The sequence below is a fragment of the Labeo rohita genome, chromosome 23 (assembly GCF_022985175.1).
Source record: "Labeo rohita strain BAU-BD-2019 chromosome 23, IGBB_LRoh.1.0, whole genome shotgun sequence".
Lineage (NCBI taxonomy): Eukaryota > Metazoa > Chordata > Actinopteri > Cypriniformes > Cyprinidae > Labeo > Labeo rohita.
Window position 1 is genome coordinate 3,107,734 of NC_066891.1, and position 105,063 is coordinate 3,212,796.

At 34.2% G+C, this 105,063-nt stretch overlaps 4 protein-coding genes across 4 annotated transcripts; 3 read left to right on the forward strand and 1 right to left on the reverse strand.

Moving 5' to 3' along the window:
* The first annotated feature begins 2,805 nt into the window (after window positions 1-2,805).
* Window positions 2,806-57,398, forward strand: LOC127154299 (V-set and transmembrane domain-containing protein 2-like protein). Its single transcript, XM_051095737.1, has 4 exons — window positions 2,806-3,285; window positions 45,489-45,658; window positions 51,135-51,179; window positions 56,685-57,398. The coding sequence occupies exons 1-4, from the start codon at window positions 3,168-3,170 to the stop codon at window positions 57,015-57,017; spliced, it is 666 nt and encodes a 221-aa protein (XP_050951694.1). The 5' UTR covers window positions 2,806-3,167; the 3' UTR covers window positions 57,018-57,398.
* A 3,954-nt stretch (window positions 57,399-61,352) lies between these two features.
* tti1 (TELO2 interacting protein 1) lies at window positions 61,353-77,370 on the reverse strand. Its single transcript, XM_051097423.1, has 8 exons — window positions 77,101-77,370; window positions 73,516-75,802; window positions 72,325-72,483; window positions 70,566-70,708; window positions 70,335-70,475; window positions 69,198-69,402; window positions 64,608-64,695; window positions 61,353-62,017 (listed from the first exon to the last, which is right to left on the reverse strand). Exons 2-8 carry the CDS (start codon window positions 75,776-75,778, stop codon window positions 61,810-61,812), a joined length of 3,207 nt encoding a protein of 1,068 aa, XP_050953380.1. The 5' UTR covers window positions 75,779-75,802; window positions 77,101-77,370; the 3' UTR covers window positions 61,353-61,809.
* A 34-nt stretch (window positions 77,371-77,404) lies between these two features.
* rprd1b (regulation of nuclear pre-mRNA domain containing 1B) lies at window positions 77,405-85,643 on the forward strand. Its single transcript, XM_051097470.1, has 8 exons — window positions 77,405-77,637; window positions 78,552-78,730; window positions 79,793-79,922; window positions 80,012-80,151; window positions 80,535-80,656; window positions 82,288-82,414; window positions 82,509-82,684; window positions 85,023-85,643. The coding sequence occupies exons 2-8, from the start codon at window positions 78,580-78,582 to the stop codon at window positions 85,170-85,172; spliced, it is 996 nt and encodes a 331-aa protein (XP_050953427.1). The 5' UTR covers window positions 77,405-77,637; window positions 78,552-78,579; the 3' UTR covers window positions 85,173-85,643.
* A 2,285-nt stretch (window positions 85,644-87,928) lies between these two features.
* LOC127155316 (signaling lymphocytic activation molecule-like) lies at window positions 87,929-96,923 on the forward strand. Its single transcript, XM_051097473.1, has 5 exons — window positions 87,929-88,161; window positions 89,001-89,318; window positions 89,657-89,914; window positions 90,078-90,160; window positions 95,120-96,923. Exons 2-5 carry the CDS (start codon window positions 89,078-89,080, stop codon window positions 95,240-95,242), a joined length of 705 nt encoding a protein of 234 aa, XP_050953430.1. The 5' UTR covers window positions 87,929-88,161; window positions 89,001-89,077; the 3' UTR covers window positions 95,243-96,923.
* Window positions 96,924-105,063: the final 8,140 nt, after the last annotated feature.

Below are 105,063 nucleotides of genomic sequence, written 5' to 3' on the forward strand. Positions count from 1 at the left end.
TTTCCACCGCCTCGCATCGGCTACATTGATATGAACCTGTGGCGGGAACGTTCTTTTATATCCACTTTATAATGCCTGTATTGTGCATGTTACGGGAAAAGGTTGAAACAGGGTTGTTCACTCTGTAGGTCAGTGAGAAGTTGGATAGTAGCATTCCCTGTGCATTTATCTCTTACAGAATGTAAACTTACTGTAAGTGTATCAGGTATTTAATTTTTTTCATAGCGTACTATACAACTGTTTTTAGGCATTTCAAAGAGTGCAATAGCTTTTTTTTTTTTTTTTTTTTTTTGAAAATTACATCATAATATTCATGGCATATTTTAAAGATAATGTCATGCATTGCAGAAGGCATGAAAACCAGTGCCCTTTTTAGTCACGTTCTCCTGTCAAACTTCTCTGGGTTTAAATGTCATGAGTGTTTTGTTTTTCCTCACAGTCCTTAGAGAGAAAAGAAAAAATATTATCAGTGTGCATGTTTACTTGAGTAAAAGTGTAGTAGCTGCAACTAAATACTCTTAAGTATTATATCTATAAGTATTTATGAATTCAGCAGCCTTGATATTACTTGAAATATTCAGAATAGCATATTTTTATACAGCTAGTACTATGTAGCACACTCTAATAAATAAGATATCCCATAATGCAATGTGGTTGACTTTACCTTCCATTCACAGCATGGTGAAGGACCTTGAGGCCATGAGGTAATTTTTGTTCATTATTCAATTAATCTTTTAATCATTATAATAACTGGACTTGAATTTAATGTGTAGCGTAATTAGTGTATATATAACAATGTAATGTTTGTAAAATGTAGATGTAGACTTACATTTGCAGAATGAACCCTTGAATGGAAGTTCATTAAAGTTGTCCTAAGATGTCGTGGCCAATAGCCTTGTGGTTAGTGCGCTGACATAAAGCATAACTGTGCTCGCGGTGACCCGAGTTCGAATCCCTTCTCGAGGTCCTTTGCCGATCCCACTCCCCTCTCTCTGCACATTACTTTCCTGTCATCTCTCTACTGTCCTGTCCATTAAAGCCACAAAAAAACTGTCTTAAGACAAAAACTTAATATCCACTTTTTCAAATTGAGCCATTCTCAGATGCCTGTCGGTGTGCCATCACACCGACAGAGGCCACTCCCACGATAGTTGATTGACATGAGCTCTTACCTCAGACCAGCTGTCACAGTCCAGTAACTTTCCATGGTTTGATGCCAGAGCAGGGATGTAAGTTAGACAAGAATATCTCTGATTAAGCGATTGAGGTGTTGTGTTGCTGGATGTAATAATGAACATAGTGGTCGTAATTTACTCCCGACATCTGAGCTGCTGAAGATGCAGTAGATTACGTTTGTTTGTGAAGGGAATGCGCCTCCTGACCTACATATATCTGTCTATGTTCGCGCGAATCATTCATGATCCAGCTTCACTTACAGCAGAAGTCAGTATAAGCATTTTTTTATGAATCTTTGCGATCGCCTTTACTAATAACATGGTAGTTAGGAAGTTTAGCGGCTAAATGCAGCTAATGTAAACAAGACCGTCTTTCCATAAAGAGAAGAGAGGGGCGGGGTGAGCAGAGCTCATTTGCATTTAAAGGAACAACCCCTTAGAATGAGATGATTTTTGCAGAGCTGATTTTGGCAAGGTAAAAAGGGTGTTGTTTTACAAAACCATTGAGCATTTTTAATCAAAGTATAGTAGAGACTTTTCATTAAGACCCTAAAGAATCATATGTGACCCTGGACCACAAAACCAGTCTTAAGTCGCTGGGGTATATTTTTAGCAATAGCCAAAAATACATTGTATGTGTCAAAATTATAGATTTTTCTTTTATGCCAAAAATCATTAGGAAATTAAGTAAAGATCATGTTCCATGGAGATATTTTGTAAATTTCCTACTGTAAATTTATAAAAACTTAATTTTTGATTAGTAATATGCATTGCAAAGAACTTAATTTGGACAACTTTAAAGGCGATTTTCTCAGTATTTTGATTTTTTTGCACCCTCAGATTCCATATACTGAAATAGTTGTATCTCGGCCAAATATTGTTCTATCCTAACAAACCATATATCAATGGAGAGCTTATTTATTCAGCTTTCAGATGATGTATTAAGCTCAGTTTTGGAAAATTGACACTTATGACTGGTTTTGTGGTCCATGGTCACATATAATCTTGTGGAAAATGGGCATCCGATGACCCCTGTAAAAGAAATGCAGTCATGCAGGATTGAGTAAATTCTGAAAATTGCATTTTTTAACTGAATTATCTCTTTAAACTGAATAGTCACCCTTACAAAAATTTGTTTTACTACAAATGAAACCAAAAAAACATGGTTACTATAGTTAAACCATGGTAACCACAAATTAACCATTGTCTTGCTGCATTAACTACTGTTTAACCATGGTATTTGTAGTAAAACTGTGGTTATACAAATGGTAATCAGTGCTCCCAAATACATGGTTGCTACACTTTTACTATAATAAAACCATGGCTAAATTTCGTAAGTGCATTTATATTAATTGGCCAGTTAGGCACAGATTTCGTCCCAATATCTACATATAAATCAGCCTACCACTAAACATAATGAGGTAACATGAAAACACTTTAGTAAACTAATGTATAAGACATTATCATTATTGGTTACTGTTTCACACAGTATATAGGCAGTAGGCTACAATATGCACAAAAATACGAAAAAACACTTAAGCCGCAGTTATTAATCTAATTCTGCTGTAAACAATACAGTACTGGTTGATTACATAAATACTGTATAACTGTCATTCAAAGTCAAAAGTTAAATTTACCTCAGAAACATTTTACCTCAACCCACGACGACCGTTGAGTTTTGACCAAAGGTTCGCTGTAAAAAATCTCTTCATAATGTTATTCCGCCTAATTGAAATTCCCCAATGACCGCCGCCGCGCTTCCTCCTCGCACTGCATCCCTCCGCCGCATCGGTTAGATCCGGGGAGTTTCTCTTCGCGGAGACTCAAATCGCATCAGTGGGCGACTGCAAACACACGCAGCCTCCTCTCAGCCGCTCCTGCCGCTGTCATCGGGGACAAAAACCACCAGTAAACACTCACCCACACCTGGATCTATCTCTCAAAGCCGTATATTTTCACCTGATGTGAGAGAGTGTTTTGCAGGGAGCAGTGATGGGCGCGTTTGGAGTGATTCTGAGGAGTTTACATTGTATGGGACTCTACATCCAACTTAGTGCCAGTCTCAGACAAGCTGGAAGCGACGACGTGGAGAACCACATATCCAACAACGGTAAGACGTGTGGGCTCGATACGGTTATGTACTCGCACGTTAACGGGTTTGAAATTCGTAACGGCTGTCATTTGAAGCCGAATTACGCGCGAACGGCACAGTGATGGAGATACGCAGAGCAGTTCATCATCAGTACAACTGCACTGGGGTTATTGACAGGTGGTACCGTGGTATATGATGATAATATCGTGGTACTTGAAGAATACCATGGTATTTCTGTCATTGGTACCTGGTGGTTTACGTTGGTGTTATTTGTTTAACATATACACATATTAAGGTACTTCAAAGAATACCAATACAGCATTATGACGGTTAAAACCGTTATAATTCTATAGCTTTTTAACCTCATAAAAAGTCCTGTAGCTGAATTATGAATCACTGATGGTGTTAAATGTGGATTTATCCCATTGTACTTAATTGTTATGTCAAAGAATACCATGGTATAATCTTAAGTGTCTAGAAATATAATTCTGTGGTTTTTGAACCTTGAAAAAGTACTATGGGTCAGCGATGTTCTTTTAAGGCACTTTAATGATTGCTGTGTTATTACTGTATTTATATTGTCCAAAAACGTGGAATTACCATGCTGTACTATTGTACTTTGATATAAACTATATTGCATTTACCTGGTTTTCCAAGGACCTTAAAAGAAAACATGATTGGATTTTAGTTTATTTAATGGCTTTTGTTACCTTGATAGTATCAGATGGTGAAACCATAGTACCAAATGATTAAAAATACCTTAATATCTGTATTTTAGTTATATCTCTTATAGGTTATACCATGGTACATTGCTTTCACAGTGAAAGACTGAATCTCCTTCCTTTTTACTCAAAGATGTTTGATATTCTGGGTTTAAGTTTCATAAATTGGCCTATTTGTTGTTTTCATTGCAGAAAGAGTGAGGAAAATCATTACATGCATTTCAAGATTCTAGTCATACTGTAATTAGCCATAATTGTCGTGCCTGGATATTGAAGATATTCTTCAAACTATATGCAGACGCTCTGGGAAAAGGAAAGGACTGTGTAAAATATTGTTATTCTAGATTCATTTAAGAAGTTTCGGCAATTGCGCGAACAATAGATGACTAATGCAATGAATAAATCAGTGCTGATGAACCCAGGCATGCATCATGCTGATGAAAGAGTTCGCACGGCGGATTGTGGGTCGCTCACCATGAAATTAAAGGGCAGAATGTGATGAGAGCCTGATATTCATGAGGAATATTAAGAGGGCCGATACAGTACGATCAGGAAAGCCATCTGAACGTGCACTGATGTTCTGGATTATTTGACATGCAGGCCTGGACGCTTGTATGGTTTCTAGTGGACGATTGGCAGGATCAGACTGCAGTGGATTTAAACTAAGACTGTGTTTTCTTTAAATAGCTTTGACAGGTTATGGAAAGATTAGGAGGATCTTTATTTGTTAATTTGGCCAAGTTTTATTTGTCAAATGAATTTAGGCCCACTGAGTCCAATGGTTTTGGACGAAGGCCTGAAAATAATGTTATAATGCTTTGACTGTCTATGTTCTGGTGAGACTCGTCCAATTAAGTGTTTTTAATTGCATTATTGTTCATTTTTCTGTGAAACGTCTCTGCTTTTTGCATGTCTAGAGTTGATGGACAGCTTAGCTTACTTGTATTCAATACCTTTGCGTTCATTTTCGCGCCGCTGGGAATACCGTGGCCTGCGGTAACGAGGCTTAATTAATGTCAACAACAACTTAAAACCTCTGTTTTCCTCTGACCTCACAGTAATGAAACAAAGAGCGCAGACCCGCCGGACCGCTCGCCGCAGCACAGCACACGTCAGATGAATAGCAATGGCGTAAAAAAAGGAATCTCATTTTCAACGGCAGTACAGTTTTAATTCACGCACACATGCTGTTTTAAACATCCTGTTGTCTTCGACTGTATTTGTCTGCTGGAATCAATGCTGTACTGTCCTGAAGATGTTGAAAATCCTGTTGTATTTGCAAAATCCTCATTGACTCTCCTAGTTTGGATTGTAAATGCATTTGCATGTTGACTTAAGCAGGGGCACCGCTATGGTTTCTGGGTCCCCTGTACAGCATATTGACTCAGGCCTTCAATGGTAGAAATCGCATTTGGGCCCTTGAAATCATCCTGCTCTTCTCTCCATTACGGCACCCTTGAATTTTAGCATTGTGCTTTCAAAGAGGTTGACTGGAGGATCTTCACAAATAAATCCGTTATCTTCATCAGAAAATGCATTTATTTATTTAAAAAAAAAAAATTTATTTAAAAAAAACGATTGTTGAATCGTAAGATTCTCAAAAACAAATCAGTCATTTATTTATTTATAAGCACTTTTTATTTACTTATATTTCACCAAAAGTTTTATTATTTTATTTTATTTTATTTTATTTTATTTTATTTTTGTAGTTTTCCAGAATTTAAGCATTGATCCTTCAAAGAGGTTAATTGGAGAATCTTAGAATCCTTAAAAACAAGTTTTTTATTTTTGTGGTTCTCCAGACTTCGAGATGCTTATTAGTGAATCTTAAGATTTTCAAAAAAAATTATCTTATTTATTATTCTTTTCTTTTTTTTTTTTTTAGATTTTAGGTTTAGATTTAGATTTTTTTTTATCTATCTATCTATCTATCTGTCTATCTATCTCTTTTATATTTTTAAATTATTTAATATTACGTAATTTTATTTTTGTGGTTCTCCAGACTTCGACACTGATTAGTGAATCTTAGGATTCTCAAAAACAAATAATTTTCTTTCTTTCTTTCTTTCTTTCTTTCTTTCTTTCTTTCTTTCTTTCTTTCTTTCTTTCTCTGTTTCTTTCTCTCTTTCTTTCTCTCTGTCTTTCTATTTGTTGATTTTTTTTTTTTTTTTTTTTTTTTTTTTTTTTTTTTTTTTTTAATATTTTAATATTTTATTTACTTTCTATCATACATGGGTTGTTTTTTTATTTGTTTGTTTGTTTTATATATTTATTTATTTTTAATATTATGTATTTTTTTATTTCTGTGGTTCTTAAGACTGAGATACTGATTAGTGAATCATAAGATTCTCAAAAACAAATCTTTCTTTCTTTCTTATTTAATTTTTTAATGTTTCAGTTTTTATATTTTTAATTGTATTTTCATCAAATTATTTATTTATTTATTTTTTATTTAGACTTTAATCATTGATCTTAGTGGTTTTACAGTGAATTATGTATGTTAAGACTTGTACTAAGGCATATATTCAGTGGAAAATTTCTCTGGACTATGTGATTTCTTCAGCGTTAGGTTGGTGGGATCTGATCAGGGAGAGTATTTTGTTTTCGTGTGTTCAGCGGTCTCACAGTGACCTGTCGTGTTGTAATTCTCCATGGAGCGTTGTGTTTTTCCTCTCTGCGTGTGTCCGGGTGAAGCGGTTCTGAGATGCTACTGAAGATCAAGGAACAGCGAGGATGGAGGAAGTAATTTTATTAAAAGCTGTGGAACCTTTGGAGATGCTCTTTTCATAGACGCTTAGATTAAGATTGTGATACTTTCGCTCTGTTGAAATCTGCTATCAGAAGATTATTATTCTGTTAATGATGACATATAATTGAAAAATGAAGGTACATCTCATGAAGAAAATGTCTAAGGCATATTTCACATCTTAATCAAATTAAAATTAAATTAAAATGTGTTCATTTATTTATCTATTTATTTATTTTGGCATGAAATATGACCCTGAGTTTTCTTGCCTTTTTTAAATGAGATTTTTAATGAATGATGTCAGGTTTTTGTGGTGTTTGTGTGAGTGTTAAAGCTGCAGCACACAATGGCTTTTTTTTTTTAATAAGTTGGTTACTGGTTTGTTTACTCTGACGAAACAGCTGCAGTCAGCGAACACTAATAAGCATCAACAGTGATGTGTGCATGAGACGTACACACACATACACACACACTCTTCATTTCTCCAGCCATCACTCAAACCAATGACCGCTGACATCACCTGCCGCTGTGGCTGTTTTCTCTTCATTGGACGGTGCTTGCTCTTGTGAACTATGATTTGATGCTCGTTCTGTGTTTTCTGCATGTTTGCGGCTGCGTTTCCACGTCACACACACACACACACGCACTTTATTTACTTCTGGGAAAAATGCAAGATGTAAGATCCGTATGAATAACACTGTGCACTTAATAATTATGTGGTTAATTTGTCATCTTAGTATTTTATAGTGTATTTTATTGCATATTTCCAGTTGAGGTGCATTATAGCGTCATGACATTAGTTTTATGATGATGAACTCATTTACTTCACTCATTTATGGGTTCTAGCAGCATTTTATGTGCTGTCCTTTAAAACTGCAATGTTTAATAAAACAGGAAGCACATTTTTGTGAAGCTCTGAGTCACATGATGTAAAAAAAGAAAAAGAAAAGCCATTTATTTATTCAAGTTATTTTTGAGGCTTTCATTAATCTTTCACAGTGGTTCATTGGCGAATCTTAAGATCCTTAAAAACAAACCAGTTCTTCATCAGAAAAGTCATTTTTGTGTGTATTTAGTTATGCATTTTTGTTATTTTATGCATTCATATTATTTTTTATTTATTTTTTACTTTTTTAACATTTCTTTTTAATCTTGCATTTTGCAGATTTGCATTTAAAAAATAATTTAGTATTGGTGAATCTTAAGATCCTTAAAAATAAACCAGTTCTTCATCAGAAAAGTAATTTATGTATGTATGTTTATGCATTGTTGTTATTTTATTCATATTATTTTTTATTTATTTGAAATTTTTTAACATTTCAATTTTACATTTTGCAGATTTGCATGTTAAAAATAATTGTAAAAAATATATATTATTTTTTTTAAAAATGCAAATCTGCAATTTGCAAGATGTGCGGGTAATATTTATAATGCCTAATTTATTTTTTTAGTACTTATAGTAATAAAAATAATAGATTTTAATGCATGTTTCCAGTTTAAATGCATTGTAGTGTCATAGTATCCATTTTTACAATGATTAGATCATTTACATTGCAGCATTTAATATGACAGAAAGTATTTTTTGTAGAGCTTATCCAATCAGAGTGGAGCTCTGAGTCACGTGACCAACTCTACCTATATTATATTTTTAAATGCACTTTTATTTGTTTTTCTCATTTAAATTTTTCATCTTTTTCTTTTTCTAGTTTTCCTGATTTTGTCTATTATGTTTCTTCATTTAGTGTCTTCATGAATCATGCACTCATCCTCCATTTCCGACGCATTGTGACTGAAGAGAACACATCTAGATTTCTGGTAAGTCAATATAGGGACATTATGCACATTTTTATGGGGTGAACATTACTGTGCACTAGACGGATCCTATTGAGCCACCTACATAGGCAGCATCCGAACTGAAGTGAAACTCGAATGAAAGTTCATACGTGAGTGATTGAATCATTGTTTATAGGCAGCGTCTCATTAGCGCTTCCCTCTTGAGAAGTGCACTAGAGCCCTGACTAGTGCTTATCATTGATTACAGCACAGGTTGATGTTGGCGTGTTGTTAATGACATGCTGCTCTAATAAGCAGAAAAACAGACAGCACACATATATTAGATACGATTAATCTGTTTTTAATTAGGTTTTTTATCGATTTTTTTTTTTTTTGGTGTTGAATGGTATATTTGCAATGTGCGTTTTTCATTGCCTTTTCTACAGAACATGCATCAGAGTTATTGTCTCATTGAGATGCTATGATAGTTTTTATTAATATTCTGAATCAATTTTCATTATAATTTAAAAATTTTAGCAGCTTTGTGTTTTTTGCTAATTTTTAGAAAGTATAGCTTTTGTTTTTGTCTATATCATTTTTACTAATTTTTATTTCAATTTTAGTTTGTCATTTTAGTTATTCAAGTTTAACTAACTTATAATGAGAAATGTTTTTTTATTATGATTTATTATTTTTTATTTATTGTTTTTTATTATTTTAAATAATTTTCAGTTTATTTCAATATTAATATTTAGTTATTAATATTTCAGTTAACATTTACTTTAACAGGAATGTTTTTTTATGGTTTTAATTTCTTCATTTTTAGTTTTAGTTAATTATAATAAAATACTGACTAGATGGGCAGCTCAGTAGGTTTCAAACCATTGTTATTATAACTAAAATAAATACCATTTCTATATAATATATAAATATAATTAATTAAAACCATGAAAAAATGTACTTGAGGAAAAAAAAATTATTTGAAACATTAACTGAAATAAAACAAAATACATAAAATAAATAAATATATATTACAGCTAGTTGCCAAATTAACATTGCTCATTTTCATTTTGTTTAACTTGATGAACTAAAATAGCTAAAATTAAAAAAATTAACTATATAGACATAAAGCAATAAAATGACAAAAACGCAACAAAAGATTGCTAAAACTATAACTAAAATGATAATTAAAATCTAGATAGGCAGCTTACTAGGTTTTGAACCAGGATTATTCTAATTTAAATACATATAATTTATATATAATATTTAAATATATTTAATTCAAACCATGAAAAAAAGATACTTGAAAAAGTAAAAAAAAAAAAAAAAAAAAAAAAAAAAAAATTAACTTGATTTACTAAAATAGCTAAAACTACAATAAAAAATAAAACTATATCAACATAAAAAAAAAATGACAAAACACAACTAAATTGCTAAAACTTTAACTAAAATGATAATTAAAATCTAGATGGGTAGCTCACTAGGTTTTGAACCAGGGTTATTTTAATTAAAATAAACATATTTTAGATATACTGTAATAAGTTTTGTTAATTCAAAGCATGAAAAAATATATACTTGAAAAAATTAAAATGAAATGAAAAACATTTATTTAACATTTGGCAACATAAACACATAAAAAACTGTTAAAATGTTAACTAAAATGATCATTAAAATAGAAAATACAAACAAGTAAATAAAAAAAAAATAGTATCATGATAGTAAAAACACTATTTTGAACAGGACTTTAGATTAACTTTAATGAAGACGTGGCATCTGAATTGAATAAATGTATTATTTGTACTTTTTAATAATGTATTTTTTTATGTGTAGTCGAGATGCATTATAGTTTCATAATATGATGATAAAGTCATTCTTTTGCAATTTTCCGACAGCATTTTAAGCACTGACTCATTAAACTGCGGCATTTAATTTGACCCGAAACATTGTAGAACTCATCCAATCAGAGTGTCTCTCTGAGTCACATGACCAGTTTAATGCTGGTTTGCTCTAGCTGTGAAATGAAACATCTTTGTAATATTGAGACTGGTATAAATGTACAGTGTTCACTGTGAGTCAGTCTGTAGCTTTAGATTAGTGGAGGAGGTTTTTGGCTCACCTTCAGCTCTCCTTCACTTCAGAAATGTGGCTTAAACACTCGCCTTCTTCAAAGACTCAGGCCTTCAGGAGAAGGAAGAGAGTTTTTTGAGAACCCACACGAACATTTCCTTTAAGTCAGGATTTTGATGCTTTAGCGCATGTGTTGTGTGAGGATTGTGAAGTTTATTTTTCCACAGCGTCTTTGTGGTTTGCTTAAAGCTCTGAATGGAGACGCTCATTTATATCACTTAACGAGAATCAATCCGTTAACATCGTGACAGACCACCACGTCGCGCTCGCTCACTCTCTTTCCTCTAAAATCTATAAATGTCTTTCTCTTTCTGTGCCGCCCGTCTCTTTCGGTCTGTTTCTCGCTGTTTGGTGTTCGTCAGACGTCTAACTGCGTTTGCATCTGGACGGTGTCATTTCTACAGCGTTTGCTCATCTGTGGTGTGAAGCAAAAACGTTCCCTGTTGACATTTAGCAGATGTTTTGTGATGTTTGTTATCTGGTTTGTACATGATTTGTCTCTTCAGATGATTTTATTGGGAATCTAACCAAGATTAAAGTTGATTGGACAGGTTTTGTAGTGAACACTTTTTTTTCTTTTTCTTTCTTTCTTTCTTTCTTAACATAAAATGTACATAAAAAAAATATATTCATTTATAGACTATAAAATTTAAAATAAAATATACTTAAATTTAATGTATTTACAGAATATATAATTATTAAAAATATTCTTAATTAAAAAATAACAATATTAAAAAAAAGAAAATGTCATTTTTGTTTGTTCGTTCTTTTGTTCTTTATTTCTCCCTCTTTCTGTAGATCTGTTTATTTTTTTAAATGCTATTTAAATATTTTAACAATATTGTCTAAATATTTTTATATAATTTTATACAACAATAGTATTTGCTTAGAAATAAGGTAGTAGGTAATTTATACAAAAGAAGTAAGAAATAAAACAGTTTTAAGTTTTTTATTTATAATAAGTTATATAAGATAAACATCTTTTTGATATTTTTTTCTTTCTTTTTTCTTTCTTTCTTTCTTTCTCAACATAAATGTAAATAAAAATATATTCAGACTATAACATTTTAAATAAAATATACTTAATTTAAATGTAATATATTTACAGAATATTCTTATATAATTCTTATAAAAAATAAGAAAAAAAAATTAAAAAATAACAATATTAAAAAATAAAAGAAAATTTACATCTTTTTGTTTTTTGTTCTTTCTTTTGTTCTTTATTTCTCCCTCTTTCCATAGATCTGTTTATTTTTTAAATGTTATTTAAATATTCTTACAATATTTTATAAATATTTTTATATACTTTTATACAACATTAAATATTTAAACAAGTATTAGTTTATAAGGAAGGTTTTCTTATAAGAAAATATATAATAAATAAATAATAAATAGTATAATAAAGTAAATAAATATATAATTATATTGGAAAATAAACATCTTTTTGACCCTTTCTTTCTTTACATAAAATGTAAATAAAAATACTTCAAGTTTTGATTTTTTTTTTCCTTTCACTTAACATGCTATAATAAACCCAGTGTAAAAACCCAGTGTTTTTGGTTTGTTTGTTGTTTATTTAGTTGGTTATTTATTTATGGTTGGTTATTTATTTATTTTAATTTACATTTTAGACCATTTTACTGTGAAAAAATATATATATGTATATGTTTCACAGGTAAAGCACCATTGCTAAAATATATTAAAAAAATCAAAGTCATAAAAAATGACATTTTTAAAAATATATTAGTAGTAGTAAATATAGTGTTACTTCACATACTTATATTTATAGTTTTATAAATAAAAACATCATGAACTATGTAAGAAAAATATTGTTACTTTATTTTTACTTCATTATATCTTTATGCTGTATGAAAAACCCAGTGTTTTTATTTATTTATTTATTTACCTTTTGCATTTTTGGACCATTTTACTGTGATAAATGTTTCACAGCTAAACCAATATTGCTAAAATAAAAAAACCCTCAAAATCATATAAAATAATAATAAAATTATGACAAAAAAAAAAAAAAAATATATATATATATATATGTATATAGAAGAAAGAAGAAAAAAAAAGAAATAATAAAACATGTAATTTAATAAAATAAAAAACTTTATATTCTATATTGTATTGTTTTCTTTCTTTTTCTTTTTCTTTCCTATTTCTCTTCAGCATAAAGTGTAAATAAAAATATATTCAAAACTATACAATTTGAAAGAACTTTACTTATTTATAATTTAAAATTATATGTATATTCTTAAATTATATATATATATATATAGTAGTAACAACATAATGAACTATATAATAAAAATAAATTGTATTTTTAAAGTTATTTTTATTTATATAATTATTATATATAATTAAGGTAGTCTAAGTAATTATAAGGAAAAAAAAGAATTAAAAAAATTGTAATTTAATAAAATAAAAAACTTTATATTCTTATAAAAATTATATAAGAAAATAAACATCTTTTTTGTTTTCATTCTTTCTTTCTTTCTTTGTGTCTCTCTTTCCTCCCCTCTGTGTTCTCAAGCGGCTTGTGTTTCAGTCTTTCTTGTCTTTGTGACCGCCATCTTCCCCTCCTGCCTTGATGTGAAGAGTAAAGACAGAGGCGCGAGCGGGCGAGCTGAATTCTCCTCGGCGGAGCGACACCTTATCTCGCATTAGACACATTTCTGCCAGGCTGGCCGTCGCACACCTCCCGGGGAGCCGTTGGCAGCGGCCGTCTGCTGGCAGACATGAGCCGTTCGACTCCACGTCCTCTCCGAACAGATCTGGAGCGGCGCGCACACGCTCTCCAGCGCCGCTCTTTTGTTTGCCTTCGAGTGCTGAATCCACAGGAAACAGCGGCTGAGGATGAAGACGCTCCGGTGGCATTTGGACGGCGGGGTTAATTGAGGCGCGTGTTGGGACTCGATCGAGACAGAACGGGACAAATGAAGATGCAAAATGTTAAATAACCCTGTTTAATTAGCTGTGTTTACAACCCAAGATTCACTCGCTCAGCTCGGTTACCTGAGCTCTGTCCAAACACCCGTGCCGCCACCTGCTCACACGCTGTAGCGCTTTTACTGCGCCTCTCAGTCTCACACGGCCTACACCGTCTGACGGACTTTTTTTCCTCAAAAAGGCAAGCTCCAATAGCTGACTTTATTTAAAAATATGTATATATACTAGGGCTGGAGGGATAATTGGAAAGTAATTGAAACCAACCCATGTTGGTTATTTCAGTTTTTTAATCCTGTTAATACTTTCCCAATTAAAACATGGACGCGTATGACCACTGCGCTCACATCTTTTGCAGCATCTCACACGCAAGTGGCACATTTAAGATCAGGGGTCAAGTTAACAGAATTTAAACTTTTACACTCATCAGTGTCAGTTCCAAAACAGCGGACCAATCAGAAGACCATGGAGTAGGGGCAAGCATTGTGAGCTTTTGTTTACAGTAGCAGGTTGACATGGCAACTTTTGTATTTGACGGCAACACGAGTAGGCGTTCTGCGCTGCGCTTTTTAAACTTTATTATAAATAAATTGTAGAATTTTAAATGTAAAATAGTTTAGAATATTTAACTATATTTTCTGTATGCATGTAATTATATATATGTGTAAACAAAATAATTTTGAATATCACATTTTAAAGTAATTGTGTCAATTTTAAATGTCATATAGTTTAATTATGTGAAAGAAATACACATTTAAAATAAAACAAAAATTGTAATTTAAATATTAACTTTTTATTATGTATACATAGAATTATAAATAAAAATAATTGTTTAATTTTATATGTAAAATTGTATATTTAACTGTATTTTATATATTCATATAATCTATGTATGCATGTAAAATTATATCATCGTACAATTTTTGATGGTAAAGTTTAATTATATCTTACTATTTTTTTTTTTTTTTATCTATCTTAAAATATCAAAATATTTCATTTTAATTATATTATATAAAACAGTTACCCATATATTGAATATAAAAATATGTAAATAAATATATTTAAATTTAATAAAACTATTTGATATGTAAAATTGCTAGTATATAAAATTTTTACTTTATCTAAAATTATTATTTAATGACATGCTTATATATCTTTTTATTGAGTTCTAACAAATTTTTATAACATATAAATTTATATAAACTAGATTTTATATGAAATAGTTTTTTAAAAAATTATATTTATATAATATTTAAAACATTTTCTTTATAAATATTAAAAATGTTAAATGTTTAAGTATTATTATATAAATATCAATTTTGCATATACTCATTTATTGTAATTTACACACACATATATAACTTTATTTATTTATTTATTTATTTATATATAGAAAATGTCTTTAAAGAAATTATATTGTTTATTATATATATATATATATATATATATATGTGTATATATATATATATATGTATATATTTAAAATTAAAATAAATATATTGTAACTATATTTTAAATATATAAATATATTTTTATATATACTAATTTATTATAACAAAGTTTTATATAAAATATACATTGATATAAACTAGATTTTATATAAAATAGTTCTTTAACAAATTATATTTATATAATATTATAAATATTTAAAAAAATACAAATATTTACATTTTAAATGTTTAAGTATATAAATTACATAATTTTGCATATGCTCATAATTTGCACACACACATAAATATATTTACAAATGTATTATCATTTATATATAGAAAATATATATACACACAATTTACATTTTTATTAGTTTAAGTTTAAAACTTAAATATAAGTTATAAATCTTATAAAACTTATACATTTTTAACATACATGTATAGAGTCTATGAATATATAACAAATTTAAATAAATAAAAGCGTGTCAATGAATAATAATAATAATTTTAGATTCATTAAAATAATTTTATATACTATCAGTCTTACATATGAAATGGTTAAATTAAATTTAAATATAGTTATTTAGATATTTTCATATTCAATATATGGGTAATTGTTTTATATAATATAATTAAAATGAAATATTTGAATATTTTAAGTTAATATTATTAATGAAATTATTAATATTTTACTATTTTTATGTAGTAATCAATAATTTTTAAATGATGTAAATGGCATGTGAATGCTAATGGGAAAACCCTCTTTGAGAAATGCGTATTTATATTTGTCCACTTCAAAGCACTGCTGCCGTGTGAAATCGTTTCGCTTTATCTGTCCATGTTCAGGATCCACTGACTAGCTGATTTTGAACATAGACACTCTGTATATACTAAGTTCTGTAGGAAAACTAGGTTATTTTATATAAGCATGCAAATGCAGAGGCCAAGACGTTTGCAAGTCATTAAAACAGATGTGTTGTTGTTCAGCTACTGCTGTAGACATTTCAGGAGTTTAAGAACCGAGTGAATTGCTGTGCTGTCTGTCCCTAAATATGCAGCATCCTAACAGAAATCAAAGTAGGTGAATTGGAAAACTCTGCATAGGTAAAAACTTCACACGTCACACCAACAGAGTTTGAAGCTAAACTAATGATTTGATGCTCTGTTAAACAAAAAAGCAGTTTGACTTTTCAGCACTGAATGAAGTAGAACTGGAGTTTCCCTGGACTCTGTCAACCATCCTGTGAAATGTTTGTCCACAGTGCTTGATGCAGTGCATTCTGGGATTGCCTTATCTGTGATGGACACATGTGATGCTGCCAAAAGAAGGTATCTTAGAAGGCAGCATACCTTTTGAAGGCGGTCTACATAGGTTTATGTGTTTTTTGAAGTGTGTGTGTGTGTTTGTATTTTTTGTAATGTGTATTTTTTAAAACATATTTATATATTTAAAAATATATTTAAAAATATAAAATATATATTTTAAATATATCAATATATTTACTAATTTATTATAATTTATATATAGAAAATATTTATTTTAACTATATTTAAATATATGAAATATTTTTATATATACTAATGTATTATAACAAATGAAAAAAATTATATTTTATATAAAACAGATCTTTAAAAAGTTATGATATTTATATAATATTTAAAACATTTTTTAAATTATATTTTTAAATGTTTAAGTATTATATAAATAACAATTTTGCATATACTCATTTATTATAATTTACACACAAATATAAAAATATTTACTAATTATAATTTATATATAGAAAATAGTTCTTTAAAAAGTTATATTGTTTATTATATTTAAAATAGATATTTTTATATTTTTAAAAATGTGTGTGTGTCTGTGTATTAAATATATAAATGCCTTTTTATATACACTATTTCATTATAACTCTTTTTTTATATAAAATATAAATTTGTATAAATTAGATTTTATATAAAATAGTTTTTTTTTAAATTACGATATTTATATAATATTTAAAATAATTAAATTTTTAAATGTTTAAGAATTATATAAATAACAAATTTGCATATACTCATTTATTATAATTTACACACACATAAATATATTTACTGATTTAATATAATTTATATATAGAAAATAAGTCTTTAAAAATGATATTGTTTATTATATTTAAACTATAGATTTTTAAAAATGTAAATATATATATTTTAACTATATTTTATATATATAAATATATTTTATATATATAAATATATTTTATATATACTGATTTAGTATAACAATTTTTATATAAAATATACATTTATATAGTTATAAATATATTATTTAAAAAATTATACAAAATTAAAGCATTCTTAAATGTTTAAGTATTATATAAATAACAAATTTGTATACTCATTATAATTTACACACACACACACACACACACACACATATATATATGTTATAATGAATTATGATATTTATGTGATATTTAAGTATATGATTATTTAAGTATATTAAGTATATATATTTTTTTCTTAATTATAAGTGCTGTTTAGGTAGGTTGCTCACACACATTTTAAACACATCTTTACCAGCATATAAATGTGCCTCTGAACATAAAATGATAAAACTGCAAAGTGATTAGTTGCAAATAATTTATAAATATATAAATATTTACTTTTTTTTAATTATCGTTTTTTTCCTTATTTATAAGTGCAGTTTAGATAGATCGCTCACACGTTTCGAACACAGCTTTATTAGCCTTATGAATATGCCTTTAAATATCATGATAAAACCGTTCAGTGATTAGTGGTTCAGATGTTCAGATGGATGTGATGAGCATCAGATATTGTTGATATCAGTCTCTGTATGAGTCTGTGTTGTTTTGAGAGTGTGTGTGTATGGATACTGTAGCAGGAGGATGTTTGTTGTCAGGCGTGGGTGTAGTGGAGGCGCTTGCCATCTCTAGCTTCATCTGTTTGTTTATTCATTTGGTTGCCGTTGCGTTAAATAATTCATCTCTCTGCCCCTCTCCTCTTCTCTCCTCTCTGCTCAGTTTAATGATTCGCCAGCGTGCTCTGTGTGTGTGTTTCACTGGTTTCTCCATCATATATGTGCATGTTGAATGTATTATGCTACACACACAAGCACAGCTGAAGATGTGTGTGACCTGCAGGCGATGGGCAGCACGGGCCACCCGCTGAGATATCACACATGCTGGAGTGTCTCTCTGGTCTGATGAATCTAGGACGGACATTTGTCGCCCTGATCATTTCTGTGACAATCACACACACAATTTATCTCCAGCCGTCTCATTAAAAATGTGAGCATCACGAGTACTGCTGCTCATGGTGATGGGATGCAAGTCTGTGCATGATGGCTTGTTCCATGTTTTAATGCTCTATATCTTTTTTTATAATGTAATAATACAAGCAAATTAAAATATTCATCTGTTCTTGGTTTCATTTTATTATTATTAGAATCAGTATTATTTTAGTATTAGACTGACCAAAATTATAAACGGAACACTTCTGCTTTTGCTCCCATCTTTCATGAGCTGAACTCAGATCTAAGACTTTTTCTGTGTACACAAAAGGCCTATTTCTCTCAAATGTTGTTCACAAATCTGTCTAAATCTGTATTAGCGAGCACTTCTCCTTTGCCGAGATTATCCATCCAACTCACAGGTGTGGCATATCAAGATGCTGATTAGACAGCATGATTGTTGCACAGGTGTGCCTTAGGCTGGCCACAATAAAAGGCCACTCTAAAATGTGCAGCACAATGCCACAGATGTCACAAGTTTTAAGGGAGCGTGCATTTGGCATGCTGACTGCAGGAATGTCCACCAGAGCGGTTGCCCGTGAATTGAATGTTCATTTCTCTACCATAAGCTGTTTTTAAAGGTGTTTCAGAGAATTTGGCAGTACTTCCAACCAGCCTCACAACCGCAGACCAGCCCAGGACCTCCACATCCAGCATCTTCACCTCCAAGATCGTCTGAGACCAGTCACCCGGACAGCTGTTGCAACAATTGGTTTGCATAACCAAAGAATTTCTGCACAAACTGTCAGAAACCGTCTCAGGGAAGCTCATCTGTATGCTCGTCGTCCTCATCGGGGTCTCGACCTGACTGCAGTTCGTCGTTGAGGGGGCAAATGCTCAGATTTGATGGTGTCTGGCACTTTGGAGAGGTGTTCTCTTCATGGATGAATCCCAGTTTTCACTGTACAGGGCATACAGACAGCGTGTATGGCGTTGTGTGGGTGAGCGGTTTGCTGATGTCAGCGGCCCATGGTGGTGGTGGGGTTATGGTATGGGCAGGCGTATGTTATGGACAACGAACACATGCATTTTATTGATGGCATTTTGAATGCACAGAGATACTGTGATGAGATCCTGAGGCCCATTGTTGTGCCATTCATCCACGACCATCACCTCATGTTTCATGATAATGCACGGCGCCATGTTGCAAGGATCTGTACACAATTCCTGGAAGCTGAAAACATCCCAGTTCTCACATGGCCAGTATACTCACCGGACATGTCACCCATTGAGCATGTATGGGATGCTCTGGATCGGCGTATACGACAGCATGTTCCAGTTCCTGCCAATATCCAGCAACTTCGCACAGCCATTGAAGAGGAGTGGACCAACATTCCACAGGCCACAATCAACAACCTGATCAACTCTATGGATTATCTCGGCAAAGGAGAAGTGCTCACTAACACAGATTTAGACAGATTTGTGAACAGTATTTGAGAGAAATAGGCCTTTTGTGTACATAGAAAAAGTCTTAGATCTTTGAGTTCAGCTCATGAAAAATGGGGGCAAAAGTGTTGCATTTTATAATTTTGGTCAGTGTATATAGTACACAGAAGAAAAAAAAAAAAAGTAAAAAGAATTGGTAATTTTTTGCCAGAAAATTATTTAGTAATTTTTACAGACATTTCCATTAACCCTAAAGCGACGCAATGAAATGAAAAATTCAAAATACAGGTAAAACACCTGTAAAAAAAAATAAATAAATAAAAAATAAAAATAAAAATAATTAGTACAGTGTGCCCTGGTTTTATGTTTGTTTGTTTTTCAGTGTACTATTTATATTTTCATACTTCATATTTTTGCTTTGCTTCTGTCATTTTTGTTCATTTTTATTTATTTTTATTTTATTATATTTTGCGTAGTTCTGTTTATACTTTAGCTTTGGTAATTTTAGTACTTCAAATTAAATTGATTTGTTTTTTTTGGATTTTATGCTTTTCCTCTAATATATTTTATTTCAGTTAATAAAAATTATTTTTAATCGTGTTCAATTTAATTAGCAATAATAACATGTATTACAATAAATAGGCAAGTAATTTTGTCATTTTTATTAGTTTAATTTTAGTTTTATTTAGCTGGATTTTTATTTTCACTTTAATTTTAGTAACGATTATTTTTTTAAATTTTTTGCTTCATTTCTTTTTTAGGTTTAGTAATTTTAGTATTTAAAGTTACATTTATTTTATTTCCTTTTTGAGCCATTTTTTTTTTTTTTTTTTTTTTTTTTACATTTTTCCTTTAATGTGCGTATTTGGTTTTATTTTAGCTTTAATTAAATTAAAGAAAGTAATTGTAGTGCTTGGTTACATTTATTTGATTTCCTTTTGAGCCATTTGTGTATTTTTCCTTTAATATACATATTTAATTTTATTTCAGTTTTAATCTAATCTAATTAAATGTAAAAAAAAATTATAATATTTTTAGATTTAGTTAGCAATAATAACATGGATTACAGTAAAAAGGCAAGTAATTTAAGATTTTGTCATTTTTATTAGTTTAAGTTTTTAAAATATTTTTATTTAGCTGTATTTTTGTTTCGGTTTTAGTAATTTTAGTTTATTTTAAAATATTTTTATCTTTATTTCTAGTTTAGTTTTAGTAATTTTAGTACTTAGTTGCATTTTTTTTTATTTCCTTTTGAGCCATTTTTGTTTATATTTTTCCTTTAATATGCATATTTGATTTTATTTCAGCTTTAATTAAATTAAAGACAATTATTTTTAATGGTTTTAGATTTAGTTAGCAATAATAATATAGATAGCAGTAAAAAGGCAAGTAATTGAAGCTTTTTTGTTAGTTTAATTTTTTTATATTTTTATTTAGCTGATTTTTTTTTCCCAGTTTTTAGCTTTATTTCTATTTTAGAAATTTTAGTCCTTAAAATTGCATTTATATTTTTCCTTTAATATGCATATTTGATTTTATTTCATCTTCAGTTTAAAGAAAATTATTTTACCACAAATGACTAATTTAGCTTTATTTTTATTTCAGTTTTAGTCATTTTAGTACTTCAACCTGAATTTATTTTATATATATGTATGTATATATTTTTAAATCTAATATGCTTTTGTTCCAGATTTATTTAATTAATTAAATTTTTTAAAAGTTAACAATAATAACATTGTATTTTCAGACATTATGAAAATTTTTTTATGCTAAATTATGTATACAAGCTTTAAATTAAGTGTTACTAAAAATCCACATATTTAGGAGGAAGATTTATAGTATGTTCTGTTTTTTAGGAACCACCAAATGTTATTAAAATGTGTTTTATTATTCGTTCTGATTGCCGTATGAACCAGAAGCGTGTAATATATTATCACAGTAGTGTTTTATGATCCAGAACAGCATTTTAGCTGGTAATTTATCATTTATATGTAGAAAAAGTGTTAAAATATGCTTAAAACAGCACGGTAGTGATGAAGATAGCAGAAAAGTGCGATCATAAACTCTCATCGGGAAGAAAAGTCTTCGCGAGAGCCATACAAACCACACAGCGTATAATGAAACATGTTTTATTTCATCTTGGCCTCATTATCCCATCCGCTGTTCATTTAGGAGGCTGTTTTGCGGTGAATCATGGCGTGTTCGGTGTGGCCGCGGGGGCCGGAGACGCGCTTGTTTCTGCGGCTGGGGCGTCTCTCTTTATCTTGGTACTTGTCCCGTGACATTATGCTATAGATTGTGGTTTATGAGGCGTTTCTGGAGAGAAATGTGAAATGATTTGAGGCGCCCGAGGGCTGAGGCAGCCGCTCGTGAAGAGATCACTGGTCACTGACAGGTCTGTCGCGATGAGAGCGATGCTGTACGCTCATGCTGTCATCTGCAACAAGACGTGTTTACAATGCGAGAGGACGTGAAGCGTCCATGACATTCACCCCTGAGAAATGATTCAGGCGCCATTCACTGTGGTTTAAAGCTGCAGGAGAAACTTATTTAGCAAGATGCTTGTGTAAAACTAACTTATGGCTGTTTTTAGACCAAAAATAACATTATAAATTGATTTGGGAGAGGGAAAATGTATGTATAATGGCATATTGAGGAATTCTGTTATTATATTTAGGTGATTTAATGGTATTTGATTCAATTAAATTATGATCATTTCAGCCCTGGTTTCTAAGACAAAAAATACAAACATAATATAGATAGTTTTTATGAGTAAACAAGCAGCAAGTAAATGAGGTACTGAATGAGAAAAGTAGATAAAATATTCTCCCAAAATAATGCTTTAAAAGAATATATTGGCTTTATTTTTATTTTATTTTATTTATTTTCTGTTTTGTTTTTGCCCAGTTTTTACACCTTTATTAAAAGATGGGGACATGTAAGATTTTTTTTTTTAGTTTGTTGTGGTGGTTGTTTAGTTTTAAACAAAGTTTTAAACAAAGTTAATATTTTTGTTTATCAAGGATGCACTAAAATGATCAAAAGTTACAGTAAAGATATTTGTAATGTTACAAAAGATTTATATTTCAAGTAAATGCTGTTTAACTTTCTGCTCATTAAAGAATCATGAAAAATAAAATGTATAAACATATAAACATAATGTAGATGGTTTTTGTAGAAAAATAGCTAAAATATTCATGCTGACTTATATTAATAATGAAACGTTTTTATAGAATATATTGCTTATATTTTATTGTATTTTATTTTGCCCAATTTTTTACAGTATCATTCAAAAGTTTGGGGCCAGTAGGATCCCTTTTTAATTAAAAGACATTTGTTATGTTACAAAAGACTTATAATTTAAATAAATGCTGTTCTTTTCAACTTTCTATTTATCAAAGAAAAGAAAAGAAAAGAAAAGACAGGTATTATTGCAAGTTTATAATTTGCAGTTGTGAGAACTCGCTATTCTGATTAGAAAAGTCTGACAGACAGAATTGTTTTGTTTCTGCCATGAAATAAGTTAGTAAAAAAATAAGTTAATTGTGACTTTATCTCACAATTCAGACTTTTTTCTTACAATTTTGAGAAAAAAGAATCGCAAGGTGTTCTTTTGCAATTACAAAATTTATGGCTGAAAAAACTTATGGCTGTTTTTAGTCCATAAATAACATTATGAATTGATTTGTGTTGGGGAAAATGTATCTATACTGGCATATTGAGGAATTCTGTTTTTATATTTAGGTGATTGATTGGTATTTGATTCAATAAAATGATCAATTTAACCCTGGTTTCTAAGATTAACTGCCATGACAGGAACAACAGGGGAAAAAAAAAAAATAAAGTAGATATTTTTCATTAGTAAATATCTTCCAAAATATTCATGCTGACTATCATTTAAAAGTTTGGGGCCAGTAAGATTTTTTTTTTTTTAGGTTTATTTATTTATTTATTTATTTGATTTTTTTTTTTTTTAGGTTTTTAAAATGAAAAGACATTTGTGATGTTACAAAAGACTTATATTTCAAATAAATGCTGTTCTTTTCAACTTTCTATTCATCAAAGAAAAGAAAAGAAAAGAAAGGTATTATTTCAAGTTTATAATTTGCAGTTGTGAGATATAAACTCACAATTCTGATTAGCAAAGTCTGACAGACAGAATTTTGTTTTTGCCATGAAATAAGTTAATTAAAAAAACATTATCTCTCAATTCAGACTTTTATCTTACAATTCAGAGAAAAAAAATTCGCAACGTGTTAATTTGCAATCACAAAATCTAACTTATGGTTGTTTTTAGTCCAAATTTGTGATTTGTGAGGGGGGGAAATGTATCTATAATGGCATATTAAGGAATTCTGTTTTTATATTTAGGTGATTGGTTGGTATTTGATTCAATAAAATGATCAATTCAACCCTGGTTTCTAAGATTAAGTACCATGACTGGATCAACAGGACAAAAAATAAACATAATGTAGATAGTTTTTATTAGTAAATATCTTCCAAAATATTCATGCTGACTTGTATTAATAATGAAATGTTTTTACAGGATATATTGGGTATATTTGATATTTTATTGCATATTCTATATACATATTTTATTTTATTTTATTTTATTTTATTTTATTTATTTTCATTCAAAAGTTTGGGGTCAGTAAGATCTTTTATTTATTTATTTTTTTTTAATTAAGACATTTATGACATTACAAAAGACTTCTATTTCAAATAAATGCTGTTCTTTTCAACTATTTATTCTATTTATCAAAGAATCCTGAAAAAATTAAATGTATTACATTTTCCACAAAAATATTTGGCAGTCTAACTGTTTTCAACATTGATAATAATCAAAAATGTTTCTTGAGCAGCAAATCAGCATATTAGAATGCTTTCTGAAGGATCATGCGACACTGAAGACTGAATCATGCTGAAAATTCAGCTTTGATCACAGAAACAAATTACATTTTGATATACATTAAAATAGATATCAGCTATTTTGAATTTTAAAAATATTTTACAATTTTTCTATTTTTACTGTATTTTTGATCAAATAAATTCATCCTCTGTGAGCATAAAAAAATATTACAAACCCCAAACTTTTGAACAGTAGTTTATAAGACTGGAATTTACTTTTAAATGAATGGATTTTGGATGTAATAATGTCATTCTATCCAGGTTATGTGAGCTTCTATGTTTCCAAACTGTCACTCGTTCATGAAAAGTGAGCGATCCATCAAAAATGTGGTTTATTTTGTACGGCTCATTAGTGAAGTCGGTTCTGATGAAGCTCTGGCGTGTTTGTAAAGTGTTTCTGAAAGCCGCGGTGTCGTCCTCTCCTGATGTGTGGCTGAATATTGAAAGTGACACACTTTCCATCGCTGTTATTCTTCTTAATATGGCGCGGCCAATTCATTCTCCCTTCTCAGCTTTTGTCTTTCTGCCGCACAGCCCGAGTGCTTTTAAAGCCTTACGCTAACACTAATGTTCTTTGTGTCACTCTCGCGCTGTGAAGATTTGAAATAATTAAGTCTAATTTGCACAGCACTTCTGTGGGATGGATTCAGTTCTTAAGTCTGTTTCAAAGGCTTTATCTGAAAACACTGATGTTCATCTGGACATTCATGCATGTGAGTTTTTGCAAATATAAAAGCGCATATGCATGAGTTTGTTTTTAAAGGGATAATGCGCTCAAAAATTAACATTCAGATGCTGTTTTTCATATTTCATGAATGCTGTGAGTTTGTATATGCAGCACAGTACTTGTGAATTCATCAGTTTAATTGACATTAAGTGTAAATAAAGAAAGAAAATAGGTCTTATTCACCAACTGTGCATATTTTCACTTCGTGGCTCCATGATGTTTGTACATTATTTTGAAATTTAGTGTGAATATATAGTCAACAGGAGCTGTAAAAATACATAAAAAATACATTAAAAGCAATTATTAAAGTATCATAAAATAGCATTTTATATATTGTTTAGTGAAATGTTGTTTTAAACAACTGATTTGATCATTTATAATTAGGCGAAAGTATGAAAGCTTAGTTCTGGCACTGAATAAAAAATGAAAAAGCTAATTGCACATTTTATCTCAGAATTCTGAGAAAAAAAATGCAAGATGTTAACTCGCAATTGTATCCTATAAACTCGTAATTCTAAGGTATTTTTGCAGATTAATATAATAATTTGCAATTGTGCGATATAAACTTACAATTCTGAGAAGAAAAGTCTTAATTGAGCAATACAAACTCACAAAAAACAGACAGAATTGGGTTTTGTGTTTGCGCCATGAAAATACTTTATAAAAAATAAGTTCATTGTGGCTTTATATCACAATTTAGACATTTACCCCTCACAATTCGGAGAAAAAAAAAAAACAGTAGTAAGTGTTATTTCTCAAATGCAAAATATACACTTGCAAATCACTTAAAAATAATAATAATAAAGAGGTAATTTTGACTTTTTATCATACAATTCAGACTTTATTCATAACTCTGAGAAAAAAATGTCAGAATTGTGAGATGTAAACTTGCAATTGCAAGAAAAACAGTCAGAATTGTGAGATAAAAAGATTTTTCTTTAATTGTTTAACTTTATACAAACACAGTTCAGACTTTTTCTTGCAGCAATTCTGGGGAAAACAATGTAAAAGTGTTCATTCGGAGTTAAAAAGTCTTAAAATTGCGATTATGTTTAGTTTTTTTTTTTTTAATTACGAAATTAAAAAATAAATTACATTTTGGCTTTTCATTCATGCAATTATACGTTTATATTTTAAAATTTGTGCTTTTCTTTTCAGAATTCTGAGTTTATGTCTCAGATTTCTGACTTTTTTTTTCTTAGAATTGCAAAAAAAAAAAAATAATAAAATAAAAATATTAGAATTGTGAGAAACTCAGAATTGTAGGGAAAAAATTGTTTTATGTTTTTGCCACGGTAGAAGATAAAAAGGTTAATTACTTTTTATTAATTGCTTTTAATTTAGTTAATAGATTTTAAGTTAATTACTTTTTAAGTTTTTATCTCACAATTCTGATTGTTTTTTCATGTAATCCTGAGTTTATTTCTCACTATTCTGACTTTTTTTTCTCAGAATTGTGAAATAATAAGCAATAAGCAATATTTTTTGAATAAATATTTAGATAAATGCTGCCATTAATCATGGTTTTTATGTTTTAATCCCGAACAAATTTGTTACAATCTCGTAATATAAAAATGCTTTGTGAATCAGTTCAAATGAATTAAAAAACGATTATCTACTTTTTGCCCTCAACCTTGAAAAGATTCAATTTGGAGCCAGAATGAAACCTGATCTTTTTATAAAATTTTTAAGGCCCTTTTTTTCAACTACTTTAAAGAAACAAGCTTTAGATAACAGTGTATATATTTATTTTATTTTCTCCCTTTGTTTATTTGGATGTTTATATATGTATATGCTTGTACATTTTTAATTCTATTTTTTTCACTTTCCTAATTTTGTAACAGATTGATGCTTGTATTGTACCTTGAGATGTTTATTTGGGTTTTTAATGAAAAAAACAAAGAACCAATGAATCAGCCAATGTATAAACGATGACTCTTTTAAACATTTTTGGTTTATTAATCTGTAAAACAAGTGGTCTTCTTTATTTCTTGCTTGCTTGCTTGCTTTCTCCCTCTGTCTTTCTCTGGCGTGGTTATCGGTGCAGCAGCTGCATCTGTCAGGTTTGCTTGCGTTCATGGGAAGGTTGCACATGTCTGCCCGCGCCGCGTCGTTTGTCAATGTCACGCTGAATGGGGCGAGAGCAGGAACGGAAACTCGCCCCGCTTTGTTCAGCTCCCTGGATTGCATGTTTTCCAAAAAGCCTGTGCTGATCTTCAGGTGGTGGAGCAGAAAGATGCTGGTTAGCTAATCCTCCAGAGACGCTCTCGCCTCCTGATCCCAGACCAGCTGCAGCGCTGCTTGTCGAAAGTCAGCGGTCCAGGATGCTTAAGGTGTCTTTGAGCCAAAACACCAATGTTTCCACACCTTTGATTTTAGCTCATGGAGGTTATTTATCCTGAGGATGAAAAATGTCTGTTTATGATTTCATTAATGCTGTGTATGTGTGTGTGTGTGTAGGAGTCTGTCAGCCAAAATGCTGATTAATCACCAGTTTAGCAATAGCAAGCATGACTAGATTTTTACATTTTTGATGAAAATGGGTCTCATTCACTAACTGTGCATGTTTATACAAATATAATGATGCTAGGGTGTTACTATGTGGTTGCTAGGGTAGGGAGGTGTTGTGTATGGTTGCCAAGGCGTTGCTATGTTATTTCTAAGGTGTTCTGGGGGGGGTGTGTGCACTTGCTAGGGTGGGGTTGTTGCTAGGTGATTTTAAGGGTGTTCTGGGTGGTTGCCAAGGCATTGCTATAGTGTTCTGGGGTGTGTGTTCATTTGCCAGGGTGGGGTGTTTGCTAGGTGGTGTCTAGGGTGTTCTGTCTGGTTGTCAGTGTGTTGCTATGCCGTTGTTAAGATGTTCTGGGAGAATGTGTACAGTTGCTATGGTAGGGTGGTAGCTAGGTGGTTTATTTGATGTTCTGAGTGGTTGCCAAGGTGTTGCTATGCCATTGCTACGGTGTTATAGTGTGTGCAGTTGCTAGGGTGGAGTCGTAGCTAGGTGGTTTCTGTGGTGTTTTGGGTGGTTGTCATGGTGTTGCTATGCCATTGTTAAGATGTTCTGGGTGGGTGTGTGCAGTTGCTAGAGTAGGGTGGTGGCTAGGTAGTTTCTGGGGTGTTCTGTGTGGTTGACAGAGTGTTTCTATGCTATTGCTAAGGCGTTCTGGGGTGTGTGTGTGGTTGCTAGGGTAGGGTGGTAGCTAGGTAGTTTCTTTGGTGTTTTAGGTGGTTACCAAGGTGTTGCTATGGTGTTCTGGGGGGGGGGTGTTCAGTTGCTTGGGTGAGGTGGTTGCGAGGTGGTCTCTAAGGTGTTCTGTGCGGTTGCCAGGGTGTTGTTATGCCATTGCTAAGGAGTTATAGTATGTGCAGTTGCTAGGGTGGAGTCGTAGCTAGGCAGTTTCTGTGGTGCTTTGGGTGGTTGTCATGGTGTTGCTGTGCCATTGTTAAGATGTTCTGGGTGGGCGGGTGCAGTTGCTAGGGTAGAGTGGTAGCTAGATAGTTTCTGGGGTGTTCTGTGTGGTTGCCATGGGTGTTGTTATGCCATTGCTAAGGTGTTATAGTGTGTGCAGTTGCTAGGGTGGAGTCGTAGCTAAGCAGTTTCTGTGGTGCTTTCGGTGGTTGTCATGGTGTTGCTGTGCCATTGTTAAGATGTTCTGGGTGGGCGGGTGCAGTTGCTAGGGTAGAGTGGTAGCTAGGTAGTTTCTGGGGTGTTCTGTGTGGTTGCCATGGGTGTTGTTATGCCATTGCTAAGGTGTTATAGTGTGTGCAGTTGCTAGGGTGGAGTCGTAGCTAGGCAGTTTCTGTGGTGCTTTCGGTGGTTGTCATGGTGTTGCTATGCCGTTGTTAAGATGTTCTGGGTAGGTGTGTGCAGTTGCTAGGGTAGGGTGGTAGCTAGGTGGTTTCTAGGGTGTTCTGTGTGGTTGCCAAGGTGTTGCTATGCTATTGCTAAGGTGTTCTGGGGTGTGTGTGCAATTGCTAGGGTAGGGTGGTAGCTAGGTGGTTTCTAGGGTGTTCTGGGTGGTTGCCAAGGCTTTACTATGCCGTTGCTAAGGTGTTCTGGGGCGTTGTTGTTGTCAAAGTGTTACTATGCAGTTGCTAAGCTCTTCAGACTGGCTGTTTGCATTCCTGTTATGCAGTGGCTGGGTATTTTATGCAGTGGTTTGTAGGGTATTTTATGCCATTGTTAAGGTGTTCTGTTTGTGTGTGAGTGGTTGCAAAGGTAGGGTCATTGGTAAGTGGTTCTTACAGTGATCTGGGTGGTTGCCAGACTGTTAATATGTGGTTGCAAATGTCTTATGAGTGGGTGTTTGCATTCCTGCTATGCAGTTGCTAAGGTGGGATGGTTTCTAGAGTATTCTGGGTGGTTGCCAAGGCATTGTGCGGTTGCTAAGGTATTCAAGGTGTGTGTGAGCAGTTGTGAGGGTTGAGGTACAAGCTAGGTGGTTTCAGTGATATTCTGTGTGGTTTCCAAGGCGTTTGTTATGCCATTGTTAAGGTGTTCTGTTTGGAGGTGTGCAGTTGCTAGAGTGGGGTGATTGTTAAGTGATTTCTACGTTTTTTTCTGAGTGTTGCTTTGTGGTTTCTGTGGTGTTCTGGAAAGCTTGCAAAGGTATTCAGATGCGTGCTTGCATTCCTGCTATGTGTTTTCTAGGGTGTTGTGGGTGGTTGTCAAACATTGCTATGTCTCTGCTAGGTAGTTTCTAGGAAGTGCTGGGTGGTTGCCAAGCTGTTGCTATGCAGCTGCTTGAGTGTTTTAGGTGTTCTTGGTCTCTAGATGTGGCCTGGGTCCCTTCTTTAATGAAAGTCGCATAACTTGAGGAATCAATCATGTTCGGATCTCAAATGCTGCAAGATGATGCACACACTTTAAATATTTAAGCTTCTAAATCTAATGAAAATAATAAACCTGACAAACAAATGTGCAGCATCTAACGTTGTGAAGAATCCAGTTTGAGTTTGTTAAATGTACGTATTGTATGTATTTGTCAGCTGTTCCCAGCAGGTCTGTGTCTTCATGCACTGATAAAGAGATTAGACGTGAGGCACAGATATGTGTGAACACAGACCATCCTCTGATCACTATCGCTCTTGTATCTCTGTGTCTGTGGGTGGCTAGATGCTCTTGAGTGGCTATGCTGTGGTGGGCAGAGAGATGAGAGACGTCTTCATTCATCTGTCACACATTAGCTTTGCTTTGTGCTTCAGCATTGGAGAGTTTATTGTGATTTGGTTTGATTTGCTCTCATAGAGCAGAGATTTGACTGTCATAAAGTCCAATTTACAGATCATTCTTGCCAAGAATTGCCTATCTTATTTGTTTGTTGGATGTTTGGGAGCAGTTCAATCTGACATAAAATTCTGAAAATGGAATATACGGTTGACAGTGTCGATACAATATTGTGAGAAAAAGAATTGTGAAATATAAACAATTGCACTGGCTACACTGCAGATACATCTAACACAAGCAAACTGAGAAGAAAATCAAACACTAAATGTCTCTCTTTCATTTACAGTATTGGGAAGTCCGAATCATTTTAGTGAATCGGTTCATATGAATGCATCATGTAAATAATTCGGTTAAAGAAATTATTCACTGATTCATGTAAATCCCTGTATAACGTTTTGAGTTGTATTATACATTAAGAAATATTTAGTTAAATGCTGCAGTTTGTTTTTTATTTATATGTATTACACATTATGTATATATATTATTAATGTATTTATTATTACTTTATAAATTAATAAATATAAATTAGTAATATACACATACATTCTGTATGTAATGTAATTGCATAACTAATTAAAAGGCAAAATCGTAATATAATTATGCATTATAATATCTATCTATCTATCCATCTATCTATATATGTGTATATAATAATAAATTTATAATAAATATATGTCGCTGTTAGTTTTGCTGTTTTAACATTTTTTTATATTATTTACTTAAATACGTATATTATATAATATAGAGAAGTATATATTGTTTTCTATTTTGTTTTATGTATTATATTCATATATTATTACCTATATATATATATATATATATATATATATATATATATATATATATATATATAGGTATATACTTTAGAAGTTTTTTTTTTGTAGTTTGCGGTGTAGTTTTAGAGTAATTTCCCCAACACTGAATGTGAGTTTGAGCTTATTTTACCATATCAGTATCTGACCTTTTATTGATGCACTTTATTTATTATATTATATGAGGTCATGTCAACTGTGACTTCCGAAATGGCAAACACAAAAAAACTCCAACGCTCGTCTTTTCTTCAGCAGTTGGTGAAGTTGTTAAATTCAACCTGCTTCATTTCTCCTACCGCTGCCCTCCATCAACACACACAGCTGTTTCTCAGATGGAAATGATTCTCAGGTTCTTTTGGGTTGATGGTGAATAACTGTTGTCTGTGCTTCGCTCGGGTTTGCTGTTGTCATGGATACATCAGATCAAATCCACACGGAGAGCAAGTGCAAAAAAAGCCATCAGGAATTGTGAAGTTTCTTGAATACTGTCCTCGTTTCTCTAAAGAGTTCTCTTTCTTGGGTCGTGAGTGTCTGCAGTCCTCATAAAGCACACAATGGCTCTGCAGTGAAAGCTGACATTTTAACAGCATGCCTTTTAAACCATCCAAGGTTAACGATTACAGTGACATTACAGACATGTGGGTTTTATAGTGTCAGACGTGTTCAGACTAAACCCTGGTGGCACAAAACCTCTCTCTGAAGACTATTAACACTCTTTATTTAAGAATCAGAAAATTTTAGGCAGGACACTATAGGCAATAACATTGTTTTTTATGCACTGGTCAGTTTTGAGATTTTGAGCTATTTGGCTTTTCAGAACATGTTGTTCTGAACCATCTAAAATGCACTCATGTTGAATTTTATCTATATGCATCTGTAGAATTCGAGTTCAGTGCATATCTTTAAAAGTTTCATTCTCCACTTAAGCAGCACATACATACTCCAAACTTAGCAGATGTATTCCTCTCTATATTCTGAATGTTTTTACTGAGGGGTTTGTTTATATATATACAGTAATTCATCTTGTTTTATTATTGCACTTTATCTATTTGCGTCCATAGATTTCAATTACAGTACATATCTTTACAAGTTTTTTCCTCCACTTAAGAAGCACTTACATACTCCAAACTCAGCAGATGTATTCCTCTCTATATTCTGAATGTTTTTACTGAGAGGTTTATTTATATATACAGTAATTTGTCTTATTTTATTATTGAACTTTATCTATTTGCATGTATATATTTCAATTACAATAAATATCTAAATATGTAAGTTTTTTCCTCCATTTAAGAAGCACTTACTCCAAACTTAGCAGTTTTATTCCCATCTATATTCTGAAGGTTTTTACTAAAGGGTTTGTTCATATGCCATTCACAATGATTTTATTATTGCACGTTATCAATTTGCGTCTATAGATTTTAATTACAATACATATCTTTACAAGTTTTTTCCTCCACGTAGGAAGCACTTACATACTCCAAACTTAGCAGTTTTATTCCCATCTACATTCTGAAGGTTTTTACTGAAGGGTTTGTTCATATATCATTCACACTGATTTTATTATTGCACTTTGTATATTTGTGTCTGTAGATTTTAATTACAATACATATCTTTAAAAGTTTGGTTCTCCACTTCAGCAGCACTTACATACACCAAACTTAGCAGTTTTATTCCTATCTATATTGTGAAGGGTTTTATTGATGGGTTTGCTCATATTTAATTGACACAGATTTTTTTATTGCTCTTTATGAAATTGTGTCTGTAGATTTAATTTACAATATATATCTTTAAATGCTGTTTTTTCTCCACTTCAGCAGCACTTGTATACACTAAATTTTACAGTTTTACTCCTATTTATATTCTGAAAATTTTTGCAGAGGGATTTGTTCATATATCATTTGTTTGGTTTTATACACCATTCTATTCGTTAAAATGTATTGAAAACTTTTGTCTAGCTGTTGACAGTATTTTCTGATTTATGGAGTGATAAAAATCCCCTCTATAAAAACCTTTGGCTATAATATGTCAACAGAATGAAACAAAAAATTTTAAACCTGGCTTTATTCAAAGTTCAGATTTATTTTATGGAAAAGTATGCAAATTACTGCATATTTAAACATGACATTTCAGAAAACTTGTAATGCATAAAATATTTGCAATTCTTAATGAAATCATTCAACTGGGGAAACATGATGATGTTTATTACTACAATTTTTTACCCTCTTGTTTTCTTGTCTTTTGCATTTACATTTTAAATACTGCATTAATATAAGGATATTTAATTAGTGATAACAAGTATCACTATTACAGTTACTCACACTTGCATTGTTTATATCGGCATGATATTTTTCTGTTCTTCAGCTTAAACTGGATCTGTGAGTGACAGCTGTTCCAGCGTCAGTTAGTTTCCCACTTTAAAGTTTGAGAAAGTCGCTCACGGCAGTGATGGCAACACAAAGATGGACAGACAGAAAGAAAAACAAGCCATATCGAGACACCCGAATATCACAGAGACTTGAGGATGAGTAAGAAACCACACTGCCATAGCATTTTGAAGTTGCTTTAAATTGTAATGTTCCTTTTTATTCTTCTTTTTCTTACATGTGCTGACATGATGATTTTTACATTAGTCATAGTTTTTATCTTTTGACAAAAATGTAATTTAAGTATTTAATCTTATGCATTAGTCTATCCATTTTCCTCTGATTTAAGTTATAGTTTTGTATTTGAACAAAAAATATGGAAATTAACAAAACTTCTTTAAACTAAATAGTATAGATTTATAACATTGTATGTAGAACTATATTTGTATTTATATGCTGTATATGTAATAAGTAAACTTGTTACATATATAAATGTTCAAGCATTTTGTTTTTTTTATCTATATATTATTTTATATTATAATATATTATTCTATTTTAAGATCTGCCATTGAGATTCTATTATAGATTATTATATTATAGATTCGTTAAGTTTTTACTCATTTTGATGTGTTTTTGTCATTATTATTACTCGTAGTATTATAAATGTATATAGTTTTTCTTTTTATTTCAGTTTTAGTTATTTTAGGTCATTAAAATTAACTAAATGGGAAATCTCTCTCTCTCTCTATCTATCGATCTATCTATCTATTATAGTTTATTTTATTTTAGATAACTTTTTAATGGTTTTAGTTTTAGTTAATTATAATAACCCTGCTATCAACAGAAGTAAAAAACTAAAACACTAAAAAAGATGTACATAAAAATTGAGCTCATAAATAGCATATAATCAAAATATTGACTTTTAAAAATGTACTGTTTTCTGTTCCAGAGACTTTTTAGAATATTATGCATATTATGTGTAGTAGTGTGTTATTATAGCAACAGAATATTCACACATTTGACTTGTATCTAACTTAGTATATTTGTATATTTGCTACTCATCAAAACCCTTTGTCAACAAGGATTTTCATTAGTAATTTAATTGATGAGATTAACATTGAAGCAAAGGCTAATGTAAAGAGTTAAGAAGGCTTTGCTGTATCTGTACACTAGTGACATTTATTTAAAGTGAATGAGTCAGAGTTTGTGAGTGTGTTTGTGTTTGCGTGTGTGTAAGGTGTCAGGGAATAATTATAGCTCACCTCCTACTTACACCTGCAAACAAATCCATCATTTGCTTCTGTTCTGTCTCTCATCTGCTCACTGATTCCTGCTGGATTAGTTTGTTACGCCAGTCGAAAATTCAGACGGACGTGTTGTGTGATTTGGGACAGGAGTGTTTCTGAACACACATCTGTCTCAAAGCTCTTTCCCCAAACCTGTGAGTTTGCTGTCTACTGTACTGTACATTGGCAGCATCCTGACTGACACTAGAGCTCATGAATAAATAGACTCGACTCACACTTTACTCACGGTAGAGCCTGGCATGAGCATGTTTTTAAGCTAATGATGCAATACTCTAATAAACAAAACAAATACACAGCATATTTGTTGGGTAAAGCAGTTCATTTTTAATGAGACCACTAAAAGTTTTTATTAAACATTTTTTGCTACTGAAATTTATTTATAATTGAATGTGACCCTGGACCACAAAAACAGTTTGAAGTAGCACAGGTATATTTGTAGCAATAGCCAAAAATAGTGTATGGGCCAAAATTATTATTATTTTATTTTTTTGCACCCTCAGATTCTATTTTTTCAAATAGTTGTTTCTAGGCCAAATATTGTCCTATCCTAACAAACCATACATGAATGGAAAGCTAATTTATTCAGCTTTTATGTGATGTAAATCCTAATTTAAAAAGAAAACTGACCCTTATGACTGGTTTTGTGGTACAGGGTAACATTTATAATGTACTTCTACATTTTTTTTTTTACATTTAATAATAATATATATATATATATATATAAATTTTTATTTAAATTGGACAAAATTTTACCAGTAATTTTTAGTAGTAATCAGTATTTAAACTCTATAAAAATAAAACCCTGTAAAAATATAAATATGTCATGCAAAAATGTGTAATTCAATTATTTATTTATTATATTTATTATTACATTAGATGTATATTTCATATTTTTTATATTAATTAGTACATTTAATATCAATAATTTCCAGTATAATAATCAGTGTTTTGACTATCTTTGATTAATTTTTGTATTTTTATTTTAAGTTTAATGTCAGCTTGTTGCTTGTATTATGTTTTTAAGCTTACATTAAAAATATTCTTCATTCAATATTATTCAATTCAATTGGATAAAACTACCGTATTATAATCAGTGTTTTGACTCTATCATGAATTCTAATACTTTTAATTTTAGGTTTACATCAATATGATGCTAATACTGTATTTTTTAAAAATATTATTTTTTTACCAAAAAGATGTAATTTGAGTTATTATTATTTGTTGTTACATTATTATATTTTATTTATTTATTTATTTGGACAAATTTTTATCAGTAATTTTTGGTATAATCAAAAATTTGGGGCATGGGCGTGTCTAGCACAAATTCCAGAAGAGTTGCCGTCACTTATAACACCTTTACATATACATAACATACACATACTTACAGTGTGTTGATCAGAATTTGTGTGTATGTTTGTGCATGTTTCTGTCTTATGTGGCTCACTAGGTGTTCTCTTCTCTTTCTCTCCATCTCTTATTTCTTTTCAGTCCTGCCAGCTGCTGTTGATCGTTCGCCTCCTCTCATCTTCTCTTTGATGTCTTTGTCATTTCCTCCTGTCTTCCTCTACTCTCCCGTCCTCTCTTTCCGTCCCTGGTTTATTATTGGCAGGAGGAGGCGTTGTGTATCTTCACATGAGTATGAATGCATGCAGCGCTGGAGTGACGGCAGACACTGCTGTGATTCATATCAGCAGATTCAGAGCTGATATAATAACGGAGGATAATATGAGCGAGTCGCGGTACATTCATCATTCTGAGGGCCCGTGTGTCCTCCTGTCCTCCCACTGACACTCATAAAACCCTGCGCTCTCTTCATAATACAGACCCACCGCCTGCACCATCCGTCTGACCTGAGAGCAGGAGACAGACACCGATGACCAGCGTGTGATGATGCAACCGCGGTGAAAACCGCTGAGTTGTGAACACACAACCTGGAAATCCCTTAATACTCGCGCACTGCATACTGTGAAGGGTATACTGAGATGCCTGCTGTTTTTCGGAAATAGTATGGCTTTGATCTAGATAGCATGCTGCTTTGTACTTTTACTTGTGTGTAAACTGGCAAAATGGGCCGGATACAGTGTATTGATATTTTTTGTATATATTTAATTTTGTATAATTACTATTAATATATATATATATATATATATATATATATATATATATATAATATTATAGAATCCATCTTATATTTAATTATTATTTTTTTTTAATTATTATTATAAAACCAAAATAAAACAGATTTAATGTGGTTTAAAGTCACTATAAGGTTATTATTTTATTATTATTTATTTTATTTATTTTGAATATTACATTATATAATTTAATTTAAATTTATTATTTTAATTTAAAATTAATTGGACAAAACTTTGCCATTAATATTCATAAAATGGAAACTTTAGAATCGATATTTTAACGTTTCTGTTCCTGCGTTCCTCTGTATTATTATCGTTCCGAAACCAGTTTGAGTAGAAAAAATACCAGTTAATAATGTTATCTTTAAAACTTTTTATATAATATATATTATATTATATTATATTATATTATATTATATTATATAAAGTACAGCATTTTTTTTATTCAAAAAGAAAAAATGCTTTAAAGATATTAAAATATTTTTTAAAATATATTTAAAAATGCTACTTGTATAACGCTGCTTATAAATTATAAAATTATAGTACAAAATTGCATTTTAAGAGGAAAAAAAAAACATAAGTTGCATGGGCTCACGTTGCATTTCATTTTTACGTTCAGAAATAATGTAGGCTAAAATGTCGGTAAAGCAAAATGTTCACAAACATAAACGCAGTATATTAGTGTCCTCCTCTCCACAGCAAATCAAAGTTAAGGCTATGCGTTTAGGCTATAAAAACGCCAATCCAAAAACAAATTAATTTAAGGTGATACCTACCTCTCTCATTCGGCACGAATTTAAATTTTATCGTATTCTCGACGTATCTGGATGCTAAAAGATAATTTATTATGTAGCACTTAACTCCCATTGATGTAAAACATCTAGGGGTGTAACGGTACACAGATGTCAAAACAGCTTGTTTTTCAGCTTGATATTGCAAATTGGTGTGTCTTACCATATTATTTAAATGTATGATCTTAATAGAGTGTTTTCACGTTACGTCATCAATCCGGAAGTCGGCCATTGCGGCGCCATTGAGTGTAAACAATGGCACTGAATTGAATGGAACTTGCATATAGGCTTGGCAAAAGTAATTCACTACGTCAAGATAAGAAATAGATGTCATCAGTCCGCGACAAAGGGGGCAGATTGTACGGAAGTTTACCACCTATTACAGGGCTGGATAATATGGACTGCCCTGTGGCCCGTGCAAATCGTACATTCAGTGCATTGCATTTGTGTTCCAAAATGTCATTTGTGTGGAAATACTGCGTTATTATTATATTTAGTCTGTAAAAGGTGTAAACAGCTGAAGACGGACATAAAATACTGTAGAAGTCAGATCACTCTCACTGTTCACATTGCATGGAATATTGAAAGAAACCCATAATAATGAATTGGGGGTAGGAGTTTATATGATTTTGTCTCTGTAGAGAACTGTCAGTTTTCAGAGAAGTTTACATGGCATTTTCTTTTCATCTAGCATCTGCACAGCTTTGTGTACAGCAGTAACCAAGGAAACTATCGCCGCATAGCATTTAGCCCTGTTTTAACTTTAGTTTTCAAAATAAAACGACTTACTAAGTCCTTCTGTATATGATATAGCAGCTTCCACACATTTTTCGTGGTTTAGACAGCATAAATTAGTAGAACAACATCTTCAGTGGTACACTAACCGTGCAATCAATGCTTCTGTTTACATATGAGTATTGCCCCAATGGCCGCGCATCCGGGTAACTGACCAGGGGTGCGTTTCCCGAAAGCAGCTATGGTCGTAAGTTCCATCGTTACCAATAGAATTCAATGGAGCTAACGACCATAGTTAGCTTACGATGCTTTTGGGAAACGCACCCCAGAACGTGACAAACCCTCTATTAAGAACACACTAGTTTGTAGTGCAAACAGTTTTACCATTTACTGCACGTTGTTCTTCTCATTATTACTCTATAGCGGCTAATGAACTGGAATTCTCTTCCACGTTGAAGAATAAGTGGATAATTGGATAATTTTTTTTTTTTTTTTTTTTTTTTTTACCTTGATGAACATATCTAAAAAAAAGAAATGTAAAGCATGAGGCGGGAAATCCATTAAGTAAACTGCACGTGCGTTACATGCGTTTATATTAATATGTTTACATGCTTGTTTTTTCCCTTTAGATTGAAATGTTATTCGGTTTGAGCTCGATCAGATTGATTGAGGTGTTTTCATGAAGGCTTTTCTGTCTGACTGATCATCAGTCCGATTATTTGGGCTCCTATAAGCGTAATTCTCCTCACAGCTGTTCGGCTCACGCCCGCACGTTTTTTCCCGCTCTCAAGAAGTGATTATAAGTGAGGAGCCACCTCTGGTTTCCAGGGGCAACGGGAACACTTGACTGCCACTAGAGCTCATATGTGAGGGTAAGTGTTGGCGGGCTGCAGATTAAACGGCACGTTTGCTTTGAAGTGAAGCTCTTAGTCTCGCGTTTGACACGCCGCCGTCAAGAATCACGTATGTGAAATTTCAAACATTTTCTTTAATCTTGAATCGAGCGCTGACCCGCCCAAGAAACGCGGCAGCTGTGTTACTATAACAAAGTTGACTGCGTGATGTGAAGTCTAAACACAAGATTGTTTTTTGAAGTGTTGTTTTTGAATCTAAAGCTAAAATGTGAAACTAATCAGCAGATAAACTAAATAAGTGCGTATTAATGTGCCATTTGGGCCGCAGCAGAACTCTCTCTGTCAGTCTCCGTATAGATTGTTTGAGCTGTCGATCGCTCCGGTTTTCTCGCACAGCGTCGCGCCGTGATATAACGCGTCTGCCAGCAGGACTCGTTCTGTTTGTTCAGGCTTTGATGAGGTTTGAGGAGGGATCTCGCACGCTTGCGTTCGCGCCCCTGCGGAGCTTTCGGGAAGAAAAATGTCCCGAGACGTCAGACTTTCTGCTTGGCAGAAGCATGAATGAACGTTTTCTCAGATCTGAGCTGATTTCTCATGAACTCGTAGCTTCCACTTATGGGTTAGTTTTGCAAAAAGCCCCTAAAAATTACGTATATATACACTACCAGTCAAAAAAAATTTGGGACAGTGAGATTCTTAATGTTTTTTAAAGTCTCTTCTCTTCATTTCGTTGATCCAAAGTACAGCAAAAACAGTACAATTTTGAAATATTTTTACTGTTTAAAATAACTGTTTTCTATTTGAAAATGTAAAATTTAATTTATTTCTGTGATTTCAAAGCTGAATTTTTAGCATTATTACTTCAGTCACATGATGCTTCAGAAATCGTTCTAATATTCCGATTTGCTCAAAAAACTTTTTATAATTATTCTATTATGTTGAAAACAGCTCAGTAGAATTTTTACAGGTTTCTTTGATGAATAGAAAGTTCAGAAGAACAGTGTTTATCTAAAATAGAAATCTTTTGTAACATTATAAATGTCTTCATCATCACTTTTAGTCAATTTAAAGCATCCTTGCTAAATATAAATATTAATTTAATAATTAATTAATTTAATTAAATAAATATAAATATTATTTTTTTATAATTTCTTTCCCAAAGGGCTTTTGAGTGGTATTGTGTATAATGTTACAAAAGCTTTTTATTTCAGATGAATGCTGATCTTTGGAACTTTCTTTTCATCAAAAAATCCTATTTAAAATGTAACTGTTAAAATGTAACTATTTTAAATATTGATAATAATAATAATAATATTAATAATGTTTCTTGAACAGCAAATCAACATATTAGAATGATTTCTGAGGGATCATGTGATGCTGAAGACTGGAGTAATGATGCTAAAAATTCAGCTTTGATCACAGGAATAAATTACATTTTAAAATATATTCAAATAGAAAGCAGTTATTTTAAACAGTAAAAATATTTCACAGTATTACTGTATTTGCTGTATTTTGGATCAAATAAAAACCCAAGCTTGGTGAGCAGAAACAACTTTTGACTGGTAGTGTATTTTTTATATTTTTTTAAACAGTATTCAATAAGTAATATCTTTACAAACCCTATGGATCTAGTGTTAGAACACTTATTTTTCTCCCTTACAGTTAACTACAGTCTGGCATTTGCATTGTAGTAAATGCTGAATGAATGAATGAACGAATGGTTTTCTGTGTATCGTATGGCTGAAAGTGTAATGCAGTCTTGCTGCTGATGCTCATACTGTCTCCTGCATGACAGTGAGATGTCATGATACACATGAGCAGAGCCAGCAAGCCCAGTTTCCATCCTCTCTTCCCAGATTTGACAGCTGCCTTCAGTTGATGTATGAGAAAGTCTCCTGGCATCATGCTTACATTACATCATTACTATAGTAACCGCTGTGGATAGTGTATAGTAGATATTGAACAAACAAATCAGATTTCATCTTGCAAAGATGCAGACATTGTGAATAGTTACTGTGTGCAATGGAATGAATGGTCTTATATATATATATATATGGTTGTGCATGTAAATGTGCATGGTGATTGGCATCTATCCTGGTGGATGTGATTTTATGATAGCTGTGCATTTGTTAGATTTGGGAGCAGCTCTGATGTTGGAGCGTCTCAATTGTGTTTCACGGCATCTGAGTGCAGAATAAGCGTGCGAGACACTCAGTGTGCGGCGCTTTGATCTAAACTCAATCAACCAGAGATTCAGATTTCAAAGGGCCGGGACGAGAGACCTGCCGCCTGCTTCTTCAAATGAGTGTCTCCCTAAAACGAACCCGACCTCCCCCTCCGCCAGCGCGCTTCCCGCTGCGATATTTAGGGCATTTCCCGCTCGTCTCGTCGAGAGCGGCCGAACGCGTCTGGTTTTTCATTAAAGAGTTTGTTGGGCTGATGGACTGGGTCGATCAGTGAAGGCGTCCTCCCTGCCTCTGATAGAGACGCTGATTACGCGGATGTCGCTCTTGTATCTGATCTGAGCCTTTTTTCTGTTCCCTGTGAAATAATGATGCCCCAGGACCCCAATTATAATATGCAGATCGGCTAGCAGTAATTACAGAAACCGCTTGCCTGTCATCTTCGTCCCAGAGAGGCTGCGGCTCGCATCACAAGAGCTTTTGTGGAGAGATAAGACGCCAGAGAAAATATCTATCTATCAATGTGTCTATCTATCTATCTATCTATCTATCTATCTGTCGTTATACCTATGTATTCTTCTATCTATCTATGTATCTATCTATCTATCATAATTATATCGATCGTTATATCTGTTTATCTATCGTTATCTGTCAGTATATCTATGGTTATATCTTTAGTTAAATCTTTGTATCGTTATATCTATCTATCTATCGTTATATCTATTCATCGTTATCCATGTATCTATCTATCTATCTATCTATCTATCTATCTATCTATCGTTATATGTATCTGTCTATCTGTCTATCTATCTATCTATTTATTGTTCCCTCATTCTATCATTCTATCTATCCCTTTATCTTTCTATTTATCCCTTTATCATTCTATCTATCTATCATTCTATTTATCTATCTATCCATCCTTCTATCCTTAAATCTATCGTTCTATCTATCATTCCATCTATCGTTCTATCTATCTATCTATCTATCTATCTATCTATCTATCTATCTATCGTTCCCTCATTCTGTCATTCTATCTATCCCTTAATCATTCTATCCTTCTATCTATCATTCTATCTATCATTCCATCTATTGTTCTGTCTATCTATCTATCTATCTATCTATCTATCTATGTGTCTATCTGTCTGTCTACCTATCATTCTGTCGTTCTGTCATTCTATCTATCCTTCTATCATTCTATCTATTGTTCTATCTATCCATCTACCTATCTACCGGTCTGTCTATCTATCGTTCTGTCTATCTATCTATCGCTCTATCGTTCTGTCTATTGGTCTTTCATCTGTCGTTCCATTTATCACTCTATCATTCTGTCATTGTATCTATCTATCTATCTGTCTATCTATGTATCTATCTATCTATCAATCATTATATCTATCGTTATATCTGTTTATCTATCGTTATCTGTCAGTATATCTATGGTTATATCTTTAGTTAAATCTTTGTATTGTTATATCTATTTATCGTTATCCATGTATCTATCTATCTATCTATCTGTCTATTGTTATATCTATCTATCGTAATATCTGTCTATCTATCAATCTATCATCTATCTATCTATCTATCTATCTATCTATCTATCTATCGTTCTGTCTATCTGTCTATCACTCTATCGTTTTGTCTATTGGTCTTTCATCTGCCGTTCCATTTATCACTCTATCATTCTGTCATTCTATTCTTCATTCTTTACATTCTATCGTATCTATCCTTCTATCCTTCTGTCTGTCTATCTATCTGTCTATCTGTCTGTCTGTCTGTCTATCCTTCTATCGTTCTATCTATAATTCTATCTGTCCTTCTTTCTATCTATCTGTCTATATCTATCTATCCTTCTATCTATCCTACTATCATTCTATAGTTCTATCTATCGTTCTGTCTGTCTGTCTGCAATAGCATAATGGAAGACGCTGATGACCTATCACAGCTGCATGAATACGGTACGCAGAGGGTATGCAAATACATACATTAACAGGCCGGTAGGACAGCCTATTGTAGTCCTGAGACTGAGAAATATGATTGTATGAACATTATATGGTCCTATGCCTTCTACAAATGATATAAATACATTTAGATCACTTAACTTAGTGATTGCTATCGTGATGTGAAGAGACTTCAACCAGCATACCAAAAAAATGTGTTTTAACCAAATCACGTACTATTTTTGAGGCTTTAATTTGACTTTCATCACTTTATGTGAACGAACGCATTATCTATCGGTCAGTCATCAGGAACCATCATTCCCTTAATTTCTTCATATATTCATTCATCACGCTTCATGATATCAAATCATTTTACGCATTATGAACAAATGCCTTATCTCCAGGTCATGATCGGAGCATGGATGGATTTTCCAGCATGCCTTTTGTCTGGACGGAAGTTGCGGAAACCCCCTGTGGGTTTGACAGCGGCCCCCACAGCGTCGGCGGACGCTTGAATGGGATTATGGGTAAATGAAGAGGTGCTCTGGAGGAAACGGTTAAGAGGATTTGGGTGTGTTATTAGCCATATGTGGAGGGATTCTGCTCAACACGTCTTCATCTCACACGGGGCTCTATGAGCAGCACACGCCATCGCACACAGAGAACCTGACATCACCTGTGTTTAGAGCAAAACTGGACTGAAACTCTTTTACATACTAGATTTTTAATGTATTCACAATACCGTTGAAAAAGTTTTAAATCTGTAATGTCTTCCAGGGATTCATCACTTGCTGTGGCCGTCGATGATCAGGTGTGAGCGAACGCCGAGCGCTCTTTCTTTGAAGTGTGCGCATCACTTCCTGCAGGGCCTGTAAGGGTTGATAAGAGAGAAACGATTCCTCCACACTGATTTGCGCTCTTTCTGATGCCGTCTCTTCTGCGCGTCGGCCGGTGGACAGTGTTTTGTGGGCTGGTTGAGGGGGGAGTCATATCTTCTGGGCTTTGACGGGGAGGATAATTGAATTGTGTTTGTCTGAAGTGGCGGATGAGCTTGTTTCACTCACGGGGTCAGTCATGGGAAACACTGCACTTGAGTGTTTCGCTCGTGCACTTCTGAGAACAACTTTATCTCGTGGCGAGATGCTTGTTTTCTTGCGATAACTCTCTGAACGTTGGCTGATAACTCCGGATCTGATGTTGGCCGTTCAGGTTGGCAGCGTTGGGCGGTTTCCAAAATGTTATCTGAGATGATAACGGCATCTTGAAAAAGAGAGAAGATTGAGTTGTTTGCTTTTCTTTGCAATATAGATTGGCCTCAACACAAATACGAGGTGTTTGGTCTTCGTGTCTTGAGTTGTTAAAGAGGTTCCACTTGTATAATAGTGCAGAGAAGATGTTTAGATGTTAAAGGGATTGTTTAATCAAAAAAATAAAGTTCTGTTATCATTTACTCAGCCTCATGTCATCCTGCATGACTTTTTTCCTCTGTAGAACTCAAAAGGAGATGTTTTGCAGAATGTTCATGCTGTTTTTTTGAATGCAATCAAAATCAGTAGGAACTGAAGCTGTTGAGCTCCAAATTACACAGAAGCACCACTAATAAAGTTATGTGCATTATATTTCAGGTCTTCTAAGAATTTAGAGACCGAACTAAGAGTTTAAACTTTGGTTTCTTTGTTTTTAACAGCCCGACATGCCTGAATTTGGGGCTATCACAGGAGGGCAGTAGGAGTGTTATGACCTTATTTAAAAGCATTCGCTGATGGTGCTAAAACATCGCGCTTCATCATAACTAACCAGTGTCTGTTGTTCCACAGCGGTGTTCACAGAGGTGCCTCATGACATTACGGCACAGAGCGGACAGGATGTGGAGATGGCCTGCTCCTTCAGAGGTGCGGGAACGCCCTCCTACTCGCTGGAGATTCAGTGGTGGTACATCAGGAACCACAGAGAATGGACCGACAAGCAGACGTGGAGCACCAATCAGGTACAGGCGGGAATTACCCAAAATGCAGTGTTTGTGCTCCAGAAGTGAGTGATTGCTCAAATCGTGTGTGTTGTTGAGAAGAAGCAAAGTGCTTTACTAAATGATAAAAGGAATATTTGCACCTACTGGACCAGAAAACAGGTGAAGAAATCCCATAGATGCACATTGAACATGAGCCAGAACTAGAAACAAAAGGATGCTCTTGTTACACCAGACATAAAGAAACCACCTAGCAGCCTCTAAGAACACTCGTGCAACCACATAGGAACCATCCACAACACCCTAACAACCACCCAGAACGTTGGCAACCACCAAGAACACTAGCAATCATTTACAACACCTAGCAACCACCCACAACACTTGCAATCACTCACAACACCTAGCAACCACCCACAACACCCTAAAAACCACTCAGAACATTAGCAATCACCCACAGCAACCTAACAACCACCCACATCACCCTGGCAACCACCCAGAACAGTAGCAACCACTCACAACACCCTAGCAGCAATCCAGAACACTAGCAAACATTCACAACCTAGCAACTGCCCAGAACATTAGTAACAACCCACAGCACCTTAGCAACCACCCAGTACACTAGCAGCATTTTACCATGCATAGCAACAACCCACAACTGTAGCAACCACTCGGAACACCTTAAAAACCACCCACAACACATGCAACCACTCACAAAACCTAGCACCACCTGCAACACCCTAGCAACCACCCACAACACTAGAAACCACTCACAACAACCTAGCAACCACCCAGAACATCAGCAACCACCCACAACACGCTAGCAACCATTCAGAACATTAGCAACCACCCAGAGCACTAGCAACCACCCACAACACTAGCAAACACCTACAACGGTAGCAACCACCAGAACATTAGAAACCACCTGAAACACTAGCAACTATTCACAAAGATAGCAACCTCTCAGTACACCCTAGAAACCACCCAGAACACTCGAAACCATTCACAACACCCTAGCGAACACCCACAACAGTAGCAACCACCTACAATGCTCTAGCAACCACCCAGAAGATCAACAACCACCCACAACACCCTAGCAACCATTCAGAACATTAGCAACCACCCAGAGCACTAGCAACCACCCACAACACCCTTACAACCACCCACAACACCCTAGCAACCACTCAGAACACCCTAGCAACTGCATATCAATTAAGACTACCCTAGCAACCACCCAGAACACCCAAGCGACCACTTAGCAACCAGCGCTGTATCAGTGTTGCAGTAATGGCACACTGTTAACACACATATGATCTGTCATCTGTCATCTGTAGGTTGAGGGTTCAGTGTCAGTGTGTGGAGGATTACATCTGATCCAGAAAGCATAATGTTAGTAAGATGATAATCCCAGCGTTCTGTCAGCGGCGTCCCCTTGAGTTCAGCCCTTAACCTGCGCAAATATCTGCCTGCAATTACCATTACTAACAATACATGGAACAACATGATCTGTAGCGGCCCGCTGTCACCCGCCTGCAATTATACGGCCATTTCTTCTTCCTGCCTGCACTCGTGCCAGTCAAACACAGCGGCCTATTTTAAGAGACGAGAGAGAGCGAGGGTTCAGTGCGCGCACACACACACACACACGTTAATAACCAGCTGTCAGTCAAAGGTTTCAGCTGCACAGCATCACCTGCGTGAACAGACGATCGCAGACGTCTTGAGAAATTCAATACATTATAAAGTGGCCATATAGTCAGTTTGGACACTTAAAACATCTAAATGTCTGTATAATATATCAAAATATCACAGCAGTGTCATTTATTGTACAGAAAGATGCGCAATTAGACATTACAAGCAAAACATTTGACAGAAACACATTTGTTGGGTTTGAAATGAACACAATAGATCTAGAGTTGACAATGAAGACTGAAAATCACTAGAAACAGAATCATGAACTGCTCAATTTTAAATCTAATGCAATGAGATTTAAGCATTTTAAGTGTCCAAATGTGTTTTGGTGCTGCTGTATTGTTAGTAGGTATGTTGGTATTATATTAGTAGGTATCAGGGTGTTTCTTCAACTGTGGGTGTGTTTGATCCTGTGGACTTTTAGAATATGTTCTTAAATTATTTCATTGGTCTCCTAATAATGTTCAACAGTGCACATGCACAGTTAATCAAAATAAAATGCAATATGGCTTAGTGCAGTGGTTCTCAAACTTTTTACAGTGGCGTACCCCCTGGTGCATTCAACATTTTTCTGAGTACCCCCACTTAGACCACAGTCACACATTTTCCGTTAAGGGATATTTTGCCCCCTTAAAGGAGAAGTCCACTTCCAGAACAACAATTTACGAATAATGTACTCACCGCATTGTCATCCAAGATGTTCATGTCTTTCTGTCTTCAGTCGTGAAGAAATTATGGTTTTTGAGGAAAACATTTCAGGATTTTTCTTCATATAATGGACTTCACTGGAGCCCCGATTTTGAACTTACAAAATGTAGTTTAAATGCAACTTCAAAGGGCTCTAAATGATCCCAGCCGAGGAAGAAGAGTCTTATCTAGCGAAAGAATTAGTCATTTTTTTGGAAAATAAAAATCTGTATACTTTTTAAGCACAAAAGCTCTGGGATGCGCGTAAGACCCTTCTTCCTCAGCTGGGATCGTTTAGAGCCCTTTGAAGCCGCAATTAAACTGCATTTTGGAAGTTCAAAATCAGGGCACCAATGAAGTCCATTATATGAAGAAAAATCCTGAAATGTTTTCCTCAAAAGCCATAATTTCTGTACGACTGAAGACAGAAAGACATGAACATCTTGGATGACAAGGGGGGTGAGTAAATTATTTGTAAATTGTTGTTCTGGAAATGAACAACCCCTTTAACAGGAAGTGAAGTGGGAGAGCAAGAAGGGGGCGGGATCAGTTAAGGCCACGAGCCGGGACTTGAACTCGGGACGTCTAGAGCGCAAGTGCACTATATGTCAACGCGCTGCCCACAAAGCTATTGGTGCAACTTTTTTATAGTTTAAGACAGAATGTCTGGATCTAGGACAAAAAAACAAAACAAATAAATAAAAATCTAAACATGCAAGACATTTAAAAAGTAGCAAGAATAAATGATGAAGACCTAGTTAGGTGTTTCCAAGACCGTTGCATAACAAAATCACATTGAAATCTGTTCATTTTAATAAAACCGCTGGGACATAAAAGTGGCCAGAGTTGAAGAAACACAAACATGAGGTGAGCAGAGCACAGGAGAGGAGAGGATACAGCGGTATTAATGGACCCGTGAGTCTGCAGCAGGTAACAGTCCACACAACATTAATCACAACCAGTAGAAATAGCTGCAGGTTCCCCAGACACCAGAGAGAGAGAGAGAGTGGGAGAGATTGCAGGGCTTCCCGCTGTGAACTCAAGATGCTTTTTAATTGGATGGAGGGATGAAAAAGAGGGACATGGAGAAACTCTTGCTCACCTTTGCGTCATGCATTATTCATGAAGGGCTCTTGAGGATCTGCCGTGGCCAGTTAAGATCGCATGGTGCAGAACCAACATCTCATTCCAGCACATTGGACTTGAGCGTCTGTGTGTGTGTGTTTGAATATCCTGCTAGTTTTTGTTTTACCAAAATTAAATAATTCACCCAGAAATTAAAAATGTTGTTCATTTTGTGTCATTTTGTGTCATGTTTGTGAGTGAGATTTATGAACTTAATGGTGAGTTGAACATTTGTTTGAATTGTTGCTTTGACAATTGCAAAACACATTTAAAAGCAACTGTTTAGCTGATAAATAATGAGAAAAAAAAGCAGCGTGAACACACTTTTCTGTTGTAAACGACATGAGCAATTCAAATCAAAGTGTCTGTAAAAGAAACATCAGTGACTAAAGCAACTTACATGTCTTCAAATAATTTTAATCTTAGTGCAGAATTCCCTTTCAGATGTTTTACTTTTTCTCTTGCAAACTGCAAACAGGAAAATACAGTTTCATGTATTGTATATTTAGACTGCTATTTTTATTTAGTTACTATTTTAGCTTGTTGTATTATTGAATTTGTAATTGCATGTTCAGTTCAGTTTATTGCATGCTCATAGCCTTTAAGGGTGAGACAAAAATAATAAATAATAAAATGTATTATTATTATGAGAGTTCAGTATATTTAAGAGTTGATGGAAAGTAAAACGTACAAGACATATATTAAAATGTTTTATATTTTATATATACACATATATATATATACACTACCGTTCAAAAGTTTGGGGTCAGTACATTTTTATTGTTTCTTTTTTTTTTTTTTTTTTTTTTTTTAAGAAATTAATACTTTTATTCACCAAGGATGTATTAAGTTAATAATTAAAAGTTTATTAAAAGTTAATAATAAATAATTTACATTGTTATAAAATATTTATATTTTGAATAAACACTGTACTTTTTAAACTTGTTATTCATGAAAGAATCCTGAAAAAAAAAATCACAGGTTCCAAAAAATATTTGGCAGCACAACTGTTGATATTATCCAACATTGATCATTCTAATAATAAATCCGCATATTAGAATGATTTCTGAAGGATCATGTGACACTTAAGACTGGAGTAACAGCTGATAAAAATTCAGCTTTTCATCACAGGAATAATTCTATTTTAAAGTATGTTAAAATAAAAAACATTATTTTATATTGTAAAAACATTTTGCAATATTACTGTTTTTTTTCTATATTTTTAATCAAATAAATGCAGCCTTGATGAGCATAAGAGACTTCTTTAAAGACTATTACAAGTCTTACTGACCCCAAACTTTTGAACGGTAGTGTATATACACATTAATTTTGAAGTATTACTAATTTGTGTGTATTTGTCATTTTTAAATATGCCTGTACAAATGCACAGTTACAATAAATCATTCAAAAATAAAAACAATGAAAATCAATTAAAAAATTATTATTATTTTTTTTTTAAAGCATATATTAAAATATTCTATATTTTATTTTGTATTTAAAATGTTATTTTATATTTAAATGTTTATATATATGTATTTATTTTAATATTCTAAATTTATTTTTTTATATTTGGGACCCTAATTCTGAACTTACAGTTTTAAATAAAATCTGATTATGTTGATATGATGTATGACTGTGATGTTATTTTATAATCATTTATTTTGAATGAGATATTTTTGTATTTTGTTTTCACATTAATTTTAGTTAAAGTTTTAGCTATTTTGTGTGTGTATTTGTCATTTTTGTTATACATTTTGAATATGCCTATATGGATTTTATTACATTTTATTATAGTATCATAGTTTATTTATTTAGATTTTTTGTTGTTTTAGGATTTCAGTATAAACAAAACAAAATGAAAAACGTTGCTTTTGTAACTAGTTGAAATAAAATAAAGTTTTAAATTTAGTTTTATTTATTTTAAGTAAACGTTTATTTCAAGTAATGTATTTTTTTTAATTAACCCTGAATATGACTTCTTTTTTTTTCATTGTAGGTGGTGCCACAGAATGAGATGTCAAAGGACGCCACCAAAATCAGTGTAAGTGTGTGAAAGTTGTCATTTCCTCATTTCCCTCGTGAATGTCTGTTTCGCATTCATTCACAGCTGCCGTTTTTTTCTCAGTGAGAGGATGTAAAAATACATGTTGTGAGTGTTTGTCAGGGTGAATAACTGGAGCATGCAAACACAACATCACACTCGCTTGGGCTAAAGGTAATTTGTTAGCAACTTGCTGGTTGAGCCGCTGCAGGCTACGAGTGTGTATGTGTGTGACGCAGGAGTCTCCTCATGTTAAAGTCATACAGCCACAGAGAGAGGCTCACAATCACAGAGTGAGATGAAGCGGCTGCGGTTTGGAGTGTTTGCTGACAGTTCACACCGGTGCTGCTGTATCAATATCAGCTGTGATTGTGCCGCAGGTGATCATAACTGTGCTGATATTCAAACTAACAGCATGATTGTCAGTGTAATTTTGTATAAACAAGCATTTAATGCTGAGCAACAAATTTCAAGTACACTCTTACATGAACATTTGTTTAATTTGTCATCATCTAAATGAAAATTATCCCAAAATAAGCCAAAACAGGATCGTGAATTGCAATTTTGTATTTACACAGGTAAGATTTTGCAGCTTGTAAAAATTTGAGGAAATAGCTTTTTTTTTAAATAGCTTTTTTTCATGTGTATTTACATAATTTGTATATAATTTGTAATACTTTTTAATGCATTTAATTCTTTTTATTTTTCATTTTTAAGCTCCAGTTTTAATTACTGTTTTTTTTTTTTTATTATTGCTGTTGTTGTTACTATTATTATTATTTCTAAATAAAATTAATAAACAAAATAGTGTTCACTGTAAAATAACAGAAATGGAATATTTACGAAAATATTTTTAATTTTATGAAAATTTAAAATATTTTACAGTAAATGTACAGTACAAATGTAAAAATAAAATGTTTGTTTTTCTATCTTAATTTCTTCATTTTTAACATGAAGCTTTAATATGAACCATTGTTATGTTAGTATCATTGAGGTGTTATATATAGTTGTTTTTTTTTATTTCTGTTATATTTTCAGTTTTCATTTTAAAGTTTTACTCATTTTTGTTTGTCATTGTAATAGTTTGTTTTTCATATCATCTAAATATATAGCTTTTATTCATTTTGCTTTCATTTAGTTATTTTTTTTAATTAGTTTCTATTTTTATATTTTCAGCTTTTATTTTGAAGTTTTAGTAATTTTTTGTGTTTTTTAGTAGTTTGTTTTTCTTATAATCTAAATATATAGCTTTTGTTTTGATTTCAGTTTTAGTTATTTTAGTATATCAAGTTAAACTACATGAAAATGAGAAATGTTGCTTTAAATTAAGTTTGTTTTATTTCAAGTAATGAAAGAGTTTTTTATGGTTTTACTATAACTATAAAAGCCCTAACCTGAACCTGCAGGCTCAATAAGTGGTTTTTGTGCCACTCAGTGTCCGAATTTCTGATGACATTAAACAAAAGGTTATAATTATTTTGTTGTTTATTTTTTCAGCATCTGTTAGTCACACAATTACTGCTGTTTGGCATCTAAATAGCTCTTATAAAATGTCTAATCAGGACGAGTGGATAGTCAAATTGGAGAAAATGTAGTTTTGCAGGCTTGTTCTCTCAGTAGGATGTTGAAGGTGAGTGTTACCTGTGTGTATGTGTGTGACTGTGTGTGTGTTTGTGTGGGTGGATAAATCAAAGCATCTCTCTCTGCTACTTCATAAAATATTCACAAGGACATTTGCTTCTAGTGTGAAAGCAGAGCTCTGGATCTGAGGCTGGAGGTTCACTGGAACCATGCCGTCCAGTTGCTGACATTCACAATGGTGCTGTTTTACACTCTCTTGCATCTAACTGTGATGTTGATTCTGATTCTAGAGAAGAAGCTGATAGCTAGAGCGTATTTGCTATTACACTCGACATATGTAGCGCTGTGGAAACGGCGCCAGCGAGTGAAGTGGAGTTAATGTTAGCGTGTTTGTGTGTGTGCATGTGGGTTTGTGAATGTATGTTTATTTATCCACCTGATCCACACTCAATCTGCTTCACTGGCAGACGGCTTTATTGAGCGTCTGGACTCACGCTCAGAGTCCTCTGGGAATGCTGACCGCTTTAGAGAGAGATTGTCCTATTGTCTTTGTGCTTCAGAGGTAGAGAGAGAAAGAGAGAGAAATGTGGAGTGAACGTGTCTCTCGTGTCTGTGGTTCCACAGCAGCATGTCATTACTGCTCACATGCAGACTGCTGCATTTCACTCACTTTCTGCATTTTACTGCATTTCATTGCCTCCCATATTGCATTTCACTTTCTCACTGTATTTGATTGCATTACTTCCACTGACGCATTTCACTGTATTACATTGCCTCAGCTGTTGTATTTCACTCCCTCTTTTCATTTTAGTGCATTGCATTGCCTCATTTGGTGCATTTCATTCACTTGTTGCCTTTAACTGCATTTTATTGCCTCCACTGATGGATTTCACTTTGTCCACTATTGCACTTTACTGTCTCACTGCATTTCACTGCATTGCTTTGCCTCAGCTGTTGTATTTCACTCACTTGCTGCATTTTACTGCATGTCATTGTCTCCACTGTGGCATTTTACTGCCTCCACTATTGCATTTCACTGTCACTGTATGTGACTGCTTTGCTTCCGCTGATGCATTTCACTTCATTGCCTTAACCATTGTATTTCACTCCCTCGCTGCATTTTACTGCATTGTATTGCCTCCACTGTTGCATTTCACTCACTGCATTTTACTGCATGTCATTGCCTCCACTGTGGCATTTTACTGCCTCCACTATTGCATTTCACTCTCACTGCATGTGACTGCTTTGCTTCCACTGATGCATTTCACTTCATTGCCTTAACCGTTGTATTTCACTCCCTTGCTGCATTTTACTGCATTGCATTGCCTCATCTGTTGCTTTTCACTTACTTGCTAGATTTAACTGCATTTCATTGCCTCCACTGATGCATATCACTGTGTCCACTATTGCATTTCACTCCCTCACTGCATTTCATTGCATTGCCTTAACTGTTGTATTTCACTCCCTTACTGCATTTTACTGCATTGCATTGCTACATTTGTTGGATTTCACTCACTTGTTGCATTTTACTGCGTTTCATTGCCTCCACTATTGCATTTCACTGTCACTGCATTTGACTGCATTGCTCCACTAATGCATTTCACTCTCTCACTGCATTTCATTGCATTGCCTCAGCTGTTGTATTTCACGCACTTCCTGCATTTTATTGCATTTCGTTGCCTCCACTATTGCATTTTGCTGCATTTCATTGTTTCCACTGATGCATTTTACTGCTTCCACTATTGTATTTCACTCTGTTACTGCATGCGACTACATTGCTTCCACTGATGCATTTCACTTCGTCTCAACTGTTGTTTTTTCACTTACTCACTGCATTTCACTGCATTTCACTCCCTCACTGCATTTTACTGCATTGCATTGCCTCATCTGTCACGTTTCACTTACTTGCTACATTTTACTGCATTTCATTGCCTCCACTGATGCATTTCACGCTCTCACTGCATTACATTGCCTCAGCTGTTACATTTCACTCACTTGCTGCATTGCTTTGCATTGCATTGCCTCAACTGTTGTATTTCACTCACTTCCTGCATTTTACAGCATTTCACTGCCTCCACTGATATATTTCACTGTATCCACTATTGCATTTCACTCTCTCACTGCATTGCATTGCCTCAGTCGTTGTATTTCACTCACTTGCTGCAATTCATTGTATTGCACTGTCTCAACTGTTGTATTTCACTTGCTCACTCCATTTTACTGCATTTCATCGCCTTCACTGATGTATTTTACTGGCTCCATTATTGTATTTCACTGTCACTGCATGTGACTGCATTGCTTCCATTGAAGCATTTCATTGCCTCATTTGTTGCATTTCACTCAGTTGTTGCATTTTATTGCATTTCATTGCCTCCACTGATGCGTTTCACGGTGTCCATTTAACTCTCTCGCTGCATTTCACTTAATTTCATTGCTTTTACTGTTGCATTTCACTCACTGCATTTCTACTGCATTTCATTGCCTCCAATGATGCCTTTCACTCTCTAACAACATTTTCATTGCCTCCACTATTGCATGTCTCTCTATCACTGCATTTCACAGCATTTAATTGCCTCCATTGATGCATTCCACTCTGACTTGTTTTTCAATGCATTCCACTGCCTGTACAAATCCATTCCACTTTCTCACTGCATTTCACGGCATCTACTGACGCATTTTACCCTCTCACTCTATTTCATTACCTCTATGGTTGTTTTTTGTTGCATTCCACTCTCTCACTGCATCTACTGCTGCATCACACTGCCCCCTTTCACTAAACTCACATTTTTAGTGCAGTATCCCAAATGTAGCATAAAACTATGTAAAAACCCAGATAGAAACCCAGTTATTCCAGTCTCCACTGCTTCCTTTCATTGCCTCTTACAGCCTCCACTGTAGCATTTCACTGACCTCATCTCAAATGCTGTCCTAAACCCTTTGGGTCCGATGAGTCCACACTCAATGCTGCACAGTTGTCCAATATAGAGTCCACATTTGGGACAGAGCCACTGTCTCACTGCTGCCTCGCATATTATATCTACTGTTGTGTTTCACTGAGGCACATGATGGTCCACACAGGAGCTCTGATGTTCAGAAGCCAATTTCAGCCTGCAGGACATAAAAAATGAGAGCTGGGAACAGTTAAAAAGACCTTGTTAACAAATCCAGAGTTTTATTAAATTTGTAAATTAATCACAGTACATTAGGACAATTGTTTTGTATTACAAGTTTTCTTAAATATTATGTTTAAATATGCAAATTATGCATTATGTAATGAAATATGCACTAATAAATATGCATGCATTTGCAGAATAGCATTCTGATCACTGGATTAAGTAGGTTCACAATTCTTGTTTGGTTTTGTTGACACATTAAAGGTTTTTACAGTGGATTTTTGATCCATAAATCAGAAAATACTGTCAACAGCCAAAAAATAAAGTACATTTTCACTTTGTTTTCAGGAGTAAAATGTAATAGAAACCAGACAAATGATATTTGAACAACAAACCCATCTTCAGAATATAGAGAGAAATAAAACTGTGTAGTTTGGTTTGGTTAAATTTCTGGCTCAGTGCAGAATAAAAATATATTCTGAGAAATATATACTGTAATTAAAATCTACAGATACAAAATTGTAATAAACATATAAATGTATAATTTGGTTATTTTCCTAAAGACAGAAGCAGAATGCCTTAAAATCTCCAAAAAATTAACCAGTGCATGAAAAAACGAGTTTGTTGTCTTATATGTTCTCGAAAGGCTGTTCTAGATCTGATATTTTGGCCTACTAGTCATCTCAGCTTCCTCCCAAATCAGTCGGAGTCCATTTGAAATCAGCATTTTCGAGGCTGATTCATGATTTAATACCCTGCCTGCTCACTTTCTGACATCTCCTGACCAGTTCTCCTGTCCGTTTCTCCGTAGGTGGTGAAGGTTGCCGGAAGCAACATCTCCCACAAGCTCCGTCTGTCCAGCGTGAAGCCGTCGGACGAGGGCACGTACGAATGCCGCGTCATCGACTTCAGCGACAGCAAGCTGCGCCACCATCGCGTGCGGGCGTACCTGCAGGTGGAGCGGCCCGAGGGGAACGCGGCTCCTCCGGTCCATCAGGGTGCGACATCGCAAGAGGAGGTTCTGCAGTCCGACCACCACAAGCACCAGCCGGCCCACCACGCCCACCACAAACCTGGCCGAGAGCTCAGGAAGAGGTCCACTGATGATAGCACCACTGACTGCACTGAGAGCTGTGCACTTTAGGTTCCTCTTATCTTTAGTTACTACGCGACCCGAACACCCTGTACACCTACACCACCCAAATACCCCATAATTCCTTAAGCCAACACCTAAACCTAGGGATAGCTCACCTGAAAATTACAAATCTGTCATTTACTCACCCTTGTGTTGTTCCAAACTCATATGACTGATTTTTACTAAAAAAAAAAAAAACATTTAAGGTTTTTGTGACTTTATTATATATATATATATATATATATATATATATATATTGTTTTATGTGCATTTTGTCCTTTGTTATTATAATTTTTTAGCCCCTGGTCACTGTCTTCTTCCAAAGAGCAAATTAAATATTAAATCAATCATTAAATCAATTTTGTTTCATGTAAAAAAAAAAAAAAAAAAAAAAAAAAAAAAAAAAAAAGGTCTTTTTGAGCTTTTTTTCTTTTGCCTTTTTAAAGCATTATTTTATTGATTTTTTTTTTTTTTTTTTTTTTTTTTTTTTTTTTTTTTTAAGCTTTAATTTGTTTTACTTACTTATTTATTGTATTTTGGGTTCTTTCTGGGTCCACTCTTTTTATTTTATCTTCATTTATTTTTTATTAGATCTCACTGTGTTTTGTGTGCTTTTTAATGTTTTTTTTTTTTTTTTTTTTTATCTTATTTTATTTTTTGGCCCCTGGTCACTATTTCCAAAGAGCAGCTTAAACATTTTCTAAATAATTGATTTTGTGTTTTATGGAAGAAAGTGAGTTAAACAGGTCTTTATTTTATTTTAGATATTTTTATTTTGTTTTATTTTGTGGTATTCATTTATTTATTTATTTTTTTTAAAGATTTATTTATTTATTTATTATGCCCCTGCTAATGCCCCTGGTCACCTTAAGCGTTCTGCAAAATAAATGATTTCATATTTTATAGAGGAAAATGGGTCAAACTGGTTTAAAGCAACATAAGGGTTGAGAGCATAAATAATGAGAGATTTTTGATTTTCGAGTGAACTATCCTCTTAACAAAAGATGTATATTTCTGTATAAAAACGAAGGTAGATGTCTGTTCAGAACAGCGAGTGCATGTGACAAACGTTTCTAATAATATTTGCCAATGAGCAAGAAACCAAATTGGACAGTTGATTTAAATTCTTTGGTCATTCTTAGTTTGATCAGATTCATGGTTTTGATACGATGTATAAACGGCTAGAAGCGGCAGAACAAACGTGAATGTTTGAAATACTCTTCATCAGGTCTAAACGATGACATTTACATGCTGTAATATTACTATCATTGTTTACATGTATAATGTTACAGGCACCAGTCGGAGGGTTTTTGTTCTGGACTGGCATTTGATGGCACAGTGCGATTTGATAGGTGCCAGCTTTTGCCAATTTGTTCCATGAAGCTTTTGTGTCAATGGAAGGATGGTGCGCACACAATATTACAACGTTTTGTGGTTTTTATGCAGCTTTAAAAAGATCCTGAAACACTCACAGTAAGTTCAATGGTATTAACAACAGCTTCATTTCTGGTTTCTTTGATTTTTACAGTTTGATTCAATAGTTCCGTTTTGTTTCTGGAAGTTATACATGTACAGATTGTGTATATTAAGTAATCCTACAAAAGACTGGTTTCACCTTCAGTGTATGCCTTTATCAAATAAAAAACATTGTACATTGATCATATGTCGTTGTGTATCATTAATACATTATTTGCTTGCTTTTTATTAACATTAACATTTTTATTCAAATTTGGTGAAATTGTACCTGAAAATTCTAATAATTAAGTCACGTGACCAATAAATTGTCGATATGTCACGGAATTAAAAATTAAAAACTAACGCTGCAGGTTTTCATTGTAACATGAAAGTAGTATAGCGTATCTATTTTTACATTTTAAATTCATTATTTTTTATTGTTTTGAATTTATGTTTCTGAAAAAGGCGCTGTTGTAGAGATTTCAAATGTTCAGTGTTTCAAATGTTAGTGACGTGGGTAGTGAAAAAAAAATTGTAAAATTAAAAATAGAGCTGCTATATCGGGCGGTAATGGTCAGAAATTCAGCAGGAGTGGGATTAAGAAAAAAACTTAGCTCTGTGACCCATTAAATATAACTATATAATATTATTATTGCACTTTAAATAAAATAAAAATAAATACAGTGCAATAATACTATTGTATTTTAAAATAAAAAGTCTTAAATAAAAATGCAATTATTTTATAGTAGCCCGCACTTATAAATATTATTAATGTTGTTATACTAATATGTTCATATTTACATTTTCAGTTTGTTTTATTTCTCTATTACTTGAATTTTATCTACCTTTTTTCTAAGCCTATGGGTGAGACTTCCGGTTTATTATCCGCTATAGGGAAATAATGAAAAACCAGTGGGCTCATAATTCAGATAATACATTAAAATAATATGTGACTCTGGATCACAAAACCAGTCATAAGGGTCAGTTTTTCAAAACTGAGATTTATACATCATCTGAAAGCCGAATAAATAAACTTTCCATTGATGTTTGTTAGTATAGGACAATATTTGGTCGAGATACAGCTATTTGAAAACCTGGAATCTGAGGGTGTAAACAAATCAAAATATTGAGAAAATTGCCTTTAAATTTGTCCAAATAAAGTTCTTAAAACAATGTACATTCATATATTTAAGAATTTTACAAAATATCTTCATGGAACATGATCTTTACTTAATAACCTAATGATTTTTGCCATAAAAGAAAAATCAATCATTTTGACCCATACAATGTATTTTTGGCCATTGCTACAAATATACCCCAGCGACTTAAGACTGGTTTTGTGGTCTAGGGTCACATATGGTAAGATGCACCAATTTGCAATATCAAGCTGCAAAATGAGCTATTTTGTACAGATAAAAATAGCTGGACATGAGACCAGAAGACAGACCCATACAATTTACAAACAGCCACGCCACGTTTATGGGAAGAAAAAGGTGGATATGAATTTTCATAATTTTCAAACCTGAAATCAAGCTTTATGCACTGCCAGTTTTAGCACTGTGGAGTGAAGTGTGTCAGCGAAAATGAAGTGTCACCAACCAACAGTGCATAGCTTAGATTTATGCATTTAGTTTGAACAGAAATCTTATGCAGTATTACAGTTAGTCAGTCTAAAACGGTGATTGTGCATTAACAGCTGTCAACCATGAATGCGTTTCCTAATAGCATCATTACCTAACAATGATTGCAAGTTCCTTTGAACTATTGGTAATGATGGAACTTGCGACCATAGTTGATTTTGGGAAACGGACCCCATGTCAGTAAACGAGCAGTCTGAACTTATTTACCCAGTGCATTTTTTTTTTCTTTGCATCTTTAGTTATAATATTATAGAACACTCCAAATGGTAGTGATAAAACTGTATATATTTACTAAAAAGACCAAAAAACCTTTAAAGTTGACTTTTACCTTTCGATCTAACAAAAGAGCTTCGCCGCCTACTTAACCCCAAAAACCACCTCAATTCTTCATTACTTTGTCACTTCAATTTGCTTTGCCGTCTTTACCGGCGGCGAATCCCTCAAACAAAGCTCATGTCAAGTGGTTTGACTCTATAATGATGCTTTCGCACTTATCAGAAGCGGCCGAGAGGAAATTGCATTAGCCCCGTATGCCGCATGTTAGCCGTTCGCCCCAGCGCTCGGGCCCGGTGAATAATAGCGCCTCTGTCAGCCCTGGCAGCAGGATAAATAGCAAAGTACAGTGCAGATAACACGGCAGCAGGCTAACACAAAGCATATGAGGCAGCTTTAATGCGGCTCTCACGGGCGGCACATTTATTAGACTGTCAAGAGAAGAGGCCGCGACCACACGAGACCGAACGGGAGATCCGGACCAACAGGACAAAGCTGCATGACTAAACCAGAACCTGCTGGATTTTATTGAGGTCTCCAAGTCTCTCAGAAATGGTACTAAACATGTAACGGATTGTTAATAAAATTTAATTCATTTAATTTAATTAAATTAATTAACAACTAACTGTACAATAACATAACATTATTTTTACAAATCGATTTATTAATCAATAAATTAATAATTAATTTCTATAATAATATCATATTGTAATTATTTGATATATTAATGTGCAATTTTAAAATATGCAATTATAATAATAATCCATAATTAAAGGTATGCTTTCAATAAATATGTCAAACAATAAGTGTATCATTTAAAATTCTTACATTTCTAAGTGTATCATTCAAAATTGAAATTAAAAACCAACTGGATTTAGCTGTACAGCTTAAAAGATGTACATATATAGTTATGTTCATCAAAATGCTTAAAAACTTTTGGAAAATATTCAGAATTGCACTAAAAAAAAGAATAGTAATAATGTAAAATAAAATTAATTTTGTATTGTACAAACAGGCATAACACAAACAAACCTCTATAATGTTACTGATTGCTTTCTGCCATAATACCAGATAATTATTACAGTAAAACTGTAGTATTTGATATAAACCACAAATGTCATCCAAAAAAAAAATTATGATTCTGAAAGATCCTATATTATTATTTTTTATTTTAGAGAAGTAACAATAACTTGTTAATAATTCCAAACATGGAATTTTATTAGAAAAAAATTATCTACATATACATTTTTGTATTTTTTTTTTGTGTAAGGAATAACAGTTTGTTCTATTGTAGATATAACTATTTGCATCATATGAAAAAGTCTTTTCAGCCTCATCCAAAAGTTTTTCCAGTCAAATATGTCGCCAAGGAAGATCAGCATCCTATAAACATTCATCGTCTCAAATCTAGCGTTCATATGTATGAAACCCTGTTATGTGGCATCCTGTTCCTGCGGGGGATCAAACTCCTGCAGTAATTTGAGGACGTTGTCTGTGAATTGGTTTCTGGGCTTGTCTGATCCAGTCAGCGTCACGGGCAGCAGATCAGGATGAGGCGGCTCGTACATGACGGGACAGCACAGCTCATTCAGACTGAACCAGCACAGATCAGCGTCCAGATCCATCAGTGAGCGAAACACACTACAGAGAACAAAACATGATAATACAAACAGCTATTAGTGTAACTCATACTATTACAGCAGGATATGGGACTCTCTACTTACAGCAGCACATAAAGTGAACTAGAGCGTGTTCAGTTTGGAGTTCTATTGTAGTAACTTGCATTTTAATGATTGCCTGATATCTAGAGAGCAGGATCATGAGACTTTGACTCTTTGCTGGGAGTTTGATTGACAGGTGAGCTGACCAATCATAACTGCCATTTTGTCCAACAACCAGACCAGAGAATAGATTAAAAATATAGTTCAGCCAAAAATGAAAATTCTGTCATTTATTACTCACCCTCATGCTGTTCCAAACCCATAAGACCTTCGATCATCTTTGGAACACAAATTAAGAAATTTTTTATTAAATCTAAGAGCTTTCTGACCCTGCATAGACAGCAATGCAACTGAAACATTCAAGGCCTAGAAACGTAGTAAAGACATCAATAAAATAGTCCATGTGACATCAGTTGTTCAACTATAATGTAAATGAAGCTAAGACAGGTTCCCACACATCCTGGAAAACCTGGAAAATTGATGACCAATTTTCCAGTCCTGGAAAACACATGGAAAATGACAGAAAATGGAAAATGTCCTGGAAAGTCTTGTAGTTGTCCTGGAAAATTATTATTTAAAAAAAAAAGGAATTGTATTCTCCTTTAGCCAAGCCCAAAACAAATAATGCTAGTAGCAGAAAATGTTCGAACTGACATAAATCTTAATTTCTGCTCCAGTTTCTGCTCCAAATGCGTGATTAGCAATCAGCTCGTTTGTTTTATTTCAGCCGATCTCTGTTCTGGTGCTGCTTTGTTTACTACAGTAACCAGGAAAATTCTGTATCACTGTTGTTCCATTAGCACCACCTGCTGTCAGAGAGTGAATTTGTGCTGTTTTTGTTTCCTGCAGATATTTTTTTGTGCAGCATAATTTCACAAAGGTAAAGTTAGACAATTTTGTTTTTGCTTCAGATTTTAAAATTAGATCAGAAACTGCTCATGTATGTAGAATCTTTCTTTGGATCATGATATGGCCAAAATTTATAATAAAAATATTTCTTAATTTCGATACGAGATAATTTATTGATATAAACAACATTTTAAAAGAATGTCTATATAAACTTCTGAAAAATGAATTTGCCAAATCTATGAAACCTCCTTCTGTAAAACCATATAATATTTTAGAAAAGAAAAAAAAAAAAAAAAAGAGTACAAATGTTCACCTTTTATTTGTATTTAGCCTTCAAATACAAATTCATTATCTGCCAGTAAGAGGCGCTTTTGGAGCGGTAGAAACATTAGTTTCCCCGGTAATGCTTGTACACAAAGCAGCGCTGTGCTTTATCAGATCAAATGAAAATGCCATTAAAACCTTTCTGAAGACAGACGCATCCCTTCAAAGGTACAGTAATTTAAAACTGCCGCACCACGTTTTGATTCTGAAAAGTGCAGCGCTCATGTTTATTCAACGAAGTCAATCAGTGTATGGGAAACACTGGTATAATGAAATATCAAAAATCATATCACCGTTATTGAAAAAAATATATATTGTGAAATATACTGATATTGAATTATTGTCCAGCCCTATTGGATCGTGATTAAAAAAAAGGCAATGTTTACCTCTAATTTTAAATGGCTACAGAAAGGAAAGTTTGCCCTGTAACAGAGCGAAAAACATCTTGTTTCTTGTAGGCATATTTTCATTCTTTTAAGAAAAAAAAAATCACCCAAAAAGAGTGGGAACCCTGTAAGAGAATACTTTTTGTGTCTCAGACAACTAAAATAAAAATTATTGAACAATTTCTTCTCTCCTGGGACAGTCCGCCATCATTATCGAGAGTACCCCGACACAGGAGAGAAGAAATTGTTGAATAAAGTCGTCATTTTGGTTTTCTTTGTGCACAAAAAGCATTCTTGTAGTAATGTGGACTATTTTAACAACGTCCTTATGACATTTCTGTGCCTTGACCGTGGTAGGACTCTTGCTATCTATGGAAGGTCAGAAAGGTCTGGGATTTCATCAAAAATATCTTAATTTGTGTTCTGAAGATGAACAAAGATCTTATAGGTTTGGAACGATTTTTTTATTTAGTTGATATTTAAAAAAATTAAAAATATAATAAAATTTTACATATTGTATTTTACACATTATATTATTAATTGCATATTATAAATTATATTATAAATAAAAAAAGACGTTTTATTTTATTTTTATGTATTTTTAGATATTTAGTTTTTATGTATTTTTATACATTTTATTTTTGGTCAATGCTTGTCATTCATTTCTAAATAGGCAAACAGATTAATCAAATCTCTTTCTTTCTCTTTATATCGGTCTAATGACCAAATATTGCTAGATATATTGATTTACTGCAAACCAAATAATAATAATAATAATAACAATGTTTTTGTATTAGTCTGTGCTAAGTTCCTGAAACTATAAACAAATAATGCATAATTAATCACTTTTATAAAAGAAAAAAAAAATGCTAAGGGATTTTAAATCCACCTTTTAAAAAAAGTCAGTTTAAAAAATATTCAGTTTCTGAACTGGAATGGGTGGGCCTTTACCTGAGACACGCCTCCTGCAGCTTGATTGGCTGTCGGCAGCTCAGGTACGGAAGACAGGCGTCAATCACTCGATCCAGATCCGCCTCCACTGCAAACACACATTCAAAATAAAGACTTGTCCTCAAACACAAACACAGGTGACACTTTATTTATGGGGGCAGTCATGGGCTTGTAGAGTTGGGCTTGTAACCCAAAGGTCGCTGGTTCGATTCCCACACCAGCAGGAATTGAAGGTGGGGATTGTGAATAAACAGCGCTCTTTCCACCTTCAATACAATGACTGAAGTGCCCTTGAGCAAGGCACTGAACCCCTAGTTGCTCCCTGGGCGCTGAAGCAATGGCTGCTCTCTGTGTGTGTGTGTGTGTGTGTGTGTGTGTACTTGTTTTTGCTACATTGTGGGGACCAAATGTCCCCACAAGGATAGTAAAACCTGAAATTTTTGACATTGTGGGGACTGGCTTGAGGTCCCCATGGGTACAAAAGCTTATAAATCATACAGAATGAGATTTTTTGAGAAAGTAAAAATGCAGAACGTTTTCTGTAAGGGTTAGGTTTAGGGGTAGGGTTAGGGTAAGGGGATAGAAAATACAGTGTGGACAGTATACAAACCATTGCACCTATGGAGAGTCCCCACAAGGATAATAAACCAGACATATGTGTGTGTGTGTGCGCGCATATGTGTGTTCACTTCTCACTGCTGTGTGTGTGCAATCGTGATGGGTTAAATGCAGAGGACCAATTTCGACTATCGGTCACCATAGTTGACAAAACGTTGTCACTTTCACTTTTTTCCTTTAAGGACCAATTAAGGACCAATCTCACTACTAACTAGTAGCTTATTAACATGTATTTTATTAGCATAAAACATATTAATTCCTTATTTTGCATGACCATAAATGACATCCCTTAATCCGACACCAATAGCTAAACTTAACTATCTTCCTAATAAATAGCAAATGAGGAGTTTATTGAGGGAAAACTCTTAATTAATGAGTTAATAGTGAATATGTGTTCACTAACCTAAAGTGTTACCCCAATATCATATGAAAGTCGAAAGAAAAATCAGCTTTAAATATTAAAACAGACACTGAATAGTGCAAAAGCAAATATTTTAGGTGATTGTTTGAGACGCTGTACACTAATATAGATTTGTCCCAATTCTCTATTCCCACAAACCTTAATGTATTTCTCCAGTGAACTCGCTGCCGTCGACTTAAAATTCACAGCAGAAATGCAAACAGTGAACGCCTGCGTCATAATGGCCACAGATGTTCTAATATATTCTAATAGTCTCCATGGCAGCATTATCCTAATTAATTAATTAAGCAGCCTGATGTAGAGCCTCATTACTCTAGAAAAATGGAGGTGAATGCAGAGGGACGGCGAGACCAGAGACAGAGAGAAATGAGGGATGGATGGAGAATAATAAAGAGGAAAAATGACGTGAGAGCGGGAGAGAGAGCACTAGAGCCAGCTGGGAAATAAACAGCATGACCTCTCATGTCTGTCTGTCCGTCTGTCTGTCTCTCAGGTGTCTCTCATAACCATGGTAACTCTATCAGTATTCAGTATTTTCCTCCATCCACACACGTTTTTCTCCGGATGAATCTCCTCCACATGGCGGCTCAATCAAACGACAAATCACTTTAGTATTTCACAAACCATTGGCTTCAAATTTCTCATGGTTTGGTTTGTTACACGGTTGCCAGATGTTGCTAGACTTGAGGCTAGTATTGAAAATGATATTTTATCAGCCAATAGCCAATATTATTTACATGCATTAAGCCTGAATGCTTGAGACGAACTAGAGCATGTGAGATTTTTCTGTTTCACCCCGTCTGGATTACATTAGAAAACCCAGTGAGGGTGAGAAAAAAATGAAAACAACTGATACGAAGGACTAAAAATCCCCCCTTGGAGCTTTTCCAGAGGGATGAACAGAGCAGCACAGGATGGTGTGTGTCTGAGCAAAGCTCTGGGGTTTTCAGATGGAGCTGTGATGTGACATCAACAGGAACACGTCTTCATCGCTTATGGTGAGATTGACTTTGATGCGTTTGGTGCAGCTGCAATGCAAGACTGATGCAAGTCTGCCATCTAGTGGTGATTGTGCTCAAATGTTCTTAGACAACACAAAATATGTATTTAAATATCTGATATTATTGAGCACAATTCATCAGCATATTATTCTAAAGGGGGAAACAAATATTTTCATAATCTTTCAATAAGTAGTATTTTCTCCATTAAAAATTGTAACAAAAATATACAAAAGAGTATTAAAAATGACAATTATAGTGTTTTTGCACTTGCAAAACTTTTGCGTTCCCCCCACAATTTTTGCATTCGCTTACAAACATTTTGTTTTATTTCAAAAGCACTGTTTTTTTCCATTTCTTCTCATATTATTTCCAACACTATTTTTTGTTTTCACTTGTCGAGCAAAGGCATTGAAATATTAAATTACAGGTGTCCTTGTTACAGTGTAATTATACATTACTGAGTAATATTAATAAACTACATGTATTTACTATATGGTTAGGGTTAAGATTAGGGTTTGGCTTAGGGTTACTTGCATGCAATTATGCATAACTTATTGTTATTACAATAGTAATTACATCTAACATGTAACAATGACACCTTAAAATAAAGTGTTAATGCATAGTTAACTAAAACTATGCACACATTTCTTTACCTTAAATAAAAAAAATATGTATGTATATATATAACATTTTATTTCAGCTAGTTGCCTATACAATATTTCTAAAATAACTAAAGAAAAATTGAAGAAATTAAAATCAATAAATAAAAAAAATGTGATAAAAACTATACAGACACTGAAAAAAAAACTTTTATAAAAATGAACAAAAACAAAAAAAATTACTAAAACTTTAACTAATATTAGGTGACAACAAATGACAATTTTTGTTTTTGCACTTGCAAAACTTTTGCATTCCCCCAAGAAATTTTGCATTCGTTTGCAAACATTTTGTTTTCTCTCAAAAGCATTGAAATATTATAGTTAACTAAAACTATGCACAAATTTCTTTACTTTAAATTATATATATATATATATATATATATATATATATATATATATATATAATGTATATATGTGTGTGTGTATAACATTTTATTTCTGCTTGTTGCCTATGCAATATTTCTAAAATAACTAAAATTAAATAAATTAAAATCAATAAATAAACAAAATTGATTAAAAAAAACTATAGACATTTAAAAATATATATATAAAAATGAGCAAAAACAACAAAATTACTAAAACTTTAACTTGTATTAGGTGAAAACAAATGAGTTTTAGTGTTTTTGCACTTCCCCCAAGAAATTTTGCATTTGTTTTTTCCATTTCATCTCATATTATTTCCTTGAAATATTATGTTGTGTGTATGTGTTTTTATATATATATATATATATATATATATATATATATATATATATATATATATATATATATATATATATATGTATATATATTTTTTTACTTATTTTATTTTAAGCTTGTTGCCTATGAAATATTTCTAAAATACCTATAATTAAATAAATTAAAATCAGTAAATAAGAGAAATTGATAAAAACTATATAGACATTAAAAAAACTGTTAAAAATGAAAGAAAACAACACAATTACTAAAACTTTAGCTAGTCTTAGGTGAAAACAAAATATATATATAAAACAATATTGATATACTATATAAAAATAGATTATACGAAGGACCAAAAAGATAAAAATAACACTGCTTACATCTATTTTTCCATTGCCATATCCCGTAAGATTATGCAGGCAATGAAAAATAATATAAAAATAAAATATCAAACCCACTTTTAAAAGCAAAAATGGTTCAAATCCTAAAATAAGGTCCTGTCCTACATTTTTCTAGCTGAATACTTTATTTTGCTCAGACATTCAGCACATTATTGAAAGTTGATGCATTTTCGGTTTTAGAAATAATTTAGGCAGACTATATTACAATAATATAAGGATTTAGTGTTGCATTTTAAGCTATAATAACCTATAATATCATATGCATTTACATGATTTTATGATGATGGAGGCACTGCACATCTATTAAAATAATCAATATAATTTATTTTAATTCGGCTTGGAGGGACAATGGAACAAGTAGCTGAACCTTAGCTTTTAAATGAATGGTAACACTTTACAAAAAAGTTTATTAGTTAACATGAATTAAGAATGAACAATACTTCTCCATGATTTATTAATGTTAGTTAATGTTAATTTCAGTATTTACTAATGCATTATTAAAATTGTGTTTGTTAATATTAGTAGCACTGTGAACTAACATTAACAAAGATTAATAAATAGTGTAATAAATGTTTTGTTCATAGTTCTTTCATGTTAGTTAATACATTAAATAATGTTAACAAATGACACCTTATTTTAAAGTGTTTCCAAATTAATGTTTCTTACACATAATAAACAATAAATGGCATAAAAATATTTAAAAACCTTACTGACGTCCATTGATATTTCTTTTATAGCTGATTATTAAATGTTATTCAATATCATTAGGCATGTTTCTAGCAGGCGTTTGGGACAATGATGTGCACACTTACTCAGGTCCAGTTTCACACACAGAGGTCCGAGACCCTGCAGCACGGCGAGCTGGAGTTTGTAAGCCAGCGTGTGTGTGTAGACGGGCCCGGAGCGAGCGCTGACCTCCGCCTGCTTCACCAGAGAGGAGGTGAGACGGGGCAGAACCTCCTTAGACACACGTTTCCTCAGGAAATCTCCACACGACTCGCCCAGAACACACAACACCTGGACAATGAGATCCATAGAAGAAAAACAGAGCAACTTGATGATTTGCTGCATCAATATTTGCATTCCAACTAATATACACTGCAGTTCAACTGTTTGAGGTTGGTAAGATTTTTGAAAAAAAAAAAAAATCTTTTCTGCTCACCAAGGCTGTATTTATTTGACCAAAAATACAGTAAAATTTGTAATATTGAGAAATATTATTACAATTTTAAATAACTGATTTCTATTTAAATATGTTGTAAAATGTAGTTTATTTTTGTGATCAAAGCTGAATTTTCAGCAGCATTACTCCAGTATCCAGTGTCACATGATCCTTCAGAAATCATTCTAATTTGCTGCTCAAGAAGCATTTTTGATACATTTTATTTTTCAACATTCATTCATTCTATTTCAGTATGAACTGAAAGTTCAAAACAACAGCATTTTTTTTTTTTTTTTTTAAATCAATGCAATAATATTAAACCCATCACTAATGAATCCTTTAGAAGACTGACTTTGTTTTGACAATGGAATATATTACCAATGCATTATTAAAATTGTGTTTGTTAATATTAGTAGCACTGTGAACTAACATTAACAAAGATTAATAAATAGTGTAATAAATGTTTTGTTCATAGTTCTTTCATGTTAGTTAATACATTAAATAATGTTAACAAATGACACCTTATTTTAAAGTGTTTCCAAATTAATGTTTCTTACACATAATAAACAATAAATGGCATAAAAATATTTGAATCCATTGATATTTCTTTTAGACTGATTATTAAATGCTTTCAATATTTGGCAATGGAATATATTACTAATGCAAATCATTGAACTACAATATTCTGTTTATGATATTGTGGATGGTCGTAGTTGCTAAGATGTTTTTTGCATGTTTTTATATGATTGCTAGGGTATTCTTGGTGGTTGCAAGGACATTATGTCACCTTGAATGCTCGCGGTACAGCAAGAGGGTCATCATTGGTGAGACGATGGAGGAGAGCAGGCCAGCACCGGTGCACCATGGGAAGCAGCTCGTCCTCGCACTCACATAAAACAAACACACACAATTCCAGGATGTCCAACACCTGTAAATGCACATGCATTGACTTTAGAAAAGAAAACAGGCCTGCAGCGATGCCAAAACTATAATATGCCAACGGAACAGATTTTACAACCTTGAGCCGGATTCTCAGGTTGGAGTCGGAGAGCAGGTGTATGCATCGTTCCATCACGTCTTTTGCAATCTGGATGTGTAGAGGAAGCTCCTTTTTCTCTGCAGGACCATCCGTGTCCTCATCAGAAGCTGGTGGAGGACCATCTATGGAAAGGAGAATTTAAAAAGACACCAGAAAAGTCTAGTTCTGTGAGACTGTCATCATGCAAACAGCTAAATGCATGTTGTAAATCAGCTACAAACCTTCAGCGTGATAGTAGAAAAGCCATAATAACAGATCATTCGGGGAATTCGCTCTGTGTGGTGTTGGTTTAATGATCAGAAATCTGAGCCCTAAGTTGAAAGTCTCAGCATGTGGAGGATTAAAGATGAGCCAAAAATGGTGCTTGTACGATCATAATTCTGGTCTATTACATCTGTACCCTCATGTAAAGCACTTACCGCAGCTTGTTCCAGGGGAACCGACTACCCCTATTACAGGTCTGCGGTTATGATGAAACCTTCAGCAGAATTAACGTAACAGTTCCAGCACTTTTTACTTTTATGCTGCGACAACTCACTGGATCATTACTGTCATCTGCTGTGCAGAATTAAATTACAGGAAGGAACTGTAAAGCGCAACTATTTTCTGTCGTAGGGAAACTTACTGAACTGCATTTCAGAGAAAGTCAATACAGAATACGTCCTTGGAAATTTAGGTCCAAAAATTGTAATTAAGTATACAAGCAAATTTTTTATAAGATATTCTAAATTCATATTTGAATGGTGTGCAATTCTGCTAGATTTGTTTTATCATCCACCAGGCAAAATTCATAAGTCTGATCGCTTAGAAAGGTAAGAACATTTACATGTAAAGAGACAGTTCACCCAAAATTGAAAATCCTGTCATTAATTATTCACCCTTCGTTCATTTTTAGAACACAAATTAAGATGCTCTCGGATGAAATCAAGGAGCTCTTGGACCCTCCATAGACAGCAAGGGCCACACCATGTTCAAGGCCCAGAAAGAACATTGACAAAATAGTCCATGTGACATCAGTGCTTCAACCTTAATTTTATGAAGCTAAAATATCATTATTTAACAATTTGTCTCCTCCGCGTCACCCTAGCGGCATTTTGGAGAGCACCAAAAGTTTCCAAAATATATATATATAAAACATTTTTTTTTAAATAAATTTTAAAAAGTTAAAGAATCTGCAGTAAAAGATCAATGATATTTTTTTCCATATAAAAAAAGAAGCATATATATAGATTCAGGATTCAGATATGACATTGAAACCTCATGCAATCAGCAGTGTTGCTTTTGCTTCAGCTCAGATGAATTAAATTAATCTTCTTGGTTGCCTCCAGGTGCTTCAAAAGTGATATCTCTCCTGAGTTGCATGTCTCTACCCACAAACAAATCAACAAATTTATGAAATGGGTGATGCAGAGGAGAAGAATTGTTGAATAAAGTTCTTTTAGTTTTTTGTACAACAAAGTATTTTTGTAGATTCATAAAATTATGGTTTAACTACTGATGTCACATGGATTAATTTGTCGAGGTTCTTGGTACCTTTCTGGACCTTGAACATGGCAGGACCCTTGCTGTTTAAGGAGCTCTCGGATTTCATCAAAAATATCTTAATTTGTGTTCCAATGAAAAACGAAGGTCTTACGGGTTTGGAATGACATGAGGGTGAGTAATTAATGACACAATTTTCATTTTTAGGTGAACTATCCCTTTAAGTTTAATGTATGTATTAATGTAAATTACCAACCTAAATCATTAGGATCTTCCTCCTCTACACCAACGCCTTCTGCTAGCTCCTTCTGCTTCTTATAGTCCAAGAGAAACTGCCTCAAGTTCACACACTCTTTATTCTGGGTCTCTTTTTTGGGTGTCTTCTGGCGTCCCATAGTAGCGGGGAACCATCTCACTGTGGTAAAACACATGTTGATTTTTCAAACTCTAAAAACACATTTAGCCACTGATACTTAAAGGAGATGTCCACTTACAGAACAACAATTTACAGATAATGTACTCACCCCCTTGTCATCTAAGATATTCGTGTCTTACTTTCTTCAGTTGTAAAGAAATTGTGTTTTTTGAGGAAAACATTTCAGGATTTTTCTCTATATAATAGACTGATATGGTGCCCCTAGTTTGAACTTCCGAAATACAGTATAGATGCAACTTCAAACAAACCCCAAATGCGTTTGTAAACAATCCCAGCCGACGAAGAAGAGTCTTATCTAACGAAACGCTTGGTTATTTTCACAAAAAAAAATACAATTTAAATACTTTTTAATCTCAAACACTTACTTTTCTCTCCTTGGACTATGTGTATTCTGGCTCAAGACAGTTAGGGTATGTTGAAAAACTCTTATTGTATTTTCTCCCCCTTAACTTCAAAAATCATTTCAAAATCATCCTACATCGTTGCAGAAGCACCGACCCAGTTTTTGCAAAGTGAACATGCAAAGAAGATCAAACACCCTTAACAAAAAAGGTAAAACAGTGATATAGGATGATTCTGAAGTTGAGGGAGAACATGAGATGGGAGATTTTTGACATACCCTAACTGTCATGAACCGGAAAAAACAGAGGTCGGGAAGAGCAAGACAAGGCGAGCATTTGACATTAAAAAGTATATAAATTGTATTATTTTTATAAAAATAAACGATCGTTTTGCTAGATAAGACCCTTCTTTCTCGGCTGGGATCATTTACAACTGCATTTGGGATCATTTAAAGTCACATTTAAACTGCATTTTGGAAGTTCAAACTCAGGGCACCATATCAGTCCATGTCCTCAAAAAACATACTTTCTTTATGACTGAAGAAAGACAGACATGAACATCTTGAATGACAAGGGTGAGTACATTATCTTTAAATTGTTGTGGAAGTGGACTTCTCCTTTAAGAGTAACTATGTTACAGTTAAGTAAACTAAGGAAAAGTAAGACTCACCAAGTGCTTTCATGAGTGAGTGTAGCACACTACAGAACTGTGGCGCTCTCTGGTCATAGCTGAGATCCAGTGCCGTTAACACGTCCTGCACCACATCGACCACTAGAGGCAGCAGACTGGCATCCGAGTGAGTAAACATGACCGCAAGAACCCGCGGAGCATGAGGGTGAATCCTGGGTCTGGTTAGGTTTAAAGAAACATCATTGAGAAGATAGTCTGAGTTCTTGATGACCAGCTCTTTGGGTGAACTGTAATCACAAGCCTTGCAAAGGTCGCACATGGCGCTAAAAGCCGCTTGGCTGACGAGAAGCGACTCGTCTCCGGCCTTCTCCAGGACAGGGTATAGTGACGTCATTAGAAGCAGACGGAAATCAATGCCTAAAGCTAGGGCGAAGCCTCCAATGCCTTCCAGCTGGATACAGATTTGCCAGATGTTGCTGTTGAGTTGGTGGAGCGTTGGAGTTTTGGATGCTGGAAGCAGTTGCAGACAATTTTGTTCTAGACTGTTGGGAACCAAGGAGGTTGCAGACTCAAGTTTCCCTTCCAAGGCTTCAGAGACTGTAGGGAGATGCCAGTTGCCCAAACTGATGTACTCCTCAATGATGGACGTGATTGAAGATTTCAAGTCGTCTTGATTTGCTCCGGAACAATCGATCCTCGAACTGTCCGTCTCTACGCCAATGCCTGCGGCACCAACAACAATCTCGTTGAGGACCAAAGCAGCTTGCTTTCTATAAAACAAAGACTCCTTGTACAATTCCATGAAGCGGTCAACAAGAAGGTAGAGGTTTCCATAATATCCCAACATGCGGCATATCTTCCTTAGTGCTGAGAATATCTTGTCGTCTGTGAAGTAGAGGAAGTATTTCCTCTGGGATGGGATTTGGTGCACGTCAGGTCTCAAGTCTTTTGAAGATGTTAGAGTTCTCTCCTCAATGATCTTCACATCAGTTACGTCCAGCTCCATCACCTGCATCAGCGCTTTGGAGATACGCTCAAGATGTACTGCTGACGTTAGTACCACATCCACTTTGGGCCCCAGAATCTTGAGGTACCCAAGGAACACGTTAAGAACAAAGAGCTTGCGCTGGTCATCGGACGTTCTCATGAGTCTAGGTAAGGATGACGCCAAGTTGTGGAGGTTTTCGGATAGAATATCAGTGAAGTCCTGACCTTTATGTGCCACCTCATCCAGTGCTGCACTGCACCTGTCCTTAACCTCAGGCTCCTCATCGTTGATGGCGCCTACCAATGCTTCCAATAGAGGACCGACACATTCACCCACAGACTGGCTGCACTGAGAAAGGAGGAAATGGGATAGATTGACCAACTCAAGTCTTACTCTCCAGTGCGGGTGGGCAGATGTGCAAGAAATGATCTTCTGTAAGACCATAGCAAGGCGTTGGGATGTGGCTTTCCGCCAGGATGGAGTCCTTTTTACAACAAGCTCCGCAATCCTTCCCAGATCACCAGCTGCCACATCATTGTCTGTCTTCTGAAGCTGCTCATCAGCCATTACCAGACCAACCGCTTTGTACCAAACCCTCATGGCCTTCACTGTAACTGCATGGCCTTGTCTTACGTCTCCACTTATTACGTGACTCAGGGCTTGAGAAATCCCAGGTAAAAAAGTGGCTAGGGTGCGTCCGAGTAGATATCTCTCATCTTGTCCCGGCTCAATGTGTTCCTCTTCACAGTTGCACTGGTGAAACAACGAAAGGAGACATTTAAGAGAAGCCGTTTGAACTCTTCTGGCTTTTTCATGCTCTGCAAGTGCCAGAAGTAGCGACACAGCGGCTCCAAGTCCAGGCAACATGCTTGGCTCGTAGAGTTTAAAAACAATGTCACCGTAGGCAGAGTGCATAAGGGCGTCCAGGCATCTAAGGACAGCCAGCTTTATTTCCTCAGACGTTTTGGCGGGTTTTCCGGGGTCTTTTGGAGAACAAAGACAAAGGCACAGCTCGGAGAAGAGATCCCGCAGAGAATCCCAACTCTGAACGCATGTGTTCTCCAGCACATACGTCATAGCTTCCATGACCGCCTGGATGAGTCCCTCCCGCTTGGAGCCGGGAGTTTTAAGGACAAATCTGAGGGGAAACAGAACATAGTCCTGGAGCTGTTGGAGAGCTCCATCGCTTATACTGCGGAGATGACCGCTAAGAGCTTCTACGTTAGCAGTCGTAGGTTCTTTGGTAAGGAGGACACAGGATGGACGGAGATATGCAAATGCAATCTTTGGATCTTCGACCTGATGTTCAGCCATTCTTCATGTATGGAGCGTTGAGATCTGTTAAGGAAGATTCAATGGGGATATAACAATTTAACTTTATGAAATACAAAGAAGAAAGCATCCAAAACATTAGCTAACAATGTTAATTAAACAAAGTATTAATCAGCACCAGTTAGTAATCAATGACTTTATGTTACATTTTCATTATATAGTCCAGTAAATGCATTTCACAATAGTGTTTTCACAACACGTCATTAAACAGCCATATTGGCAGCACTCAACGTAAACAATGCCACTGAACAGAACAAAACGTGCATATTTTGTTGATTATTGCTGCTGAAAATGGTCAATTATTGTCATGTTTTGGGCTGAAAAACACTTGGGAGTAGTACAGACTAGCCAAAAGTTATAACAAATCAAGTACAAGAGTGGAAAAACCTGTCTGAGGAACAAAGATGTTTGTGGCAAAGTTGAACCCGGATTTCCAGGGCAAGAATCATGACAACATTTGTGTTAGTTCCTATTATTTCCAGTCAGTTAGGTGAAAAAGTAGGCTAATATTTTAATTAATTATGCCCGGACCATACATATCCTTACATATACAATTAACTTTAGTTTGTTAAAATATTGCGCCCTTTCACGCTTATTAAGTCCATCCCTATAAGATTTAGAGGCTTCCACACGTTTTTCCATAGTTTAGACAGCATAAATTATAGGGCTGTCAAACAGTACCGGGTTCGGTACTTTCGGTACTGAAATTCAATCAGTGACGTTTAAAAATCGGCTGAACAGTGCTCAAATGTGAGCGGGAAATGGACGTTTTTAAAATTTCAGTACCGAAAGTACCGAACCCGGTACCATTTGACAGCCCTAATAAATTAGCAGAACAGAGTATTCAGTAGTACATTAACCATGCAATCCATGCTGTTGTTTACATCTGAGTATCGCCAATATGGCCGCACATCCGGGTAACTGACCAAATCATGACGTACGTGCAAACCCTGTATATGCAGATCATTTTCTAACTTCTTAAATAATATTTCCCATAACTGTTTTCACTAGCACACATAAGGCATGTTATCATAAAACAAACAAACAGGCAAAAACATTGATGAAAAGAGTCAGTTACCAACTCTGAACTGCTTGTCACACTAAAACATGAAATTTTCTATTATGTGTATATCACTCTTATTACTGTGTATGATTAATAAGATTTCAAATGATATTAGTTAAAAAAACAAGTTGTTTTTACTATATTATTCTATGGCTAAGTTTAATTTTAATACAGGAAGAAGGAGAGAGCATACTGAATATTTACTTACAGCCCCTCCCCTAAAATTTCCCATAATACTTACTTTAAGTGGTTCAGTCCAGCTAAGTCATGTCAGCGACAGCACTCATGCAGTTTCAATATCATAATCATGACATTAAACTCCTGTTTCATTTCAACATTTCAAACATAATATGACAAAATTCAGTCCAGGTAGATATCCTCTATACCTGCTATCAAAACAAAAGCTGGGTCTCTTAGACAAAATCACACATAGAACTATCAAATGACTGCTATTATTATTTAAAACGACACATGCAAAGATTACAGTGTTGCACAAACACAACCAGCATGTGTCGCCTTTCTTATGACATCAGTATGACGTCACACACGCGACCCTCGTTTGTTTATCAACCAACTTGCAACAAAATCTCATCGTGTTCAAACATTCGTCAAAAGTTTCGAGGAATACACACACGGATCGTGTCATATTAATTCGATTTATTAATATCGCGAGTTGAACCGCCCTTCTGATCCACGGCAGTTCGTATTTCAGGGGTTTCCGCGTGCGTTGTGCCATATTGAAGTTAAATCCAGATTAGGCTACAAAAACTGCTGACAGGTGAGAATTTATTTACTTTTAACTTTAAGGTGATGCTTGGTTTGTTTCTTTAACCTGCTTATTTAGCTTTTACTGCCTTGAACATGTTCACTGCATGTCCCAGAAATTATGCATTACAGCAGATCAGCTTAACTAATGAGTAACTCAGACTCTGCATAGAGTGCAGAGAGTTTAAGTTCAAACTCTTCAATTATATATCATTTGTTAATCACATATATATGCAACTGAACTGCTGTTATATATACTTTGTTTATATATGTATATTTTATACTTTATGTTACTATATATTAGATTTTAAAGGCATGCATTTTCCATGTGGTCTCTTTTAATACACGTAGTACTCTGAAAATGAGGTCATGAATCCTATATGCATAATAGTTATTAAAAAAATAAGCAAAATGCATTTGAAAGTAGTTAAATATGGTGTGTAGCTACATACAGCTACATGTATAATGTGCATTTATGTGGTTAGTTGACAAGTGAAATGGATTGTTACAGCAGTTTTATTTAACATCAAGCTCTTATGGATTAAAAATTATATGACAGTATGAGAGAATGTGTGTATTTTAATTTTAACATCATTTTTACACTTTCTTTTTTTAGTAGTTCATTTTAAATGGTCTTGCGGTGTAAGAAATAACTTTAAAAACAAATATTCCATATCTAACCTATAACGTAATAAGAATTATAATAAAAAATTGTTTTAAAAATAGTTTCAGATGCAGAGTAACTAGTCAGAGAGTTATGTTATTTATTCAACTTTCCATGTGTTTATACTTATATACTGTATATATTATATTATAATAAATATTAGGGTCAACTCTTTCCTGTGAGCCTCTTAGGTTGGAAGCAGTTTTAAATTTTATATGTAAAATGCAACTCTGACCTGTTTATAACCTGTTGTGTCTTTTCAGGGTAGTGTGGTGAGAGACAGCGGTCAGCATGTCGTCTTTCTCCGAGTCTGCGTTGGAGAAAAAGCTGTCTGAACTGAGTAACTCACAGCAGAGCGTTCAGACTCTGTCTCTGTGGATTATTCATCACCGCAAACATGCATCCTTCATCGTGCGCGTGTGGCACAGAGAACTGAAGAAAGGTAAGAAATAGTTTTACCGCTGCTGACACTGGTGACTAGTTAGCACCTAAAACTTTGGGTTTACAATGGTAGTTGAAAGAATAGTGCACCCAGAAATGAAAATTTGCTGAAATTGTACTCCTCCTGAGGCCATCAAAGATGTAGATGAGTTTGTTTCTTCATCAAGTTTGGAGAAATGTAGAATTGCATCACTTGCACACCAATGGATGTGAATGGGTGCCGTCAGAATGAGAACCCAAACAGCTGATAAAAACATCACAGTAGTTCACAAGTAATCCACACCACTCCAGTCCATCAGTTAATATGTTGTGAGGTGAAAAGCTGCATGTTTGTAAGAAACAAATCCATTATTAAGATGTTTTTCACTTTAAAACTGTTGCTTCTGGCTAAAATACAACCTTCTATCCATAATATTGCTTTCTTAAGTGAAGAAGTTGTGTCGTCTGAATCGGGAGAGAAATATGCACAGATCAAACACTGTTCACAAGCCAAAACAGAACTACAAAAAAAAATGTGAGTAGGTTTTGATGTGAGAGATAACAGGAGATGGACTTTTTCACTGGCAGAAATGTCATTATAGATTATGGAAGCAAAGGTTTAAAGTTAAAACGTCTTGATGGATTTGTTTCTTACAAACACACAACTTTTCACTTCACAAGACAATAAGGGATGGACTGGAGTGGTGTGGATTACTTGTGGATTATTGTGATGTTTTTATCAGCTGCTTGGACTCTCATTCTGACGGCACCCATTTACATCTATTGGTGAGCAAGTGATGTAATGCTGCATTTATCCAAGAAACAAACTCATCTACATCTTGGATGGCCTGAGGTTAAAAATACTTTCAGGAAGTTGTATTTTTTTTGGCTAAAATGTTGCTTTAAATGAAACAAACAGATCTGGGAATCAAGGAATGTAAGACTAAAAACATTAATTGTTTAGTTTAGTTTTTACAAGGCATCTTGGTTGTGTAAACAAGGGTAAGCTTCAAAAGCGACTGAAAATCTGAAACATTAATACTGAAACACACAAAAAGTTAAGAATAATATGTTTGTTTTTCAGCTAAAAGCAGCAGGAAGTTGACCTTTCTGTATCTGGCAAATGACGTGATTCAGAACAGTAAAAAAAAGGGTCCTGAGTTCACCAAAGACTTCGAGGGTGTCCTGGTTGATGCCTGTTCACATGTGGCCAGGTAAACGCACATTCATACATATACGCTTTATGTGATCAGTAGCATGAATGTGTCCTGTCTCACATATGTTTTGTGTCTTCCTCTGGCAGAGAAGGAGATGAAGGTTGTAAGAAACACATGGAAAGATTGTTGAACATCTGGCAGGAGCGAAACCTCTACCGTGCAGACTTCATCCAGCAGCTCAAACTGGCTATCGAGGATTCAGACAGTCCCAAACAGAAGCCCGCAGGTTGGCATAATACTTTCATACTGCTTAAAAGTGAAATCATCCCAAAATGCACCTGATGAAGTTGGTAGATGAATGTCCAGAGTGATTTATCTAGATAAAGAAGAAGCTGAAAAATAAGAGACATTTTATTTGTGTCAAATGTGTTCATCACTACATCATTCCCAGGCTTCCTTTTGTGTTATTTCAGTTTTCAGAGCTACTATGGCTAAGCTAAATCTTATTTTAATATAAATTTTTTGGTCACACAACCTTCATCAGGCATTGTTTTCACCAAAATGAATGTTTATGTTTGTTTACTGTCATGTCTTGTACTGTAGAAAGCATGAATTTAATTGCCTCTTTATGAAAGTAAAGTGAAGTAAAAGTTGCATGCTATTTTGTAGTGGATGATAGAAAAAATTTAAAGAGAAGCTACCAGAAGGTCCAGGAGGAAGAGGAAGAGGAAGATGATGATTACAGAGGTCACTATTCTCCCCATGAGACAGACGCAGCTGCTCCACAACTGGTACGAATGGCTTTTGCTCAAAAGAAATGTGATTCTTGATTCTTGATTGATTTTTATTATATCATTTCTGTTCAATATCAGGATTCTAGATTTATAATTTCTATGTATTTCTTCAATTATATTATATTTTACATAGAAAGTTTGTAATTTTTTTTTTTTCCCATAACTGTTTGCAGTCAAAAAAGTTTTTAAATCATGATAAAATAACAATATATAAATATACATACAGTTGAAACCATAAGTTTACATATACCTTTCAGAATCTGCAAAATGTTAATAATTTTAACAAAATAAGAGGGATCATACAAAATGCATGTTATTTTTTTATTTAGTACTGACCTGAATAAGATATTTCACATAGAAGATGTTTAAATATAGTCCACAAGAGAAAATAATAGTTCAGAAGTTTACATACACTTGATTCTTAATACTGCGTTGTTACCTGAATGATCCACAGCGGTGTTTTTTTGTTTAGTAATAGTTCTTCATGAGTCCCTTGTTTGTCCTAAACAGTTACACTGCCTCTGCCTGCTGTTCTTCAGAAAAATCCTTCAGGTCTCACAAATTATTTGTTTTATTTCAGCATTTTTGTGTATTTGAACCCTTTTCAACAATGACTGCATGATTTTGAGATCCATCTTTTCACACTGAGGACAACTGAGGGACTATTCAAGGGCAGCTATTCAAGGTTCAAATCCTCACTGATGCTTTAGAATGCATTAAGAGCCGGGGGGGTGTAAACTTTTGAACAAAATGAAGATGTGTACATTTTTCTTATTTTGCCTAAATATATATATATTTTTCATTTAGTACTGCCCTTCAGAAGCTACAGAAGATACTAACATGTTTGCCCAGAAGGCAGCATAAGTTAAATTTCCCCTGATCTTCAAATTCCAAAAGTTTTCACCCCCAGCTCTTAAAGCATAGTTTATCCATCTGTAGCAACAGTGAGTGTTTGAACCTTCTGTAATAGTTTCATATGAGTCCCTCAGTTGTCCTCAGTGTGAAAAGATGGATCTCTAAATCTTACAGTCATTGTTGGAAAGGGTTCAAATACACAAAAATGCTGAACAAACAAAGAATTTATATTTATGAGTCATTTTAAAAATTGAGCTATTATTTTCTGTTGTGGACTATATGTAAATGTATTTTATGTGAAACATCTTATTCAGGTCAGTACTAAATAAAAAATAACATGCTTTTTGTGTGATCCCTTTTATTTTGGTGAAATAATTAACATTTTTGCAGATTCTGCAAGGTGTATGTAAACTTCTGGTTTCAACTGTATGAATACAAATTTATTCTAAATCTAAAAGCTTAAATTTGAATAAAAATGTTATAAAAACAATGAATATAAACAACCAAGGGTAAGAATCACACTTATTTGAATAAATGTTTGAATTAAATGTTACCCCAAACTAAAGGACTCGTGGGATAAATTGTATTAACATAATATTGTAATTTTACAAATTTATTATATTATTATGTACATAATATAATGTATATAGAAAAATCTTAGGAATTTTTTTCCGATATTGCTAAAACTGCTTGACGTTTTAAAGAAACTACCAATATGATTTATAAGAACCTGACTTACATAAGAGATTGTGTGTGATTAACCTGATCCACAGACGGAGGAGCTGGTGAAAGCGCTGCAGGATCTTGAAAACGCTGCATCCGGTGATGCTGCCGTGAGACAGAAGATCGCATCACTACCACAGGAAGTGCAGGACGTTTCTCTTCTTGAAAAGATCACAGGTGTGTCTCGCAGGAGAAACGTAACAGGAAGTAACACCCTGCCCAACAGGAAGTAGTTTTTTTTATGAAACTATTCATGTTTTGTCCTCTGCAGATAAACAGGCGGCAGATAAGTTGTCAAAGACAGTGGACGAGGCCTGTCTGTTGCTGGCCGAGTATAACGGACGTCTGGCAGCTGAGTTAGAAGACAGAAGACAACTGGCCCGAATGCTGACAGAATACATACAGAGCCAGAGAGAAGCGCTCAACGAGAGGGAGAAGAAACTGGAGGTACGAGGAACAGTTCATTATCCTGTCGTCATCATCTACTCCTCGTGTCTTTCCAAACCTGATTTTCTTTGTCCCATTGGAGAATTTCTGCAGAATGTCAGAGCTGATGTTTTCAATGATGTAAAAAAGGATGTGATTTTTACCGTCAAGCAACAAAATAGTATTATAAGTAGTCAATTTTACTTATGTGCTGTATTCAAAGTTTTCCTAGGTCATCCGATAGCATTGTGTGACAAAAAGACCAAAACTGAATCATTATTCACTTATAAATCATTAGTAAGTTGAGTTAATTTAGGTTTAGTTCCTTGCACAAAAATGTCTTGGTTTCAGAAGACTTTAAAGGAGAAGTCCACTTCCAAAACAAAGATTCACATATAATGTACTCACCCCCTTGTCATCCAAGATGTTTGTGTCTTTCTTTTTTTTTGGAGGAAAACATTTCAGTATTTTTCTCCATATAATGGACTGATATGGTGCCCCGATTTTGAACTTCCAAAATGCAGTTTAAATGCGGCTTCAAACGATCCCAAATGCGGTTGTAAACGATCCCAGCCGAGGAAGAAGGGTCTTATCTAGTAAAACGATCCTTTATTTTCATGATAATAATACAATTTATATACTTTTTAATCTCAAACGCTCGTCTTGTCTTGCTCTGCCTGAGTTCTGTGTATTCTGACTCAAGACAGTTAGGGTATGTCGAAAAACTCCAATCGTATTTTCTCCCTCAAAAAATAATTTAAAAATCATCCTACATCATTGCAGAAGTTCCGACCCAGACCCTTAACAAAAAAGGTAAAACACCGATATAGGATGATTTTGAAGTTGAGGGAAAACATGAGATGGGAGTTTTTCGACATACTCTAACTGTCATAAACCGCAACAAAAACAGTCCAGGCAGAGTGAGACAAGACGAGCGTTTGGCAATGAAAAGTATATAAATTGTATTATTTTTATGAAAATAACCGATCGTTACGCTACATAAGACCCTTCTTCCTCAGCTGGGATCGTTTACAACCACATTTGGGATCGTTTGAAGCCGCATTTAAACTGCATTTTGGAAGTTCAAAATCGGGGCACCATATCAGTCCATTATATGGAGAAAAATCCTGAAATGTTTTCCTCAAAAACCATAAGTTCTCTACGACTGAAGAAAGAAAGACATGAACATAATGGATGACAAGGGGGTGAGTACATTTCTGTAAATTGTTGTTCTGGAAGAGGACTTCTCCTTTAAATATAACGCCAAGTCATATGGACAACTTTTAGGATACTCTTCATACTGTTATGGTATCCATTTTGGAGCTTGAAAACAAGCTTCTGTAAAACTTTTCCTTTTGTGTTTTATGAAAGAAGATAAATCAAATATTTAGAAAGACTAAAAAAAAACATTTTGTGTTAATGCACTACTTAAATGAGCTTAAAAGTGTCTGAAATACATAAGAAAAGAAGTCTCATTTTGAAAGAAGTCTTTTCTGCTCACCAAGGCTGCAATTATTTGATTAAACATGCTGTAAAAAGAGTAATATTGTGAAATATTATTACAATTTCAAATAACTGATTTATATTTTAATACATAGTAAAATTTTATTCATTTCTGTGATCAAACCTGAATTTTCTGAATCATTACTCCAGTCTTCAGTGTCACATTATCTTTCAGAAATCCTTCTAATATTTGAGCCTGGACCATAAAACGTAAAAGTCTTAAGTAGCACAGGTATATTTGTAACAATAGCCAAAAATACATTGTGTCGGTCAAAATGATTTATTTTTCTTTTACGCCAAAAATCATTAGGATATTAAGTAAAGATTATGTTCTATGAAGATATTTTGTACATTTACTACCGTAAATATATCACAACTTAATTTTTGATTACCAATATGCATTGCTAAGAACTTAATTTGGACAAATTCAGAGGCAATTTTCTCAATATTTAGATTTTTTTTGCACCCTCAGATTCCAGATTTTTCAAATAGTTGTATCTCAGCCAAATATTGTTCTATCCTAACAAAACACACATCAATGGAAAGTTTCAATTAAAAAAATGACCCTTATGACTGGTTTTGTGGTCCAGGGTCCCATATGATGATTTGCTGCTCAAGATACATTCCTCATTCCTTATAATATTCAGTTTTGACAACTATTTAATAGTTTTATGGAAACAGTAAAACATTTTATTTCAAGGTTCTTTGAATAGAAAGTTCAGAAGAACAACATTTATTTGAAATGGAAATCTTTGTAATGTTATAAATGTCTGTAATGTTATTACTGAACAAAATTAATCATTTAAAAAATGAACAGTTGCCTGATTCATTCATTCATGATCTGTCGTTCTTGCAGGAATACAAGCAGAAACTGGCTCGTGTCACACAAGTGAGGAAAGAGCTCAAGTCTCACATCCAGAGTCTTCCGGACCTTTCTCTCCTACCGAACGTCACCGGCGGTCTCGCTCCTCTCCCGTCCGCTGGAGATCTGTTTTCCACTGACTGAACATCTCTATGAGACTCACAGTCCTGTACGATCAGACACTGGGTTCCTCCTCACTGACAGAAACATCAGTAATGGAGCGAGTGATGGAGATCTGCTGTCACCAGCTCAGCTTTTCACACATATTTGTTTTTCATTAGTTCTCATGTCAGATAAACCCTCATGGAGATCAAACCTGCCAGTCGATCATCATTAAACCAGATTCAAAGTGTGAAGATTTTGTTTTGTTGTGACTTTGCTGTGGAAAGCAACTCCCTTTGCTTTGTCTTATTTGTAGGTTTTTAGTTTTAATGCTCAGAGTTTAATTTTGCGTCATTTTGGTTTTGGAAGAAACTAAACATGAGGATTCAGTTTTAAACATCTTACTGCTATGGAGTTTGTGATATCAAGAGAAATTAATTAGAAACTCATGCCCATCATTAAACTGTGATATATTTTGGTTACAAACCTGACCTGTTTTTTTTTTTTTTCAAATGATTATTTTGCTGATAAATACAACGGATTTGCTGATATTTGTGAAAAGAATACATGGTCACTGTATGTTTACAGTGTCTCTCATTAAATATAACCGAACATGTTCAGCAACAAACCCCATTTTGATGTGAGTGAATCCTTGAGATTTGATTTAAATTAACTGATTTATTATCAGGGTGATGTGTAAAATGAAACTATGAAATATGTAGTGGTCAGACTCTGTCCAGAATGAACATTTGTTAAGTTTAATTTACAGATTGCACATGTGATATGCTGTTTATCATCACTGAGACAAAACACCAAACACAGAAGCATTTTTTACTCTTATGGATCTTTTCAGAAAACTTAATGGCCCATGTCAAGATCATATTGCGCGGATGTCCTGCTATTCATTTTCTAGACCCACTTTAATGGCACAGACAGAAGTGAGCTGTTTATCATAACATGCATTTATATTCTTTAGCAGCATAAAGAATAAACTTGTTCTCTTGGTAGTATTTTTTGATTGTTGTAAATTTCTTCATTGAATGAACAGACAGTCAAGACAATAAACCTTAAGTTATACTATAGATTTGCATTTTCACTTCTAGAGAACAGGTGTTGGTATGGTCAGAAAGAATAGTTTAGACAAAATATAACATGCTAATTATAACACTAATTTCATTCCATTCTTCAGCTGTTCTTTTGTCAGTCCACCATGCTGAATAAAAATGTACAGAACAAATAAGATGTCAGAAGATATAAATCACAACAATGGCAGAACAGATAACTAATGTGAGAGTGGAAAAAGGTCACAAAACAGATTTTTTTTTTTTTACTTTAAAGAATTACAAACACAGCCAGGTGGTGTAATAGAACAAACAAAAAATACATAAAAATAAAGGAAAAAATAAAATCAAAGGACAAAGAAAGGTAAATTAAAAACATTAAAATCTTTACAAAAAGTAACACATTTTACAACTTTTTTAGTTTTGTAAAATTAAATATTGATACTGTCGAACTTATCTTTAAAAATGTATCTTAATCAAACTGCAGTTGGGTTATTTTAAGTAAAAATAACTTAAAAAAAAATAAAAATACAGCTAACACAATAAAAATATTTGTGTGGATATGTGTGTATTTAAATACCAAATATAATGCTGCGTTAACGCCATATCGTAATGACCTGATTTTGAGATGAAAACATGTGTCGTTCTACTCGGGGCTGTTCACGTCCTCAGATTCGGAATTATGCTTTTCTATGGCAACACCATCAACGCCTAAACAGCCTGCGTTGGTCATGTGGTACAAGTCTTAGCTCTCAGAAGACTCCCAGTTAACAAGGACGTGAACGCTTTTTACAAGTTGCAATCTCGTAGTTACGGGAATTGCGCTATGGCGTGGACGTACTTTAAGACTCCGGTCTTCTTCTTCTGTGGATTTTTTGGCCGTCATTTACCTTCCGGTCAGGTGTTACAGGTGTATTTGACGACATCCGGTGGTTGTTACGGAATACGTATATACACTAGTGATGGGAAGTTCGGATCATTTTACCGACTCGGTCCTTTGAGTCTCGTTCAGCAAAATGAACGAATCTTTTTTCGAGTCATTTCGTTCATTTTGTTCATTTTAGCAAAATATAATTAAAATGTTACGTTTTACTTCCCTAACACATCTACTGCTTACACAAACGTTGATTACAATACAAACAAGACAAAACTATAATGCTATAAGAAACAGAAAAGATTAATTCATTGTTTACCTGGGTCTTTAGTCTTTGATTAGCTCACCTCGCCTCTTATCTGACAAGTTTTCGGGTTTGAGTCGTTCGTTCATCACCTGACAGCCTAATTAGCTAACCAACGCAGTCTGAGCCGGAAAGAGAATTGATTAGTTCATCTCTCGAGTCTTTGGGTTCGAGTCGTTCGTTCATCACGTGACATCCCCGTAATGTTAACCTATGCAGTCTGAGCCGGAAAGAGAATTGATTAGTTCATCTCTCGAGTCCTCGGGTTTGAGTCGTTCGTTCATCACGTGACATCCCCATAAGGTGAACGAACGACTCTAAAACAGTTGAACTAATTCCAGTACAGGACCTAATAGGATGTTGCGCATGCGCGACTGAACGAATCACTCCCCGAGACGACTCGTTCGTCCCGAGTCACATTAAAGATTCGTTCAAAATGAACGAATCGTTCAAGAACGACCCATCACTAATATACACTTGTTCCCTAAGCAGTGTACCTAGGACTGAACACCGAAGCTACCTGTGATTGGAATTTCACTTAAGATGGCGGAATCGCCAGGTGAAGTCCACTTCGCAGTAAACTTAAGAGAGATTGGTTGTACTACCCACCAAATCAACCTCTAAACTTCTTTCTGATTGGATCACGTGTTTTTTTTTATTCGTCTCCTTCTCGCGCGAAATATAGGGCACTAGGCAGCAGGCAGGTACGAGACAGGAGAGAATAAGAAGAGAACGAGGTGAAACTATGATCAGAATCGGCCTTTTTTTATTTTGCGGCTCTTTGCGCCACTGGTAAGAATAAAAATACACATTTTAAAGTTGAGAGGCAATAGTTCATTTGGCTAAATGAGAGATCTTGCATGTTGTTATGTACTGTAGTATAAAGTTCATATAAGGTTGTTAATAGCAAGCGAGTCGCTGTGGTGACTTCACGTTTTCTTAAATGATATTTGATGTTTGATTTGATACATGATATTTGAACTGTGTTATAATTTTATTTAATGTCTGTTTCAGTTAGCTTATGTACTAGAATAGCATATAGATCCGAATGAAATAAACTAATCTTGACGATGGCGTCGCCATTTTGAGCGGCGGTATGCCGTCTTGTTTTGTTCTTGAACTTGAACCATAAACGACTTAAGGCAACACTCCCATGAAAGATGTTTTGCTAACGTATAAGATCAGTTATACATATTATCTTTATACATTATTTGGTTAATAAGGGATTTTTATTAAGAAATAGTGTTTAGGTGTATTAGGTCCACCTTGTAATTTTGCTTGGGCCCCCTAGTGGTCCCCGGCCCCTTACTTAATAAACACGGGTTATACCTTACTGACAGGCCTAATCCATTCTGCCAGCACAGTCTTTGTCAGTATATTTGACCTTAAATTCGAAGGATCAAAAATGTTCAAAGTGTTGTTTTTTTGTGCTCTACATTTACCTTGAAATGTGCCTTAGAGATCAGTTTTTACATATGCAACTTATGTTTCAGAATATCACAAATGTATACTGGGGGTTATCACAAATGTTGTTTCCAAAATGTGTTAGACTAAATGTTTTAATTTATAGGGTGCACAGTTTGCTCAAATATGTGCTAACTTTTTCTTATGTCTTTCTGTGTCATTTACAGTGATTTGTCCTGTGAAAGATGATGAGAGGCATCTGATAAAAGAAGGTTCTAACCTTACCTATAACACCAATGTTAGCATGGATGGAAATCAGATCTTGTTCACTTTTGAAAACCAAAATCAAAGTAAGACTGCATTTGCCCAAATCTTCTGCAAAAATGGAGTGTGTCTCAAAAACGTAAGTGATCCCAGAGCCATAATAACAGTAGGAGAGAATACCATTTTCTCTCTGAGCAATGTCAATACCAGTGATTCAGGAAGATACAGTGCACTCTTCAATGGACTGTATATTCTGTGGACCCTACCAGTTAAGGTATATGGTGAGTAATGCTACTATACATGTCTTTAATGTTTAAAATGTGTCATTTTAATCTTATGTGAAACATAATGTCTATTGTTCTCAGCTCTAGCTATAATTTCGTATGAATTCATGTATTTTGAATTGCTGTGTTTACAAAAAAGAATTTCCACAGGCCCAGCAGTGTATATTTATTTAACAAATATGTTTAACAAATGCAGTCTATATTGTTTTTTTGAATGTGCTAAATAGTGAATGTAAATAAGTGTAGAATCAACACATCTGTACTAAGTCGTTTATAGTCATATTTTATTATCTCCTCTTTTTTTTTTTTTTTTTTTTTTTTTTTTTCTTATACAGCTTCACTGGCTCTCCCAGATATCACACTGGAGTTGTCGAGTACACATTGCATGTTTCTGTGTTCAGTGGAATATGGAGAAAATCTGACACTCTCTTGGTATAACACCACCAGTCTAGTGTCTAATAACAGCACCCTTAACGGTAGCAAACTTTTGCTACCTTTGGAGATCAAACCTGATGATAATAACAATTATACCTGTGTGGCCACCAACCCAGTAGACAATCAGACTGTGATCTTAATGGAGTCCTGTAAATCAGGTAAGTCTGCAATCAAGACAGTATAAAAGATTGACCTTTGTAAACGTCCAACTGGTCAAATGTAACCATGCATAATAGTTAATGAGTAAATGTGTGTGAATAGTTACAATTATGGTGTTGGGCAGTGCTGTGGTTGAGTGATCAGCTTTCTTATCCTTTACAGAGTTACGCTTGCATATCATCATTTGCAGTGTCATCGGGATTGTGATTTTAATCTGCATTTCCATTGTCTTTATCTACAGGAGGGTAAGTGTACTCACAAGAAAATTCACATGCTACAAATTTAAGATACAATTTAGTTTTTCTCAATGTAAAACATTCTAATGTCTATAGAGGGCCTAAAACTAACATTTTGCCATGCCTTGAGGAAACTTACTGTCCATAAATATTTTGGTAACGGTTTAACGATAAGGTTTGTTAGTTAACATTCATTCACATCAACTAATAATGAACAATACCTCTACAGCACGCATTTATCTTAATGTTAATTTCAGTGTTTACTAATGTATTATAAAAAATTACAAGTTTAATGTACTCTGAACTAACATGAATGACTGAATTTTTCTTAGCTAACATTATCAAAGAGATTAATAAATAGTGTAATAAAGGAATTGTTTGTTGCTTGTTCAAGTTAGTTAATACGTTAAGGAATGACACCTTCTTGTCAAGTGTTACCAATATTTTTGTACCTACCATAGAACATTATAAAAAAAAAAATGAGATGCTAACTTTTTTTTTCTTTGAGTCAATGACCTTGTTTTACACAGCTTGTAATGGTAGTTCATTGAAAAGATAAATAAGAGTAGACAAAATGGTTTTATTTATCTGAAATGTATTTATTAGTTAATTGTCTAGTAAATAAACCTTTTGCTAGTTTTAAGGATTGAATGGTGATCTTTTCATCTTTTAAGGAGTAGGTGAATTTTATTCTTGTAGAATGTGTGACATCAGTCTCAAGATTGAATGGATTCTGAAGGAATTTTCAGCAATTAGGGATTAATATAATAATAATAATAATAATAATAATAATAATAATAATAATAATAATAATATTGTTGTTGTTGAGCTATCATTAGCAGCTGCAAAAGTTTGCAGTGTTGTGTATAGGGCTCCCCCTAAATCGGGATGCAACAATACCATTTTTTTCAAAACCGATCCAATCCGATACCAAAAATTCTGAGTATCGGCCAATACCGATACCAATAAAATAAGTCCAATGTAACATTGTTACATCTCAGCACTCTGAATAGGCCTAGGCATACACTAGGCCAACGTGCCAATAAAAATGAGTCTTTAACAAATTAAATTAAGATAAATTCTAAATTAAGATGGGTATTTGGCAATAACGAAATTAAGATAAAGGCTCCGCGGGATTTGCTTAGCGACTTCTCTCCACAATCCGGCCTCAACGCGACGGTGAATAGCAGCTGAAATGTAATAAAAGAATAATGCCGATATTAGCCTATATACTCCGTCTACATTATGCATTTAAGACTCAATTAATATTTAGTTATAATTTGAAAAACCTTTACTCACCAAGATCAGGCTACATGTTTTTGTGTTGGAAATTTATTGAATCCATGGTAGATGGCTTTAGCACGGTCCTGCGCTCACTGATGGTGGGTCCAGCAGCACTGAACACACTTTCGCTGCTGCTACTGGCTGGGATGCATAATACTGATCTGGCTAATTTTGCAAGTTTTGTAAATTTTGCCAAAACGTAATCGCCAGAGTCAAGCCTCCGTTTCACCTCCTCTACATCCATTTTTTTCATCCATCTTTCTTGCGCTAATCGAAACGCATCGCATGACCGCTCATTTACTGCTCAAGCCAGAGCGCAAGCCCGATCCCGGCCCGAGCCCATGTAAAATGATATAAATTAAGCCCGAACCCCTCGGGTCCTGTCGGGTTTGGGCAAAGATCGTAAGCTCTAAAATATTTCCAAATCAGGGACGTGTTTACTGCGCTGAGGTAGACTTTGCATGTAAAAGGTTCCTTCTGAACTCGCCTGTCACACTCACATGTGGTTGCGTAAGCAGCGCAATGCATTTTAAATGTATTTTATTTTTAAGGCAATGTTTTTAAAATAAATAATTGTGCTCTTATATGAATTATTATAGTTTTTACAGTAGACTATTATTTTTTGCTATTCATTTAATCAAACTCTGGTAACGGTATCGAATTTGGATCGGTCACGCATCACCAATATCCGATCCATTCAAAAAGCTTGGATCAGCATTGATACCGATCCAGAGTATCGGATCGATGCAACCCTAGCCCTAATGGCCGACTAACTGTTAGTCGATGAGAGGAGGCTTGGTTGACCCAAAATTTTATGCAACGCTTGGTCGCAGAACCACACAGTCTGTGATGGACAGATCATTAATGGCTGGTCTATATGGTAATGTAGTACATCGTACAGGACGTCCAAACGCTCCCCTATCATTTATCGACTTCAAATATGATTTTTCATATGAAATATGTATGTAATAGCAACTTTACATGACTGCTCAATCTGTGAAAAATGTGCGCTATTCAAGTGTATGTGCAGAGTGTGGAAACTGAACAGTAGCATGCTCACTGTATGACGGATGAAGGCACTGGTGCCGTCACTTGCTCTTAAAGTACTCGTTTTGTCGTTTTTGGTCATACAGATAAAAGGGATGCATCTTTCAAATCTGTAAAGACTGTTTATTTGTGCACACTCACCATAACAATGAAACGTTGCACTTTTGTAAAATAATTACAGCAAACAGGATGTGAACTTGAGTGCATAACTTCAAAACTCTGCATTTATTTGTCTTAAAGACAAATAATAAAAAAAATATATCTATAGAGTGAAATGTCTAATTTTAAACGAACGAATTCAAATGGAAAACAAATGTTCTCAGATTATGTAATCCGTATAAAACATGCATACAGGCACATCCACTACTGCAGAGATGACGAGTCTTGCGTTGATGAAAGTTTCAATCATTATTAAAATAATGCAGTCTCCTTGCTGTTCTTCCCTGACACATTCATAATTATTATATCTGCCAGTGCACAGTGGCAAGCTTTTTTTTGCTTGGAGCTTATTAGGCTATGTAGGCAATTAAAGCCATAATAATAATGATGATGATGATGATAATAATAATAATAATAATAATAATAATAATAATAATAAGTTAGCAAGAACATTTTAAGGAAAATATAATTATGTTATCATAATGTTTTTTTCCTTTCAAATATTGTCCATGTTAAAACACCACTTTCCACTTTGATAATTACTGTAGTTACCATGTTCTGAGCATGACATCCTTTTTTTTTCCTTCGGATGTAATCTATCTAGGTGGTTGAATAAAAATATGTGGACTTTATATCTAAAAATTGTCTCAACTTAGCACCAGCAAGCAGCTAGACAGTTAGCATCAGCTAACAATATTTACTTATTTTCAGTATGGTTGAATAAACATTCATATCCGTTTCATATCATACTCTAGCTGATCCAAACAATATAAAAATGTATACTGTTGCTAAACAATATAAAAACAGACGTCACATAGGGCTGCATAGCATTTTAATAAAACTGCTAACGTTACATCAGCGAGGAATATGAACGTGCATGAGTTATTTTATTTAAGCTGTTATTTAAATTTTTCATTTTTGAATTAAAGCATTTCAGTGCGCTTAAACAGATCACCTTTTACAGCAGATGTAATTCACAAACAACGGACAGCTTTGACCTAAATATGATTTTCAGTTATAATAATTAATCCTAAAATTCGACATAACTAACTTTTCGCAGCATCGGTCGTGCGTGCACAAGATCTCCCGGTTCTTATTTGTAAATTCAGTTGACTGGAGACTCGCTCTAAACGGATCAGCTGCAATCGGATCATTCCAATTCGTGAATAAATCGTTTGGTGCGATTGGCGAATCAGTTTAACAGGTTCATTGAAAATAATCAGTTTGTTCATGAATCAGACACCAATTCTCAGAGCAGGTGATATATTATAAGGAGTAACGATATGTTTATGAAATGTAGTGAAGTAAAAAGTACGACCTTACGCTTTGGAACGTAATGAAGTAAAAGTGAAAGTTACTCAAAATAAAAGTAAAGTACAGATACTTGAAAAATGTACTTAAGTACAGTAACGAATAACAACTACTTCGTTACTGCCCACCACTGTTTATTTGGTTTATTAATAAATGTGCGACTGAATTTTTGACTAATGTTTAAAATGAACGAATACTAGTTGACCAGAAAAATGTTTAGTCAAGGGCAGCCTATGTATTTATTTAATTACAGTGCAATCAGGTGGTTTACATTTGGGCTACTGAATGCATTTCAACATTGAGTTGCTGTTATTTTCTTAAATGAATGCCAACTGAAATTGTGGGGCATATTTTTGTCTCTCCTCAAGGTAAACCATAGACCACCAATTCTGAATATGATGCAAAATATGTCACAAAATATGTTCTAGGTTTATTTTATTTTATTTTTTAACTAGTGGGTGCAGAATTTTTGGGACCTCAAATTTGATTTATCACTTTGACCTGACCATGTTTTGTTGCATAACTTGCTACCAAAATTATCTGACATTATCGAGATGAATTGGTTCTGATCCAGTTCAACTCTGAGTTCTTGTCATATTTTGTTACCATTTTCTAAACTCTAGTGAATAAACTGTGATAATTAAATGATAAAATAATAAAAAAAAGATAAAAATGTTGAAGGTGTCTGAATAAATGTTGGTTTGGCTAAATGAATTCAGCCATGTTCCTGGTGGGCTCCCTGAACACTGCACATTGCATTTCTCCCTAAATGGCTAATTCCAGTCATGATTGTAGAGACTGATGTAGTAGAGACTGTAAGACCTGTGCTGCATTCCACTTCATCTTTTTATGCCCTTCCCTCGCTAACTTCCCTCCACCTCCTTGACTTTGTTATTACATTGATTACATTGCGCAAGTGCCTACTAGTGGTTGAACCAATGCATGATATATGAATTGATAAAATAAAATATCCTGCTGCCTGAAGTATACATCTAAAGTAGACTCACTTCCTTGGCCAAAAGTGAGGGTTTGTCCTATATGGACTTCCCTCATCCATTCCACAAAATAGATGTTTTGTTTTTATAATGTCATGTATTTTCACTTTAGCATCATCAGCACTACTGAACTATATTTTGTAATTGTGTGTTGTTGTTGTCCCCCCCCCAGTGTAAGAAACGAAGGACCCAGCAGCCGAACAGAGATGAAAAGGAGATGAAGACATTCCTGTCACAGGACCCACAAAGGGAAGGGCAACACCTGTCTTCAACCTCGTGTGTGTGTATAATATAATAGAGTATAGTATATATATAATATATAATATATTTATTATATATATTATTTTATTATAAAAAAAATATATATATATATATATATATATATATATATATATGTCAAAAAATTTTAATTTTTCTTTTGAGAGGGGTATTATTTTTTCCGATATTCACGCAAAATAGAATGGGTTTCATTCATACTGGACGGCAGAGGGCGCCCTCGTGCAAAAAAAACCCCACATGCATCAAAGTAGCAGCACTGATGACTTCCGTTCCAGCTTCTCTAATATGGATAAAAGCATCGCTATTGCTGTAACTGATTAAAAACAAGAAATGACGTTAAATGTTTTGAATGACGAAATGTAAGGACAATAAACACTCGTCTGCAATAATATATGGTTTATCTGTGTTCTTCAAGCCATTTCGGGTATTTTCATAAGCCATTGCTAATCGACATACATAGAATATGAGTATAGAATTTATTGTCTTTCTCATTCTGTGATGAGAATCCACATTAGGTCACACAAGGAAGTTATTTCAAAGACTCGACTGATGTTGTGAATTAAAAACAAGTTAGCATGTGTTGTTTTTTTTTTTTTTTCATAACTTTTGTTTTTATAACTTTTGTTGGACAACAGGTTTAGAAAGGCTTATCATTGCATGTCGTTAGAATGGAAGCGTTTCCTCATTTCAGCACGTAAAATCGCGCACATACAGCAAATTCTGAGATGAATAAAACAACGAAGTTATTTAAATGCAGAACCCGAAAAACCGCAGTTCACAAGTGTGCATTGAACCGTGGATGTCGTACCGAAAGGTTCGATATTATATTGAGTATTGTGACATCCCTACAAGCAATTGTGATATTTTTTTTGTTTGTTTGTTTGTTTGTTTTTTTAAATGAGGCTATGACCTTATTTTACACTAAATGGACAGTTTGTAATGGTAGTTTACTGTTAAGAAAAAAAGAAAGGGGAAAAAAAGTAGCTGAATTTTATTCTTGTGGAATGTGTGATGTCAATCTTCAAGATTGAATGGATTCTGAAGGAAACTGTGGCCTTATTCACAATTTCTATTATTTTGACCACCTCTGACTCTGTTTAATGAAGACCATTGAAAAGTATTTATAAATATGTAGCTGTTGATGGTGTTGTTGGATGAGCTTTGCCTTGAAGGCAACAAATTATTTCTTCAGTATACCATTACATTTTGTGCAATTTTTTATTAACCTTTTGCACTGTGTGATTTTTATAATGTGTGTGATAACCTGAATGTCCTCTTTTTGTTTTGCATAGTCGACAGTGTATAATGTTACATGGAAAAACTTTATGAATTTATGTGAACAGTTTAACAGTCTAAGAAATTTATTTCAAATATATTTATACTGAGAATTGCTTTTTTTAAAAAAAATTTAAATGTTTAAAATTATTTCTGTGACTGATTTATAGCAATCTGTTGGGATTGCATCAATTTTTATATTTTTCCTTTCATTCATTATTCATCCCAGGTTTCAAGGGATATTTGTTTTCGCTAGAACAAAATAAGAGTGCCTGTGGATGATGCTGTGATGCTGTAATTCTCCATTGCTATTGCTTGTGGTGTAATTGATGGATAACACTTGGATGGGTGCTGGTCAGATGAAATGTGCAACTATGCTGTACTTTTACATTTGTATATATACAAAAAAAAAAAAAAAAAAATCTTCAATAAATTCTGCTTTCTGATTTTATCATTACTTCATTTTGTGCATTTGTTTTTCTCTGGCTTTTTCGTTTTTGGTATCAAACTAAAATTTGCTGCCTGGGTTTTAGACGCAAGACAAACCGATCTTCTGGCAAGATCCTGCGTCTGGGTTCGGATCTGAAATTTCTGGCACAATCTTATGTTTATTCCATCTGTTGACCCTTCTTCCTTATGAGTAAATAAGAATGGATTAAATGAGAATGTCCCCTTTGCATGTTCTTTTTTCTTTGGCCTCTGATCTCTGCCTTCCTGCTGAGCTAAAAGGCCATCAAGCTAGACCCCAATGGCTTCTCATGTCTCATTCATGTGGATTTACTAAAGCTACCACTTTAGTACTGTTAATAAACCCTTCACCCTGCAAAGTAGTTTTCTTTAATGTTAACATTCAAATACTATCTATCAGAAATGTACATTGTGCCAATATACTGTTGAATGTTTTGTTCATGTGGTATTCTAATATCATGAACCACTGTAGTGCAGCAACCTTTTACCTGATTCATCCTAATTGAAAAAGGGAGTGACTGATTTTGTGCTGATTTGCCACATTTTTGTTTATAATGATTGACAAAAATTCTCTGATAAGACTGTTAAAAATACCAGAATGCTTTGATATTTAGAATAGTCTTTTATAGAATTTTACAGCTTTTGTTTTAATCCCTAATTAATTATATTTCTCAGTTTTTTTTTAAACAGTATATTAAGTGTAATGAAATGCTTGGAAGCTTGTTGCAGAGCTAAGGCAACATGTAATATGCAAAATGTACGATTTTAGATATCTTTATTGGAAATGTTTTAAACAATGTTTGTATGCATTGTTTTAAAATGTCTATACACAGTTATTCAGCCTACACTGTAAACTGTAGAAGAATGTTTCTAAAGAAGTGTGTTTTTGGTTATGAGGAGAAGGTAACCTTCTTCGGCCCAGTTCGATGCTGGATTTGCACATTGTTTGATACTGAAAGATGGAGCGGTCCAAGCTATAAAAGATCCTGGTCATGATTTGGAACTGTAGGCCAGTGGTTCCCAACCACGTTCCTGGAGGCCTCCCAACACTGCATGTTTTCCATGTCACCTTAATCAAACACACCCGATTCAGATCATCAGCCCGTTAGTAGAGACTCCAAGACCTGAAATATTATATTTAATAATAAGCTCTATAGTAAGGGCTAAGTTTAGGGTTGGGGTAGGTGTAGACATTAATACAATTCAATCTAATAGGTAGAACAATTGATTTCATTGTTAGTTTCCGGTCTGAGCTGTATCCCCTCTAGCCACAACCAAGTGCTCCTGACTCAACATCGCTCACGGTGCACCTCCAGGAGCTTGGCTATTTTCAGAGACAATCGTAAAGCTGTGTCTCTAATTAATAAATATGATAAAACTAAACTCTAGACTCTTTGAAGATATGAATGATGCAATACTACTTTTTAGGTTTTAAATTGGGCTGGGATATTTCCCAGCATGCTTTAACATTGCACTCGAAGGAAGAGTAAATACGAACATTAACTGTTATATAATGTTTTATTTTTCTTTCTTTTTTTTTTTTTTGCAGAATTAATGTTAAAAGTGGGAGATTTAGTATTTATGTTTTGCAATGCTCATTTATAAGACTTTCTATTATGCTGGGTTTTTTTAGGGGTTACCATGGAGGAGTAGAGCATGAGCTTTGAGAACAGATGTCAAAAGTTGCGTTAACCGAAAATTTTCTATTGACCGTTATTGACGGAATATTTTTAACAATGACAGACAGATCTGAAGGCTGTCTGTCATTTTGACAGATTACACTGAGGGTGATCTATTGTGAAATTGTAGCTGTAATTCCCACCCCTGTCCAGTTGGTGGCGAGTGCGCTCCAATGTAGCTGGATCCAGAACAAAAACGAAACTGTCACGAATGTTTTACACTGTAAAAAAATGTCCCTGTAAAAAAACAGTAATCTACTGGCAGCTGTGGTTGCCAGCATTTTACTGTAAAAATACAGTGTGCTACTGTGTTTCATCTACAGAATACAACTGTAATTTAGCAGCATATATCTGTTAAATTACATATGCATTGGGTTACTCACAGACGAGTACACAGAAGCTACAATGATCTATCATGCCACACTAAAGAGTGCCAAAACAGTTTTTTTGCTTGAATTTTGAAATGGACAGAATTTGAAGTCTGAGACTTTGTTTTATATCAAAAGTAACAGAAAGGCTAGCCTATTGCTGTTTATTCGAAGGAAGACGCACTATGTACTGTCCATTCATCAACTGAAAACAGCATAGATCAAGAGATCAATTGTAATTTAAGAATCGATATTGGTTCATTAAAATAAGAATCGAGAAATCAAAATTTATTTTTTTTCCCAGCTCTAGCGTATTTTGTCATTTTTAAACACTACAGTAGGTTCATGATAAAAAAAAATGAAAATGTGAATAAAAATAAAAGCAATTAAATGTTTAAATTAAATTAAAATTAAATTAAATTAAAAGTAAACAAGCTGGGTTTCTGTAAAAAATAAATCAATTCATAGTTCAAACAAACAAAAAGTTTATTTGAAATATAATAACGACTGAAAATGTTACCCAATAATTAGGAATCTGTGTACTTTTTTTTTTTTTTGTCTTTTTTACATTGTCTGTGCTGATTGTGGGGAAATGCTTCTGCATTCCATGTAACTGATGTAAATATGTGAAAATGTGTTGAAATGCTAGAGTACTACAGTCTTGTTGTTAGCTGAAAGCATTAAATTGGCCAAAATATTTGATAAACATGCCAATGTTGAGCGTAATACGTAAAACATGAATGACAAGCATTTTAACCCCTTCGAATTGAATAGAAGAAGGGATTTCACTGGGACTAAACCAAGTTTCCCATCAGCTAAGAACAGGAAATAAAGTCTACATTGGGCATCTACTATTACATGAATCATTATTGTTCCTTGTTGAATCCATGCCATGAAGAATTAGGCTGTTGTGGCATCTCAAGCTAGTATCATTAACATGTAGAAGCAGCAGCTCTTTTCTGAGATAAGCAGAACCTCAAATACTCAACCAGAAATACAATGGTGGCAATTCCCACCAGACCAGACAGAACCAAACGAATCAGAGCCTCAGTGACACCACAGTGATCCAGACCGTCTGAAAGAGTACAGAAACATACAGTTAAGAAATATACATATTAACATTTACATACACTTCTGTTCAGCAAAGGTGGAGCAATGGTTTTCTATTTTAATAAAATGTAAAATTTATTTTTGTGATCCAAGCTGAATTTTCAGCATCATGACTGTCTTCAGTGTCACATGATCATGATGCTGATTTGTTATCAATGTTGGAAACATTTCGGAACCTGTGATAATTTTTTTTCAAGATTCTTTAATGAATAAAAAGTATTACAGAATTTAATATTTTATAACATTATACATTACCATTTAAAAGTTTTTTTTAAACAAGACTGTTAAATTTATAAACCATGACAGTAAAGACCTATGATGTTACAAAAACTTTTGAACAAATGCTGTTCTTTTAAACTTTTTATTCATCAAAGAAGAATCAGAGATTCCAAAAAAAAGAAAGAAAAAGAAATGTTACTTGAGCAACAAATCAGCATATTAGAATGATTTCTGAAGGATCATGTGACACTGAAGACTAGAGTAATGATGCTGAAAACTCAGCTTTACATCACAGCAATAAAATTAGATTTTTTCGATATAACTGTAATAATATTTTACAGTAGTTATGTTTTTACTGCATTTTTGTCAAATAAATGTAGCCTTATTGAGCAGAAGTGTACATACACACATTTTCTATGTCAATAGATGTTTTTGTCTGTGGAAAAACAGACACTGAGGTCATTGTGGCAGAGAGAGACTTGAATGAGTTGTCACCTTCCTGTTGTGGGCAGATCTCTTTCGTGTGTAGATGGATGCTCTTATTGCTCACTGGGTTCGTAGCCGTGCAGCTGTAGGTCTCTGAATCATAATGAACCTCTAATGGTAAACTGAGGTTGATGCTGAGATCAGGATTGCTGGTCTGATTCACCAGTTCATCACCTTTGTACCATGAGATGGACACGCCTCGATCATTTTTGGCAGAGCAGAACACAGAGCAGAACTCTATCACCTGTGGTTGCTGGGATGTATCTGGCAGACATTGATTCATAAAGTTAACATTTCAGTGTCAATGTCTTTGTCATGTACATTTCCATGGCTTTACTGAATCCCATTTAATAACAGCTTGTTTCACAATACATACTGTTTCAACAAAATTTTACAGAGCTTTTAATAGCTTAATTGTAAATATGCTTTATGTATTTTGTAATAAATACAAAAGATCTAAAATTTCCTTACAAATTTAATTTCCATTAGATGGAAACTCTTTTGCTAAAACCTTAGAGTATAGACAATACAGCATGGAAAACTAGGTGAAGAGACAAACAATCTGTTTTTTTTTTTGTGTTTTTTTTTGTGATTATTGTTTTTATTATTGTTTTAATATAATATTGTTTTTATGATTATTCTACTTCCTTTTATGTAAAGCACTTTGAATTACCTTTGTGTATGAAATGTGCTATATAAATAAACTTGCCTTGCCTAACACCAAGAACACTCTAACTCCTTCATTTCCCCTGAACGATCATGACATTCAAGCATAGCGTTGGTTCTGAAAGGTCACATCAGTCAAGCTTTCATCAGCTAACTCTCAGCTGATCCAAGTCTGCCTATAGAAATGCAATGTCTATCATGGCATTCCTATATAAGGTGCATTCAGTATTATTTACATACAGTATAGCTTTGCTTTGCTTAGGAGCTACAGTAATTAGATGGCAAATTCGGCAGGCAAACCTTCTCTTCTGTGTCATCTCTATAAGAAGCATGCATTCAGGAACATTGCAAGAGGGATTTGTTCCCTATATGAAATTTTATTTTTTTTTTAATGTAAATTCACCACATTGATCAAAATAAGCTGCTAGATTTGGAAGTGACCTTTTAATCATTATATTTCACAGTGCTTTGCCCACAAATCATCGCTGAAGCTGTGCAATGTGACTGCCTCAAGAACAAGTTTAGATGAGATCTGACGTCCCACATGCAGAAGGATATAAAGAAGGGGATTAAGCATCCAGGTCACAACTGGATATATTTAAACCTCTATTTTTCTCTGAATGTCTTCAAAAAAAGCTAAACTAAGCTCCCTTCTTTTACTCTCATTTTAAAGTATTAAAGGCACAGAAATGTAGTAAGGATATTGTTAAAATAGTCCATGTGGCATTAGTGGTTCAACTGTAATTTTACAAAGCTACAAGAATACTTTTTGTGTGCAAACAAAACAAAATAGTGACTTTAATAATTCTTCTCCTCCTTGTCACCGTAGGTGCCATTATGCATGCATTGTGATAGTCTCCATAATGGTGCCTAGGGTGACTTGGAGGAGAACTGTTGAGAAAAGTTTTGCACACAAAAAGTATTCTCATAGTTTCATAAAATTACAGTTGAACCACTGATGTCACATGAACCATTTTAATGATGTCTTAACTGCATTTCTGTGCTTCGCTGTGGTGGTAGTACCCTTGTTGTCTATGGAGGGTCAGAAAGCTCTTGGATTTCATCAGAAATATAATTTGTGTTCCGAAGATGAACAAAGGTCCTGGAACGCATGAGGGTGAGTAATTAATGACAGAATTTTCATTTTTGGGTGAACTATCTCTTTAAGTTTTTTCAGGTATCTGCATTCTTAGCCGCTTGTAACAAAAGAGCACCCTTATTCATGCTAGGCTGCATGGATGGGCCGGGAGTTTTTGCCTAAATCAAAATTGTAAAGAAACTTAAATCTGCTAAGCCTGTAGTAAGAACTGTAAAGAGATGGACTGTTGAAGCAGAGCAGGATTTACAAGTGTTTCTGAGGCTGCAGCTACTGATCTGGATGAGCTCACTGACACTGTGACATCCTACATCAGTTTCTGTGAGGACGTGTGTACCCACCAGGACTTATTTAACATTTAACAACGACAAACCTTGGTTCAGTGCAAAACTCAAACAACTTCGCCAGGCCAAAGAGGACGCCTACAGGAGTGGGGACAAAGCCTTGTACAAACAGGCCAAATACACACTGAATAGGGAGATAAGTGTGGCAAAGTTAAACTACTCGGGAAAGCTAAAAAAACAGCTTTCAAACGGCCTGAAAGCCATCACCAGTTACAAGAGCCAATCCCCCAACACTGAGGCCAATCAACAACTGGCTGATGACCTGAATGAGTGGTCAACAAAACCCCGACTGTCCCACAACACAGCCATTAAGACCCTGCCCCTCCATCCCCCCTGCTGTTTCTCAACCTGCCCTTAAGATCTGTGAAGGTGATGTTTGGAAAGTCTTCAGTAAGCAGAAGACAAGGAAAGCCAAAGGTCCAGACGGTGTCTCTCCAGCCTGCCTTAAAGCCTGTGCTGTCCAGCTATCATCTATCTTCACATTGATCTTCAACAGATCCCTGGAGCTGTGTATAGTCCCATCCTGCTTCAAATGTTCCATCATCATCCCTGTACCCAAGAAACCAAAATCACAGGACTTAATGACTACAGACCAGTTGCTTTAACATCTGTGGTCATGAAGTCATTTGAGAGACTGGTGTTGGCCTACTTGAAGGACATTACTGGACCCTTGCTGGACCCCCTGCAGTTTGCTTACTGAGCAAACAGGTCTGTGGATGATGCAGTCAATATGGGATTGCACTACATCCTTCAACATCTGGACAAATCAGGGACCTATGCAAGGATCTTGTTTGTGGACTTCAGCTCTGCTTTCAACACCATCATTCCAGATATCCTTCAGAATAAACTGTCACAGCTCTCTGTACCCACCTCCATCTGTCAGTGGATCACCAGCTTCCTGACAGACAGGCAGCAGCTAGTGAGGCTGGGAAAACTCATATCCGGCACCTGCACCATCAGCACTGGATCTCCACAGGGTTGTGTTCTCTCCTCACTGCTCTTCTCCCTCTACACAAATGACTGCACAAAAGACCCCTCTGTCAAACTTCTCAACTGGGATGGCGACGATTCTGCTTACAGACAGGAAGTTGAGCAGCTGTCTCTCTGGTGCAGTCACAACAACCTGGAGCTCAACACGCTCAAAACTGTGGAGATGACGGTGGACTTCCGGAAAAAAACCCTGCACTCACCCCTCTCAGCATCATGAACAGCACTGTGGCTGTAGTGGACTCATTCAAGTTCCTAGGAACTAACATCTCCCAGGACCTGAAGTGGGTCATTCACATTGACTCAATAGTGAAAAAAGCCCAAGCAGAGGTTGTACTTTCTCCGTCAACTGAAAAAGTTCAATCTACCACAGGAACTGATTACGTAGTTTTATTCAGCTGTCATTAAGTCGGATCTGTGCTCTTCTATAACTGTCTGGTTTGGGGCAGCCAGTAAATCAGATATAAGAAGACTGCAACGGACTGTTAGGACAGCAGAAAGAATCATTGGTGTGCACCTGCCCAACCTTCAGGACTTATACCTATATATATCTTCAGAGTGAAGAAACGGGCAGAAAACATCATCCAAGACCCTTCTCACCCCGGACACAACCTGTTTGCTCTTCTCCCCTCAGGCAGACGCTACAGATCCCTGAGCACTAAAACATCTAGACATAAAAACAGCTTTTTCCCAAATGCCATCTCCACCTTAAACAGATAAACATGAATCATTACCTGGGTTCTACAATTCATTTCTGTATTTCTTTCTCCATTCTAATTAATGTCTCTTTCTGTATTATTATTATGTAAACTTCTGTAGTATTATTATGTAAATACTCATGCACATCTCTTATTTATATAGCTGTATATAGAGAAAATAATGCACAAATCTGTACCATAAATCATCTGCTCCAGATTCATACATTATTATTTATTTTTAAGTTTTTATTTTATTTAAATGTTGTATGTATGTATGTACCAGGAGCACCTTAAAAACCACAACAAATTCCTTGTGTGTTTGCGCAAACTTGGCGAATAAAGCTAAATCTGATTCTGATTCTGATTCTGATAATATGTCAGCACATGAAGATAGAAAAAGTGAATAACTCACCTGAAGACGGGTAACCACGATCCAGTGAG

What these genes read in the sequence shown, in the direction of transcription:
- tti1 (XM_051097423.1), bottom strand. Translation starts at nt 75,778, where the DNA reads ATGGCTGAACATCAGGTCGAAGATCCAAAGATTGCATTTGCATATCTC. An exon ending in CTCACTCATGAAAGCACTTG is followed by an intron (nt 72,484 to 73,515) that starts GTGAGTCTTACT and finishes GTTTTACCACAG; the next exon opens with TGAGATGGTTCCCCGCTACT. An exon ending in CTGCAGGAGGCGTGTCTCAG is followed by an intron (nt 62,018 to 64,607) that starts GTAAAGGCCCAC and finishes TGTTCTCTGTAG; the next exon opens with TGTGTTTCGCTCACTGATGG.
- LOC127155316 (XM_051097473.1), top strand. Translation starts at nt 89,078, where the DNA reads ATGGATGGAAATCAGATCTTGTTCACTTTTGAAAACCAAAATCAAAGT. An exon ending in AATGGAGTCCTGTAAATCAG is followed by an intron (nt 89,915 to 90,077) that starts GTAAGTCTGCAA and finishes TATCCTTTACAG; the next exon opens with AGTTACGCTTGCATATCATC. An exon ending in TTGTCTTTATCTACAGGAGG is followed by an intron (nt 90,161 to 95,119) that starts GTAAGTGTACTC and finishes TCCCCCCCCCAG; the next exon opens with TGTAAGAAACGAAGGACCCA.
- LOC127154299 (XM_051095737.1), top strand. Translation starts at nt 3,168, where the DNA reads ATGGGCGCGTTTGGAGTGATTCTGAGGAGTTTACATTGTATGGGACTC. An exon ending in GAACCACATATCCAACAACG is followed by an intron (nt 3,286 to 45,488) that starts GTAAGACGTGTG and finishes GTTGTTCCACAG; the next exon opens with CGGTGTTCACAGAGGTGCCT. An exon ending in AGACGTGGAGCACCAATCAG is followed by an intron (nt 45,659 to 51,134) that starts GTACAGGCGGGA and finishes TTTTCATTGTAG; the next exon opens with GTGGTGCCACAGAATGAGAT.
- rprd1b (XM_051097470.1), top strand. Translation starts at nt 78,580, where the DNA reads ATGTCGTCTTTCTCCGAGTCTGCGTTGGAGAAAAAGCTGTCTGAACTG. An exon ending in GCACAGAGAACTGAAGAAAG is followed by an intron (nt 78,731 to 79,792) that starts GTAAGAAATAGT and finishes TTTGTTTTTCAG; the next exon opens with CTAAAAGCAGCAGGAAGTTG. An exon ending in ACGCAGCTGCTCCACAACTG is followed by an intron (nt 80,657 to 82,287) that starts GTACGAATGGCT and finishes CCTGATCCACAG; the next exon opens with ACGGAGGAGCTGGTGAAAGC.